This window comes from Microplitis mediator, chromosome 1, assembly GCF_029852145.1.
Source record: "Microplitis mediator isolate UGA2020A chromosome 1, iyMicMedi2.1, whole genome shotgun sequence".
In the NCBI taxonomy this organism is placed as follows: Eukaryota; Metazoa; Arthropoda; class Insecta; order Hymenoptera; family Braconidae; genus Microplitis; species Microplitis mediator.
Genome location: NC_079969.1, coordinates 25249365 through 25354600, shown reverse-complemented (window position 1 = coordinate 25354600; position 105236 = coordinate 25249365). Strand labels below are relative to the sequence as shown.

Genomic DNA, 105236 nt, shown 5'->3' with positions numbered 1-105236 from the left:
TATGTAAACTACGTTAAATCGCTGCCGGGAATAGCGAAATAGCCATCAGAAGTTCATGCTGAAGAATCAAGTGGGGGATGGTCGATATTCATGCGCACCAGACTTGTGTTTTATCACATTTATATATACACATACATATATACATCGTAAACTATGCTCTATGTTACAATCTACACAACACTTATATCATCGTATGAGTATGAGTTTAATGTATATAAGTACAAAAACATATATAAGGGTAAGTATGTATATAAGTAATAGAGGTATAGTAACACCGAGGTAACGGTATAGTAGAAAGAGTGAAAGCAGAAAGAGGGATTTCCCTGATCCCTTCCTCATGCTACCACACGCAGTCACATGCCAGCTGTGCTCGAGTTTGCTGCTGCTACTCGTTAAAAAAAATAAACCGGCATTTTTGAATTTTTTTAGTTACTTTAACAAGTAGGTTTTTCATACGCTAACAACTCATTTCAAACTTTTTTTTTCTGCTACTTTTATATCCGTACATTATCATTACCATCTATTACATTGTAATTTATCATTTAAATTTTAACTTAATGTGTTTTTTTTTCAAACTTTTTTTTATGCTTAAAAACTATTTTGTTATTCATTAATTTATAAATATTTAAATAATTGTTTTTAATTATAAACTTTAAAGTTTTATATTTTATATTTATATACTTACATATATTTTCTCATTAATGATAAATGTTAAAGAAGTATTTTCTTTCGTGTATTAGGGTAGAAAAAAGTTTTTTTTCTTTGTATCATGTTACGTGTTTGTTTGAAATAACGTAAGATATAACGATAACTCGTTTGATTTAACGTCTTAGGAATTGATAAAAATTTAATTTTTAATTTAAACTTAAATGTTAAAGAGTGTTATTGTTGTTGTTGTTGTTGTTGTTTATAAAGTTTATAAGTTAATACGTAAATGAACAACCGAAGTTTGACGTGTGTTTAAAAATGTCAAGTGAATAAACAATAAAAAAAACCGCTAAACAATAAGTTTAAAATATAAAACCGCGCCTTGAACCCAAACATTTGCCTCTATATTACTACTTATTGTATATATATATATAGGCAACAAATATTGATATCCAATTTATTAATACGCCTCTTTACTACTTATACTAGTTAGAAAAAATAGTTTTTAAGCCGCGAAAAGTTTAATACTGTGTAGATATTGTCGCTCGATAAACGTACCCAGTAATTTCTTCTTGTCGATATTCACATGCTTAGATCACATGTTAATGTTTAATATGAAAACATAACTTATATATGTTTATTTATGTTTGCTTAATTTATTTAATTGATCAAATTTATTGAGTCGATTAATTTTTTTTTAAATTTTGTTTCAAGTGTTTGAAGATTTATTTAAAACGTGACGATATAATAATAAGAATTTAAATGAGGATGAGTGATAAGGTATGTCAGAGTGTGTGGGGTATAAGACTGTGTCCTCGATGACGGGATCATCAAGAACGGGGCCTCCACAGCCCCAAGAAGAAGAACCGGTGTCTTCTTTTAATTCGCCGGAGGTTTGTTTTTTTGTTATTATAATTTTTTGAAAATTTTTCCCGCCAAATATTTATATTTTATTTTTTAAAGAAACAAGTAACAAGACATAAGATGACACCTGTTCAACAACAAACTGAACAGTTAATACAGCTAACACCACTCTGGGAACACGTGGTACGTTTTTATTCATTTTTTTATTTTAATAAAAATGGGAGGAGGGAGAGTTTGAGAAAAAACATTTTAATTTTACATGTAATTTTTTTACTCACTAAATAAATATTTCGTATCAATTTTACCCAGTAAAAAAAAAAAATGTGAGGCAAAATCGGTCAAAATTTTTTTTTATTAAAAATTCAAAATGGCCCAATTTGCATTGTGATGTTTATTATTAAAATAAAATATTAATATCCCTAATTAAGAAATCTAATTTGAAAAATTTAAATTATTTCATATTGTATTTTATCGTTACATTATAATTTCGATGTTCTAATTAGCAAATTGTCTAACTCAATATTTTTTATTAAGTGATTCTGTGCAATTTTCAAATAGTAATAGTCAGCAGAAATATTATTTGAGTAACCTAGACAAAAATAGTATATACTAGATATGGAATTGATTTTTAGATGAAAAAAAAATTTTTTAATTACTTCTTTTTCGCATAAATGGAAGATTTCTGAAATGTAGTTAGACAATTTGCTAATTAGAACGTCGATTTGAAGTAATTCAAATTTATTAAAAATTCTCAACTTTGAATTATTTTAAATCATACCAGAAATTGCGGTATTACCCGAGTCAAAATTTAAATCGTAGATTGATCGCGCTAGACGTTGAAAACGTAAATTCAACCTTTCAACACGTAAATAGCCGTAAAAACGTATTTTTGACGTAGTTGACGTACGAAAACGTGAATAAGACTTGCGTAATCGTAGACATAACCTTTCAAAACTTGCAATACAAAAATTAAACTATATTGGAAACATTTCGTTGCCAAAAAACGTATCTAGCAGTCGGAAGACGAGAAGTCAAAATTTCAGCAGTTTTTGAAAAATATTTCGAGCCTAGCAGGAGATAACTCTACACAGAGAAAAATGTTGGCTCGAAATCTACCAATTTTTATTATGCTCATACGAAAAATTTGTATGCTGTATCATAATACTTACTACGCGCGAGACACTGATCGATAAGATTTAATAACAATTACTTCCATACATTATAATAATTGTGATGCAGCATAGTAATTTTTTATAAGAGCATAATAAATTTTTGGATGCTTCACTTTCTGTTTCAAGTTTGGTCGACAGCATAATAAAATTGCTAGGTTTTGAGCTAACATTTTTCTCTGTACTGATGGCTTGTAAGCTAATTAAGAGAGTTAGAGACGCAAAGAGTTATCTATTGCAAGACCCAAAACATTTTTCTTTTAGAAAGTCAGTAAGACTCAAAAAAGAAAGGTTGAATTTACGTTTTCAATGTCTAGTACGATCAATCTACGATTTAAATTTCGACTCGGGATTCCCTCATTCAATTAAATTTAAAATGATTCAAAAGTTCAAATCATTTGAAATGATTTTGAATTGACCAACGAACCAGAAATTCCTCTATTATTTTTTCATTCAATTTAATTCAAGATAATTTAAAATGATTTGTTTCAAAATTTATTCTCGAAAGCAAAATAATTCAGACAATTTGGAATGATTCAAAATGATTAAGAGTTACGTCATCTAGAATCATTCTAAATTATATTTCTTAATCAGGGTATAGACTCGTTTTGGCAAGTGGGCTTATTCCCCCCCCCCCTCACATTACTTAAAATGTATAAATAAATATTAATAATGTAATAAATCAATAGATATGTAAATGAATGGAAATGGTGATTAGTATACCAAAATACCGAACAAGGAACAATAAACCATAGATCTTATTGTATAATATAATATATCTGTACTCAATATACAAATCAATATTAGGTACGGACGCAGCAATTTCCTCCGGACGTGGACACATGCTTAGTATTCAATGAGATATCATCAAGACTCCGTGATCCTGAATGGGAAGTACGTCAACATGCACTTAGAGTATTGGTTGATGTTATTCCGACACTCGACGAAGATCACGTCGATGAAATTATGGAACCAGTTGTGGGTGAGCTTATTAATAATCTGGGGCATCTCGCTCCTGCAGTACGTAAAGGCGCACTCGATACATTACGTGTTTATTTACTCTACAGTTCTACTCGCGACGCTATAATTAAGACCGTAAGTTTCATCATTACTCAGTATATAATTAATTTGATAAATTTACATTAGGGTGGTCGTTAAAATTAAATTTTCTCAGGCGTCCCATAAAAAGCTTCTTTCTAGTAAAAATATATGAGGAATTTGGTTTTTTATTTTTCAGTAAAAAGAACACGTGCCGCAGGACGATCAAAGTTCATTTTTCGATACAATCGCGGTTTTTTAAAATATCTCATGAAATATGCAGATTAAAGGAAAAAATCATAGGAACAATTTTGTAGGAAATTAAATTCTTAACAAAAAAGGTCATTTTCATTTTTTTTATAAAATGTGTATTTATGAAGATATTTTGAAAAAACTTTTTCGATCTGATGAATTGAGCGTTTTAAGGATTACATTTGAAAATAACATTTTTCTAAGTATATAGAAACTACAACAAGCATTAATGATTGATATGTTACGAGTTACGAGTTACGAAGTTGTCTATATTTAAGAAAAAACAATATTTTTAACATTCGTAATCCTTACAATGCTCAATTGATAAGATCGAAAAAGTTTTTTCAAAATATCTTCATAAATACACATTTTATAAAAAAAATGAAAATGACTTTTTTTGTCAAAAATTTAATTTCCTGCAAAATCGTTCCTATAATTTTTTCCTTTAATCTGCATATTTCATGAGATATTTAAAAAAAACCGCGATTGTATCGAGAAATGAACTTTGATCGTCTTGCGACACGTGTTCTTTTTACTTAAAAATAAAAAACCAAATTCCCCATGTATTTTTTCACTAAAAAGAAGCTTTTTATGGTGCGCCTGAGAAAATTAAATTTTTAACGACCACCCTAATATATATGTATATATTTGACTACTGAAATTAAATTTTTTTATTTTTCAGATAATAGACAAAGGAATAAACAGAAATAATTTCGATATTCAATCTCATATTACCCTGGGTGTTATTTTGAGTGCGCCTAGTTTGCTATTCCCATCATCAAGAAGCATTAAACCATCGCGTCAGAGTTTGAAGACAGTAATAAATGCCTTAGCAAGTCGGCTCAGTGACATAAATTACCAAGAGATAGCTTTAAAGTCTTTAGTAAAAATTCGCGACGTTATTGGTGATGAATTTGCGTCTTACCTCGAGGATTGTCCTGGAGCTAAAGAAGACTTTGATAACTTAAGTCAAGTCTACAATGTTCATTCAATGCCAAAGAGGAGTAAAAAAATGCGTAAAAAAAAGTTTAAGCATGATAAGCTTGACAAAGTTGAAGCCGAGAGGAGTAATGACGAGGAAAAAAGACAAAGAGAAAGCAAAGAGGAAACTATTCCACCGTCTCGTGTTGTTTTAGAAACAGAGATTAAATTTAATGAACAGACCGCTATCACAATGACTATTTTGGAAGAGAAAGATGATTCAGATGATAGCCTAGATAGTCCTCTTAAGTTGGACGATTCATCGAAGTTAAAAGATGAGTCGAAGGAAATGTGGATTGAGAGACGCAAAACACCTCGACGTGTTCATTTTGGCGGTGAAATTGTTAAATTACGTACACCCGACAGCGATGACTCTCAAATGATACAATCAGATGCCCCTATTACACGCATACCTTTGCCAATATCACCGGTTACTAAAATGCCGAGCTACAGGCCTCCTAGATCAGTATCTCATCCTTGTAGTCCTAGTTCACGGTGCCAAGTACCCAAAAGATCAAGAAGTGTATCAGCGAGTCCTAAACGCGAGTATTATGTCCACGACGGCAGTTTGAATCCCAAGAAAAGTATTCTTATGAAGACATCAGCTAAAATTAAAGACAATTATAATAATAATGATAATAAATTAAATAACGTCGATGGTATTTTTGGAATAAAAGAAAGCGATCGCAGCTGGTCCTTTGAAGTTTTCGAATCAATTGATGATAAAACGGTGAAAAAAGAAAGTAATTTGTTTGTTGAGAAACGTAAAAAAAAAGTTAAAACTTCGGCGAGTAAATCTGCGGTTAGAATAAAATCTTCCGAGGAAAGTGTTTGTTATTTTAATAAATTTGATGAATCGGGTGAGAGAACAAATGAAATTAATTTTGTTGAGTATCCGGAAGCTAAAGTTAACTCGGGAAACTCAAATAGATCTGGGGATTTAAACTTACACGCTAAAAGTTTTAATACCATTGATATGGTAAATTCAAAAGGCGGTAAAAATAATTTGAATTTAAATAAATTAAATATTAATAATGATAATAAATTGAATGAAGGGAGGAGTCAAAATTCAGATAATTATTGTTTTTTAAAAGATGATAAATTACTATCGCCAAAGAGAGTCGTTGGTTTTGAAAGTTTTCCACGTAAAGAACGTAACTACATACTCATGGAACTCTCGAGTCCTATTAAAACCGGCAATAGTCGTCAAGTTTCTCCGGTCTCAGTGTCTTCATCGGCAGTTGATGCTGCTAGTAGTGGTCGTGATGGCGTACAATCAAATGAAAATACCCAAGAGCCAAAAAGTTTATCTGATCGTGTATCTATTGGTGAATTAAATGCTCCAGTTGTATTATCCACTAATGATACATTTAAAGAAGAAAGTTTAAACACGGAAAATAGTGAAACTCTTGGTATTGAAGAGAATAAAAAAGTTGTTGCGGTTGAGGCTCAAGAAAAGGATACGAAGAAGGAAAAAGAAAATGAGGATAAGAAAAAAGAAATAAATGAAAACAACAACGAATCAAAAAAGTTTAGTGATAGCAAGACAATTGCCAAGAATTTTGATTCGGGTAATGAAAGCCATACTTGCAGTAGTAGTGAAGGAGAAAATAAAACCCAAGAACCCAGTTGGGAGGAACTTGGTCTCGTTGATCAGGAAGTGCTTAATGATCTTCACAATAAGGTAAAAATTGTTGTAATTATGAATATAGTCTTGATTTAGTGATTAATTGCTCTGGGAGTTATGATAGTTGTGATAAACAATTGATATTTGTAATTAATAATCATAACGTTAAAGATTGTTCGAGCATGCAACGATGACGATCGTAACAGCACGTAATAGTTGAATCAAAGTTCCGCTTAAAATCCCTTTGATATAAAGCCCCGTGGTCTAAAAGTGGGTCGATCGATTCATGCGCCAGAAAGTTTGTAGACGCTTCTGCGACGTCATTTAAAGTCCATTCATTTAAATGTCTTTTTGGGCTGATAATGTTTTTAAAATAAATACATTTTGTTTTGGTCAAAGATTTTCATATTAATTGGTATTTATTTATACATATATATTTATATATATAAAATTGTTTAGACTTGATTTAGTAGTCGTTGTATTGGAAAAAGTCTGAAGCGTATGAATAATAAATCTCAGCGGAGTAATCAAACATTTCAAAGTCAAGTTTGTACTTATTGTAAAGTTGTGATATTTGTTGTTGTGTCAACTGGCGGAAATAAATTTTCGATGGATTCGATTTATTATTCAGCGATACTTGATGCCGATGAATAGGTCGGATTTTATTGTTGAGATTTAGTTTGTTTATTATAAATGATTGATCTCGATCTAGCGATTCCACCTTTTAATAAATGTTTAATTATGTTTATTTATAGTTTTTATATTTTTATTATTCATTTAGTACTTACTTTAGCAATTACTGTGTAATTAAGAGAACAAGGAGTACAGTACAGATAATAAGGGATCCAATGATCGTCGGCGTAGTTTTCTAAATTAATATCTATAAGATACTTTACAAATTCTTTCCATGTTGGTTCAATGCCTGCTGGTTTTGGTTCATTTTCTTTACTTATAAATTCATTTTCCGTTGGCGGAGTAAAATTTTTGTCTTTTGTATAAAAAAAAAAACATTAATCTGTTAATTAATTATTTATTTTTAATCCTTAAAAAAAAATTCATGGAGAGAAGGTCTATGTACATTTATGTTAATGGTTCCTGTAAACGTATGGGATTGGTTTCTACACTGTAAAAAAAACCGGAGTAAGCACAGGCGGTGTAGGTGTTAAGTTTCAACACCGAAAGCGATGTTAAAATAGCTCCTTGAGCTCGAAAACAGCGGGAAGTTTCGGGGCTGGCTTGCAGGGTCAGGCAGTTTTCAGATTTTTTTCAGCTTTCTATTAATTATACTTTTTTTTTTTTAATTTATTGGTTTTATTTTATATTTTAGGAATACCTACACGGAAAAAAATCGGTCTATCGGTTGACCTTGCGGGCCAGCCCCAAAACTTCCCGTTGTTTTCGAGCTCCTTGAGCTCGAAAATATTATTGTGAATACATTTTCGAGCTCTTCGTGCTCGAAAATACTTTTGTATGCCGTTGTTTTCGAAAAAAACGTTTTTTACTATTTGGTTCATCAACGATATCTTTCTAACGAATTGACCGATTGAGACGGTTGAGGCGGCAATCGACGCGTTTTATCGAATTCCAGAGCTGATTAGATTTTGGAATCGATCGATCGAGCCATTTCTGAACAAGTTTTAAAAAAATGAAAAAAAAAATTTGTTTTTTTTTCTATATTTCTTCTATATCTCAGAGTCTATTTGATCGATCGATTTGAAATTTTCAGAAAAGTTGACGGCCAACAAACTCTTTCGATTGCCACCTCAACCATCTCAATCGGTCAATTCAGTAAAAAGATATGAAGAGTTTACATCCATATACACACACATACATACAGACACTCGGACATCCTTCTGAAAATAGAATAGCTTCTTAGGATCCCAAAACGTCGACATCTAATGAAAACTCGATTTTCGAAAATCGGGATGAAACTAATAACCCCGAATTTTTGAAAATTAACAATTTTCTTAGCGGGAAGTTAAAAAATAGGGGCTGCAACAGGATGCAGTCCTGTGGGAGCAACAAGATTTTGTCCTGTTGCAGCGCCTTTTTTTCCGTGCAAGTAGTATAGAGACAACTTTAAGATGCCATAAAGATGTCTATTGAAAGGACAAGACAGATTTTTTTTTTTTTGGCTCAAATTTATACATATAACAGAGATATTCGTCCTGGTTCTAGGAGTCAAAGAAAATTTTGGTTCTCTTTTTCGTCCCAAAAAAGTCATTTCAATTAAAAAACCGTTAAGATGACTCATTTTTAATTTATTTTTTGTCGTCACTTTATCAAGTCTTTTAAGTAGATATTTTTACGGTGACATAAATTTCTAATTACTTTGTCAACATATCGGTGCATTATCGATAGATCAAAAAACAGACTAAAAACTGACACCTTATAGATGTCACGCCAAGGGTCCTACTAGGGTATTTTACCAATTATTTTTACCAAATCATTCAAACCACACCGCGGACTCCAAATTTTTTACAGTGTCTGGAAACGGTTCCCATAATCTAATATTTCCATCATTAAATTAATTTTTTTTCCATTTAAAAAATGAAAAGAATTTAAAAATTACCTCGATATTTTTTGACAATAGTACGACCATATTTTCGATAAAAATGAAGAGTACCATGTTCTCTTCCAGCAATTGAGTTCTCAAGTTTATCACGATAAGCGCTCAACAATCTTTCAAAAGGATGTCTTACTATAAGAAGTTTTGTCGTGGCCAGCATTGCCTGCAGTTATAAACATATATTTTATTTATATTTATATTTATATATATATCAAAACAAACATATATGATGTAAGATAAATCGAGTAAACGAGAGAATATAAATATAAATAAAATGTGAAATGATGTATAAAGTAAAATAAATTATGATGTGAAAAGTTCAACAATAAGTTTAAAGTAGAATACGAACAAAAAAAAAATAATAACTTTTTCAGCCTCTGGGAAATCTAGCTCTGGTATTACTTTTCGGGCAATCGAAGATATTTGTTCTTTTTCATTAGTCAATGCAGATTCAGATATATTCATTAGTAGACACATATTGTGAAGCCACGTCGTACTACCAGCTTTGTATATTGGACAGTATGATATTTTATTTATTCTAGAGAACAGAAAATGCCAATATTTAATTTAACTTTTTTAAACACACACAGTATTGATTTATTCTTCTTATTGATAGTAAGGGGCTGAGGAAATCCTTCCAATAAAACGGAGGAATTATTTTTAAAAGTTTTTTTTTTCATATCAGGGAAAATTTAAGAACAATCTTTTTTTCGTCTGGTGTTAAATTATTTATGACACAACTTTTCGATGATTTCACCTCCTCAATCTATAAATTAATGCTTGAAAATTAATTGATATTTAATATTTATATCAATGACGTTAAAATATCTAAAGACTAATTATGTAGTTTTGATACTTTATTATAAAGTATTCATAAATTATTTTAATTTCATTTTTAAATGAATATTTTATTTTTTATGCAAAGTTGAATATTTTATGCTGATTTATTTTCTTTAGAATGCCGGGCATTGATTTCTTGCCGCGTAGATAAAATTGTAAGAATGATAAAAATTCTTATACTGAGTATTGGAATAGTAAACTGAGAATTATTCCCCTCATTTTCGAAATTCATTACTCGACCAAAATATTCCAGTTATTAATGAAATAGAAGGTCTGCAAAAATTTAACCCCAATCTAATAAAAATCTTATAAAGTATTCGGAAAAATTTTTTTAGCATTCGAATATACGTCTATGAAATTAAAAATAATAATTAATTACTACGATAGCGATTCTGATAGAAAGTATAAAATTATTTGAGAGAAAATAATAATCCGTTGTTTCAATTTCTCTATTGACTTTTACCAGCCCTCGGGTCATTTACATCCATATAAAATTTACACTTTAAAGTATTTCAGACTTAAATTTTTTACATCATTATTTAAACGCTGTACAATAAAAATAAAATAAAACAAAGTATACCTGTAATTTATCTAGTAAAAAAAGTTTATATACGTTGCTTTACTGCTACTCTCGTCAAAGTTTACTGGCCTATAAAGTTTACATTTTTTTAAATTCACCCGAAAATTTTAACACAACTTGAAATATTTTACTAATAAAACATAAAATTCTTTTCTTTTGGCAGGATCTCCTCAATTATTAATTTAAAATTTAATAGGAAATTTTAAGCATATACATAAATTTTAGGGGTATCCGGGGCAATATGAGACATCAATTTGGGAATTTTTTTTACAAATTTTTGTGCAAATATTTTTATTTACAAATTTTGAAGCAGGATGGAGTAATTTTACCATCCTAAAGATGTAAAATTTACTGGATTTAAAATTTCAAATAAATTTTAATTTTAAAAATATAAAATTTCTTGAGCTGAACTGGTATTTTAATTATTAAAAATTTTTTTTGTATCAAGGAATGATTTTATAACAAATTTTCAATGAAATAATTTTTTAATGCAAAAACATAAACTTTTAAAAATATTTTAGTATAATTTTATAAGTATACGATAAAAAATTTGCGGAGTGAATGTGGAGTTGATGACTTTTCATTTATTTAATTACCTCGGATTGAATTGCGCTCCGACGGGGAGTTTCGGAAAATATTAATTATAAAAAAAATTACTAATACATAGTGAGCTTAGGTCTGATATTTTGACACTTATACTGAGTACGGAAATAATTACGAGCTCCCTGTCCATATATTCACGCGGAATGATTTTTAAAAATTATAAGCAGCTGATAATAAAACTTTAACAAATATAATTCCACTGAGTCACAAACTGTCATATGATTTACATCAATCATACCACGAGATAACATTTCATATTGCACCGAAATATCAAAGATTCCCATAAAAGCTATGTCACTATAGCCATTCAATAATTTAATATTTTCACTATGTATTATATATATGAAATTATAATTTACTGAGTTACTAGAACATTTTATAAATTAAAAACATAATATTGCGTCCCTAATGCCAAAAAGGCATATGCTGTATATAGATCTACCATAAAGCTAAAAAGGCATATAAATTTTTTTTTTGCTCAATCGCTTAGAAATGATTTGAAATGAATATTTTGATAATAAAAAAATTAAAACCAAAAAGGTCTATAAATATACATAAGCCTTTTTGCTTTTAGGCACAATGATCATTAATGCCAAAAAGGCATATAAAAAAAAGTATATTACCATGAAGTTAAACCCGTGAATTCAAATTTAAATATACTAAGAAAAAAAATTAAAGTCAAAAAAAATTTCGAAATTCTTCAGTGAGTTTTGAGTAGCTGTATTTACGTGAATAATGGTCGTATCGTGAATTAAAAAAAAAAAAAAATATTTTGAAGCTCGACGATTGTAATTTTCAGATTTTTCGGTGAAAACTTTTTAGGAGCCACTTATCGCTTTAGAATCACGAAATTGATAAAAAAAAAAATTTTAAATATTAATGCCAAAATGGCCTATAACAGCAAGCATATGCCTTTTTGGCATTAATTTTATTTTTCATTTTTTAGTCAATGCTAAAAAGGCACATAAATAAAAAATCATCAAAATATTAAATTCATTCATTTTTAATTAATAAATATTTAATTGAACCAATTCGTTGATTTTATTGATTTTTTATGTATACGCCTTTTTGGCATTAGCTAAAAAATAAAATTAATGCCAAAAAGGCATATGCTTGCTGTTATAGGCCATTTTGGCATTAATATTTTAATTTTTGTTTTTTGATCAATTTCGTCACTCTGAAGCGATAGGGTAAAAAAAAAAAAATTATATGCCTTTTTGGTATTAGGGACGTACTATTTTAAGTTTAATTATTAATATCTCAATGAATTATTTATTTAAATAATTATGTTTCTAATTAACAGCTGTTTCTATTAAATATTAATTTATTTAAGTATTAAAACTCCGGACCGGAGTGAATGCGGATTGAAATGAAATCCGTACTCACTCCCAATTTTTTACAGTGTACTGTCTTACATATTTACAAATCAAAATTTTTTTTTCTACAAAAAAGGTCTCTGACTATTTATAGATTTTATGATGTCTTATTTAGCCCCAGATTATCCTATCAATTTATTTATTAAATTTTACTTACTGATCAATATAAAATACTGAATACTGAGGCGTAGGCGGATATTTAAATACTTGATTAATTTGGTAGTCATAATTTTTATAACAACCTAAATTATAAATTTTACAAACATTTTGTACTCGAAAAATTCTCTTACGATTTTCTTCTTCAAGAGTCACCTGAAAAATGAAAAAAGATGAATATATGTCAGTTAAATAAATGAAAAATAAAAATGAATTACCATAGTCTGGTGAATTTCTTCATTTAATTTTCTGACATCTGATAAAAATTCTTTGCTTCTCGTTTTATAATCCACTGATGATAAATTTTTAATCAAAGTAAATATTAAAAATAAAATTAAAAAAAATATAATTGAACAAACATAACTGAATTTTCTCAGCATAATTTAAATAACTTAAAACATGAGTAAACGTTTTAATTAACGAATTTAATTAATAAAACTATAATATTATTTTAAAGAATGAAAACTGAATCCTCGGCAGGCTAACTTGCTGGCAGCGACTGACAATGAGAAGTTCACCTTGAAAGAGCAATGATCTCTGCATACTAATCAACTACCGTTTCATCTTAATAAATTCTTCATACATAAAATAATTATTCAAATCACAATTTTCTTAAATTGAATTTTATTTAATTATTTTAATTAATAATTTCATATTTTATATATTTATTGAAATAAAGTAGAGATGCAAAAGGCAAAGTGGGCTTCTAAAAAAGAAAAACAATTATCCGATATTAATTAGTAAATTAACTGTTGAAATTTTTCCTCATTTTCTTAGATAATTGCGACGAAAATTTAATAAAATTTATTAAATATAAATAAATATGAATTTTTTTTACATAATTAAACAAATTGAAGCAAAATCTTTAGTTGCACATACTAATATGACTATTTAAAAATATATGTTCTATGTAATGAATCAAGATATTGACTTGGACTTGAATTCAAAAAATTTTCAAAATAGAGTACTAATTTTTTTTTAAAAACCTTCAGGAGTTTTTTTAAAATCGGGAATTTATCAAGAAAGGAGTCTCACTGAAAAATTTCTCGTATTTAAATGCCAATTATATATGAAAAAATTTAAGTTTCAATAAATAATTAAATTTTTTTATATAAAAATATTATTTAAAATTAAATGACTTATGGACTAAAACGGAAAAAAATCTGAAAAACGGATGACCCTGCGGGATGACCCCAAAATTTCTCGCTGTTTTTGAGCTCTGAATGCTCGGTGAAAGAACTATGGTAATGATTACCATAATATCACGATAATCGTTCCCATTATACTATAGTAAACGTTACTATAATATTATGGTAATGGTTACCATATATTATGGTAATGGTTACCATAATATTATGGTAACGATTACTATAATATTATAGTAATGATAACTATAATATATATGGGTGCTGTTCCTATAATCAACATTTCAAAAAAACCTGTTACCATGCATTATGGGAATGATTCCCATAATATATTGTAATTGTTACCATAAATTTCTCTCCGTTCACTTTGCGGTAATTTACGGTAATTCTTCTGAATACTGCACGGAAAAAAAATAGGCACTGCAACAGGATGCAGTCCTATTGCAGCAACAGGATTTTCATGTGACAGCAACAGGATTTTTCGTGTGGAATAAATAGGATAAGGAACAAGTTTCATTTTTCTCATTTTTTTGTCCGTATAATGAAATTTCTAAATTTGAAAAAAATTTCAATTTAAAAAAAAAAGTCAACTTCGAAAACAGATTTTTATTTTTTTCAAACTTTGAATTTTTTTTAAATTTGGAAATTTCATTATACGGACAAAAAAATTAGTAGGGGAGGGTGGGGCAGAGCGGCCCCCGTAAGCCAATTATTTTTTTTGTGGCTTTCAACCATAAGATCACTTTACTTTTGTCCTATTTCGAACAAATTTATGGACATTTTGCCAAAATTCTGAAAATTTTTTTTTTTTTGTGGGGCAGAGCGGCCCCCCTTCAAAAAGTGATAAAAAAATTTTTTTTTTCGATTTTTTTGTTTTAAATTGTTTTCATCATTAAGAATGTATTTCTTTCTCTTGACAACTATTTTTGGTTTTATATTACTCGAAAAAAATTTTTTAAAGCGTAAAAAATCGTTCACTCTCGATTACCTTAATTACTAATTATTATTTAATAAAAAAAAAAATCAATTCTATAATTTTACTTTATTTCAAAAATTTATCAACTAAAAAAAAAAATTTAATTTTTGTAAATTTTTAGTGACCAAATTTGCCTCTTACATAGAGAAACGGTCGAAAAATATGAAAAAATAATTTTTTCGGAAGTTTCGGCTGGTCCATTTTGCCCCAGGTGTTATGCGTAGGGCTAGAAATGTGGAATTATAATAATTTTTTTTTAATTTGACGATAAAAATATGAAAAAATTACTTTTTCAAAATTTTGGGCTTGTCCATTTTGCCCCAAATGTCATGCGTAGGGGTGAAAATTCGCAAACATATCGGATTTATAGTAATTAGTCGAAAAAAAAAAAAATTTTATTTTGGTCAAAATTTCAGGGGGGCCGCTCTGCCCCACCCTCCCCTACATGAAACTTGTTCCTTATCCTATTTATTCCACAGGAATAATCCAGTTGCTCTCACAGGATGTGTCCTGTTGCTGTAACATGAAAATCCTGTTGCTACCACAGGACTGCGCCCTGTTGCAGCACCTATTTTTTTTCCGTGTGTAATTCGGATTCGCTAGAGAAACGCACAATGATATAATTAATTTTCTAAATGTGTACAAAAATACTTATATCACATTAATACAATAGAAGTTTTTTTTATACTTTTTTAATAATTAAAATGAAATATTAAATGTTCAAAAATGGAGCAGTGGCCTCAAAAGGTCCTTCCACCCTATCACTTGGAAATGTAATATAATAATAAAGTATATAAACGTTAATTTATATTTTATATTTCTGGCTGTGAAATTGAATGAATGCTTCTTCGAAACGTAATCAAGTCTATATTAACTCATTTATCGTCAAAACAAAGTGTGTTCAAATAGTAGTTTATCTATCGAGTGCGATCGTGTTTAAGACGCGAGTGTGAAGATTGGTGCCCGAGCCGAAGGCGAGGGTACCAACACACGAGCGTCTTAGACTCGATTGTACTAGATAAATACATTAGTTTTTGTGACAGATATTTGAAATTTACTACATTTAGTGCCTATAAATGGCAGGTTATAAATCCGCGTTTATTTATTTGGTAAGATTGTTTTGAGTATTTGATGAAAATTAGAGAGAAGTCGGTAAGTGGACGAATTAAAATGATGATAAATTTTGTCACGAGATGGCTCGTTAAGTTACTTCGATATTTTTTGGTCGTTTGCTATCGCACATGTAACCAAAAAATATTCTTTGATCCGATGATGACGTCACTATTAGAACGATTAGGTATCTTTTTTACCAGCTGTATCTTATCTAATATTTTTAGCTGCCGGCTATAGGCGCTAAATGTCGTAGATTTCAAGTGTCTGTCACAAAAAAATCTAAACCAGCCCAATTTTCTCTATGACAGCAATTTCGCTCTCGTACGATATCAAAGAAAAATTTTAATGAAACTCTTATTAAAATTATATTCCTTATCATGCAACGTCAGAACTCACTTTATATAAATGAATTATCAAATAAATTTATATATAAAATATAAACATTTCCAAATGTAAATTTAACGTCGACATAGATATAGAGTACGTCCTATGTAAATTTATTTTTTCTTTCTTCACTTACAACTGACCCCGTTTCTGTCTTCTGTCGCGTGAAGATAAAATCAAGTAGGTGTAAGATCAATAATAACGATTAAAAAACTAATAATAATGATAAGAATAATTCAAAATTTTTATCACAAAATATAAAGAAAAAAAAAATTCCATTTTTTTTTAATAAATGCTAATTAAAAAAATAATTATACGTATAATAAATACCAATTTGCATTTTTTATTTCTAAAAAAAAAAAAATTATAATAGTCCTAATAATAATAATAATAATGAGGCACGTGTTGCGTGTTACTAAGAACAGTTATTCCTTATATACCAAGTGCAATATGCAAATTCATTGTAGTTACATTATCGCAATAATTCAACTCAAGAGCGAGAGAGTCAGAGGTTAGTCATAGAGAGTCTTATCAGATCTCAGATTGTATTCCATAGAGAAAATTCAAATACTATACTACACAAGTATAAATATTAGACTGGGCCAAAAAAATCGACTATTTTTTTTTCGATACTGTGAAAATATTATTCCTGATGTCAAAAAAAAATTATTGTGCAAATTTGAGCCCTTAAAATTGATATTAAGAGGTGTATCGTTATGACTTTTAGTTTTTTGACAGAAATTTCATTTTTTACCCAAAACTTGTAAATCATCTATCTGAAAAATTTGAGCAATGTACATTTTTAAAGGAAATTGAATTCCCTACAAAAAATCTCTCTTAGTAAATTGACGTAAAACGAGCCGTTTCCTTGGAACCGAGCTTCAAACACTGATTTGTTTTTTAAATTGTCTGTTTCTATTTTGGATTTTTGTAACTATTAGAAATATTAAAATTTTTTCTAGTCAAGATACATATTCTTGAAGGAAATTTAATGTTCTACAAAAAAGGTCTCTTAACATTTTTTGCAAAATTCACTCCTTCGAAAGTTATTCAAGATTGAAGTTGAGTCAAAACGACTTCAATAACCTGAATAACTTTCGAAAGAGTGAATTTAGCAAAAAATGTTAAGAGACCTTTTTTGTAGAGCATTAACTTTCCTTCAAGAATATGTATCTTGACTAGAAAAAATTTTAATATTTCTAGTAGTTACAAAAATCCAAAATAGAAACAGACAATTTAAAAAACAAATCAATGTTTAAAGCTCGGTTTCAAGGAAACGGCTCGTTTTACGTCAATTTACTAAGAGAGATTTTTTGTAGGGAATTCAATTTCCTTTAAAAATATCCATTGCTCAAATTTTTCAGATAGATGATTTACAAGTTTTGGGTAAAAAATGAAATTTCTGTCAAAAAACTAAAAGTCATAACGATACACCTCTTAATATCAATATTAAGGGCTCAAATTTGCACAATAATTTTTTTTGTCATCAGGAATAATATTTTCACAGTATCGAAAAAAAAAAAAAAAATAGTCGATTTTTTTGGCCCAGTCTAATAAATAGTATAATTTTTTTTGTGACCCGAAGTCAGCAGAGGAGTTAATTTTTAAAACTCAAGCTAATTTATATTTTTATAAATGTAAATTAAAACCCAGCAAGTACTGAGTCAAGATGCAATTCAATGTAAAAAAAAATTTTAAATTTATTCAACTGGTGCTCTAGGATGACTGGAGAGCTCGAGTTCGTGGGTTAGAGAGAGTTGCTTCAGCTTTGAGGACCTCCTCGGCATTGATTGCGATTGAACCGAGACTGGGGTCACTCTTGCACGCTGTACTGGGTTGTGAGAGAAGTTGTCGAGTCGCTGCTGCTGGAATGGCTGTTGCCAGAGTAAGTAAATACTTTTTTATTTATTTATATTTTTACTTGCTGAGTTAAGGACGAAATGAAAAGTCAAGATGAGTAAGTGTTAAGTTTACTAATCATAATGGTTTATTTGTTAAATTGCAATGCTTAAAGGTCGTGGTTGCTGGTGTAAGTGAAGAAGCTCTTAAACGACGGTTACCACAAGTAGCTTGGGGTTTGACGCGTCAAGGGGGTCCTAATGCTGCGCAACTTGCCCGTATTGCAATGCTAAGGCTTCGTCCGGCACTCTTCTTGGAGCAATTACTTCAACCCCATTGCATTGACGCGAGAAACGCTAAAGTAAGTAACATGTGTTATTTTTACTTCATTTAATTACATCTTCCTTACTTTGTACTCGTGTTAAGTATCAACAAATTATTTAACTTTAAATAATTAAACAAGAGCAATGTAATTATAAGTCTCTTTATGTTAAAGTAAAAAGATTTTTTAATTACTGCCAGGAAAAGCTTTTGAGTTTATATTTTTAAGTAGATTCGCGCGGAAATTTAATTTTTCAAAAGTGTTTCATCGCTTTAAAAATACAGGTTTATATAATTATGCCATAATATGACGTAATTAGTTAAGTAAAGTTTGAAAAAGTCAATAGATTGCAATTGAATTTTAGAAAATTTATTTTAGCAACGACTACTGTTGTATTTTTATACTTTTTTTTATAATTTAAAAAAAATTACTTTGATGACTTTTATAAAATTATTTTTCAATCACAAGTTGAATAAATTTATTATAAATGAATGCAGCTTCGTCTATTAAATATAAATTTATTTACTCTCTAAACATGAATAAGTGAAATAAGTGAATATTCACTAATTCTGAGTGCCAACCGAACCATTTTTTGAAATTAACGGTTCGGTTTGCACTTGGAATTAGTGAATATTCACTTATTTTCACTAATTCATGTTTAGAGAGTAAGTATCAAAAATCCGGATCGGAGTGAATGCGGATTGAAATAAAATCTGTATTCACTCCTGATTTTTTACGGTGTAAGCGCTGTCGTGATGACGAGGTGCGTTATATTCATAATAGGTCATACATGCTCGCTTAAAACGTCATAATTAATAAAAGACATACTTTTAAATAATAAAATAGTAGTTAAATCAAAGGATTATTTGATTAATTACAAGAAAGATTCAGTGGAATTAGATTATAATGGATACCATAAAAGATATTTTTTTTTCTATATTGCACGCCTCGGAAGCGAAGCGGAGAGGTTGTGCTTTATAACCGACCTGTCAAGGTCACACGATTTCCACTCATTAAAGTGCATATATTTTTTTTCTATTACTCTTACACATTATGAAAAACACATCAATATAAAGCTGAAACACTAATAAATAATCCTGATACTTTTTTTAATTTGTCTTATATGTATTAATATAAAAAAAAGTTCATTAAAAAAAATTTATCGTGGACGTCCATTAGCCTGTGGTTCAAAAAAACGGCGTGGTACGGATATCTCGAGAACGACTTGACGAAACTACTTAATTTTTTTTTCACAATTTTCAGAATTAAGCAAAGAAGGTTCCTTTCGAAAATCACTACTGTAGGTCTTCTCGTTTTTTTAAAAATAAATCATTACGGTTAAAACCGGCAATCTTACATGTAAACAAACACACACTGCCGCCATTTTTCATTAGGAATGTTCTCCTTATTTATTTTTTTTTTTTACTTTTATTACCGTATATTTACCATGGAAATTTCTATGGGAAAAGAGCGGGATATTCAATTTTATTCGAAATTTAACTTTTAAAAAAAAACATAACATGAGCTTTCGAGGCGTGCACTTTTGGATTTTCCAAATTTTTTTCGAATACAATTAATTGTATTCGAAAATAGAGCACAACCTCTCTTGCAATCGCATCCTAGGCGTGTAATAAATAATTTCAAAGCTTTCAAATTATTAGAAATAATAGTGAAAATGTTAAGTAAAAAATTGAAGCTTATTAAACCAGCTTAAAAATATTTTCAGTGAAAATTAATTGTAAGTTTTAGTTTTGGTTGCATTGTAAAAGATCGGGAGTTATTTAAAAAAATCACTCGGCATACGGAGTAAATAGGGAGTTTATTTTTCCAGCGGAGTGATTTCGAAGTGATCTGGATTTTATTTAAATCTACATTCACTCCGATCCGGAGTTTCAATTTAAAGTAAGCTCCCCTTCAGAGTGAATTTTACTGTAAGGGAGTTAAATAAATTCCCAGTCATCCACTCCGCATTTACTCCGGATTTAATCTGCGTTCACTCCACAAATTTTTCACAGCGTATATGAAAATAGTAAAAAGACGAATTTTGTAAAAAACGTAAAAATTTCAAACAGCCACATCCACAAATTAATTAAGGCAATTCTCTATAGAATAAGTCTAGAAAATTTCTTCAAGATCCAATAAGAATTTTAGGCGCTATGCTGATGAGAAGGCCGGTTTTATTGTAGATTTTTTTTACAACCATACTTTATTTTGCAAAATTACTTCTTAACTCTGGCTGCTGAATCATTTTTAAAATTAAAAATGAACGTCAGCTTTAAAGTTGACAGTAAACTCCGAGGATTACTTATACATTTGTTTATAATCTTAAAATATATTTTTTATGTAATTAAGCAATATTTTTCAGACGAGAGAAAATGCTCTCCAGTTGCTCATCTTCTCGTTGGTTACCTTCCCAAGTACTGAGTTCAAAGTCGAGAACGTTGCTAACAAAGTGGCTTTGATGGTTGGAGATAGAAGAAGACGAGTTCGGCAAGCGGCTTTAGATACTCTCGCAGTGCTTGCACAAATTTACGAGCCTGAGGTAACGTCAAAAGACTTTATTGTCCATGTGATATATATATATATATATATATACATATATACTGCAGATAGGTATTTCTTGGTTCTCTAACTCTTGGACTAGAACTCAACTGGACTTAAGACTTGAGTAGACTGGTAGTTCAACTCCCAAGTCGGTTGTTTTTTATTGAACTTTTTTATTGTAAAAATAAAATTTTTCTAAAGGAGGTACTTCAAGCTGGTCAGCGAGCCGCTAAACAACTGAGAGAAACCTCTGATATGGTTGCTGCTATTCGTGCCAGGCTTGCAAGAAAATCACTGCCAATGGTCTCTGCAGACGGTCTTGTTGTTTATGGCTTACAAATTTCTCCGACGGTTCAGATCGCCACAGGTTTTTATTTTATTATATTTATTTTTATCATAAATCAATAAATTCACTCATGTATTTTATTTTAAATCATCACCAGGTCCAGATGTTGATTGGATCGTTGCCGGAAGTGGTTCAGTCTCACCCGGAACTGGGAGAGCCCGCGGCCAAATCATCACGATGAATCCTCGTGCAAACTTTGATAAAATTTCACAAAAGTAATTTATTTATTTTGGGAAAAAATAATTTTGATTTCCGTAGATATCATTTTTTTTTATTACTCAGATCTATATAGATCTGTGATCAAAGCTAACAAGGGCTTAATTTTTTTTATTAATTTTAGATTTTAAGAGATTTATATAAATCGAAGTCTAAATTCTTTTTTCCCGGGAAAATTAAAATTTTTTTTTACTTTTAAAGAAATTTCAAGATTTTGTAAAAAAAAAATTTTATATCTAAAGAGATCTATCGGAATTCATAAAGATCTAAAGCTTGAAAAAATTAGATCAATGATCTAATCAGATCTCGATAGATCTAAATTATTTTTTCCCGGGAAAAAAATATTTTACTTTGAAAAAAATTTTAGGATTTTATAAAAAAAAAATTTGGAAAAATTTTATGTCTAAAGAGATCTATTGGAATTCATAAAGATCTAAAGTTTGAAAAAATTAGATCAATGATCTAATTAGATCTTGTTAGATCTAAATTATTTTTTTCCGGGAAAATTAAACATTTTTTTGCTTTGGAAGAAATTTCAGGATCTTATAAAAGAAAATTTGAAAAAATTTAATATCTAAGGAGATCTAGTAGAATTAATAAAGATCTAAAGTTTGAAAAAATTAGATCAATGATCTAATAAGATCTCGTTAGATCTGAATTATTTTTTCCCGGGAAAACTAAAAATTTGTTTACTTTGAAAGAAATTTCAGGATTTTATAAAAAAAAAATTTATATCCAAGAAGATCTAGTAGAATTAATAAAGATCTAAAGCTCGAAAAAATTAGATCAATGATCCAATCAGATCTCGTTAGATTTAAGTAATTTATTTCTTGGGATATGAAACGAAAGTTAACATTATCTGTATAAATAAAAATAATAAATAAATTTTATTTAGAAACGATACAGAAGAAAATTCTTCGAGTCATGACAGAAACTTAGTAGCTCGTGGTATTGGATTACATCCAAAAAATGAGAAACCTGTGGCATGGCAATTAGTATCGGCCGCGAGCAAAGTAAGCAATTGAAACTTTTCTCTCTACTTAATTATTAGTTTTGTGTTTTTTTTTGTTTCTACTTTTTTTTACCACTCGTTTAAGACTTCATGCGACTCACTAAATGTATACATATATTTATAAAATAACGTTTTAATTATGTCTAATTACTTTAACAAATTAGTACTAATTACTAAAAAAATTAAATTATATTTTTTGTTGTTATTATTTATTTAAAATAATGTGGAAATTATGATAAATAATTATTCCTGGTTTTATAATTTTTCTAAGGTTACATTTTTGTTTATCTAAAATTAATTAACAATGAATAATAAATAAATTATTTTTTAGGATGACAATAAAATAGTAAATGGGAGTAAGAAGGATAAAAATTCATCACTAAATAATGGTGAGTAATTAAAAAAAATTTTATAAAATATTTTTAAGTAAATAAATAATTTGTTTGCAGGAATTAACGATAGTAATAATAGCGGGATTAAAAAACGCTTAGAAGATTCAGCAAGTCCATTTATATCATCGCTGGATAGTATCGAAGATTCCTATGGCACAGACGTAAATATATCACTAATAAAAAATGACCAAGATGTGATAATGAAACAGCGTAAAACAGAGGAAAATTTCCACCGTCGAATGGATGAAATTTATGCTGAGCGCCCGCATCAAGATATAATAAGACTAGAGTCACGAATTCCCGTCGCACAATTTCGCGATCGTGATATCGTTGTGAGACATAGTACAGCTTACTCACGTAGACGTCGTGCAGTTAAAACGGATGAGTATGAAACTTCATCTTCAGCGCCACAAACTTCTTATGGTCAGCGTGACGACGAGATTAACCGTAGATATCGTAGTGATAGAATTAAACTACACATAAGACCGGGCTCTGATGACCGAAGTGAGCTTACTTCTTCCCAACGAGCTTCAAATTCACCTCAGATGTCTCCTACACGCGATACCACGTAAGTTTATTTCATCTTTACTGCAATAGTCGTGTTCGGATTTAATATTCATTTTATTTACTTTTTTTTTATTGTTTTTGTAGATCCACTCCCGCTTATCGTCGCCGTCAGAGTATAATACAGACAACTGTTTCGGAATCTGATAGACATATATTCCCGTCAATTGTAAGTATTTTTTTATAATTACTTTATTATTCAGGAACGTATGGAATCAAAGATAAAATTATTATTTACGAGCATTTAAAAAAAAATTTCTATACTATTAATTGTACATTAAAAATTAGTCGGTGCAAATTTAGCGCCAGTTTTTAACTTCTCGCTAAGAAAATTTCAAATTTGAAAAAAAAGAGAAGTTACTGGTTCCGGTCCGATTTTCGAAAATCGAGTTTTCAATAGATCTTGACGTTTTCAAATCCTAGGAAAATATTCTGACTAATTTCGAGATGATGTTCGAGTGCATACACGTACGTAAGCATGTATGTAAATATTCTATAATTTTTGAACGGGTGAAATGATTCGGTTTTTTGAGGTGGCGTTTGAAGCGATGGATTAATTCCAAAATTTTTTGAAAAGTTGAGCATGGTCGGTACGGTACGTTCAGAGATATTTCAGGAATAAAATTTTTTCAAAAATGATTTCTTGGATAACTTCTAACTACTCCGTGAATTGATTCAAAAATCTAATCAGCTCTAAAACTCGATAAGCCGCATCGAATGCCACCTCAACTATCAAAACTGAATCATTTGTTCAAGAGATTTCGTTAACGAAAAAATTTCAAAAAAGCGTTTTTTTCGAATAAAATCAAAAACGTTTCATTGATTACTTCCGAAAAATTTCAGTGCTAGAGACTAAAAAACTGCGTCGAATGCCACCTCAAACATCAAATCGGTCTATTGGTTCAAAAGATATCGGCGATGAAATATTTAAAAAATAACAATTGTCCTCATTTTCCCAGGATAGCAGACTATATAATTTATCAAATGTACCGGAAATTGAACCGAGTCTATTATATTACAGTCTTTTTTATCACTACAGATTTTATTACAATCGATTCATTAGCTTAAGTAATATTATCAAATAAATATAAGAAAAATCCTGCATTTTATACTTCCCTCGGATATTTGATATATAAACGCTCTGATCTGATTCAAAACTCATTTAACTTTCTATTTAAATCGCATTTAATAATTTTTGTCCAAATTCATTGATTTCATTAAACTGAATCGTGAACAAAAATTAAAAAACCGCTTGTTGGAGCTCGAAGAACTCATAAATACCAAAGTATTTAAAGATATTGCCGAGCTCTTCGAACTCGAATATGCATTTTGGCAAAAGTGTTTCCGAGCTTATTGAGCTCGAAAACATCAGGAAGTTTTGGGGCTGGCCTGCAGAGTCAGCCAGTTTACAGATTGCTTTTTTTTTTATAGATATATTAAATTTTTAGCTATCAATTAAAATGTTATCTATACTTAAACATCTAATCATTTATTATTGTATGTCGCATACTAATAGAGGAAAACAGAGCATTTGAACCCACGTGTTTAATTGCCTACCGAAGCCGCGGGCGTAGGTGGCAAATACGCGGGTTGAGATTCCCTACCAGCTTCCCTAGGTGTGCATACTATTTACCGCTATATCTACGAAGGAAACTTTGAATTTGTGTCATTGTTTGAAGGAATATTTGCGCATGCTCACTTTTAATTTATTTGTTTTTCTACAACTGGAGTATTACTCTTTTCTCTTCAAAGAGGGTCGAAGTTTAAACTTTTTACGTGGATGTAAAAATTTTTTTGTGTATCATCGCATAATATCCCTTAAATACACAAGGAGATAGTAATTACTTAGTTAGATAAAAATATAGTAATTACGTTAACATAATGAATGAAATAATAATATAATCTACACGGAAAAAAAAGAATATTAAAAATTAATAATTAATAGTAAACAGGGGAATCTGTTATCAATAATTAGTACTGTTATGTACTTAATGCAAAGTAGTTTACTAATTTTTGAAGATTCCTAAAAATTACTATCAATTAGTTCAAAAAGTAAGTAAATATTATAACTTTTAGGTATATAAATACACTGTAAAAAATCACCGGGGTAAGTCCAAACGTTGTAGGTGTTAAAATTATCGGTGTTAAATTTACCCCCAGAAGCGGTGTGAAAATAACGCCGCCACCGGTGTAAATATTCTAGCCCGGTGTTAAAATAACGCCGCCACCGGTGTAAATATTCTAGCCCGGTGTTAAAATAACGCCGCCACCGGTGTAAATATTCTAGACCGGTGTTAAAATAACGCCGCCGCCGGTGTAGATATCCTTTACCGGTGTTAAAACATTTTACTTTGTGAATATTTTTACTTACTCAATCACTATACTTGTTAATAAATGATATTTTTTATTAATTTTCATAAAGAACTGACATTTTTTGTGTTTTATAATCTTCAAAGTTAATACTCCAAGCGGACGCAATTTACTCCGCTTTTACACCTGTTACCCCGCTTTTACACCGGTATTACTCCGCTTTTACACCTGTTACCCCGCTTTTACACCGGTATTACTCCGTTTTTACACCGGTTACCCCGCTTTAACACCGGTATTTTTAACACCGGTGTATTACTCCTCCTACACCGGTGTAATTTCATTTTAACACCGGGCGGAGTTAAAACGAGTCCATTTTTAACACCGCTCTTTTTACAGTGTAAAAAGTAATGATTGGTCAAATTAAGAATTGCTATCTTAGATACTGATTTTTCCAGCCGGAAAATTGCAAAAGTTACTAACTTTTATTTTATAAATTCGATATCACTGATCAATTATTAGCTTGAAATATCATTTATTCATCATTATAAATTAATTTACAATATACATAAATCGAATAAGTGGTAATTAATAAAATGAAAAATTAGTATACTAGATACTGATTTTTTGCTCATAAAAATACCGAAAACTTTTAACGCTTATTTTATAAATTCTATCCCATTGACTAATAATTAATATATAATGTTATTTATTCGTTATTATAAATTAATTTATTATATACATAAATCGAATAAGTGGTAAATTTTTAAAATTTTTCTGTTTATTTGAATAGTAATAAATAACTGTAGATACCAATTTATCGATTCTTTTTCGTATTAATTTTAATATACGAAATTACAAATTTCCTTTTTTATATATCTATCAATTTTTAATATAAATAATAGCCATTTTGTAATATATAATGATCCTGGTTTGATATTAGTATACAAATATACTAATTCTAAGTCAAAAATAAACTACAAACTATTAAAATTTTGAGCATCATTTTTTTCCGTGTAGGAAACAGAATATATGTAGGACTTTTATTAGAAAATAAAGGACAATAATTACTCTCATTATATAGATTTTCATTTGTTAATTCGATATTCATTATTTATATCGGCAGATGTCATCTAATTAGAACTGATTTCTAAGACCTGAAAACGTTAATATTTTTTTGATACAGCAGTTTAAAAGTATGTGATTATATAGAATATGATTAAGAGTGAGTTTAAAATAAAATAATGAGACCTCTTAAATTAAATTCTGCCCATAATGTAATGGCGATTCTATGGATAAGCATAAAGTTGAATGAATTTTAAAAATCAGTTAATAGTTGAGTTTTATTCACTGGCACGTGTGCAAAAATAGTCGGATTCTATGTTAGAAAAATGGGTCACAAATGCTTAGTGCCTAATTAAATCAATACTGTCAGTAATTTCCGATTTCAATCTTTATACATTTTCTCCGAATATACAATGAAAAATAATAAGTGTGACCTAGTTGGAAAAAAGATTGTAATCGCCGCTTATAGTCACTACTGTTCGGGTTGTTACTCAAAAATATCGACATTTTTAGGAATTTTCACCTGAAATTATCACAAAATATGAAGAAAATGCAATGAAAAAGTTCATTCATACTAATTCAATTTAATATTCACAAATCACAAGCTTTAAATTGATCCTAATACAGAACTTAATAAACAATAACTAACAAAAATATCTAAAATCTAGATCCAATATCTGATTGTCAGCATCAAAATCAAAATCAATAAGAAATATCTCTAACTGCGAACCTTAGTTTGATCTTACAAGATTAAATCGGGATATCATTACTTTCTATAGATTCAATCCAAGTTTTTAATTAGTGATAAGTTCGATCTTTGAAATAAAGTTTGTTATACTCTATTGTTTAACTAAAACTTTTTAATATTAAGAAAAACTACTTTACTTGATGTGTAAAATTTTTTATCAATGACAAAATTTAATGCTAATGAAATATACCACAATAAATAGTTAAATTTCCTTCCATTTTCGATGCATGATTAAAATAATATAGGGGAGAGCTGGAAGAACTATGTACTCAAAATATTGCTTTTTTTTTAAACTGCTTTTTAAATTGTAATTTATTATTTTTAGATAATTTACAGTGCTTCATATAATATGGTAACAATTACCATAACATTTTAGTAACCATTACCATATAATATGGTAACCATTACCATAATATATGGTAACCATTGCCATAACATTTTGGTAAACATTACCATATAATATGGTAACCATTACCATGCTATTATAGTAATCGTTACCATAATATATGACAACCATTACCATAATATATGGTAACCATTGCCATAACATTTTGGTAAACATTACCATATAATATGGTAACCATTACCATGCTATTATAGTAATCGTTACCATAATATATGACAACCATTACCATAATATATGGTAACCATTGCCATAACATTTTGGTAAACATTACCATATAATATGGTAACCATTACAATGCTATTATAGTAATCGTTACCATAATATATGACAACCATTACCATAATATATGGTAACCATTACCATGCTATTATAGTAATCGTTACCATAATATATGACAACCATTACCATAATATATGGTAACCATTGCCATAACATTTTGGTAAACATTACCATATAATATGGTAACCATTACAATGCTATTATAGTAATCGTTACCATAATATATGACAACCATTACCATAATATATGGTAACCATTACTATAACATTATGGTAACCATTACCATAACATTTTGGTAACCATTACCATAACATTTTGGTAACCATTACTATATAAAATGGTAACCATTGCCATAATATTATAGAAACTATTACTATAACGTTATGGTAACCTTTACCATAATATATATAGCAACCGTTACCATAATATATAGTTACCATTACCATAATATTATAGCTACGTTTACCATAGTATAATGGTAACGGTTACCATAATATTATGGTAATGGGTACTATAATTCTTTCACATGCGATATGGGAATTGTTACCATACTTATGGGAATTATTCCCATACTTATGAGAACTTTTCTCAGAAAGTATGGGCGTATATCCCATAATTCCAAGTAATCATTACCATAACGTATGGGATGATATTTCATATTCGTACTAGGAACAGTTACCATAAATTTCTCTCCGTGTAGCTTCAAAATAATAAATAAATCATTTAAAAGTGAAATCGTTTAAAAAAAATCCGAAAAATGGTTAACCCTATGGGCCAACCTCAAAACTTACCATAGTTTTCGAGCTCAGGGTGCTCGAGAACATTGATACTTGTAAATTTTTTAGCTCTTCATCAATAACTTCCCTTCTTTCAATATTTTTTAAGTTACATAACGGGAAGTTACAAATGAATTAATAAATTAATCTTTTGTGGATCTGAATTACGGTAATTTACCGTAAAATACGGTATCTCTGCGGTAATTTAACCGCAATGGGCGGTATTTTTTACCGTAAGCACCGTATGTTTTTTTGTTTCTACAGATTTTTACAGTCTAATACTTTACTTTACGGTAAAATACCTCAGGCTTGCCGCAATTTTACGTTAATTACCGTCTTCTGATTTCAAATTTACGGTAAAAATACCGCGAGTTTGCTGTTAAATACCATACTTTTGTCGTAAAATATCGGATGTTTACCGTAAAATTTCCGAATACCATAATTTTGATCCGCCAGGGAATTTTTTAAATAGTCACATAAATAAAAAAAAAATTTTGTTTTTACCACCCAGATTGAATCTAGATGTAAATCCGTACCAGCGTCATATGGAAAACCGTTTACTCCAGTTCAAACAATTGATTCTTATTCGAGAAGGATTTCCAGTTCGCCAGTAGTCATCAAAATGTAAGTCACAAAAAAAAACATACTAACAATTCCAATAATAATAATGATAATAATTCTATTATTAATAATAATAATAATAAAATACCTCCAGACCATTTAGCTTTTATTACAATGATGGCAATAAAAAATAATAAAACTTAAACTAAATTAAAGCAACGATTTACTCTCTATTATAATGGTTATTGTACAATCGCGTGTTTTATCCGAATCCGATACATAAAAATATCCGACTGCTCTAGCCCCGAATTAAATACAAAAATCTAAAAACCGGGTTTTGAAATATCTGATAAGTGAGCCTTGGCCCAATTAATGACACCAATAATCCAGGGTTAAATTCCTTAGTTCATGTAATTATTAAAAGATAACCAAATCTTGTCTTTGAACTATAGCTGCTTAAATTATATATAATTTATCGCTGTCAAGGAGACGTATATTTTTTATCACAAGCTCGTTTACCCTACACTTATACTCTTATATAATTTATATATTTTTAATGCTCACAACATTGTTACGTATTTAAGTGTTGAGCGGCGTTCAGTATCTATTTATCGAATATACATTACATTTAAAGACACTTGGATGCGCTGGTATACGTGAACGGACATAGACATCGACATATAGACATGCGGGACCCATTAGGTTGAATCGGCACCTCTTATCGTACGTTCCTCTCCGTTGAATAATTTACTCTTGCGGCCTACCCGGTTACCAACCTCACATACAGGTTCAACTTTTCCTATTCTGTATGTACGTTTTTTTATACTCGATATCGCTGCTGAGAAACTAACGTATGTACGTTTTTTTTTATCCTTTCGTTTTACCTTTTATATATATTTATTTAGTCTACGGGGAATATCGATCGTAGTTAAATAATTTATTTAACCAAAAATAATTTTTAAATTAATTTTTTATTTCATTTGGACACTAGATAAAATCAAATGAGTACAATAAATTTTTGAATGAATCATTGGGGTTGGGGAGTAAATAATTTAAAATTTAAAAAGTAATTGGAGGTAATGAGTTTAATGAACAGGTTTTAATTTATCTGAGGGAATAATGACGAATTAGATTGTCGCCGGCATTCGAATGAAATAAAAGAGCCGAGGGTGAATAAGAGCAAGTCAGTGGTCGCACCGGGACTTTAAGTGGTGGCTGGTTAAACTGGACGCAAAGTATGTGGGGGTGTAGGTCTAGGCAAGCTATTACGTGTGTAATATAAGTAAAGAGTATGTGTGGAAATGGGTGGGTGTGGGTGTGGGTACACGTGTGTGGGTGTACAGGTGAAACAAAGAGAAAAGAAAAAGAGAAAGAGTCAGAGTATTCGAGCAAGTAGAAAGGTGAAGGAGACGTGGGGTGAACCCTGACTGGTGGTGGTCAGCGTCGCGACGCTTACTAGCGGCCAGTCGTGCGTGTTTTACTGTCCGGTATATGTCTAACTAGAAATATTATTTTTTTTATACATATTTTTCTTAACACTAGTCACAACGTAGCATTACAACTTGTATACTTGTATTTTATATTTGTTGCGAAAAAAATATTTTATTTTATACTATAAATTTAATTATTTTTTACACACCGAGTACTAGATTTTTCTTTATTGTTTTCTTTTCATGAAAATTGAAATATTTTTGTCGAGGGTATCGATAATTTTTTTTTTAAATGAGTCTGAATGTAGCAGAGAGAAATTTAAAATTATTAATAAATAGAGTAAATAATTTAAAAAATAAAATTTTAAAAAATGCGCATTTAAAAAATTGGAAATTAATAAGTGCATTTTTTAAAATTATTTACTCTATTTAAAATTTGTCTGATGTCTGATACATTCACACTCATTTGAAAAAATTAATTTTATTATTGAAGAAATATTATTTTCTCGTAAAGTTTAATAAATTTTTAAGAATGACAATGACCGTAATAAATTTAGTGGGGATTAAGGGTGACAAAACCCACAGATCGATAGACATTGGACAGTGAAAATGTATATAAATAAAATAAAAATAGAATAAAATAAATACAGTAATAATTGGAGAGAGAGTTAAAATTGGAATGATGATATTAAAATATTGTGTCTGGCCGAGTGAATCCAAGGACAAGGATAGCAAACACTCGTTTATAAAATCATGTAACGATGTGGAAATTATTAAAAAATCACTTTTCCACTGCTGCCCTTGCGCTTTTCGACGCAGACGGCCTATTGATATCGAAACTAATGGGGATTTATCAATTAATTCTGAGCTTCCGGGTCTTGTTACTACGCCTATTATTTCGATAACTCCTAATCAATGCAATCAACTGTATGTTTTTATTTTTTTTTTCTTTTTAAACATAAATCTTTTATCAATTAAATTTATAATGAATAAATTAATCCTACTAATTGATTACTTTTATGTGTTTCAGAAATAAAACAAACATCGATGAGGAATTGAATGAAAAGAATCGATGTAACTCAGCACAAATTTCTACCCATTGTATCAATAACTTAACTGATCTATCAACTCACTACTTGGGTAAAAAATTTTATTTTTTAAATTAAAACTATTTTTTCATTTCTATTAACGAACAAAAAAAATATTTCGCTCAAAAGATTTTAAAATTTAAAAAAATTCCGATAATTTAAAATTCGCGCGCTGCGTGGTTTAAAAATTAAAGACGTAGTTAATGAAATTATTACGTCTCTAAATGATGAAATTGTCACAAGGATCATGTAGAATAATAATGAATATTTATTGATAATTGCAGTAGATAATAATCATAATAAAATAAAAAAGTATTAATGAGCAAAATAACGATCGGTAAATAGTGTAGGAATAGAATTGGAGCGTAAGGTTCTTAACCCCAGGCTCCTGTGTTAGCTGGACAATATTGTTGTATGCACATGTAAATACCCGGAGAGACGATCGTGAGTTTACGTGTTCGTGTAAATCGATAATTCGCTGGTCAAGTCTAACGACCGTGTCGACGAACTCTGATTTAAATTTAAATTTAACTTTTAACTTTGAATATATACTTAGCGGGCAAAAAATATTTTTTTAAAATTTAGTATAAAATAAAAACAGTTTAGTTTTTTTTTAAAAAAATGTTGACATGATGTACGTGGCGTAGAGAAAGTAAGTGAAGATTTTTAAAAAGTTAAGCGTTCTGGTGGATATTGTTATCGAATTCCCTCGTCGAGACAGCCCTCGGTTGTGGAAACGCAATAAACCAAGTTACGTTAAAGTGAGGTATAGAAAGGAGTAAGAGAGGGAGAGACAGAGAGAAAGAGAAAGAGAGTAAAGGGGATGGGGATGGAATGGGGGCTGAGAAAGTAAGGGAGGAGGTTGTTCGCGACAAAGCCAAAGTAAAGGAGATTGATTCGATTTCTCTGTTCGCTTCTGTAGTAATTTCATTTCTCACGTAATTCAATTCCTTGTGACACTAAGGTCGCGATCGAGAACCGTATGGGGTCTCAAGTGACTCGTCCAATGATAGAGACAACGAGCCGCTTCAAGATCATGAGGTCAATGAGGATAATTCGCATCGGAGTGCTTCCATTATTACCAAGTCCTTTGATATTATTACACATGAATCTAATCCGTCTAGAAGGAATTCTATCGATCAGGTATTTTCATATTCAATTAATATTAATCTCTCTCCAAAGTCCATTATAATCCACGCTGGTAATTTTATGCTAATGATTGTCATCGGTAACTTATAATGGTATAGTAATTACTTTTTAATTATTTATCGCCCAAGCTACTGACAATAATTGCTGGTGATAACTATTCCCATCCCCGAATAACAATAACTATTAACAATTTAAATGATCACTCATAATGTGAACCAATAATTATAATCTTAGATAACAATACCCGGGTCAAAAATAAAACTTGATTGAGACTTGGTTTACCAAGTCGTAATTGGGAGCCGTTTTTCACAAGACAAACTCGACTTTTTTTACGGAGGTATGAAATATATTAAGTTTTCGCCTTGGTTTAGACTTAACTGGCTTACTTAGTCACGATTTAAGACGAAAAAGTTTAAATCAAGTCGAAATTGACTTGGTTTAGACTTATTTGACTTAAATCTTAAGACGAAAAAGTCAAGATCAAGTCGAAATTGACTTGATGTAGACTTATTCGACTTAAAATATAAGGCAATAAAGTCTAAATCAAGTCGAAAATGACTTGATTTAGACTTATTCGACTTAAATTATAAGACGAAAAAGTCAAAACTAAGGTGAAATAATTTTTGTATATAAAGGCGGAAGTAAGGCGAATAAATAACTTTTTTTCGACTTGGTTCAGCAAGTCAAAAGTAAGGTGAATGACTATCGTGCTCGAAGCAAAGGCGAATAAGTTCAAACTAAGATCAAAACACACAAATAAGTTGAAATAAGTTGAAACTAAGATGAAAAAAGTTCAAAAAGTTGAAAAAAATTTAATTTAAGTCGAAAAAGTCGAGATCTTATCGAAAAATCGTCGGCAAATCGATCACTTCAAAAGAAAATAAAGCGAAGCGAGCCTGAACCAAGTTTTATTTTTGACCCGGGTATTTATTATTGAGATCTTTAAGGGGGATCACTAATGTGATTGCCTGAAAAAAGATGATTTTTGGGAATTTTTTTAAAGAAAACTTCTACATGGAATATTTTAATGTCTTAAGGAAATATTTGTGGATATATAATGAATACAAAATAAAATTTTTGACCCAAAAAATTCAAAATTAAGCAAGTTATTCACAATCTCCCAAGGCTCCAAAAAAAAGTCCCCCCACTGCTGCAGTGATAGCGGCCTCCCCAGTGCATGGAATCAAAAAAACCAAAAAGTTTATTAAACTAGAAGGTACTTCCCGTACCATGACCCTCGGGTTAAGAAAAAAATTGACATTTAACAAAATAGCGGAGTTAAAAAAAAAATTCAAATTTCGCGCGAAAATTTGAAAATTTTTGGCCTGCCAAAATTACATTTTTGATTCGATCGGAAAAATGGAGGTTTATGGTACGTAGAAATATATATAAAAAAAACTGCAATTCAAATCAAATCAATCGGATGATTTGTTTTCGAGTTATAGATGCAGCGATTTTGAAAAATGTATTTTCGACAACCGATGAGCGGCTGCTTTTCAAATGGCTGTAACTCAAAAAAACTATTCGAGATATGCACTAGAAATTGTAGTATGTTATTTTTGAAGGTATAAGCTATCGAAATATGCAAAAAAAAAATATTGATGTTTTCAAAATTTCACATTAGTCCCTGGGTTCAAACAAATGTTGGGTTCAAATTGTTTCTTAATAAATTCAATATATGCCAGTTTGTTTTTTTAAAATTTAATTTTAACTATTTCGGTGTAATTAAAAGAGTGTAGAAATATTTGTGTGTGAGTGAAATAGTTGAAAAATACTTGTTCGGCCATATTTGAATATACGATATCTTTTGTTCAAATAAATCTTAGTCGGTTCAAATAAATACTTTCTCAGTGTACGGTTGTGACAGTTCCAGGTCTTTGAACATTTTCAAAAATTGAGGGGGGTGGGGTACCAACTAAGAATAGCCTTAACGTTAATTTGGCTCGATCGTTCAACGAATATTTTAATAAAATAACTAAATTAATTATAGCATGACTATATCGAATAATACAAACGTTACCCTGAGCAAAACGGTAATTAATTATTAAATGATTGTGGCGGATAGCGACTTTATAATCAAGTCTCAATTATTAATAAATTTCCAGAGCGATGTAGAATCGAAACAACAGTTTTATTTTTAAAGTAATCAATTATGAAAATTTTCATATATTGTCTATAATTGGTTCTCGGTTTTTAGAGTAAAGACGTACGCTTTCAGCCAAAAATAAATATAAATTAACTTAATTATATACTATATTATTACATTACTTTAAATTTCGAGATGATAAATGTCATAAATATTAAAACCACAAAGAATTTAATTTATTTAATTGATATAGGGGAGGGTGGGGCAGAGCGGCCCCCCTAAGCCAATTATTATTGTTTGTGGCTTTCAACCATAAGATCACTTTACTTTTGTCCTATTTCGAACAAATTTATGGAAATTTTGCCAAAATTCTGAAAAAACAATTTTTTTTTTTGTGGGGCAGAGCGGCCCACCTTCAAAAAGTGATAAAAAATTTTTTTTTTCGTTTTTTTTTTTTTTAAATTGTTTTCATCATTGAGAATGTATTTCTTTCTCTTGACAACTATTTTTGGTTTTATATTACTCGAAAAAAATTTTTTAAAGTGTAATAAATCGTTCACTCTCGATTACCTTAATTACTAATTGTTATTTAATAAAAAAAAAAAATCAATTCTATAGTTTTACTTTATTTCAAAAATTTATCAACTAAAAAAAAAAATTTAATTTTTATAAATTTTTAGTGACCAAATTTGCCTCTTACATAGAGAAACGGCCGAAAAATAAGAAAAAATAATTTTTTCGGAAGTTTCGGCTGGTCCATTTTCCCCAGGTGTTATGCGTAGGGCTAGAAATGTGGAATTATAATAATTTTTCTATAATTTGACGATAAAAATATGAAAAAATCCCTTTTTCAAAATTTTGGGCTTGTCCATTTTGCCCCAAATGTCATGCGTAGGGCTAAAAATGCGCAAACATATCGGATTTATAGTAATTAGTCGAAAAAAAAAAAATTTTTTTTTTGATTAAAATTTCAGGGGGGCCGCTCTGCCCCACCCTCCCCTAAAAGAGAGAAAATTTTTGAATTTAATACCAAATCGATTTCTCATTTTTCATTTGTTAATCATTATTTAGTATTAACTTCAAAGTAAAAGATTTAACCTAGTTTTAATTCCAAAGAAGATATTTTTAAAAAAGCAATTATATATTGTTTGAAGTAATAGCCCTAGCAGATCCGAATTATGGTAAATTACCGTATTTTACCGCAAAATACCGTAATTTACTGTAAATTTGCCGCACCTTATAGTAATTTGCAGCTAATTACGGTATACTACACGGAGAGAAGTGAATGGTATATTCTCCAATATAACATAGTAATTATTACCATGTAGCATGATAACGCAAGTTTTTTAGCCGTATTATTTATTTGACATAGTACACGGAGAGAAATTTATGGTAACGATTACAATAAATTATGGGAATGGTTCCCATAATGTATGATAACCGGTTTTATTGAAATGTCAATTATAGTAACCGTTACCATAATATTATGGTAATGGTTACCATAATATTATGGTAACGATTACTATAATATATGGGAGTCATTACCATAATATTATAGTAACGATTACTATAATATTATGGGAACGATGACCATAATATTATGGTAATCATTACCATAATTATTTCACATGCGATATGGGAATTGTTACCATAATGATGGGAATTATTCCCATACTTATGAGAACTTTTCCCAGAAAGTATGGGCGTATATCCCATAATTCCAAGTAATCATTACCATAACGGTATGGCATGATATTTCATAAACGTACTAGGAACGGTTACCATAAATTTCTCTCCGTGTATCGATTCCTATGTTTTAAAAAACAGGACTGGTTACTATACAGAATCGTAATTATTACCATTATTTTTTCTCTGTGTACGGTAATTTCCGGCAAAATACTGTAATTTACGGTATTCAGAAGAATTACCGTAAATTACCGCAAATGCGGTATTTTACCGTAAAGTAATTCATTTGGCGGTAAAATACTGTCACGTTACCACAAATTTACGGAGAGTTGTCGCAATTTCACCGTAAATTTGCTGTAAAATGCGCTATTTTTTACCGTGAATTACCGTAATTTGTAATCGCTAGGGAAATTAAAAAAGTATCAATTAACTGTTAAAAGTTAATTGAATTTAAAAAATTGTAAATATATTTTTAAGTTGATTATTGAAATATATATGAAGTAATTCAACAATGGGAGTGCTTTCATTGTTAATTGATAAGAAAAAAAATCAAATTGATGTCATACTATTTTTTTACAAAAACAATATTTTCCGAAAACAGTAAATATACAAGTCTGTCGTTTTATTTTTGACCCGAGATGTCATAGTGGTATACCGGTATCCAGACTCTCTATATATTCAATTCATATAATGACTTTAAGACAGACAATTATCAATTTTTTACTAATTAGATAGATTTATAGTAAACCCGATTATTTTTTTTTATATAGTCATTATTTCAATAAAAATTCTCCAAGTTCCTCTCTAGTATTTTACCAAAAATTAATTTACTTTTATTTAATTATTCATCAATAATTATAACCACAGAATTAAAGTTCAAATATCAAAGAATAAAAAAACATTTTTGTGGCTTATAAATTTATAAAAAATAATTTAACAAAGGTCTAGTTTTCAAGGCGACTCGGCATTGGGTATTCACCCTATCAATGTTTAAAATTCTACCATAATCTGATGATGATCATTAGCATTAAATATAAGCGTGTAATTAATAATGACTTTCTTTTATCTTTTGGATAGTAAATAAAAATTTAATTTATTAAACAAGTTGGGATATTTAAAAAAGTTTAACTAATTACATTAAAGAATACTTGTAGATTATAAAGTTCATAAGTATATAAGACCAAGGCATAATGATAATAATAACAATAAAAAATAATGATTTTTATGATCGCAAGATACCAGTAACAGTACTGTCAAGTGCGACAAATTCAACAGACTTGGATAAAGAAACGAGTTCTGATGATATAGCCTCGGGTCGTGAGCTAGACAGTGATGATCCTTTGACTCGTAATCCAGCTTCAGGCTCTTCAGTTGTCTCTAATGAGAGCAGCTCAGCTGATGAAGCGATAAGGGAAGTTATAAGTCCTAACCACAGAGACACTGGTGGTATTCAAGCTATTGCTTTTGATGAACACGATAGTCCGGATGTATCTCTGGTACTGCTGTTAACGATTTAATTTTTTCTTAATCATTTTACTCCCTTTTTTTTATTACTATTGCTGTTGTTATTTTTTTCAAGGCTTACGATCGAGATTATTCGACCGAGTTACAGATTGATATTGAATCGAGAGCATGCTCTTCCATAAATTCTCCTAATAAATTCTTCCATTCGCTTGTATGTCACGATGATGAGGAGGATGATGATGATGATGATGATGATGATGATGATGAAGAATTGGAGCAAAATAATAATGGAGATGAAGATGAAGATGGAAATGTTGATTTAGATGTAAGTGAAGACGTAGGCGATGACATAAATGCGGTAAAGGATGCGGATGAGAATGAAAATGGAGACGAAGATGATAAAGAAATATCGGAGTATAAAATTGATGAGATGTCAACATCTATCACAACTACTACGACCTCTGGCATTAGTGGAATTACGGCAACGTCTTCTTTAACCACATCAACGTCAACATCTTCATCAAACTCGGAGACTGTGAAGAATTTAGTTTCGATAGTCGTTGCATCTCGACCTCATTCTCGAGCAGCGACTGAGTATCATGAAACCACGACTGCCGTCACCTTTCAGCCTCTCGACATCCGGCAATCCCGTGAGGGAACCTCAGTTTCCGGTGGAGCCTCAGTTATCCATGACCCAAATGATACACTTACACTTGAATCGAATGACCATGATGGAGATATTTCAGTAAAGAGTAAAATTGTCTCTGTGGTAAATAAATTATTTTAAATTACCACCAAAGCTTTTAAATTACTTAAACAATTTTATTATTTCTTTTTTTTGTCATTAAAATATCACTTACAATAATTTATTCTCATTTTACTGAGATCAAAGCTTTAAGTATACGACTCTTACTTTAAACTTGAATAACTTTATAAAAATAAAAAGTACCGGTGGGTAAAAAAATTTCTAAAGAAACTGTTCCAAAGCTCAAACTCTGAGCTTTCAAATGCTATGTCGGGAATTGAGCTGTGATTTTTTTTTAGAGCAATAAAAAAAAGGTGAAGAAAAATTTTAGGATTTTTTTTTCTGCTCTTTGTCGATCTTTAAATATTTTTTTATCCTAGACAAACTTTTCAAGTCGTTTTTTAATTTTAACTCTTAGACAAGATATTTTTTTGACTTTTTCAAGTGTCGGTTTAATAGAGGCGGACTCGAAATAATTTTATTGGCTTAAAAAATTATTATTTTTTTTGGCCTTCATTTAGAGGCAATAATTGAATTTATATCATTTTAACCCAAAGCTATGATGCAACAAAAAATGTTTTAAAAAAATTTGAAACCTTTGTTTTATTTGTTTTCGACAATTTCCTTTGTTCTAATTGATTGATTAAAAAGGAAAAATGTTTTTATTCAATGGTTTAGATTAAACATCCATCAGATGAAAATCCTGACACAGAAATTCACGTCGTAACAATAGAAAAAATCCATCAAACGTTAACTAGCTCGAGGGAAAATGGAATAGTACCAGAAATCGCCCGAATCCATGTATGTTATAATTATAAAAACAATAACTTTCAATTTAATTTTTATTATAAGTTTACTATTATTGTCATTTTTATTAACAAAACAATTTTTTTAATTAACAACAATAATAATAACAATGATTTTTTTTTTTTACACTGTAAAAAATTTTCGGAGTGAATTTGGAGCGGGTGAATGTTTATTTCTTTAGTCCCGGAGTGAAATTTACTCCGAAGAGGAGTTTATTTTAATATTAAAACTCTGAATCGGAGTGAATGCGGATTTAAATAAAATCCAGATCACCCAAAATCACTCGACTGAAAAGACAAACTTCTTATTTACTCCGTATGCCGAGTGATTTTTTAAAAAAACTCCGAAACTCTACGGAGTGAATCCGGATTTTAGGTACTTGACCTTCTTGGAATGCTAAAAGATACATTTTCAAAAATTTTCTTTTCAGGCCTTGTATAAGATATTGCTATGATTTTTTTTCAAACTTTTATTTGAAGCTTATAGAGTACAAAAATACTTGCGTTTTTTTTAAATTTAATTTTTTAACAACTATCTGGGAGGCGCCAAAGTCGGCCTCATAAAAATGGTGTCTCACGGCGGACAGTTAATCTCAGGGTTGGTGAATTTGAAACAAAAAACCAAAATGGCATCTTCGAAAGAAAAGTCTTTTACATGACACTTTACCACAATTAGCTAGAAATAAAAAATGGTGGATGTTTGAAAAAAAGTCGAAAAAAAAACCCCTGTTTTTTTACTATTCTCCCCGAGTTTAAAAACAAATTCGGATTCAACCCGGGTCAAAATTAAAACTTGATTCAGGCTCGCTTCGCCTTATTTTCTTTTGAAGTTATCGATTTGCCGACGATTTTTCGATAAGATCTCGACTTTTTCGACTTAAATTAAATTTATGTCAACTTTTTGAACTTTTTTCATCTTAGTTTCAACTTATTTCAACTTATTTGTGTTTTTTGATCTTAGTTTGAACTTATTCGCCTTTGCTTCGAGCACGATAGTCATTCACCTTACTTTTGACTTGCTGAACCAAGTCGAAAAAAAGTTATTTATTCGCCTTACTTCCGCCTTTATATACAAAAATTATTTCACCTTAGTTTTCACTTTTTCGTCTTATAATTTAAGTCGAATAAGTCTAAACCAAGTCAATTTCGACTTGATTTAAACTTTTTCGTCTTAAATCGTGACTAAGTAAGCCAGTTAAGTCTAAACCAAGGCGAAAACTTAATATATTTCATACCTCCGTAAAAAAAGTCGAGTTTGTCTTGTAGAAAACGGCTCCCAATTACGACTTGGTAAACCAAGTCTAAATCAAGTTTTATTTTTGACCCGGGAAGTCTCAAAGTTCTCAATAAGGATCAATTTAGAATTTTAAGATTGACAACGGTATAAAAAGTTATCCTAGTTTAGTCCTCTGAGTAGTTATGACCACTTTTACCACTTTGAGTACTAAATTGGCATAACATAATCTGGATTAGAGCCTCAAAATACTCAAAACATACAGGAATCATTTTATCCATATTTGAACCTTAAAAGTCTCATTTGACGTATTCTCTTCCCTCCCTTTTCTATCTAAAATTTTTCAAAGTCCGGAGTACAATTTTTCATTCGTTGAGGATTTCGAGGTCTTACTTATAATTTAAAATCGATAAATTATTCGCATTTATACCTCATAGTTCTCATTGAGGATTTTTAGTACTAAAGTAGAGTTACTTTCTGGGCGGCAAATAAAACATTAAAGGAATTGAGGCTTTTGAGGTCTAAACTAGAATTTGTTTTTTGACTCGGGCCTGCTAAAAAAAAAGTTATAATTTATTTTGGGTGGCAAAATGCGGTAAATTGTCATACAAAACATCTCAACGAACAAAACAAGACCACAGACATTTAAATCGGCCGAGTAGTTTCAGAGATTAACTGTCCGCCATTTGAAAAAGTAATTTCGAGAAAAACGTATTCAAAGTTTTACTCGCACGTGTAGAGTGCGGAAGCGCGCGCGCTTTCACTAATTTCTTTATGTTAGAATTCAAATTTTAAAAAAAGTTTCTTAGAGGTGATTTTTAAAAGTATAAGAATTGAGAAAAGCAAAAAAAACTCGATTTTTTTAAATGTATAAGGTGGTCACCTTAAATAAAATCCTTAGTCACTCCAAATTCACTCCCGATTTTTTGCAGTACAAATATTTTAAAATAAAATAAAAAATGATTGAAATAAATTTTTTCAGATGGACAATAATGCAACAGAATCTCCGACAAAAAGATTGCAATCAAAAGTACCGCGTAGCAGAGTAAAAATGAAAGCAGGATTGAATAAAGTCGCCCCCGCATTACCGATTAATAATAGTGAAAAAAGTTTTAGCAAATCAAAGCCAATTATTCCACAATGCTTTTCCCAACTTGAAAGCAATGACTGGTAATTTATTTTATCACCGAGTTGCTTTTAAAACTCTTAGCTTTCATTTATTTACCCAGTTATTTTATTCAAAACGTCTGCTTGAAATTTCTCTTATAAACTTTACAAGTTTGTGACAGCCAACATAAAGTATTAACTCTTTTACTGATGTATTTACAGGGAAGTGGCGATAAAAGGTTTGAAAGGTTTGTCAATTATTGCAAGACAGCAACGTCAATTATTGGACAACTGTCCGCAAAATCTTGTGGGTCGATTGTTAGGTCGTCATATCAGAAATTTACGGTCACAAGTTGCTCGCACAGCTTGTATGGCAGCTGGTGATGTTTTTGAGTCTCAAGCGCGTTCTATTGATCACGTAATTTGTTAAATTAATTTAACTATCGCTAATTAATATCAACAGTAATTAATTATAATTATTAATTAATCATTATTTAGGATCTTGATGATATAGCTGGACCATTACTTCACAGAACAGCAGACACTAACAGATTTTTACGCTCTGATAGTAATGCAGCTCTTGATCGTATGATAGAACACCTTCCACCTCATCGTACAATATCTGTTATTATACATCGTGGCGCCGGGTAATGATAACTTATACTAATAATAATACTAATTAATTTATAAAATTAATTAATATTATAATATTATTTTAAATTTATAATCTCTTCAGTCATCAAAATGCCGTCGTAAGAGCAGCTACGGCGAGACTTTTAGCTTCTGTCGTTGAACGTATGGGACCAGACTCAGCTATGACGCTTCCACGAGATGTCAGAGAAAAGTTACTAAGTACTGGTGCTAAACTTTTAATGGATGGTAACTTAGATGCTAGGTATTAACTTTATTAATTAATTCATAATAATAATTATTATCATTGTTATAATAAAATCATATATATGATATATATGAAAAAAAATGTTTTTTTTAAGCCCTATGATCTCAAAAGTTTCTTAAGTCTCAGGTATAAAAAAAATCCTCCCAAAAGAGAGCTCGAAATGTCAATCCTGCCGAGGTCTCAATGGTTATTTATTTTTTTATTTGAATTACATGTGAAAAAAATTATTTGTTTTTTAGTGAAGAAATTTTTTCTGAAAATCGAAGTACAGTCTTGTAGGAAATTTAATTCTCTATGAAGAAGTTTTCTTCGTACAACTAACAGAAAAAAAAAAAGTTATGAAGCTTTAAATAATAGTGAATTCAAAAACTAAATGTATAGACAGTTTTAAAGCTAATTTCCGGGTTTTATTGTGTACATAGGGGAGGGTGGGGCAGAGCGGTCCTATTTCTAGCGCTACGCATAACACCTGGGGCAAAATGGACCAGCCGAAACTTCCGAAAAAATTATTTTTTCATATTTTTCGGCCGTTTCTCTATGTAAGAGGCAAATTTGGTCACTAAAAATTTATAAAAATTAAATTTTTTTTTTTAGTTGATAAATCTTTGAAATAAAGTAAAATTATAGAATTTATTTTTTTTTTATTAAATAACAATTAGTAATTAAGGTAATCGAGAGTGAACGATTTATTACACCTTAAAAAATTTTTTTCGAGTAATATAAAACCAAAAATAGTTGTCAAGAGAAAGAAATACATTCTTAATGATGAAAACAATTGAAAAAAAAAAAAAACGAAAAAAAAAATTTTTTTATTATTTTTTGGAGGGGGGCCGCTCTGCCCCACAAAAAAAATTTTTTTTTTTTTCAGAATTTTGGCATAATGCCCATAAATTTGTTCGAAATAAGACATAAGTAAAGGGAAATTATGGTTGAAAGCCACAAAAAGTATTAATTGGCTTAGGGGGGCCGCTCTGCCCCACCCTCCTCTATGTTTAAATGGTAAATCTATACACTGCAAAAAATCCGGAGTGATTACGGATTTTATTTCAATCCGCATTCATTCCGATTCGGAGTTTTAGTGTTAAAATAAACTCTCATTCGGAGTAAATTTCACTCCGAAGGGATTAAATAAATAAATAGTCATCCGCTCCGCATTCACTACGTATTTACTCCGCATTCACTCCGCAAATTTTTTACAGTGTATATATATATTGTGTTTAATCGGTCAGGTGTTTTAAAAAAATGTCTGATATTTTACTTATTTTCCGTATAAATTTCGAAAGTAAAATATTTTTGAAAGTTCTTAGTCTTGGTGAGCCTTTTCGATTGCCTCCACGTCGGTTCAAATTGGTTGTCCTATCAAAAACTCCATGTGAAATTGCATGGGAACCCATGGGAATCCATAGGAATCCATATAGAAGAGTATGGATTTATGTAAGAATTTATAGGAATGTATATAGGAGTGTATGGATTTATATAAGAATCCATGTCGGAAACCATGGGTATCTTAATTCCCTTATGGAAAATCTACATAGGAAACTGTGAGTACCTGGATTCCGATGTAAAAAACCCACATAGGACACTGGATATCTAGATTTCCATATAGGAATTTCACATAGAAAACTGGGTACTTGGATTCCCATATAGGAACTTGGATATATGGATTTTTTTGTGGGAAATTCATATAAAAATCTAGGTTTCTATACAAGTAACCTCTATAGAATCCGGGGTATCCGGGTTTCTATGCCTATCGTCTATTGATAGATAAATAAAAGAACCGATTAATATTCTAATAGAAAACCATATGGGAATCCATCCGAAAACGCCTTGTGGGAACCTATATAGGAATCTAGGCTGTATTCCCATATAAATTTCTCTGAGAAGAATACTATTTATTACAGTTTGAAGCTTCATAACTTTTTTTCTGTTAGTTGTACAAAAAAAACACATGGAACTTTTTTATAGAGAATTTGATTTCCTACAAGCCTGTGAACTTCAATTTTCGAAAAAAAATTTTCAACACTCGCAATTTAAATAAAAAAATGAATGTTCGTTGCGCTCTAAGTAGAAATGACATTTTGAGCTGCTCGTTTGGGGGGATATTTTTTTTACTCCAAACTAACTTTTGAGACTAGAGAAAAATATTTTTTTTTGAAACATTAATATATATATTAATTATTTATAAAATAAAAGGAATCATGCCAAGGTGATGTTCAAACAACTGTCAAGATGTGAAGGATTTAGAAAAGCATTGAAAGACTCTGTACCGGACACAACGCTTCGTCATATTGATAAAACACTGAAATCACTATAAATGTCAATTATTTAAAGATTTAATAAACTGTTTAAATAATTAGTATCTTTTTTTTGTATTAATTTATTTTTTTTTAATTTAAATAAAATTATGTAGTTAATTATTAAACCCAATGGTTATTTAATTTTTTAAGTTTCTATGAAGTTACTATTATGTAAATGTTTAATATGAATAGATTATATATAAATGTACTAGTATACATAAATGTATGTGAATGAAAAGACTTAGTTCTTTCATCGTCCACGTTTTATTCATGAGATAATTATTTATATACAATTTAATACGATGTACGTGAATGCGTAGAATTATTTTATCCGAATGAACATGATATTTATAGATATACTGCATTAAATATGTGAAAAGATAAATAATAAAATATTAATTTTTAAATTACCAATGTAATTATGTAACTTTTTATATTATCAAATTTGTTATTGAATATAAATATATACATGCATACAAAAATATCGAATTTGTGTTAACGATTTTTTAAAACTTTTCGTTTAATTTTTAAAATGTTTTTGTTGAGAACTTTTATTTAGAGTATTTTTCTTCTGAATATTTATTAATATAAGAGTTTATCAAAATGTAAGATATAGTAAGTGAACAGTAGATTTTTATAGCAAAGCTGGATATGAATATAAATGAGAGGATAATATTTGTTGGTTTTACTTATAAAGTTTTACAAAAAATAAAGTCAAGTAAAAAAAAAAAAAATACAGTAATTATTAATGATGAAGATCAGTTTCAAATATTTTTCGTATCACCTGCATTGAAACTGCGAGTTTCAACACGTGTTTTGCCAATCGAAACAGGATAATTTCAGACCAATGCGGCTTAGCGGATTTTTCTGTGGTGTGTAAACTATTTTATTCAACTCATGCGCGCTATTCACGTTTTATCATGCCTAAAATGCGAACCCTAAATGGCCGTTTACCGACTGGTGAAAAATTATTTGCCAAAACGCAATAAAGATGTCTACTATCCCGGCCATTGTGACGTAATGAAAATAAACGTAACTATCTTTCAAGCTCTTACTGAATATGGGGTAATTACAATTCCCTGTTGTTACCCATTGAGTAGCCAAGGTTGTGATGCCGAATGTTTTTTTTTTCACCATGTCACTAAACAGCTATTGAGACTTCGCTTTTTAGGCGATTAATAAAACGTGAATAGCGCATATGAGTTGAATAAAACTATGAGCGCAATATGTAGGGTAAGTCATAATCCGTCACCCGCGATGTGTCTCGCTCTCACTTCGCTCGTGCCTGCGCACCTGCGACTCGTGCTAAACGCATCGCGCTGACACATTATGAATCACTTACCCTACTAGTTACGCAATAACTATTTCACCATACCTACTCTGAAAGTTCAAATTCCTACCCTGTTTAGAGGGAACAAAGTCGTTTTTTTCTTTTATAAGAAAACAAATAATAAAAATTGGCGCATGCGCTATTCTTTCTATAAACAGGCGCAAGAATTTAAACTTTCAGGTGCAGATTTGGTGAGATAGTACTCTCTAAACCTGAAATAGTGAATTATCACTAATTCACAGTGTATATATACACTATATATTCACTATTTGCCACAGCTAAAAGTCGACCACTTGAAATTAGTGCATATACATTCATTTACCCAGTGATTTTATAAAGTAATGTTGTAAATCTACTGTGTAAAAAGTCAAATTTTCACTATTTATACATAAAATTCACTTTTTTCCAGTGAATAAGTTGATCACTGGGAATAACAATGAAAATTTAACTATTACAAGTTAAGAGAGTATAATATGTGACAAAGGATGAAACAAGACGATTGCAGGCCAGGGTGAAGTTGGCTGACATCACCCACAGTTTAGAGTCGTGTTTTATCCAGAGTCACACACAATATTTTGCATGATTACCTGCATCGGAATTTCAAGATTCAGTGTCAGCAGCCAGTAAGAAACGAGTTAATTTCAAGCCGATGATGCGGAGAACTGTTAGAGAACGAGAAATCTGTGATTTACAGTCACTTATTAGATAGTCAATAAGACAAAAATATTTTCACTCATTTTTATTAATTTTATTTGGTTAATTAAAACTGTCACTTAAAAAATGAAATGATTTAACTGAAGTGACAAGCCAACAAATGAGAGTAATGGCTGCAAATGAACATTAAATATAACTAACACCATGCAGAAATAATTGTGTTTCTTCCCAAGGAAAGAAAGACGCATGTTTCTGCCCGCAGTGTGCAGGTATTTTTGAATTATACGAATTTGCTAGTAATTGTTGGCAGCATCGACTAGAAATTAGCTTGTTTCGGTTGACTGTAGAGGGACTGAAACTTTGAGTTTCGATGCTGTATCATTCAAATAAGTAAAATAAGCGCACGCGTTATTTTTCTTATAAACAGACGCTAAAATTTAAACTTTCAAGTGCAGATTCGGTGAAATAGTATATTGCGTGACAAAAGAAGAAACTACAGGACATAAATTTGAATTTAAATATAAACAATCTATTTTTTGCCCGCAGAATCAGTTGGACATTTTTACACTAAAAAAAAAAAAAATTACGATTTATTTTAAGTAAATTAAATATTTATTCATAAATTATAATTATACATGAGATTAACAAAAACAGAGCAATACACATATTTATTATTAACTTTTTGATATTTTAATGCTATTATTTATTCGGCTTATTCGTATTACGTAAATTATCATTATTACTATAATTAATGCTATAATTATATAGTAATAAAAAATATATAAATAATAAAAATATACAAGAAACATCAGTGTAATCTGAATATTATAAATTAAGCCTTAAGATCATCAACTGGTGAATCTGGAATGTCATTTTTCCAATCCTCAACAGCTTCAACACTTTTGTTTGTTGATTCTTCCTTCGAGGATCCCTTGGGTTCTGTGTCTACTTCTGTTTCCAAATCAACAACTTCTGGACTGCTATTATTCTCAGCTTCCACAGAAGTTTCATTTTCAGGTCTTACATGGATTACACGGAATCTCACTATTGTGTTTGAGTTATTAGTACCATCAGTGTAAGTTGTTTCATTAATCGTTACTTTATTGCCATTAATTATCTAAAAATACAAACAAAAAAAATAAAAATTGAAACATGTAAATAAATAAATCATCGAATTATAATTAAAAATTTTAATTTTCAATACACTGTTGAAATTTTTTTCAATTTTCGAGGATAATTGCCATGGAAATTTATTAATTTTACATAAATTTCTGACTGGTTTTAACTTGATAACTTCAAGTAATTTGCTTTAAATTTAAAGGAAAATTTTTAACCCCGTACGGAAATAGTATATTGCATAGTTAGGTTACTAAGATAGTCTTTATGTGGTGAGTGCAATGTTTTCAGCACGAGTCGTAGGGTCACATGCACGGGCCGGAGGCCCGTGTTGTGGCCCGGAGACGTGTGCTGAAATCATTGCACTCGCCGGATAAAGACTATCTGAGTAACCTACTATGCACTATATTTTATTCAACAATTGCCTGATTTTCGCGATTTATGACAATTTGCGATGCGAAGTCTGAGGCTGTTTAGCGACACGGTGCATCCCCGAAATTACAATAAACCATCGACTTTAAAAAAATGTCAATTTTTCCAAAAATTAATTTATTGTTATTTTGTATTAAGCAATTTATTATTATTTATTTATTTTTTGACAATGAATTTTAATTATTTTGAAGGTTACATGACATAACAGTACATAGTATAAAAAATAATGGATTTTAGATATTTTATTTGACAAATTATAATGCTAATTTTCTTTCACGTAAGTGTTATTGATAGTAACAGTACAATTTTCAAATTTAAAAATTGGTGCATTCATTGAAGATGAAACGGCTGCTGAGGAAGAAGTTGGTCCAACATTGATGACTGTATTAACTTTTTGCTGTTGGATTACTTTACTCGTGTGTATATCATCATCTTCTGTCCGTGAAGTCGATGGTACAACTACTGGATCCATTTTTTGCCGTATAGCTACTTGACTCGCATGCATTTCATAATTTTTTTTTTGTGACGTAGAAGGTAAATTGACAGCAGATTCAATAATGTTCCCAATTCTGGCTTTATTTTTAACAGATTCTTCAACATATCCTTCTGCAATTGCTGCTGACTTCCAGTCACCAAGACGTTTCAAAGTTGTTATATTAGCTCCAGCATCAGCAACTAAAGTTGCTGAGCTTCGTCGAAATGTATGTCCGGTATATGATGATGGATTTTTTAATCCTAAATAGGTTGCTATTTGTTGTGGTATTTTCGCAAATGTATTTATGCCAATAACTTGGTTAATACATGCACCATTCCGATAAGCCATGAAAAATCGATCTTTGGTAGTTTTTTTGGGACGTAAAGCAATGTACTTTTTGACAATGCGGCTGAATTCTCCACCAATTGTAAAAAACTTTTCGCGTTTACATTTTTTATTGTAAATCCTAACAACAAGGAGATCTCCTTCTGATTTAATATCACTAAACTTCAGATCAGTTATTTCAGATTTTCGACATGCGCCACTAATTCCAATAATTAATGCAACCTGCAAATAATGATTTATAGTTTTGTTAAATACCTTGAATAATGTACATTAATGTACATTATAATTTATCATTTTTACCTTTTTATGTAGATATTCCTTATCAGGAGCATTTGATAGAAATTGATTAATTTGATCAGGTGTCAAGACATTGGCTTTCTTACAAACATGTCCTTCTGATTTTCTCTTTAACAAAGCAGTTAAAGTAGCATACCTGCCAATGTCAACTTTTTCCTTGAGGTTAATCATAGTTTTCAACATTGAGTAAATTGACCACATACTAGTTGGCGCATAATTTTCAGCCAATTTTTTAAAATACGCCAATAGTATCGATTCTGATGCCGACTTAGTTTTATGTTCGTTTCTCCAATCATTAAATTTATCATATGCTTTCTCATATAATCTCTTCGACGCTGGTAGTATGTCCTCTTGGGCTTCTTCAGCAGCTTGACGTAAATCTGGAGGAGTAATGAATGACACTAACTCATAACCTTCAGAATTCATATTTGACTGATTTTATATTCACTCAGATGTTTTTATTATTAATTCAAATATTAATTAATTAAAAAAATACAACGACAACCATGTGATACAGCACTCTACATCTGATGAGTTGAAGTAGCCATATTTAGTGTACTAGCCGTTCAACTTAAATTTTGACTAAAAACTTTAAGTTGTTCAACGAGTTCTTATGATGCTTAATAGATGGAGCTGACATAAAAATCTTGAGACGCGTGGTGAAAAGTCATTTCACCACTCACGTTTCACAACGCCGGTGGAAGTCGAGGACATCTACTTTGACTTTACTCAACTTCTTTGCACCGGTCGATAAACAGCCATTTAGGGTTCGCAACGCAGACGTCATAAAGCGCGCATATCAGGCCGGCGTTGAATAAAATTAATTTTTTTATAACAGTAAAAAAAAAACGTTTTTTCATAAAATTTTCTAATTATATTAGTAGAAAATATTAATCGATACACTAAAAATTATTGTTATGAGTTTTATATACAAAAAGTTTTTTTGTTTTCCAGTTAAAAGAAAAAAAAGTTAAATTAAATTTTATCTCAACTAAAAACTATTTTTTCAGATTCTTTTGACGTCGCAGTTATTTTTATGTTCCATATATATTTATAAATTTTTTATTTATTTTTTACTTTTTTAAAAATGTTTTCACTCTGCACGATTCCCATTTGTACTTGCTCACCTAGCGGCATGAACATGACGCAAAGAGAGTGGATTGTATCGTGAATGATTGGCGTGTTCCAAGAGAACGCTCTTTATTATTAAAGGCAACGAGTTTTTAACGCAAAACAAAGAGAGATACGATGATGGAAGATAAAAAATAGAAAATAACGAATTTAACAAAAAAAAAAGGTAAATAAATAAATAATAAATGGATAGGAGGAAATTGGAAGACAAAAAAAATACTTACTTTGGTTTCAGATTTCGAGGATGTTTTGTTGACGGCGTCCTTCGGGATCGGTACTAATGGTTTAAAATCATCGATAGTGGGAAATCCTGTGAACATTTTAGCCATTTCCTCTCTCATTTGTTTCATCATGTCTGCAACAAAGAAAAGAATATATTTTTAGAAACGACCTGGGCGTGATGGGATACCTGCAAATAATTACATTTTTTTTGCTTTTAAGGGGGATCACTAGTGCACGGAAGAAACAGAATATTAAGAATTAATAAATAATAGTAAAAAGTGGAATCTGTTATCAATAATTAGTATTATTATGTACTTAATGAAAAGTAGCCCGATGAAAAAAGATTTTATACAATTGTATAAAATTATATAAAAAAATGGCCCGATCCAATTGCATACAACTGTATAAAAATTGTATACAATTCTATACAAATTGTAGGGGAGACCGGGGCAAGACGGCCCACCTAAGCCGGTTATTATTATTTGTGGCTTTTAACCATCAAGTCCATTTACTCTTGTCCAACTTGAATTCAATTCACCAAAATTTTGGTGAAGCTCCTGAAAAAAATTTTTTTTTTTTTGGGGCAAGACGGCCCCCTCCGAAAAAAAATGAAAAAAAAATTTGTTTTTTTAATTGTAAAAAAATTTCCTGCGTAACAAATGTTTATATTTTTCTCTTTAACAACTGTATTTACTTTAATATTACTCGAAATAACCTTTTTTGATATAATACGAGTCATTTTTTCACTTCTGTAAAAAATTGATTATTGGTTTTTTTTAACTTTTTCAAATGCTCTATTTTAATCCAAATCCATATAATTAACCAAAAAATGATATTTCTATTAAATTAATCATGACTAGGTTATAATACTATGAAATACAATTTCTTTTAGAATTTTTGAGTGGTTCATTTTGCCCCAAGTTTCACGTATCGGGCTAAAAATGAGTAAATAATCTGAATTTGTGATAATCAAAAGAAAACAAGAAAAAAAAATTTTTGGTTAATTTTTGAGGTGGGCCGTCTTGCCCCGGTCTCCCCTATACAAGTCTATATAATTATATAAAATTTTATACAAATTATATACAATTCTATATAATTGCAATATATAGAATTATATATAACTATATAGAATTGTATAGTTATATATATATATATATATATATATATATATATATATATATATATATATATATATATATATATAGTCTATTTATAATTGTATAAAATCTTTTTTCATTGGGAGTTTACTAATTTTTGTAGATTCCTAAAAACAGTAACTTTAGATGAATTTCGAAGTAAATGCTATTTGTATTTAATGAATCTAGATAATCAGTGAAACCTTAGGAGATTAAACTATTGCATTTGTTAGAATGAGTGAGTAAGCGTCTGAAAATTTTGCAGCTGGGTAATTATATTGTATTCTGTTGAGTTCATTGTAATTGTTCTCACTAATCATAATAAAATCACATGTATATCGATATGTGATCACAAAGAGCAGCAGCTCCATGATCGTAAATAAATAAACTAAACTAAATCAAATCGATCGGATGGTTTGTCTTCGAATTATAAATGCAGCAATTTTGAAAATCGATAAGTGGCTGCTCTTCAAATTACTGCAACTCAAACGAGATATGCACTTCAAATTTCAGTTTGTTATTTTTGAAGGTATCGACTATCGAAGTATGCAAAAAAACATAAATTGATTTTTTTTTAATTTCACACTAGTGGTCCCTCTTAAGCACCGAAAATTTTCTTTTTATCTACTTTACATCACTCTAGTATTATTATTATAATAAGAAAAATTTTCAAAAGCATTCTGGGATGTAAAAAAAAAATTACTGAAAAATTTTGTATCGTGTATTTTGATTTTACTTCGTTCTACTCAAAGTCTTTAATAAAAAAAATTATTGATAAAAATTAGGTTATTTTTCCCACCAAATTTTTTAAGTGACTCATTATACCCCATATACTCAGTGACACTTTGGACTTTGATAGGTACGTAAATTTTGTAAAAATTTTGTAAAAAAAATATATATATATATATATATATATATATATATATTTTTTTTTTTTTTGTAGAACAAAAAAGACTAATTTGTTAAAGATATAGGATAACTTTTTTATCTTTTGTAACAATAAAATACATGACATCTTTTCTCAACTCAATTTATCGTACTATTCATTTTTTTCTATTGTCTTTTTATTTTATTTTTTTAGCAATGAAACCATGCTGTTAATGGAGAAATAAAATTGAGAAGAACCGAAGAAGGAAGAGAAGGATAAAAAAAAAAAAAAAAAAAAAAATAGGAAGGGCAATTACGCGACTCGTCGGTAGCTGAATTTTCATGGCTCGCTGAACCTTTTATATCATGGGATCGTGTGCTCGGTAATAGTGAAAAGTAAAGTCGATTATTCCTGAAATTTCATCGATTTTGAATAAAGCGTGAATATCATTAATGTATAAGAATCAAGTGTCATTTGATATTATATTAAAATTTAATATTAAAATCCTTTTCGCGGTGTAGACGGGGATGGGGACAAGTATAAATCGATATAAAAATAAAAAAAACGGATCCTCATTTTTTTTAGTCAAATATTTATAAAAAAAATTCTCGAGTTTGTATTAAATAAAATAAATTTGTAAAAAAATTCAAGCAAAGGATCTAGATGTATACATATATGTCTAGCAAGTGAAAAAGAAGAAATCATATATGCGCATCTGTAAGTTGGGATGAATAAATTTATGGTGAGAAAAGTGTAGAGTGTCTAGAGGCCATTTTTATTATTCCTTCGGATGACCTCAGCCCTGCAATCCATCCTCGATTTATTTCTTTCCATTTTAAAAAACTTTAAATATTAAGCTTTTTTTTTTCACTGAAACTAAATTCAATATTTAATTTTTATTGCCACATTAAATTATTTAATATTCCAATGGATATATTATAATATTTATAGCCCATAAATTTACTAGGAATTGATAATTCGCTATTATATTTCATCGACAAGAGAAATATTAACTGGCACCGGCCGATGCCGAAAAATAAAAATATCTTTTTCTAATTACAGTCAATCATTTTTATGTTTCCATATTATATATGGTCACCACAGATTTTTAAAACTGAAATTCCCTGACTTTTCCAGGTATTTCAGTCAAATAATTTAAAATTTCCCTGACTGTATGTCCTAATATTAAGTCATTGAAAATATTTATTTAATTTAAAATAAAATGCTACACGGAAAGAAAATTATGGGAACTTTTGCTATGCATTATGGGAATAGTTCCCATAATAGTATGGGAATAGTTTCCATATCATTATGGGAATCATTCCCATAATATCATAAAATTTTTTTTTGCAAAATAGTGTAGAAATTTCCCTTATTACATGGAGAGATTCAAATGAAGCTCGGCTGCCCAATTTCAAAACACAGTAACTGACAAAAATAAAATTTTTGAAATATGCATCGAATCATGTTCACAAGACTCCACTGGGACTAAAAATACTAAAAAATCGATTTCGAAAAATTTTTCACTTACTGTGTTTTGAAATTGGGCAGCTGCAGCTTCTTCGACGCTAAATTTGTTAAAAAAAAAATTTTTGTTAAAAATTGTAATGTTTTTGCCAAATACGAATTTTTTTTTCAATGTTTGAATTTTTGTTTTTATATTTCTGTGTATTGTAGAAGTGATTACCACACTTTTCTTTAAAGTAATTTTTTCATGATAATATGGGAAACATTCCTATAATATTATAGGAATGGTTCCGATAATAGTATGGGAACTATTCCCATAACATTATGGGAACCATTCCTATAATATTACGGGAACGGTTCCTATAATTTATGGGAATGATTCCTATAAATTATAGGAACCATTTCTATAATGTTATGGGCAGCATTCCTATAATTATGGGAAACATTTCTATAATTATGGGAAACATTCCCATAATTATAGGAACGGCTCCCAGAATTTATGGTCATAATTCCTATTTTGGTATAGCAAAAAATTTTATAGAACTATGGAAACCGTTTCCATAATTTTCTTTCCGTGTATATATAAGTCAGTTCAATAAATAATCAATCATTGTCGTTAAATGAAACTTTATTTTATTATTTGTCAATGTTCATAGATTTTTTTTATTTATTAAATGAATCATTTTTTATTTTTTATTTTAAATCTATGTTTGTATATAACTTACTCTGTAATAAAATATAAATAAATTTTTCATTTCCACTAGAATAAATTTCATAAATAAGAACGTTTTATAGAATATTAATAAAATATTAATCAAGCACGCGAATAATAAATATAGTGAAACTTATTAGTTCAATACTTATGTATACTTTTAATGTTTTTGGTTTTTCAACTTGTCAATATGCATGTTAACAGCTTGAAGATCCTGACGATTGGTTTCTACTAAGACTTTTTTTTTTTAACAGCCTTTTAAATTTTAACTGCTTCATTTTTTCGCTACTGGAATCAATTTCTACTAATTTTTTTTCAAGATGATATTGCAGTCGCATTCGCGCCGCGCCACTTTTTTGAACAGTTTCGACAGAATAAAAAAATTGATCGGATTTTTTCAGTCAAAATAAAAGAAAGCAAAAATTTTTCCAGCTTTGTGACGAAATTCCCTGACTGTTCATGATACTGAAGTTAGCCGACGTCCAATAATTTTTGGATTTTTTTTTAGACAATAAATTATAAAAAAAAAAATATTTGAAAAAATTGCACCTATAGTTCATTAAATTTTCTACATGTGCATATTTTTATATTTATTTTTTTTTTAAATTAAGGTGTTGTAACAAAAATTTGAAAATTTTTAACTGTCTGCTAACTTCAGGATCATGACTGTTTCCTGATTTTTCCAGTATATTTATGATCCCCTGACATTTTTATGTTTTCCAAAAATGTGGCCATCATGGATATATTTAAATTATTTTATTTATTTTTATAATTTAATTTTGATCAATTTTAATGCACAGTGATAATTAATCTTTATGTATCTCTGAGAATATATAATAATAATAATAACAATAATGACAATAACAATAATTCATGACTGGACTTCGAACACGTGCATGAAAACGCGCCGATAAATTTTGCATATTTTATCCAATGCTCACAGTACATTTGTCTGTATACCAAGTGTAACATTAATAAATATCCATATATATATATATATATATATATATATATATATATATAAATAAATGCGGATATAGGCGTGTGTTACCACACACTCCCTAGTGTCCCATTCCCTGTCTGTCCTTTATGTCGTTTTATTTCCTCACCCCTCAATTATTATTACGATAGGAAATCGCAACAAAAGTATATACATAAATTCGCGAAAATTATTAGTTGAAATTATTCAGGCAGTCATGTATAGTAAATCTGTTTTCATAGGTTGCTTCAAATTCCCATCGTATATCCAGCGATCCAACTGTCTTATTGGAATTGCAATAAATACTATTACGTTTAAATAAATTTTTAAATTATTTATTTACAATGCGATCAAGCGTAAAAAAAATATTTTTATAATTAATATTTTTTTTTTATTGTCAATTATGGACTTTATTGGTGTGGAAACAAATCTTTTTTATTAAAATTATTTCGCTAATAATTTAAGCTAATTAGTATACGAAATCGGTTTTATAATTTTATTGATAATAATAATAATAATAATAATAATAACAATAATAATAATAATAATAATAATAATAATAAATAAAATAAACCAAATAGAGTTATATGTATCTCGTTAAAATTTTTTGTGATTATCATCGATACTGTAGGTGTGGTTAGAACGAATGTATGATTGTATCTGGCACGTAGTAAAATTGACGAGCTGTACATCGATAAAATCCACTGAGAGTTGTATTATACTTTTCTATACATATAATAAATGTATATATACATATATATATATATATCTATGATGTATGTGTATGTATGTACGGAACAATAAACATTAGCGTTGACTCATCTCATCCAACGATGCATTTTAAAACGTGAATTTTTTTTCCGGATGCTGACGTCATTTCTATTATTTTTATTCATTACTTTTTATTATACATTTTTTTATAGTTATCATGTTTATTTATTTACTCTACGATAGTTTTTTATATTTTTAACTTTTACGTGTATTAAATCAACCGTAATATACATATATTTTGTTAATAAAAATAAAATCAAATCAAATATCACAGCCATTATTGTGTGTATTTATTTTATTTTCTTTAGTGTCATGATTTTTTTTTTTTAAATTAAAGAGTGAAATGCACGCGATATATTTTGTAATTACCGTTACTTTTTCACCTCAATTTATTTTCTTGCTTCATCAGCACTCAATATTATTATTATCACTGTAGTATTTATAAATATTATATTTGGCATTTGTTAAATAAAAACTAAATTGTACACTTCATTTAATTTTTTTTTTTATATTTCTAATGAAAGAACTTTAAGTGAAAGTTCATGTTTAATATTTTATTTTTAAACCATTGAGGTAAAGTGGCCAGTTATTGACCTCTTAGTTTTTGACTTTTTCAGCTTTTGTTGTAAGAAAATAAATTTTTTTTTTCAACACATATATATTGTATTGAAAAATTATGTGGTTTGTTTGATACTTATTTAGTGACAATTCAAAATAAATGGATTAAAAATTTAATTGAAAGAAAATACTAAAGATTAAAGAGTGAAAACTGCTTTTTTTTTCCCAAAATTGAATTATTAATTTTTTAGTGATTTTTTGAAAGCTGTAGTTTCGTGAAATCCCTTGTAGGAAAAAAAATATTGACAACGGGGCCGGTCTTGGCACAATACTGGGCTACCAGGCTCGGCCTCCAAAGGTTGATCAAAGATCCGACCAACGTTCAAGTGACGAGCCTCGGTTCGCCAGTCTTGTGCCAAGATTCAGCCACTGCTCAAGTAACAAGTCTTGGTTTGTCAGTCTTGGGCCAAGATTCAGCCATTACTCAAGTGACAAGCCTTGGCTTGCCAGTTTTGGGCCAAGATTCAGCCATTACTCAAGTGACAAGCCTTGTTTTGCCAGTCTTGAGCCAAGATTCAGCCATTACTCAAGTGACAAGCCTTGGCTTGCCAGTCTTGAGCCAAGATTCAACAGACATTTAATTGACAAGCCTTGGTTTGTCAGTCTTGGGCCAAGATTCAGCCATTACTCAAGTGAAAAGCCTTGTTTTGCCAGTCTTGGGCCAAGATTCAGCCATTACTCAAGTGACAAGCCTTGGCTTGCCAGTCTTGAGCCAAGATTCAACAGACATTTAATTGACAAGCCTTGGATTGTCAGTCTTGGGCCAAGATTCAGCCATTACTCAAGTGAAAAGCCTTGTTTTGCCAGTCTTGGGCCAAGATTCAGCCATTACTTAAGTGACAAGCCTTGGCTTGCCAGTTTTGGGCCAAGATTAAACAGACATTTAATTGACAAGCCTTGGTTTGCCAGTCTTGAGACAATGTTCAGCCATTACTCAAGTAACAAGCCCTGGTTTACCAGTCTCTAAAAACTTCTGACTTCTGTGAATAGCGTAACAGCCTAGTGGATAAGACACTTGCCTAAGAACCATGAAGGACCAGGTTCGAGACCCAGCAAATGCAAAAAAAAATTAGTTTCATCGATCTACCTGATTTCTCTGTGTACAAATTTATTTCCGCATGTTACCATCACGCACATGTCTATTAATATTTTTTTTTTTAATTTAATTTTAATAAGTATACGTGCTTATTTAGCAACAGTCTTGGCACAATATTGGCTCTCGATATTGGGCCAATACTTAGATGCAGTCTTGGCACGACACTGTCACTCAAGCTTGGCTCGGTGTTATCATTTCGATGCTTAAACAAGCGGGCCAAGCTTGGTTCTCAAGCTTCTCCCAGAGAATAAGTCTTGCGCCAAGCCTCGGCCAAGCTTGGGCCTATTGTTTTTTCCTATAAGGGTAAAATGGTCATATCGAAAAAATGAAAAAAGCAATTTGAAGTTTGAAATTTCTAGTTTAATGATCTTTTAGCAAAAAAATTTTCAGCCACCGTTTTTGCGTAATCACAAGAAAGACTTCGAGACAAAAGTTTTCTAAATTTTTTAGTTTTGTTATTTGGGTCTACGGAGCCTTATCCTTAACTGTTAAACACACTAGTTTTCTATGAGTTGAACGTAAGAGGGTTTGCATTAACTCAACTTCAAAGGAGCAAACTGATAATTAATCAATACTTCCACAACTGAACTATTAATTAAACTACTGGTATCAAATAGAACCAAATGATAACCAAATAATTAACTATACAATAAAGAAAATAACAAATAACACAAATAAAAAATATTTAAAATCCATTAATTGTTTAATAAAATAATTAATGGTATTGTGGATTATCAGATATCATTAAAAAGTCAATTAACTAAATTATTGTGTAATAACAATTGATCCCCGAATAAATTCTCGCCTAGTGGGTGAATGGAAGGTGGGTTTATCGATCATCTAGTATGATATATATATATATTTGTGTATGCATATGTATCAGCCATCCGACGAGACATGCACATATGCATAAAATATATTCCTATATATATACATATACATATATATGTATTATATCTTTACATTGTACATCACAAATGGACGTATGATGCCTGCAGATAGAAGAGTTGTGCTCACGCTCAAAACCAAACTTGTATGTATATAGTAACACTCTATATTTTTTACATACACACACACATGTATATATTTATATATATATGGTTGAAGGATGAGAAGTGGAACATATCACGGGTTTTTGCGTGCTAGAGAGTTGCTTTTGAGTTCATATAGTGGTATTGAGGGTGTACAGAGGTGAATGGGCCATCAGGATAGGGTGTGGGCACATAGAGAGGGCAGAGAACTGTAGAGGGTAGATAGAGGATGAGGAGTCATAGGTTGTAGTGTAGTGTAATACAGAAATACTTCAACGTCAAAAGAGGAAATACACACATTTAATGTTTGTGCTGCCCTCTCGAACACATGTACCAATAAATATATATATATATATATGCGTGTACAATAGACGGTGGGCCATGTACACTAGCCACTTCCTGGGCGTTTGAACACACGTTTCGGATATACCAGAGAGATTGGAACAACGCCAGTACTCACGGGACTCTTCAATTTATATTTACATTTTATTTATTTATATTTATTTTAATTTATTATAATTATATTTATTTAATAGCATTATAAATTTTAATTAATTATAGATAACGGATGATTATTTAATTTATTTAAATTTATTTTAGTATTATATATTAATTATATATTTTAATTAATGCGATAATCAATGATGAATTTGATCGGTTAGTTAATATAACGCGTGTTTGATTGATATGCTTATTTTACTTGATATAAACTAATAATAATATTGTTGTTTATATATATTATTTTATGATTATAAAATTGATAATATTATTTGTATATTAGAAATGCAAAGTGATGTTTATCGGTAGATTCAGAGAATAATATCCGGGAGAATATGTCTATATGAATATTACTTTCAAGCGTATGATTACCAGGATATACCAGGATAGTATATACATAGTACATATATATATATATACATACTATATATATATACATATATATACACACTTTGGAAGTATGTTGTCGGTTATTTCTGACAATATTATTACGCTCGGGGCCTCATACGGATTTAAAATTATTATCGTCTTTTTAAAGAAATATATAATGGGCTTATTTTTAATGATAATATTTTGATTTGTTTAAAAAAAAATAATCTGTTGACTTTATTAAAATTAAAATAAACATTATTTTCTAAACGACATTAAATCGCAAACCGTATTAAAATAATTAATAATTGATTTTTTTTTAAATTAGTGAGATATTATTTCAATTATCGTGAAATCCCGGGTCAAAAATAAAACTTGATTCAGGCTCTCTTCGCCTTATTTTCTTTTGAAGTTATCGATTTGCTGACGATTTTTTGGTAAGATCTCGACTTCTTCGACTTAAATTTAATTTTTTTCAACTTTTCGAACTTTTTTCATCTTAGTTTCAACTTATTCGTCATTACTTTGAGCACGATAGTCATTCACATTTCTTTTGACTTGCTAAACCAAGTAAAAAAAAAGTCATTTATTCGCCTTACTTTCGCCTTAATAGGGGAGAGTGGGGCAGAGCGGCCCCCCTAAGCCAATTATTACTTTTTGTGGCTTTCAACCATAAGATCACTTTACTTTTGTCCTATTTCGAACAAATTTATGGACATTTTGCCAAAATTCTGAAAAAAAAATTTTTTTTTTCGTTTTTTTTTTTTTTTTAAATTGTTTTCATCAATAAGGGTGTATTTTTTTCTCTTGACAGCTATTTTTGGTTTTATATTACTCGAAAAAAATTTTTTAAGGTGTAATAAATCGTTCACTCTCGATTACCTTAATTACTAATTGTTATTTAATAAAAAAAAAAAACAATTCTATGGTTTTACTTTATTTCAAAAATTTAGTATCTAAAAAAAAAATTTTTTTTTTTATATATTTTTAGTGACCCAATTTGCCTCTTACACAGAGAAACGGCCGAAAAATATGAAAAAATAATTTTTTCGGAAATTTCAGCTGATCCATTTTGCCCCAGTTGTTATGCGTAGGGCTAAAAATGCGCAAGCATGTCGGATTTATAGTAATTAGGCGAAAAAAAAAAAATTTTTTTTTTTGATCAAAATTTCAGGGGGGCCGCTCTGTCCCACCCTCCCTTATATAAAAATTATTTCACCTTAGTTCTGACTTTTTCGACATATAATTTAAGTCGAATAAGTCTACATCAAGTCAATTTCGACTTGATCTTGACTTTTTCGTCTCATAATTTAAGTCGAATAAGTCTAAACCAATTCAATTTCGACTTGATTAAAATTTTTTCGTCTTAAATCGTGACTAAGTAAGCCAGTTAAGTCTAAACCAAGGCGAAAACTTAATATATTTCATACCTCCGTAAAAAAAGTCGAGTTTGTCTTGTGAAAAACAGTTCCAAATTTCGACTTGGTAAACCAAGTCTAAATCAAGTTTTATTTTTTACCCAGGATAAAATGTCTTTACCGTAGTACATATTAAAATACATGTAGTTACTTTTTATGATTACACGATTTATTAATGAGGTCGTACTAAAATATCTTGATATTCAAAATTTATATTAACGATTTTGTTACTGAATTTATTTTAGGCCAAGAGTTTACTGTTAAAAATTTCATTACTGCTTTATTTCTGTTGTTACAATAATCTCTGCTTAACTAAATTTACATGCATGACATTTGCTGATTTTGTAGTTCATTTATCTGGACGAAAATATTTATTTAATCTTGTTAACTCATATTATCGTGATGGACGTTCAACACGAAATATTTAATATCATTCAAATATTGTTCTAGTACTGTAATTTAATGTCTATAAAATGATTAATCACAATTATTATTTTATCTACTACTCTTTGTTTTCATTTTGCGCTTTAGTAGGGCAAGGATGAAGGGAAAGCGATGGAGCGTAAAATGAGCCCTTAAGAACAAATTGATAGCAGTGTTTTATTATTGAGATTTGTGTTTCTTTTTAGTCATCATGTCGGTGATTGATATCAATATTATAATTAGTCGTTACAAAAAAAAACTTTTTGTATGGAGAAAAATACATACACGGAAAAGAAGTAATTTAAAAAATTATTGTTTGAAATTGAAACCCGGAACCTGGGAAATATAGGGAACTTCAACATTTCAAACAGTAAATTTTATAATACGTGTCATAAATTTTTAATGTTTAAGTTAAGATTTTTAAAGTTCAAATATTTATTTTTCCTGCACCGACAATCAATTTTTATATTTGTTCTATAATTATTCACGCTTTAATTATAAATTAAAGAATGACCATTAGGGTGAGCCAAAAAAACCAACCTATCGAATTTACATCTTAAAAAGGACCTATATATGGAGAAAAAAATTTTCCCATTGGGCAAAATTTTTAGCTCAATTTTAAAAGGTGTCGGTAGCCATTTGAAATTTCCCATTTAAATAACATGCAAAAAAATTTTTTTTGATTAAAAATATTATAACTTTTGAACCATGTGAGACAAAAATTCGGCTCTAGAATATTCTTGTAGGGTACTAAATTTCTTAAAAGAAAGTCCTGGGAGTCGAATTTATAAACTTGATATTTCGTATACTAACAGGCTATCAAAGTCTAGAGTAAACAAAATCATACTAATTTAAGGCTTTATTTGGATTTTCCAAATACTTTTCTTTTATTGTGATCGATAACAAAATATTATTTATTACAACGTGGATATTGTTGGTGATTTCATTGCACTACATGTAGAACAAATTTTCTCGTAGTATTGATATTTTTAATATCAAAGCCTTAAATTTGTATGATTCTGTTTACTCTAGACTTTGATGGCCTGTTAGTATACGAAATATCAAGTTTACAAATTCGACTCCCCGGACTTTTTTTAAAGAAATTTAATGTCATACAAGAATATTCTAGAGCCGAATTTTTATCTCACACGGTTCAAAAGTTATAATATTTTTAATCAAAAAAATTTTTTTACATGTTATTTAAATGGGAAATTTCAAATAGCTACCGATACCTTTTAAAATCGAGCTAAAAATTTTGCCCAATGGGAGAATTTTTTTCTCGATATATAGGTCCTTTTTAAGACATAAATTCGATAGGTTGTTTTTTTTGGCTCACCCTAATGACCATTTAAAATGATAGAATTTATGAGTGTGAATGTAGCAGACATCAGACAAATTTAAAACTATAAATAAATTGAGTAAATAATTTAAAAAATAATATTTATAAAAAATGCACTTCTGAATTTAAAAATTTTTTTAATTTTATTTTATTAATTATTTACTCTAGTTATTAATAATTTTTAATTTGTCTGATATCTGGTACATTCAAACTCATCAGTATTTACTGATCACTTTATCATTATATTACGTATTGTTTCTCGAATTACATAGATCATTTTTTTCCGTGTAGTATTGATACACTGTAAAATAATTTTGGAATCGGTGTAGTGTAAATGACTCGGTATAAAAATTTTTGAATGAAAATTACACAAAATATCGTGTTAAATTTTGGAGGTGCGAATCAAAAATTTTTACACCGTCAACTTTATAAAAATGAATCAATGAAATTCACTGCGAATTAGTGGATAGTCACTTTTTATCCAGCTATAAGTAGACCACTAATTTAATCAGTGGCATACTTATAGCTGGCTCCCAGTGCATATTCTCTAATTTTCAGTGAATTTCACTAATTCATTTTTAGAGAGAAGGGTGTAAACGGATTGTAATTTATGATAATTTTGCGTTAATTAAAATCATCATCAAAATATTATAATGTTCAAAATACTATTTAATAGTGTAAGGGAGGGTGGGGCAGAGCGGCCCCCTTGAAATTTTGACCAAAAAAAAAATTTTTTTTTTTTCGACTAATTACTATAAATCCGATATGTTTGCGCATTTTCACCCCTACGCATGACATTTGGGGCAAAATGGACAAGCCCAAAATTTTGAAAAAGTGATTTTTTCATATTTATATCGTCAAATTAAAAAAAAATTGTTATAATTCCACATTTCTAGCCCTACTCATAACACCTGGGGCAAAATGGACCAGCCGAAACTTCCGAAAAAATTATTTTTTCATATTTTTCGGCCGTTTCTCTATGTAAGAGGCAAATTTGGTCACTAAAAATTTATAAAAATTAAATTTTTTTTTTTAGTTGATAAATTTTTGAAATAAAGTAAAATTATAGAATTGATTTTTTTTTTATTAAATAACAATTAGTAATTAAGGTAATCGAGAGTGAACGATTTTTTACGCTTTAAAAAATTTTTTTCGAGTAATATAAAACCAAAAATAGTTGTCAAGAGAAAGAAATACATTCTTAATAATGAAAACAATTAAAAAAAAAAAAAAAACGAAAAAAAAAATTTTTTTATCACTTTTTGAAGGGGGGCCGCTCTGCCCCACAAAAAAAAAATTTTTTTTCAGAATTTTGGCAAAATATCCATAAATTTGTTCGAAATAGGACAAAAGTAAAGTGATCTTATGGTTGAAAGCCACAAAAAATAATAATTGGCTTAGGGGGGCCGCTCTGCCCCACCCTCCCCTACTAGGTGTAAAAAAAAGTAAATTACATGGATAGATAATTTATACCGAGGATTTGTTACACCGTTATTTCACATTACATGGCCTTGTAAAATTCTCGGGGCCATTTTTACACCAAATTTTTTTACTGTGTATATAAGCATTTATTAGAATAATTTGGGAGACCGGGGCAAAATATAACACCATTTTTTGAACAAAAAAAATTTTTTTTTCTTACGATCGCGATACATTTTATGATCACAGTGTCAGCATTTATATATTTATTTATAAATAAAAATATTTAGAAAAAAACAAAATTTTTTGACTCATAAATAGTGTCATTTTGACTCGTTTTTCTATTTGTGTCTGTATCAATAAAAAATACTTAATTATTTATAAATAAGATGTCTTACCTTGCACACCAGAAAAGAATGGAGTTAATGGACGGAAGAATTCATCGGATTGAATTGGACGTAAATTGAATTTTATTGGTGTGAACCTGAATCCTTCATCGTCATCATCATCATCGAAATTGGGAAGTTGACCAAAATTTTTACGGTCTTCTTCCGGAAGTATCAATTCAATTTGTGACTTTTGCTTGTCGTTTGCTTCACTCGCGCCTGGATCACGTGGCACTCCTGCAATCAACAAAATTATAAACTATTTGTTAAATAAACTTTATAAATAAAAAAAAAGTCGATAAATGTGAGTCAATACTCTCAATCAGAGTATTCTGTATAACTTTACTTCAAATTTTATTTATTTATAAGTAAATATTGTTGAAACCTTTTGACTTTTCAAGATCTGTCATTTCAAAAAGTCACAAGTGCTAATAATTTAAACAAGAAAAAAAAAGAACGGTTAAAAAATGTAAGACACTAAAACTTACGGCTACGGAGCATTTAATTTATATAATTATCATTAGTTAAAATAATAAAATTTTCATTTGCTAAAAAGTACTCAGTGAATGCGTTTAATAAAACGAAGGTAACAGTCTCACCAAATTGTTGTATGGCCACGTAACTTTCATAAAATTATCCCACCCTACCAAGACTATTAGTACATGTTACTACTTTTATATGAGTCGTTGAAAATTTTTGGAATATTTTCAAAAAAAATTACACGTATTAATTTGAGTCCTCCGACTGTTTTGATGCATTATTAAGATATGAGTTTAAGCTGCTTAATGACATTTAATAATCATATTTTTTTTATCACAGTTTCATAAAAATTTTACATTTTAATCTTCTCTTCGTCTAATCGGATTTTTTTCCTAATTGATTTTTTTAATAGTTCAGTTAAGAGGTTCGATACTAATTTTCGAAAAAATACTAAAATTCTGAATTTTTTTTTTATCGAAAGAGTTATAAAAAAAGGATCACTGTTAAAATTTCGAATCGATTCACTTCACCGTTTTCGAGAAATAAATTTAAAAAATTCGTTCTTATACACGTGTATAAATGGGAGTTTTTTTTCAAAGCGCTATAGTTTTTGCTTCAATAATACCATTGCTATAAATTATTCAGTGTCAATTAATTAAACGTTTCTGAGTACATAAATATTTTTTATAAGCTTAAGGGGATACGCTACCGGACTTCTTTCTCACACTCAGAAAAATAAACGGGACTGTCTTTGTTGCACTCGTAGAGTAAATGAGAATTTTGAAACAATTTTTCTCGGAGACGAATTAGAATTTTTGAAAATACGAAATTTCTAGCTCTGTTAAGGTTTTAAAAAACGCTAAAGGCTCTCTATTTTAGGTTTCTAGTGTTTGTCCATGAATTAAATTGAATTGAAAATCGGTTACCGTTACCACTTAATCATGGGTTTGTCATTAAATTATTAATGAAATAAGAGGCGAAATTTAGTTAATGACGTCACACGTGTCGTGAAGCTGAGGAACGACGGCAACAGAGTAAAATGACAACCGCGGGAAGTTTAAATAACTAATAATCATTGGTTATTGTTATGATAAATTTTTTGAGCCATAAAAATTTGAATTAATGTCCGTGAAAAATTTTAATAAAAAACTTTTTTTTTTATTTTTTTCAACGATTTTCATTTCTAAAAAAGTCATGCCTATTAAATTTTTATAAAAAAAAATTTTCCGTGTCAGTTCCACTTTCCCTATAAAAAAATGATAGCCTTTGAAATTTAGTTTTATATTTTTTTTCAAATAAAATTGTTAAGTGTAAGAATCAACGTTTTCAGGATAGAAAAAATTTGATTTTTTTTTCTTAACCTTCTCATATTTTCTGACTGTATTATATTGTGATTTATTATTTTTTTTTTTTATTAATATTCATTTTTATTGAATATTTTTTTTTTTTGTTGTTCCGGCAAAGAAATACTGTTGATTAAATTTATTAATTTTAATTCTATAGAGTGGAAAATAAATTAGAATAAAAAAAAAATTTTTTTTTTTTGCTGGGGTCATTCCACATGACAAAATAAGTTGAAAGGATGATAATATAGAGAAGTGGAAAATGAAGTTTAAGCAGCAGAATACTATGAATAGCGGTGGTGGGTTATGCTGCAACTGCTTTTGATCCTCTGGCCAAGCGCATCGGGAAATTAGTCAGACAAATGACTCGGAACAACGATCGCTAGATTATTCGGGGATGCGGAAGAAATTTTTTTAAATTTTATTTTTTGGTATTAATCTTTCTTTCTCTCTTACTACCACTCATTCTCTATCCTACTTAAAACCGCTTTTTACCTTTACATCCACATTATTTTCTCTCATTCCTTCGGCATATCCACAATGCCCAGTGTGTGTGTGTGTGTGTGTGTGTGTGTGTGTGTGTGTGAGTGTTAGAAGGATGATACTCCCAAGAGAATAGTGTCCCTCTGTTATTCTCTAAAAGTCCCCAAACTTGTCTCGCGGGACTGCTTGAGAATTCTCAAATCCTTGGGAAATATTCACGATCTCAAGAAAACTTAACTTTTTTACCTCTCTTCTCTTGTAAAAACTATAAAAGTGACGAAGAAGAAACAACCAACAAAATTTTACCCTTTATATATCTATATATAAATATTTTTTATAATTATTTAAAACTAATGAAATAAACTATTTAAATATTTATAATTCCCATAATAAGTAAAATTTTTATAATTAATTATCTTACACCTTCAATTTAATTAAAAGTTATAAAAATGACAAAAGACATTTATTTAATTAAATTGAATTTTTTTTCCACTAGGATAGTATTCGACACAAATTCAATTTTATTAATGGAAAATTTATGGATTGAATTGCCTGTGATAAATTCGTACTTAAAAATAATATTTAATAAATTTTTTAAAAAATGAATTATAGATATAGATATAAATATAAAAACAAGTAAGTTAGAGGTAGGTGTGGAACCCTGAGATTTCTGTAACGGCGCTCCTGGCGATTATCCAATTTGCCAGGTCCTCGTCAATTCTCATTGGTGCATGCACGTAGAAAGGCAATTGAAATCAATTTGTCCCTATCACAAACGGCTATTATGAGAGATAAAGACTGAACGACTGAGCGAGTAAATGATTGCCCAGCGATCATTAAAAAAAAAATAATAATAGAATGAACTACTTGAAAAAAATTATATATTTATATCCATGTACTTTTTTTTATTTTATAATTCACTTAAAGTTTACCTCACTCTTGTTACCGCATAATTTTTTTTGTAGTAAAAAATAAATATAGTCATGACTTTTAATATGAAGTTTAAATATATTAATAAACAAGTTCTGTACAGGTATTAAAATATGTAATAATAAACTTTAATATATAATTTTTTTCTCGGTTAATTATAGCTCTTGCTGATTGGCGGTTAGGAGTAGTGGCTAACCCTTCCTGACTGTCCTAGGTAATTTGAGTAATTAGGTCGTCGCATCAGTGTCTGTGTCACAAGTATATACATATACAATGGTGTAGTAATATATAATAGATGCCTATAAACCCAGGTGTTGAGAATGCTAACATTCTTGTGTGCATATATATATGTGTGTGTGTTTATATATCAGATAGTTAATCATAGCGAATAATAATTGGACGAACATCGATGAATAGACATTGACTATTGAAGATCACAAATATTCCCGAGTCAAAAATTAATTCTAGTTTAGTCCTCAAAAGCCTCAATCCCTTTGATGCTTTCTTTGCCGCCCAGAAACTAATTCTACTTTAGTACTCAAAATCCGCAATGAGAACTATGACCCCTATCCAAAAATTCCCATAGAATTCACTCAACTGCGACCAAAACCGCATAGAATCCTATAGACTGTATTGGGTTCTATGCGATTTTTGTCGCATTTTATTGGATTCTATGGGAATTTTTGGATAGGGTCTAAATGCGAATAATTTATCGATTTTAAATTATAAGTGAGACCTCAAAATCCTCAACGAATGAAAAGTTATATTTCGGACTTTGAAAAATTTTAAAAAGAAAAAGGGAGAAGAGAGAATACGTCGAATGAGACTACGGAGGTTCAAATGTGGATAAAATTATTCCTTTATGTTTTAAGTATTCAAAGTGATAAAATTAGTCATGACTACACGGAAAAAAAATATTAGTAAATATTACTGAGATTCTCGTCAACAGCGCGACTAGACCGAATCTCAGTAAATATTACTGAGTAGAACGTAAGAAATTAATAACAGATGCATTTTTTTGACAAGTGTCTTGTAGTTTTTTAAGGTTTAAGTAGTAATTTTAAATAGTCAAGCAGTATATTTCAACGATTAACTGCGTTAACTGCGTTAACTCTGAAACGACATTAGTTTTTGAACATAACATAAATAATTAAAAGCTGAACTACAATTATTGTCAATCATTTTTTTCCGTGTACTACTTTGAGGACTAAACTAGGATAACTTTCTGTATTGTAGTCAATCTTAAAATTTTAAATCAATCCTCAAAAACCTAATTGAGAACTTTGAGACTTAAATCTGAATTTGTTTTTTGACTCGGGTTGATATAAAGACATAATTCGAATTACTACTGCAAAAAATTTGCGGAGTGAATGACTTTTTATTTATGTCATTTTCTCGGAGTAATTTTTCACTCCGAAGGGGAGTTTCGGGAAATATTATATATAAGAAAAATGACTAATACATAGTGAGCTTAGGTCTGATATTTTGACATTTATATTGAGTACGGAAATAATTACGAGCTCCCTTTCCATATATTCACGCGAAATGATTTTTAAAAATTATAAGCAGCTGATAATAAAACTTTAACAATTATAATTCCACTGGGTCACAAACTGTCGTATATGATTTACATCAACCAGACCACGAGATAACATTTCATATTGCACCGAAATATCAAAGATTCCCATAAAAACTATGTCACTATAGCCATTCAATAATTTTATATTTTCACTATGTATTAGGGGAAGGGGGGGCAAAACGGGATACTTAACGAAAAATTTAGTTTTTAGGGACATAAATATCGTAAATTGGCTTCATTTTGATTCTATTTGAAATAAATATAACGAATTTTAGACTGCCATCAGAAAAAAAATTTTTATTTTCTGCGGGCAAAATGGGATACCCCAAAAAAAAAGTAAATTTTTTTTTTTTTTTTCAAGTGAATAAAATTGATGTAATAATGTCTTTCTAAATTGATGTAAGTAATAAAATTTACTCTCACCATATTTTTAAAGAAGTTTTTCCTTGTTATTTCTTTTCAAAATTTGAAATTGGCGCCAATATTATACTTTTCGCAAAAAATATAAAAATGTTTTTTTTTAGCTTTTAATAGTGTAAAATGATACTAGTGTTACGTTCTGGCTCTAATTAAATTTAAATAAAAATTTTTAGAAATTTTTTTTTTGAAGTCTCGAATTATTTATTCGCCACAGTGGGCGAATAAACGGTTCGACACTTCTTATAATCATAATTAATTAATAAATTAATAAATCGTTACTTTGTTGGCGATATTATTTTTATTCACCGCCAACAATGTAACGGAAATCTCTTGCGATAAGAGAGTCGCCGTGGCTCGCGGATAGTCTAAACAGATGACGATGCATGAGACCCGGGCCACGACGATTCTCTCATAGGAAACCTGAGATGCAACGTTAACAGTTTTGATAATGTATTATACCAAGGAGCGACAGAATCAAGTCAGTCGATCACAAGATCTAATAGAGCTAAGAACTCTATACAAATCCGCTGGCTTGATCCTGTCACTCGGACTTTAAGGCAAAATATATATATATCTATCCGTATTTTTTTCAAAATACATTTTCCTTTTTAACTTTGGGCGCCGCCACTGGCAGCCCAATATTCTCACCTGCTTTGGGCGCCGACACTGGCAGCCCAATATTCTCATCTGCTTTGGGCGCCGACACTGGCAGCCCAAGCACTTCCTTCCTGACTTCCAAAATTCATGCCGAGAAGCCGAAGGGCAGGTAAAAAGGCCCAATTACGTCGGGTTCTTCGTACGATCCATGAGGATCTCGGTCGTTCAGTTCACCAACGCCGCCGCCTAGAAATCGTTGCCGAGGAAGTTCTTCTCGATCCAGTGACGTTGGTTATTCCAAATTCGGGTATCGCGTTAAGTGAGGTTCGTGAGTTGTCGAGCTCTTGTGTTGTTGAGCCGTCGAGCTCTTGTGTTGTTGAGCCGTCGAGCTCTTGTGGTGTGGTCCAACAGCTGGAGTCGCCCGTCCTGACGGAGGAACGGAGCCTTCAAAGCCCTTCCTGTGCAGAGGAAGATTCACGGACGAACCCAGTCTTCTGGACTGGTATCAGTGAGGGTTGGCAGTTGGATCCAGTGGACGTTCCATCCGTCCATCCACCCAGTGGGAGCATCCCTTTTCACGACCCTCGTTACGGGTACTACTCCGAGGCCTACTTCAAGGCCACCGGCCGAGACGCGTACGCACCAGCGGAGGCGAAGAAGTTACGCAAGAAAGGGATTATTTGGGCTGACTTATGGGGCCCATAATCTCCACCATGGTAAGTCATTAAACTTTTTGCCTAAAATAGGAGAAGGTCAACAGCTGACGCACCTGGGGTCTATTGACACCCTAACGACGTCAACCTGGTCAAATTAAAAATATTCTGTATAATCAATAGATAAGCCAGAATGTAACATTGGTGCTGTGACCAGGATGCTGTTGAGTTTCTTTTATTTTACTATTTTATTATAAATTATACAAAGTGTTGCTACGGAATTTTTAATAGAAAGTGACCGCGAGTGTTTTCCCTTTGTATTAAAAAGTGTTTAATGTTTTATGACAAAATAATTATAAATACTCGCGATCACTTCGTAAAAACGGGAACGATTTTTGAATTATTTAATTATTTCCCGTGGAACTTTATTTTTTTTTTTATCATTTAAATTGATCAGTAAATGACGTATATGGTGTTTTAATGAGTAATTTTATTCTCCGTCGGATTGTGATATTAGTTATGAATAAAATTCTTACCGTCGGAAAACGCCCGTCAATATCATTATAATCGTTAGTGCTTTACAGTACGGAATTCGTTATAAAACGTTACTGAGTTATTTAAATTTTATTAGATAAATGAACTATAACACTTATTCAAGTTTGACATTATTGAATCAGTTGACAGAGTTAATATAAACATTGGAATAATAACTGTATAGGATCTCAAATGAGAATTCTATCCCGTTGATCTAACGGAAGTTCTTTCATCGATTTTTATATTAATGCTGTCCATTGCTCATTACTGTGATTACGAATAAATGTCATTTATTTAAGAATTTTCAATTGTGAGCTAAGAATTAAGATTTATCAATGCTATCGAGTCTAACGTAAAACCGTATGAAATTGATTATCTTCTATCTGAAATAAATAATTTTTTTTTCTTTTTCAAATCAATTATCAATTAGTCAATTTAAATTATTATTGAACTATTTAACCTTATAAATTAATTTTTTTTTAAAATCGTTGATTACAATTACTTCGGGAATCTTTTTTTTTGAATTTACGGAAGTAATATAACTCATAAAGTATATTCCAAAAAAAATATAGCTGATAAATAGCGCGACAATTGAGGAAGCTTAAATAAATATTCATTTTTTTTCTTCCTTAAAATGGATAGAAAAAGAGAACCTATGACAGAGGAGGAACTCCTTGAACTGTCTGACAAACTTAGCGAACAGTGTAAAATGCACGATGATCGGGAGGCAGGTCTTGAGGCCCGGGAACGGCTCCTTAATGACCGATTAAGTGACCTTTCGGAGCGGGACCAAGTTAACATTGAAAAAGAATCGAAACTACGCGACCTTGAGGCTGAACTGCGAAAAATAGAAATTTCTTTAGGAGAACGCGAGCTTGACTTAAAGTCACGTGAATTAATAAATCGGGGTGAACCCAACGAGCTCAAGGCCGAGTTTGAACGTCGGTTAAAAGAATTAAAAGAGCGCGAAGCAGAATCGAGTCAGCTTCTGGAGCAGGCTAAAATTATACAAACGGAGCGATTGAACAGACGCGAGGTTACGTTAGCCAATCGGGAGCGTGAGTTGACGGAGATTCAAGAAAAACTGGATCAACGAGAACGTGATCTGGCTGAGCGAGAAAACGCGGTAACTGCTCACGAAAAAGAGTTGCGAAACGAATCGAAATTAATACGAGGTTGGGCTTCGGAGCTCAAGGAAATGAAAACGGCCGCCGTGACTAAGGCACCAAGCGTTACCCAAGAACTAAAGGAGGAAATGTCGCAATTAAGAAACAGCGGGCCGAATGAGCTCACCTGTAACGCGAACATCACAATCAAGGACGCGTTGTCCTACGTGCCTACCTTTGACGGTACTAGCGCCGCCGTTTCGGATTTTATAAGATCATGTAGTCGAGCCTGTTCCATGTTGGCGCCGAGCGCCGAATTTATGTTTTTGACACTTGTACGGCAAAAATTTAAAGGCGACGCTCGGATCGCCGTGGAAAATATGGAATATAGTAATATGAAGGAGTTCGAAAATCTCCTTCGCACTGTCTTCGACCGTCACCGTTCTGCTAACCAATGCAAGGCCGAGCTAGAGAACATCATCATGCGACCCAAAGAAAACATGGTTTCTTATGTCAACCGCGCTCGTACGATCTACCGCGATATTCTGCACGCGGAAACAACCGAAAGAGGTACGCTGATTGAATCGGAAAAACTAAAAATTGAGAAAGACGCGATTGCGGCTTTTCTTAATGGCATTCCACCTTTACTGCAGGTTCAATGTTTACTCAAGCCACACGATACGTTGGAGCAAACATACGCGTCATCGATAGCTGCGTTTAAAAATCACGAGGACAACGCAAAGCGCTTCCAAATACCGGACGCGGTCTCTGTAGCGTATATACAGAGTAATCAACCTGATAGATCTAAGCCACCTAGGCAAGAGCGCCAGGCGGATAAAAATAAAGAGCTTCGATGTAATTTTTGTAATAAACGCGGGCATTTCGAAAGAGATTGCTTGCAGAAAAAGGCATCGGGTAACAACAATAACAATAACAAATATAATACCGACAGTAAATTTAACAATAAACACAGTAATGTTGACCGGAGAAACCAGAATAACGGATCCGGTAATAAGAACAACCCTCGCGGTAACGAAAGAAAACCCGAGAAAAATCGGGAGGAGTGCCCGTGCTGCGGCAACGTAAATCACAGTTTGGCAAACTGTTTTAAATTTGCATCGCTGGTACAAACGCGTTATGGGCCGTCGGGAAACTCCAAACTCCCGGGGAAGAACGACGACGGGTCCCACGGGAGTCCGAAACAAGTTCAAAGCCCGCCGAAAAATCCTTTCGAGGTCGCGCACCAGTCAACGTCGCGACAGTCGTAATTAATTTAAGAAAAACCGAGGTACCAGCAATTTTGGTCAAAAGCGATGATATCAAAAATTATTTAACGATCATGCTTGATTCGGGTTCGGAGGTAAATATTATAAAAATTGGTGCGTTAAACAAACCACAAGGTATCGACAAAGAACAGAAATTGGCGCTACTGGGCATAAATAAAGACCCAGTATATACGGTTGGTAAAATCCACGTAGAATTATTCGGTTACGATGTTGAATTTAATGTGGTGGAAGACGACTTCCCCATAGTTCATCCCGCTATTTTGGGTGCAAAATTCTTTAATGAATATGGCGCTAGATTCTTCTTCGATCGCAAATTATTTACGTTTTACGATATCGAAGTCCCGTTCTTCGAAACGGAAATTGACAAACTGCCTCCAAGATCTGTTACAGTGGTTAAAATTAAAACCACTCCCGATTCATCTGACTATGGCTATGTACCTCGAATATACTGTGCATCCGAGCTCGAACTCGGAGGCACTTTTGAAACTAATAATAATGGTAGTACGCTCTTACGGGCTTACAATAACTCCGATACTGAAATTTCTATTCCCAGGCCTGTGGTCGATTTACAATCGTCCTTATGGGGGGACGAAAGCGATATTTCCACTGAATTAAAATCAGTGAATTTAATTTGTGATTTTCCATGCGAGCCTCAATCAACTGCTATTAATGCAGATAATTTTGTTGAGCCTACCAGGGCTATTAATAACCCACGACTGTCTAAAGACATTGGGTCGGAAGTCGGGGAGAATTTGAAGGATTCAGGGATCGTAGAATCAAAGGTATTCACGATGTCTGAAAATAATGAAATGCCGGAGCGGGCACAAGAAGTGACCAACTCCGTGCATATTACCGAAGATTTATCGGTTCGGCAGCGCATGGAAATCAAAAATTTGATTTTTGAGAATCAAGATTTATTTTATTTATCTGGAGAAAATCTCGGATCCACAAACGAGATTTTACACCGTATAATAACTACGGATGACCATCCAGTATTTAAGAAACAATATCGCTTTCCTCCCATACATAAGGAGGAGATTTCGAGACAGGTCAGAGAATTAGAAGAGAAGGGTATTATTAGACCCTCAGAATCAGGTTATTGTTCCCCGATTTGGATCGTTCCTAAAAAGGAAGATTCTTTCGGTAATAAGAAATGGCGTATGGTAATCGACTTTCGTGATTTGAACGAAAAAACTTTTACAGTCGTTTACCCTACGCCAAATATTGTCGAAATAATCGACCAAATAGGCGATGCTGAGTACTTCTCAACTTTTGATCTAGCGAGTGGTTTCCACCAAATTAAAATTCACCCAGACGATATACACAAGACAGCCTTTTCTACGCCAAACCAGCATTATGAATTTGTTAGAATGCCGTTTGGACTGAAAAATGCCCCTCCGACATTTCAAAGATTAATGAACAAGGTATTGGTGGGACTGCTTGGCAGGGGTGTCTTTGTGTATATGGATGACATAGTCGTCTACTCTAAAACATTTGTGGACCACGTCGCGAAAATCAAAGAGTTGTTTATTTGTCTACGTAAGTCGGGTTTGCAACTGCAACCCGATAAATGTAACTTATTTTTAAAAGAAATTAATTATCTGGGACATATAATATCGGGAAACGGTGTTAAACCGGACCCTAAGAAAACTGACGCGGTCGAAAAATTCGCGATACCGAAAAATGTTAAAAAGGTTCGGGAATTTTTGGGTCTAACCGGGTATTACAGGAGATTCATTGACAACTACGCGAAGATAAGCAAACCACTAACCTCTCTGCTGCAAAAAGATGCAGTGTTCGAATGGGGTCAGAGTCAATCGGAAGCGTTTGAGACGCTTAAAAAGAAATTGATAGAGTCACCGATTTTACAATTTCCGGATTTCTCGCGAGAGTTTATCATCACAACTGATGCTTGTGATTACGGAATCGGGGCGTGTTTAAGCCAAGGGGAAATAAATAAGGATAAACCTGTGTCTTACGCGTCTCGCTTGTTAAATTCAGCCGAACGTAACTATTCGACCATTGAAAAGGAAATGCTCGCGATAGTCTACGCGGTGAATAAATTTCGGCCATACATCTATGGAAGTCAATTCACGTTAGTTACTGACCATAGACCCCTTACATGGGTTAATTCGGTATCATCACCAAACTCTCGAATAGTAAGGTGGCGGTTAAGCATGGAAGACTACATGTATAAAGTAGTTTACAAGCCGGGTCGCGTAAATTCAAACGTGGATTCTCTCTCTCGAAATCCGGTTGACGAACCAGAGGAGTGTACTCCTGAAGCACGGGTCGGCCCGATACGGAAATTTGACCCAGATAAAACGGCAACGACTCCCGATGAAACGAGCGAAGATGACTCTACCCCCGGGGTAAAACGGACGAGGAAGCAGTACAATCTCAGACGCAAAGTACGCGTTGTTACTGACCCGGAAGATAATGACACCGAGCCGGAGCAGGTAACTCCTCCAGTCCAATTCGTATTTAGACCCCGCGTGTGGCCTTCAGCTCTACCTGTACCTGATACAAATCAATCGCCCGCAGAAGGTCATCAATCTGCAAACGATTCTAGCGAAGGTGAGGAAGTAGTAGTTTCGGATAACGAAGATCGGAGTCGTCACCAGGTTATTCCTGATTCGGACGACGAACCGATGTTAGAAGACGCGGAAGCGGATGACGAAGCTAACGCTAACGAAAACGATATCGGAGAGGAGCGACTCCAAACCGATGGAGAAACGTCGGAATCGGACGACGATAACGTCCAAGGTCGCAAAGACGTGGACCAAGAAGACAGCGATGAGGGAGAGTATGCACCCGTTCGTCCACGAGCCAGGCGAAAGCATACTACACCCATGACGCGAGAAATAGCTCCGAACGTTCGCGAAACGCGTGATCGGTTGTCAATGCAATCAGATAATGTACTAATATTTACAAACGTAAAAGGGAAACCTCATGACGAAGGAAGCAAAGAACTTGCTGACGTCTTGGAAATTCCCGCACAATTAACCTTTTGTAGGTCTACTGTAATACCCTACAGGGGAAATAAACGCTGTATAATAGCAGCTCCTAAGTATAGAGATATTGACCTCGTATCAGTCGAGGATATCCGAGAAACATTGGCTTCTGCATACAATGTAGTAATGGAAATAGGTCTAGAGTCATTCAGCGTGGCAAAAACTAACAAAATAGATGATATAAATTGGTTGACAATCCAAGAAGAATTAATCGATATCTTTGCAGACACCGAGGTTAAAATAACTATTTGTCTTAACCTCGTGCGTATCCCAAATGAGGATGAAAAATTAGAAATCTTGGAGGAATACCACGGTTCGGCCGTGGGAGGTCACAAAGGAATGACCAAAACGTACAAAAGAATCAGACAAAATTTTTTCTGGCCAAAAATTAAACAAGATGTTATCGATTACATTCAAAAATGCTTGGATTGCCAACTAAAAAAGTTAATTAGAGTTAAAACAAAGCAGCCAATGGTCCTCACGGATACCCCTGATGCGGGTTTTGATAAAATAGGTTTAGACATTATGTACCCAACGCATACTTCTGCGTCTGGAAATAAGTACATATTAACTATACAGGATCTCCTGACTAAGTTTTCAATGGCAATCGCTTTAGAGCAAGCAACAGCCGTAGATGTAGCACAGGCTTTAGTAAATCGTTGGTTTTGCTACTTCGGGCCACCTAAGGCCATACTAACTGATCAAGGAACGAACTTCCTTTCGAGTCTATTAAAAAACATTGCGAAAAAGTATAAAATCAAACAATATCATACATCTGCATATAGACCTCAGAGTAATGGATCGGTGGAAAGATCTCACCATGTATTACAAGAATATCTGAAAAATTACATAGGCGAGAATGAAGATTGGGATGAATGCCTGGACATAGCCTCATTTTCATATAATGTAAGTGAACATGAGGGTACAGGATTCACTCCGTATCAGTTAATATTTGGGAAGTTACCCCGTCTTCCTTCTCGCATACAAACTATTGAAGAACCTAATGAGACATATGCAGGTTATTTAGAGCAATTATATAGACGTATAAGACAGGCTGAAGTGACTGCCAATGAAAACTTACATCAGGCTAAAATTAGGTCAAAATATTATTATGATAGGAAAATAAATCCACACCAGTTTAGACCGGGTACTAGAGTATTTGTACTACGGGAACCAAGGAAAAGTAAAGGAGACCCGCAGTATACCGGTCCTCATGACGTAATAGCAATCGGTGGGAACGAGACTGCCGAAGTAGACATAGATGGAGTGGTGAAAGTAGTTCATCTCAACAAGCTAAGAATATCTCGTATATAATTTTCAGGTGACCGGATTGGTGATACTGCTGGGACTTCTTCCCTTTTCCTTGGGGCTGGTTGGATATGACTGCAGTGGATCGTCAATGAATATGACTACGCTATCATTGTTGGATGTAGGGGAGTGCAATTTCCCCGTAAGAAAAGCGGAAACTGAAAAAGTCTCAATAAGCTTATTGCAACCGGCTGAAATAATTCACGTCCACGTGATTGAATGCAAAATTTTAATCAATAGAGTCGTACAGCGCTGCGGAATGCACTCCCATACATCCTCCGTGTTAAACGGGCGTAGAGAGTATTATTTAGAGATGGATTATACTAGATGTAAGAAAATGCATGAAACGGGTGCAATCTGGCTTTACGATCGAGTCCATATGATTGATTTGAAAATGAACACTACAAACTTTAGACAGGCTATACTAGCCGGTGATCACCATATGGACGGTACGTGTGCGGAAGGTGTGTTTAGTGATGCGTGGGGTACTTGGCAAAAAGTAGTGGCCGACGGCTTATTCGAAATATCTCTTTCCGATTATGAAACAACGCTGAACACTAAAACGAATCAGGTAATTTTAAGATCGGGAACGCGATGTGACGCGCAAAAACTTACTTGCGTTAGTAGTGAAGGTATGACCGCGTTCTGGAGTGAGACTCCAAAAGATTCGTGCCTGATGAAATACGCGTTGCTTTACCAAGGATCGGCCACGAGAATCATCGGGGAAGAGGGACATCCAGATGTCTATTCACTCACCACGGAAGATATCACCTTCGCGCTTGCCCAGCGAGGTGAGGTAGAAGTGTGCGGGCATAATGTTGTCAAAACGGAGCACCCGAAGCTTTTCATAGTCGTCCTTAAAACCTCAGATTACACCATGCAGGTAGAAGCAATTAAGACCGAAGATATGGATATATTTGCGTATGTAAACAGCAAGTTTATATACGTCGAGAAATTCATTAGGCAGCAGATTCAAAACCTCTACCATGACGTCCTCGTAAGACGTTGTGAGTTAGAGCGTTCAATATTGATGAATGCATTGGCCTTGTCATCATTAGCTCCAGACGAATTCGGTTACGCGCTTATGAAAAGCCCAGGGTACTACACCACCGTTGCCGGTGAATTAGTGCACATTACAAAGTGCCTACCTGTGCCTGTGCGCGTAAGACACGATGAACACTGTTATCAAGAACTTCCGGTAACGTACAACAACCAAAGTTATTTTCTAGCTCCAAAGTCAAGGATACTCCTAAGAAGAGGTACTATCATCGAGTGCAATGCTATTCTACCTACTGGGTACTTCATTGATGGAGCATGGTACCATTTGACGCCTCAGAGTATTCGGGCACCAACACCACAACAACTTCAACCGCTGACAGTTCCGACTTGGAACTACGAAAACCCAGAGCATCTGGCTACATCAGGAATCTACTCTCCAAAAGATCTTGAGAAATTACGTAACCGGATAATGTTTCCGGCTGAAAGACCAGCACTGCTCAATTCCATAGCCATGGGAGCAGCTGGACGAGATATACCCGCAGGAAGCATCAACGTGCTGGGATTATTCGACGAAGAAGCGCTAGAAAAATTAGCGCTCACCACAGGACAGAGAATCTGGCGAAGCTTAATCGACTTCGGATCCGTTACCGCTGGCATATTATCAGTTATGTTAGTATTACGTCTATTGAAGTTCATTTTTGACACGATATTTCATGCATACGCATTGTATGGCATATGGGGCTGCAGCTTAGTCCTAGTAACAGCAATATGGGATACATTGGCGAATCTCATACTGCATCACCATCACCGCAGAAGGTACGATTTGGATGTAGAGAGTCAAAGAAGCAAGGCTCCAATACCTCGTCCGAGGTCAAGTATATCCATTATCGATGAGGAACCTGAACTTCGTAGGTCTGCGCCACCTCAAGAAATGTCCTATGCGGAACTAAATCGTCAACTCGAAGATCAACCACTGAGGTCCAAACTCCATGAGTGTACAAACAGTGATATGCTAACTCGTTTGAGAAACCGCGCGGAAAACCGCGAGTGAACATTTTTAGTGAAATTCGCGAGTGAACGCGAAAGCCAGATTGTGCCTATTTAAGTTAAAATAAAACATTTTAGAAATTTAAGGAATTGTCTTGAAGACAATAAATTAATCTTAAAAGACTTTGATACCTGTTATTATCAGGAAATTTTATATTTAGTAATGTTTTACTTAAGAATTACGCAGTATATTAGTATTATATAACCGAAAAGGTGTTCAAAACACATATATGTATCTGTAATTGTTTTTTTTTTATACCATAAATACGTAGAATCATTGAAAGATGTTAACTGACTTAAGTCGGGAGGTTGTTACCTCGCATTATTTTTAACTTCTTCAGTCAGTTACTTCTTAAGTAACTTAGGAATAACCGCAAGGCGGTCGTACACCTGTACGAATTTATATTAAGAGTTAATCATTTCAAAATACCAAACGACCGAGTCGGGAGGTAATTCAAATACGAAGATACTAACAATTAGTTTCATATTACTAAGTTTAAGTAATATTATAAAACGTTGTGTCTCAGGTTAAGGTTAAAATACTAAAGCCAAGAACCTTTTTTTTTTTTATTACAGTATTCAAAATCAAATTTAACCTTTAGTTTATATAGAGTCAGTCATGTTATTAATTTAAATTTATATCGAGCCACTTTATTTATGATCAGAAGTCGCACCGATTTTATTAAAGCGCCGCGACTTACTTAAGTCGGGAGGTGTTACGTTCTGGCTCTAATTAAATTTAAATAAAAATTTTTAGAAATTTTTTTTTTGAAGTCTCGAATTATTTATTCGCCACAGTGGGCGAATAAACGGTTCGACACTTCTTATAATCATAATTAATTAATAAATTAATAAATCGTTACTTTGTTGGCGATATTATTTTTATTCACCGCCAACAATGTAACGGAAATCTCTTGCGATAAGAGAGTCGCCGTGGCTCGCGGATAGTCTAAACAGATGACGATGCATGAGACCCGGGCCACGACGATTCTCTCATAGGAAACCTGAGATGCAACGTTAACAGTTTTGATAATGTATTATACCAAGGAGCGACAGAATCAAGTCAGTCGATCACAAGATCTAATAGAGCTAAGAACTCTATACAAATCCGCTGGCTTGATCCTGTCACTCGGACTTTAAGGCAAAATATATATATATCTATCCGTATTTTTTTCAAAATACATTTTCCTTTTTAACTTTGGGCGCCGCCACTGGCAGCCCAATATTCTCACCTGCTTTGGGCGCCGACACTGGCAGCCCAATATTCTCATCTGCTTTGGGCGCCGACACTGGCAGCCCAAGCACTTCCTTCCTGACTTCCAAAATTCATGCCGAGAAGCCGAAGGGCAGGTAAAAAGGCCCAATTACGTCGGGTTCTTCGTACGATCCATGAGGATCTCGGTCGTTCAGTTCACCAACGCCGCCGCCTAGAAATCGTTGCCGAGGAAGTTCTTCTCGATCCAGTGACGTTGGTTATTCCAAATTCGGGTATCGCGTTAAGTGAGGTTCGTGAGTTGTCGAGCTCTTGTGTTGTTGAGCCGTCGAGCTCTTGTGTTGTTGAGCCGTCGAGCTCTTGTGGTGTGGTCCAACAGCTGGAGTCGCCCGTCCTGACGGAGGAACGGAGCCTTCAAAGCCCTTCCTGTGCAGAGGAAGATTCACGGACGAACCCAGTCTTCTGGACTGGTATCAGTGAGGGTTGGCAGTTGGATCCAGTGGACGTTCCATCCGTCCATCCACCCAGTGGGAGCATCCCTTTTCACGACCCTCGTTACGGGTACTACTCCGAGGCCTACTTCAAGGCCACCGGCCGAGACGCGTACGCACCAGCGGAGGCGAAGAAGTTACGCAAGAAAGGGATTATTTGGGCTGACTTATGGGGCCCATAATCTCCACCATGGTAAGTCATTAAACTTTTTGCCTAAAATAGGAGAAGGTCAACAGCTGACGCACCTGGGGTCTATTGACACCCTAACGACGTCAACCTGGTCAAATTAAAAATATTCTGTATAATCAATAGATAAGCCAGAATGTAACACTAGATGTCATTTTTGACCATTTTCGAAAGTTTTTCGAGAAAAAAAAATTTTGACGAAATTTTGAGGGTACCCCATTTTGCCGGCCTATCCCGTTTTGCCCCCCCCCCCCCCTTCCCCTATATATATAAAATTATAATTTACTGAGTTACTAAAACATTTTATAAATTAAAAACATAATATTTTAAGTTTAATTATTAATATCTCAATGAGTTATTTATTTAAATAATTATGTTTATAATTAACAGCTGTTTCTATTAAATATTAATTTATTTAAGTACTAAAACTCCGGGCCGGAGTGAATTCGGATTGAAATAAAATCCGCGTTACTCCGAAATTACTCCTTATGCGGAGTGATTATTTTAACTCCGGAACTCCGAGTAACGGAGTGACTTCGGATTAAAATAAAATCCGTATTCACTCCCGATTTTTTACAGTGTATCGACTTAATACTTTTAAAATTCATACCATTCTCTCACCCTTCAACCCCTATTTTTCGTTTTGCCGTAATAATTATTATTTTTAATTGTTCACACGATAAAATGAGCTTTATGAATTTTTCGGGCGATATACCGGGCGTATAGTAATATCGTCGATTCAGCGTCTGCAACATACCGCACTCCACCGGATGTTCTTGCATTATTAATTTCTCGACGATTTGCACGAGATCGCTGCTGCACATATGCACATAATATTGCTTCTGCCACGTTTGCACGATTCTTTACAACACTATTCGCGGATATTTTGTTGGCTTTACAATCGAAAAATATATATATAACTCAAAAAACAATAAAAAAATATATATAAATAAAATGAAAGTATAAAGCAATAACTCGTGAAATATGAATTATTTCGTTTGCTATTTTTTTCCTTCTTATTATTTTAAGTCTCAAAAATGTATATACTTCTAGACTACAGTGTAAAGAAAAATATCTAAATTCTATAGAATGTCTTGAGTTTGAAATTTTGGAATCACTAAATTTCATATATATAACATTAAATTACATATATATGGTTATAAATATGAATGTATACATATATGTGGATAAATGGGCAAGGTGGGTATTCAACGTCAAAGACGCGTAATAACTTGCAAGTACTTGATGCCGAGCACTCTACTGTTGTAGGCAGTACAAACCCTCTCTCGTGCTCTGCTCATATCGTTCTCACTACACAGCCAACGACTTATTGCGTTTGGCTCGGGCCTCCAGTGAATATTCACATAAATATGTTACCAAAGAGTACCTATATATGAATATACATATATAGATATATAAAGATGTAGTAATATATGAGGGTATATAAATACAGGTATACATGCTGCTAGAGTGTAGTAGCCAAATTAGTTTCTAAATATTTCTGTTCTTCCACTTGAACTATGCTCTAATTAACATGAAATTGTAATTCTACCTTGCTATTTATTTTTAAAAACTCTTTTTACTTATATTTTAGCAGTGTCATGCTTTCAGTGACTCAGGTTAATGACTCATCTGACTCATTACTTTTCAAGAGCTATCGTTAATATGACGATGCAAAGTGTCAATAATTTAATACACAAGTCTATGTTAAATTATTTATTTTTTTCTTCTCAAAGTCAAATCCATAATTGGTTTCGATAACACTAATTTGTAAATAATTAATTTTCTTTTTAGGTAGATTTTTTTAGAAATCGGACTATTGCAATGGGTCTCATGATCGAATTATCAAAGAATTTTGCCACCATATATCTTATTTTACCTAGTAGAGTCAAAAAATACCATCCACTCAAAAGTTTATATATGTATGTATGCATGTATATATATACGACATAACGCGCCTTGTCATAAAGATAACGCCCGCAATTCTTAACGGATCTTAATGAAATTTTATACACTTATTTGTTGGACGATTACCTTGATCAAGTTCGAATATGAGCCCAATCGGTCGATTAGTTTGGAAGTTGTGGGTGTTTGAAATTTTTTTTGATTTTCATAAAAATGAATTTTCTGGCTTTATCCTTAAATAACTTTTGAACCAAAAATGACAACTCAATTCTTTAAAAAATATCTCGAAATTTGGACGATTAGCTTTAATTTTCACTGTAATACTTGATTTTTTTAAACATCTTTTCTAACAATTTAATGATATCGAAAATTTCACAAAATATTAAAAAAGCTTATTTTTGCAGCTTAGTCTTCTAATAACTTCTAAATGATAAGGCATAACTTATTTCCTTGAAATTCATGTTGAAGCTTACAAAATAAGTATTAATTACACTATTGTAGCTTTATTGTATTTACATAAGAAATCTACCTTTCCATTCCGGGTAAGGCCGGATGGCTCTTTTTTTTTTTTTTATAAATATCGTCTAGTTATTTTATTTCAACTTTTATTGTTTGGAGCAGAATTTTATCAATTGAAAATTGAATTGAAAAAAAAAACTCATTTTAAATTAATGTTAAATCGTTTACACTTGACATTCAATCGTATTAACGTGTACAATAATAATAGTATATATGCATGTTATATATACATACAAAATCTCGAGTAATTTGAGATAAAATTCTATTTGCTTACGACGTAAATTCAATCGTTCAAACTGACTATATTACGATGCTTTGAATGTCGCATCATTATAATACAAATGGATATCCATTGTCACAATAGTCCTATATATATATATATATATACATGCTAAAACAAATATAGTCGTAGCATTAATATTTAATGCTGTTAAGTGACACATGAAACGCATTAATTATTGGTAATTTCTATTTTAAAATTAGCAAACGTTGATTTAATTTATTTCACAATGTGCGCTGATAATGTCATTCCACTAATATGTCAAAATACCTCTAGAAATGTAGGTAAAAAAAAGAACATTTTAAATAACTGAAACAATTTATTTTTAGTCTACTGACTGACATATGTATGTCAACATCTGCTAATTATGTTATTAAATATTTTATATATGACTTATCGAACTTTTTTTTCATATGTCATATTTGAATAAATAATTACGTATTCGTCTATACAAATGAGACGAAATATTAAATTATTAATTAATGTCATTGAAAAAATTATCTCTATATTTTATAATTCAAACGGTTATATTTAGATAATTTTTTCGAGAAAAGTTGTATTTGCAGTTTTATATTTATAATTCTATGTAAAAGTAAAAGGATTATAATCAATGAGCAAGAATAAGCAGTTTAATTTCGTTATGATCACAGAAAACAAAGTTTTGTTCGAAAGAATAAAATAAAGTTGAGGAAAATTTTAGTCTTGTATCAAATTTTCTCAACATTTTATAAAAAGAATGGCCCTGTTTATTTATAGAAATTTATCACATGATTTTTTTAAAATTTATTTTTCAACCATTTTCTCTGTAAAAAATATTTTTGACTACCCGGGTCAAAAATAAAACTTGATTTAGACTTGCTTCAGTTTATTTTCTTTTGAAGTTATCGACTTGCCGACGATTTTTCGATAAGATCTCGTCTTTTTCGACGTAAATTAAATTATTTTTAACTTTTTGAACTTTTTTCATCTTAGTTTCAACTTATTCGTATTTTTTTATCATAGTTTAAACTTATTCGTCTTTACTTCGAGCGCGATAGTCATTCACCTTAGTTTTGACTTTTTCGCCGTATAATTCAATTCGAATAAGTCTAAACCAAGTTAATTTCGACTTGATCTTGACTTTTTCGTCTTAAATCGTGACTAAGTAAGCCAGTTAAGTCTAAATCAAGTTTTATTTTTGTCCCGGGTAATCATCAGAGATCATTTGAATAAAAATTATTGAAAATTTGAACTTTTCATTACCCGGGTCAAAAATAAAACTTGATATAGACTTGGTTTACCAAATCGAAATTTCAAGCCGTTTTTCACAAGAGAATCCCGAGTCGAAATTTAAATCGTAGATTGAACGTACAAGACGTTGAAAACATAAATTCAACCTTTGAAGACGTAAATAGTCGTAAAACGTATTTTAGATTTTAGACGTAGTTGACGTACGATAACGTAAATAAGACTTGCGTAATCGTAAATCGTAGATACAACCTTTCAAAACTTGCAATAAAACAATTAAACTATATCGGAAACATTTTTGTCTACAAGCTTCTAGGTAGTCTGTAAGACCCAAAAAAGCTCGAGAAACTGGGCATCAGTAGAGTTATCTCCTGCAAGGCCCAAAATATTTTTCTACAGCTGCTAAGAATTTTTATTTCTTGTCTTCTAGCTGCTAGACATGTCTTTTGGCAATTAAATGTTTCCGACATAGTTTAATTGTTTTATTGCAAATTTTGAAAGGTTGTATCTACGATTTACGATTACGCAAATCTTATTTACGTTATCGTACGTCAACTACGTCTAAAGTACGTTTTACGACTATTTACGTCTTTAAAGGTTGAATTTATGTTTTCAACGTCTTGTACGTTCAATTAACGAATTGAATTTTGATTCGGGTAAACAAGACTTTTTTACGGAGATGAATTTCATTGAATTTTCGCCTTCGTTTAGACTTAACCGGCCTACTTAGTCACGATTTAAGACGAATAAGTCGTAATCAAATCGAAATTGACTTGGTTTAAGCATTTGACTCGAATTATAAGGCGAATAAGTCAAAACTAAGATGAAACGTGAAAAAAAAAAAAATTTTACACTAAAAAATACTGCTTGCTTGTGAGTTGGCTGATCAAGTCTAAAGTAAAACAAATAAATCACTTTTTCTCGGCTTGATTCAGCAAATCATAAGTAAGGTGAAAGACTTTCGTGCTCAAAATGAAGACGAAAAAGTTATAACTGAGATGAAAAAAGCTCTAAAAGTTGATTAAAATTTAGTTCAAGTCGAAAAAGTCGAGATCTTATCGAAAAATCGTTGGCAAATCGATTACTTCAAAAATAAAATAAGGTAGAGCGAGTTTGAATCAAGTTTTATTTTTGACCCGTGTACGAATAAGTTAATATATTAAAAATTTAAAATTATCATTGACTGTAGTTCGATACTTCCGTAATTAATTTTAAAGATATTCTGAGACAAATCTGTAAGAAAGTTTATTTTTCGCTTCCAATATTCTGGAAGAAACTAATCGACTCTAATAAATTTAACAATAGACTGATTTATTAATACTCAATTTATTAAAGTTTATCAAAAATAAAATTTACCTTCGCAAAATTATTCAAAAGAATGTATTTTTAAAAATGACCCTTTTAAATTACGGAGTGGGTTATTCCGGTAAATTAGTGAGGCTAAAAAATGAACAGTGTTGAGATAAATTATTATACAAAAGATATATAAATAACGATAAATTTAAAATTAACACAGCAGACAAACAGTCTCCTTTTCATCGCTCCCGATACTCTGCGGTAACAAGGTAAGAAAGAGGGATGAACGTGAAGTGAAGTAAAAAAGAAAAGAAACAAGGGTTGGTTTATGGCTTCTCCAACGACCGTAATTGGATTGTCTTCCAACCGACCGCGCGCTTCCGCATAATTCTTAAGCCCACAACGGCGACAAGGAGCTTTGGACGTAATTCTTAAAATACGTCTACTATTTCTATCTCACTTATCCTCACAGCCCATACACATTTATACCATACACACTATATACCATATACTATAGTACTATAATACACATTTTTATTATTATTATTGTTTTTTTTTTCACTTTGCTCGTGTCGTCTCATTCACTTCCTCCCTCATTCTCTTCTAACCCACACTAATCTAGAGCTTCCCCTTTACTTTACTTTTACCCCCCGGTACTACTCCATTTCCGCTTTTTCCTCTCGCGAGCTTTACTTCCATTCTTCGATGTCTGATGCCTTCACATAATTGCGTCTCAACCGCAATGCTTTAAATGAAAAATAAAAAAAATTATTTTCATTTCGAGATATTTTTCTCTTCACTACTTATTTATTATTATCATTATCGATACTATTATTATTATCATTACTATTATCTTCTGATTAAAGCTATTCTTTAATTCAGTACTTGCAATGCTTGTTATTTTATTATTGAAGTTCACAAAGACATCCAACAGGTGACAAAGAAGAAAGTAAAATAATTTTTTTTTCATTCCAGTGACAATTAATTATACATACTTTTTATTATCATTATTTCTTTTTTTTCTATTATCACAGTAAATTTTTTTTATTTTTTAAACCGGTTAAATCACAGTCCCCTGGGCAACTTTTTACTTTCTTATAAAGTAAAGACATTGCTTTATAACTTTTAATACTTCAAATGCCCTTTTTCATTTTTAACTGACTAAATTATATACTGTAGTTACGAACTAAAAAAAAAAATCTAACCCCATACTTTATATATTAATACACTGAAAAAAATAAATATTTGTCCGAAATGAATCAATTTATTTTTGGCTTTTTTTTTTTTAATATTTCTGAATGACAAATAAATATATTTGGTACAACAAAATATGACAGTTGATTCAAATAATTTTATAATTTGACGGAAATATATAATTTATTTGTGGTAAGTAATTGATATATTTGTGGTAAAGATATTAAATTTGTGACAAATAACCTAAAATTTGGCGATACTATACATATATTTGAAGCCCTTATTTATTTGTAGCAATTGGATCATTTCCCGAGTCGAAATATTAGACGTGAATTGAACGTTCTTAACGTTTTAAACGTAAATTGAACGTTTTTAACGTAAATTGAACGTTTTGGACATTAAAAACTCAATTTGACAACTTTCAACTTAATCAAAACGTAGGTTGGAGTATCATATATCAAAAACGTAACTAAAACCTATTAAGACTTACAATAAGAAAACATAAGAATACCAAAAAATTTTTTTCATCGATTTTGTACTTCTGGATTATAATCACGACAATTCCCTAAAATTTTGTCGTCTGCCTTTCTGGCTCTTAAATAAAAAATTCGTATTTTGAAAAAAAAATTTTTTTCAGTTTCATACTTCTATCTTTAACACTATATATTTATATCTTTTCATATATTATGATATCAAGATTTTGAAAGTTGTGATTACAAATATTGAAATAAATTAATTAATGTTATGATTAAACTAAAATCATAACTCATGAAATTATCAATTTTATACGAACCAAAAAACGTTAAAAACGTTCAATTTACATCTAATATTTCGACTCGGGATATTCTTTACCACAAATAAATCACTTATTTCACGCAATTAAACTACTCAAATATATTATATCTTTCTCACAATTAAATATTTATTTGGCCATATCCAAATATACGATATCTTTGGCTCAAATAAATCTATTTTTCAGTGTACAAAAATATCATCATCTATTTATTAATTGCATTGTAACTACTCTCTAAACATGAATAAGTGAAATAAGTGAATATTCACTCATTCAGAGTGCCAATTGAACCATTTTTTGCAATTAGCGGTTCGGTTTGCACTTGAAATTAGTGCATATTCACTCATTTTCACTAATTCACGTTTAGAGAGTAGAAATATGATAAATGACTACCCGGGTCAAAAATGAAATTTGATTTAGACTTGGTTTACATGGAGTTTTCGTCTTGGTTTAGACTTAACTGGCTTACTTAGTCACGATTTAAGACGAAAAAGTCTAAATCAAGTCGAAATTGACTTGGTTTCAACTTATCCGACTTAGATTATAAAGCGAAAAAGTCAAAGCTAAGGTGAAACGTAACAAACAAATTTTACACTAAAAAATACTGCTTGTTTCTTACTCGATTGATCAAGTCTAAAGTAAGGTGAATGACCCCGGATGAAAAGAAACGATTCAAAATAATTCAAGTTTACTACTATATAGATATATATACATCATTGAGTTAATCGTTTTGTTTAATCAGGAACTGTCGTACTCAAAGTGAAGACAAATAAGTTCAAACTAAAATAACAAATACAAATAAGTTCAATCTCAGATTAAGAAAGCTTTAAAAGTTTACAAAAATTTAATTTAAGCCGGAAAAGTCGAGATCTTATCAGTGCAGCCAGATCGTGGGATATTTTTACCCCCTCCTGCCATTAAACTCCATGCTATTTCACCACGGGAAGGGGTAAAAATATCGCACGATCTGGCTGCACTGGATTTTATCGGAAAATTGTCGGCAAATCGATAACTTCAAAACAAAATGAGGTGAAGTGAGCCTGAATCAAGTTTCATTTTTAACTTGGGTGGTTTATGTTCTTTATTCACTTATACTTAGGATAGAAAAAAAAAATAATAGTATTTTAATGTGTAGCAAAAGAGAAATTAATTGATTAAAATCTTAGGTGACAAAAAATGGCTGACATTTGAATATTTATAGTTATGATTTAATCGGCTACCGTTTATTTATTTTTTATTTTAATTTATTAACTTTTACTTGAGTCAAGTATTGAATGGTATTTAGCATAACTGCGTCATAAAAAATATATAATCAATAACGTGATTAAATACATAAGGAAAAAATATAAAACCGGTATTATTTGATAGACGATTGAATACAGCCTTAACCTCAGATTTAGTGTCTACGTTCTATATATATATATATATATATATATTTAATTGCGTTTCCCGTTTGTTCCTCGATGCCAGGAGCTTTTCCATTCGAACAACCGAGAAGAAAAGACGTGCGGATGTTACCATCTAAGCTGCTTTGTGCCGCACAAAGCCTTTTACGATCTGCACGAGAAAAGGTTCTATTGTGTTGTGTATATATATATCTTGCTTACTCTTATATTCCTTTAGTCGTCATACTAGTGTAGTATAGCCAGTAGTTGGGCACGGATATAATAACGTAAAAGTAAATACAGATTGGAATAGCAATACTCATTCAACTCTCAGGAGAAAGATCGAGAGAAAAAAATAAAAAAAAAACTATACTTTAAAAAAATAATATTTATAAAAAATGATGTATACTTCAAATATATATATATATATGTCATATAAAATGAAAGACAGTGCCGGAAATCGAATTTATTGACATTGGCGTTTCTGATCTGTGCATTGGACGTTTTGTTGACAGCACGACAGGTTAAAATGTCAAATACGATCCTATCAAAAGATTAAGACTTTTTTTTACGTCTTTTAAAATTCAATTTTTACGTATTTTGATATAAATAAAATTATAAACCTATAAGAAATTATGGATGTATTTATGTATGGAATAAATTATATTTAGCACAATCTTGTATCCGATAACCTCATTATTGACCTCTTAATAATAATTATAAAAATACCCCACTTAAATTTTTCCATAAATTTTTTTATGAAAAAAAATTATTTATTTATTTTTTTTATTTTAATATTTATCTAATCAGACGTTGGTCTATTGATTGGCCCGTTAGGCAATTATTTGAACGAAGCAAAGTCGGAAACAATTAGTCACGAGCTCGTTAGTTACATAATTGAATCTCCTCGACCTGTGTACACTTTTTCTTCTCTTTTTGACGCGTTTACTAATCCGCATTGTCCCGGTAAAACCATACTCATCTATATATATATATGTATAAACTCAATACAATATATATATCCAAATATATATGTACTCATCAAACTCAAACCCGAATACACGTATAAAACCAATTGGATTCAGATTTAATTGTTTCCGGCATTCAAATTCGCCTTTCTATATATATTTGCAAATATCACAAACCATTTCAATATTATTTACATCAACCGCAGACATTAATTATTTACAAAAAACTATATATATATATATATATATATATATATATATATATATATATATATATATATATATATATATATATATATATATATATGTATTAGATTGATTCAAAAAAATCGACAATGTTTTTTTTCAAAAATTATACGGAAAATATTGTTCGAGATAACGAAAAGAAAAATACTGTCAAATTTTAAGCTCTCGAAAAATTAAATTCATCGAAAAATGATGTATAGGAGACCTTTTTTGTAAAGCGTTCAAATTCCGACAAAAATGTGTATTGATTTTTCAATAATCTGATTCGTTAATGAGTAATAAAATTCCAAACTTTGAAAGAAATATTTCCCATGTTATTTAAATGGGAAATCGAAAATTGCGAAAAGGCGGTTTTTCAAACAATATTTTCAGTATAATTTTTCAAAAAAACAATAGTCGATTTTTTTGAATCAGTCTAATATATCTAAATATTAGGGTGCTTCATTTCGGAGCCAGATTTTTTTTTTTTTCAAGTGCATGTGGAAAAAACCATAGTTCAACACAAAAAAAAAATTTCGCGCAAGAAAAAAAATTCTATGTCGATCACAGACCTATCTCATTGAAAAATTCGATTTTCCTATTTAAATAACATGGGAAAAATTTTTTTTTAGCTTTAAGTATTTTCAACCTCGTTAAAAAATCAATAGATCAAATAGACTAATACATACTTTTGTAGGAAATTGAACGCTCTACAAAAAAGGTTTCTTATCATTTTGCGATAAATTCATCTATTCAAAAGTTATTAGAGCTCGTAGTAAAGTTGGAGACCTTTTTACTTTTCCGGTGAAACTATCAGACTTATCACAAAATGTTATAGGATCTTTTTTGTTGAAAATTTTATTCTCTATAAATTATTATCAGTAAAGTTTTTTCAAATTCCGCATTGTTATCTAGTTATTTTCATTTTAATTTCAAGCTCTGAAAAATTGGTTCTAATCGTTTTCAAGAGCTCGACATTGAAATGAAAATAACTAGAAAACAATGCGGAATTTGAAAAAACTTTATTGATAATAATTTGTAGAGGATAAAATTTTCAACAAAAAAGATCCTATAACATTTTGTGATAAGTCTGATAGTTTCACCGGAAAAGTAAAAAGGTCTCCAACTTTACTACGAGCTCTAATAACTTTGAAACAGATGGATTTATCGAAAAATGATAAGAGACTTTTTTTGTAGAACGTTCAATTTACTACACAAGTATAAATTAGTTTATTTGATCTATTGATTTGTTAACGAGGTTAAAAATACTTAAAGCTAAGAAAAAAATTTTTCCCATGTTATTTAAATAGGAAAATCGAATTTTTCAATGAGCTAGGTCTGTAATCGACATAGAATTTTTTTTCATGCGTGAAAATTTTTTTTCTGTGTTGAACTATGGTTTTTTCCACATGCACTTAAAAAAAAAAATCTGGCTCCGAAATGAATCACCCTAATAAATATATATATACGTATACTATCTGAGTTTTAAAAATATTAAAAGTAAAATAGAGACGCAAATCTCGCACTTACCTGGGTAGCAGTGCGCACTTGCTAGCAGAAGTAGGAAAATCACAAGTATACTTTTCATATTTTTTATTTTTACTCGCTGCCTTTGATGATAAAAAAAAATTTATATTTTGTGCTCAAGCTTTTTTTCGCTCAACTTGTTTTAAAAGCTTGCAAAAAGTATAACAGATCTTGTAATTATTTTTTGCTCAATTGGAGTAAATTAAAAAAAACTATCGATCAAGGTCACTCACTTAAGACTCGTGTAAGACACAGTAACGTTCTGTAGACAACATTTCACTGGAACCGGTATATGTAGCTGGAGACACGACCAATCGCATGCCAGCCACATCATACGTCATCTGTATTTACCTTCACACAACTGAGAGTTCATATAAATATATACGATGCGGCGTTTAATTCAACCATGTATTGAATTGTTGTAATAAATGTATGTATGTATGTATAGATGTATGGATGCATAAGTTAAATATATTGTATGAGTGTACTCAACCTCTTCCTACCACTCTTTACAACTTTACTCTTACATGTATTTTCACATTACAACTACTGTCTGGTGTTTAATGTTCCCCTCTACTACATCATTTGCTTCCTCTTCCACAGAACGCTTCTACGTTCTTTTCTCTTATATTCTATTCGACTCTGGAACAATTCCATGTATTTTTACGACCATAGAAGCTTCTAGCGCTTAGTCATAGTATTTAAAACGATAAAATAAAAAAAACAACAATTTTTTAAAATAAATATTTATCATATTTTTTAAATATCCTAATACTGAATCCAAATATTGATAAATTAGATATTAAAAGACGTTCGGAATTTTTGAATATTTAAATTTGATATTTTCTATTGGGAAGTCGAATTTTTCAAACAGCGACACTAATTTTTATACTCAGATAATTTGGAAACGTTTTTTTAGAATTTAAGTCCAATAGAGGGAATTGTGAAAAATTATTAACGCATTATATCTTTATTTATTAATACATTTTTTTTAATTCAATAATTTTTTATCATGATCTGAATTATTTAAATGATGTAAGTTTTGAAAGTAAATACTGGGTATTTAAATTTAGTGGCATAATTATGACAATCTACGATAAAAAAAAATACACAATTATGATAAAAATAGCTTTCAAGGATAAAATTTAATTAATGGGAAAAAGGGGGTAAAATGGTCGTTACGAATTTTTGTTAAAAATTTTACGGTGGATCAAATCGGGCGATGTTAAATTTTTATTGAAAAATTAAAATGTTAAATCGAATTAAAATTATTACGTAATTAATTTTATCAATACCATATTCAATATAATTTCTTCATTAATAAATTTAATTTTGACTTAAATGTTTAATTAGATATTATTTATAGGGGAAGGGGGTAGGGTAGGCAAAACGTGGTACCCCCAAAATTTGATAGAAAAAAATTTTTTATCTTAAATGGTTTTTAAACATTCCAAAATCACTTCTGTAAATATAATTAGGCGTTACTTTGAATTTTTTTTGTAAACTTTTTCAAAAATCAATTGTTAGTTGAAAAATATTAATGACGTTTGTTTTATGATAAAAACTATTAGAAATTTTTTTTCTTCTTTTGTACCCGGGTCAAAATTAAAACTTGATTCAGGCTCGCTTCACCTCATTTTCTTTTGAAGTTATCGATTTGCCGACGATTTTTCGATAAAATCTCGACTTTTTCGACTTAAATTAAATTTTTTTCAACTTTTTGAACTTTTTTCATATTAGTTTCAACTTATTTCACTTTATTTGTGTTTTTTGATCTTAGCTTGAACTTATTCGCCTTTGCTTCGAGCACGATAGTCATTCACCTTACTTTTGACTTGCTGAACCAAGTCGAAAAAAAGTTATTTATTCGCCTTACTTCCGCCTTTATATACAAAAATTATTTCACCTTAGTTTTGACTTTTTCGTCTTATAATTTAAGTCGAATAAGTCTACATCAAGTCAATTTCGACTTGATCTTGACTTTTTCGTCTTAAGATTTAAGTCGAATAAGTCTAAACCAAGTCAATTTCGACTTGATCTTGACTTTTTCGTCTTAAATCGTGACTAAGTAAGCCAGTTAAGTCTAAACCAAGGCGAAAACTTAATATATTTCATACCTCCGTAAAAAAAGTCGAGTTTGTCTTGTGAAAAACGGCTACCAATTACGACTTGGTGAACCAAGTCTAAATCAAGTTTTATTTTTGACCCGGGTATCCAATAAACATGTAAAATATAATTTTTCTTCATGTAAATTACTTACAAAAAAATTCAACTTAATCAAATTCGTTTAAAATCCAGAAATTTTTTTTTTTCACTTTTATTAGGGGGTACCCCATTTTGCCCGCAGAATTGAAAAATTTTTTTTTCAACGGTAACTGAAAATTTCTTCTATTTACTTTGAATATCATTAAAAAAAAAAGATTTAGCGTATTTGAGTTCTCGGAAACTCGGTATTTCTTTAAGTACCCCCTTTTGCCCCTCCCTCCCCCATTTATAAATAATTTTTATGCTTTCCGATAAGGCAAGACATTACTTAGTATGGGTGTGCGAATTAGGTTTGAATCGAATCAAATAATTCGAATTTCTGAATTATTCGAAAAGTTTCGAGCAATATGTAATTTTTCAAGTTAATCGTTAATTTTATAGAATTATTTTAAAGTTTTTGAATTACTTGTAACTTTTCCAATTACATGATTCGAATCGAGAAAATTTTGGTCATCTTTCAAATATTCAATTTTTCATTAATAGAGAGCTTAGTTTTTAAAGTAACCAAAAATTTTTTTTTTTTGTAGATTCGTGTCTAAGCTCTATTTTCAATACCTCTAATAAAAATTTGAAAAACTATCAATTTCAATTCGTTCAAGAGATGATTTTGGGATTATTCGTAAAGTTTCGCATAATTCGAAATTTCGAATTATTCGATTCGAACAGTTCGATATGAATAATTCTTAAGGTCGAACTATTCGCACACCCCTATTATTTCGTAAAAAAAAAAATTGTCTAATTAATATCCAATGTAAAAACGTTATTTGAATAAAATTTTAAAACTCTTTCAAATAAAATAATATATTTCAAAAGATTTAATTATTTAAATTAAAAAAAAAACTAGATATTTCAAGTCAAAGATAAATATTTAACTTTCCATATATACGAATTCATACGTATGAATATATAATTGTTTGTATTCGAAATACACACAATGCTTAGAATATATAATAGACGAAACTTTATGAGCTGTATTTGAGTTTAAGTATAAGTGCATAAGAGGAACTTCTCTATAATAATGACTAATTAGGTACTAATTACTGAAATCTTTAATCCTCAACAATTAATGTATAGATAATGATAACAATAATTATTACACGGAGATAATTTAAGTATACTATCTACGATACTAAATTTTGAATTTAAACTATTTGAATTGGTAGCAAAATTTTTCAGTGGTAAAATAATTAGTTTTATCATTAAGAATGACAACAGGAACAATTGATGGTGGTGACATTTACTATCGAAGATACTAACTGTTACCATTCAAGGTTGTAAAAATTCTGGAACGAAAAAAAAAATAAATATATATAAATTTAAATCCTTTATTTTTATTCATATCCATATTCTACACTGTAAAAAGAGCGGTGTTAAAAATGGACTCGTTTTAACTCCGCCCGGTGTAAAAATGAAATTACACCGGTGTAGGAGGAGTAATACAGCGGTGTTAAAAATACCGGTGTTAAAGCGGGGTAACCGGTGTAAAAGCGGAGTAATACCAGTATAAAAGCGGGGTAACAGGTGTAAAAGTGGAGCAATGCCGGTGTAAAAGCGGGGTAAATTGCGTCCGCTTGGAGTATTAACTTTAAAGATTATAAAACACAAAAAATGTCAGTCCTTTATGAAAATTAATAAAAAATATCATTTATTAACAAGTATAGTGATCGAGTAAGTAAAAATATTCACAAAGTAAAATATTTTAACACCGTTAAAGAATATCTACACCGGCGGCGGCGTTATTTTAATACCGGTCTAGAATATTTACACCGGTGGCGGCGTTATTTTCACTTCGCTTTCGGGGGTAAATTTAACACCGATAATTTTAACACCTACACCGCTTGGACTTACCCCGGTGATTTTTTACAGTGTAGTCATGTCCATTTTGTCTTTCAAATAATTAAAATAAGTAACAGTGCAATGGTTGATCTGAATATAATAAAACTTTCCAAATAATGGAGCTGCTATTGATAACTTCAAATAATTGGGTATGATCATCAAAATAGCAATCATCCAAGTATTAAATGAAATTCATCTTATACACATGTATGTACAACTGCAGTCAAAAAAAGAGAAAATTCCATGTAGACAAGTTTCAGACTGTAAGGCCGATGGTTAAATTCTTTATTAGTTAAGATAGTAATTATTATTTGGGCTGATGGTAACTATTACCATCAGGTTATTAAAAATTACGATGTTGATAACAGTTACAATTAGTTAAGATCATAACAGTTATAATTTATGATTATCATCAATAATTGTAGATTTCGCCATATAGTTCATAGATACTACACTCTAAAACCAAGTGTGTTACAAGTGTATTATTTTAACAAATATTAAATGTGTTCTATGTTTAAGGCCATAAACAAAAATATAGTTTTCTTTATACCTTAGTCGAAAGTACGCACTTCCCTCCCTAATTTTGAGGCCTAAAGTCTTATTTCCCTCTCCTGGCGGAGTTGCATGCCCCTCACTTATATCGCCGGGAGCAAAAAATTTTTTCGTGCCTACAGTAACAGCCGGTTGCTGCCATCTAGTGATCGTCTACCACTTTATAAATAAAATTTTTCACGATAACGTCGTAGATCGTTGCTTTATATATGCGTCAGTATTTTTGTGTCTCGTTGTATGTAATATTTTAATTAAACAGTGTAATTACAATAATAAGATGAATGAAAAAGTTTCATCGGATGAATCTATGGACGAGGATGAGGTGATAAAAGATTTTGATGCAGAGGCGAAGTTAATTATTGAAAGTTTATGTATTTATTTATATATTATTTATTGGCAGGAAAAAAATCTTGTTCATAGGCTAAATTTATTTCTTTCGAAAAAAAATAATTACTTTTTATTTTTTATAAGTATAATTATGTCTTTTTTTTGTTTTGTTTTTGATGCCTGCCCCCGCCGACCAGACGCACTCGCTTCGCTCGTGCTTTCAAATGTCGCGGGGCAGGCAGCAAAAACGCAACAAAAAAAAAAAAGAGAAACGGAAAAAAATTAAAGTTTTATGTATGTCCGAAAGAGGCGCGTCAATAGGGAGCAAATAAAAAAAACATGGCCGACCTGTCAGCTGAAGGCAGAACGTGGTTGTATTGTTTATAGTTTTCAAAAATGTAATTAATAAACGTACTTTCGACCAGGTATAAAGAAAAATCGTATACACCACACGGGAAGATAGTTGAAAGCCCTGCCCTGTGTGTCATGATGCCCTCGGCTTCGCCTCGGGCATCTTATCACACAGGGCAGGAATTTCAACTTTCTTCCCTTGTAGTGTAATATACTATTTTTGTAGTCACTTAAAACACGTTTCACGGTGTGTTAAAAATCTATAGATTGCTTATGGGGTTTCAATATTATTCGGCAAGAGTGTTAATTTCGACAACACGCTTGGTTTTAGAGTGTACAATTCGGATTGTTTATTTATTAATTTGAATAATATTCACTACATGGAAAAAAAATTATGGGAACTTTTGCTATGCATTATGGTAATATAGTTTCCATAATGGTATAGAAATCGTACCCATACTATTATAGGGATGGTTCCCATAATATATGGGAATAGTTCCCATAATGGTATGGGAATGGTTCCTATAATTTATGGGAATGATTCCTATAAAATAGAGGGTTCATTCCTATATATTATGGGAACGATGCCCATAATATTATAGGAATTATTCCAATAGCATTACTAAAACCATTCCTACAATATTATGGGAATAGTTGCCATAATATTATAGGAACCATTCCTATAATGTTATGGGAATGGTTCTAATAATTTATGGGAATGATTCCTATAAAATATAGGGTTCATTTCTACATATTATGGGAATGATGGCCATAATATTATAGGAACAATTCCTATAAATTATAGGAACCATTCCTATAATTATAGTAACCATTCTTATAATTATAGGAACCATTCATATAATGTTATGAATAGCATTGCCATAATTATAGGAACTGTTCCTATAATTATGGGAGCAGTTCCTATAATTTATGGTCATAATTCCTATGTTGGTATAGGAAAAAATTTTATAGAATTATGGGAACCGTTTCCATAATTTTTTTTCCGTGTACTATCGAATTCAGTTCAAATATTTGACTATAATTAGATGATAATGATAACTTTTACTATAATATTCTATCCTTGTATAAATCGCAAAGTATTATAATACCATTGCGATAAGGAAAAAATATCGTTTGATATTTCTAAAATCTGTGTCATATTGTTTCATTCTTAAGTTCCTAAAGAAAACACCAATAATCCACATTCCAAACAAAAATATCTGGATGCCCAATCTGGCCCACCTGTCCTTCTGTTAAGTAGTTAAATATTTTTGTAGAAAAATACTTTTATTTTTATCAAAAATGATGTCACCCATCTCTGCCTCATTTAGCCTTGATATCCCCAGCATTAATCATTACAATAAGCTGCTGTTCTGATCCGAGACACATCATGTCTCAATTGTAAAATCAATTGAATTACAGTAGCTATTGCTATAAACAACATCCATCTATCCTCAGTAATATAATATTGAAAGAAATCTTAAAAGCAATACTCTTCTACCCACTGTCGTGTGTTTTGGCATCGAAAATTGAAGCAAAGAACAGAATTGAATGGTATAAAATAGAATGGAATAAAGTAAAACCATCCGACTATATACACAAGAGTTGAGTGAATCACAAAAAACAAAAACATTTTCGTACAACCAGAGTTGCAATTGAATTCAATGTACACAAGCGGTAAAGTGAAACGATGTTTTTGTGGTCTACCTTTTATATATATACATATACATATATACATCCAACTCATAACACCTATATACATAATGTAGGACGTACGTGTTAATGACCTTCGTACAGGCATGTCAAGGCTCAAGATAAATAAAAAAAGTTTAAGTATTAATCGTACGGAAAAATCTAGAGCTTTAATTTTTCATTAAAATGAGTTTTTATCACATTATAATTTAACCTTCATTATTTATGCCATTTATTATATTATATCTTAGGGCTTTCAGCTTCCATTTATTAAGCATACTATACAACTATAACTATAAATATATATATTTATACTTAATACATACAAATATATGTATAACATAACTGTTGTATGGATTACTATACGTGCCGTGAGCATCTTGACCGCGCATATTACATGCATCGTTACTGTTTTGCCTTAACTTAACTTAACTTTAAACTTTACATTACATTACCAAGTGTTATTGCAGTAGAAAAGTATATAAGATCTTAATAAAATTCAAGAAAAAAAGGGAATAAAAATTTTAAAAAAACAACATAATGAGTTTACTCATGTATTGTAGCCAGCTGTTATTTATTTCTATACTCTGTTATTTCTTCGAGTCGAAATTATGATAAAAATATATATGTATAAATATATTTAATATCTTTCTAATTCATATTATATACTTTTATATTTACATGATACTTCATTATTTATGATAAATATATGGTTATATGATATTACGTACTTTACGTAAACTGCTGAAGGGTAATAAAATTAAAAATAATGTTGAGAAGAAAAAAAAAAAAGGTCAATGGTACATCGCCTCTGTGACATGACTGATAATATCATACGACAAATCTTCTTCTAATAATATATATTTATGTTATACATATATGATTATAGATATGTGTACATTTAATGTATGAATATATATGTGTATAGGCGTATATGTATATATTTAAATAAATAAAACGACAGAGATTATAAATTTATTTTTCATATATCCGTGCTCGCGCACAACAAACGTATATCAGCGATGTTTAAATTATTCACATGAACAATTTACCTTTAATATTTATGAGAAAACGTGTATTTAACAATGAAAAAAAAAAATCATTTTTTTTTACTATCGATTAAAACTATAAAAACTTCCGCAAAGATAATTGATTTATGTTTTGTTATTTATTTATATATGTATACTTACAAATTTATTTTATTTTAAATCTTTTATTATTCAGTTTTAAAAAATTTTTCATCCAGGAATATTGAAAAAAAATTTTTTTTCTTTTATTCAAATCGTGGTAAATTATTTCTGTTCTATCCAAATGTTTAGATTAGTTTTTATTTATATGAAACTTTCAATCAATAGTAACCTTAAAATAAATACGCAATATTTTATTATTAGGGAAAAGGTCAAATGAGCCACTGGGTCAAGAGCCTTGAAATTTTTTTTTTGTAAATTGTAGAAAACTTTTAGCTCAATGTTTTACTTCTTAATTGTATATATATTCATGAAAATAAGATCAAGTTTTATAATTTACGAACAGGTTTAAATACGAACTATGATCTACAATCCAAATTGCAATTAAAAGCGGCAAAAAAAAAATTTTTTTTTAAATATGAAGACCGCATGACCCTGCGGGCCAGCCCTTAAACTTCCCGGTGTTTTCGAGCTCACGGAGCTCAAAATCATTATTGTCAATACGTTTTTGAGCTTTTCAAATTCGAAAACAGTAATGTCGCACATTCCATTGCGAAAATTCAAGTAGTAAACAATAACAAACAAAAATAATGAAGTAAATCGTTTTTTTTTTAAATTTATATCAGCAATATCTTTGAAAATAATAAAACAATTTTGACGTTCACACGGAAAAAAATAATTGACAATAATTGTAGTTCAACTTGTAATTATTTATGTGATGTTCAATAACTAATGGCGCTTCAATCAGCAAAATTATGATGTTAATGTTTAAACTGCTATAATTAACAGTTAATCGTTGAAATATACTCTCTTTAAATGAACCAGTGAAATTTCACTGATTCTCCAGTGAAATTCACTGATTCAACCAGTGGACTAAGATGATCGCTTGGCTCACTGGTTGAATCAGTGATACGCTGGTGTACTACATAAATATAAACAAAATAGTTTAGATTAATTTTATTTTATTATAAACGTTTATTTAAAAACAAAGTGAATTAAAAGAGTCTTAATAACAATTATATTTAATTAAAAATTATTTATTAATAAAATAAAAAATATTTATTAGGATTTATAAAAATGTAATTTGTTTCCATGTTCAATGGGCTTTTTATATTGTTTAATTTTAAAATTGTCATTCATTTTTGAGGTTAGCTCCAAGCTATTGAAATTACTCCAAAGTTATTTATTATTTTTAAACTCTGTAAAAATTGTGTCATATAATTATTATTGTTATATGAAAGTTAGTGGAAATATTACATGAAGATAATCAATAAATATTACTTATTTATTGACACAATAAAACACTTAAATATACTTATGTACATAATCCTGCTGTACCCGCGCACTTACATATTTTTAGTTCACTGGTGGAAACCAGTGAGCGCGGCGTTCACTGATTCACTTTAAGAGAGTACTGATTGACTATTTAAAATTACTCCTTAAACCTTAAAAAACTACAAGACCTTGTCAAAAAAATCCATTTGTTATTAATTTCTTACGATCTACTCCATAATATTCATTAATATTCGGTCTAGGCGAGCTGTTGATGAGAATCTGAGTATTATTTACTAATATTCTTTTTCCGTGCAAAAATGCATTTTGAACAGTTTATTAACCACTGACATTCAAACAAAAACTTCCATCAATTACCTCAACAATTTAAAGTTTTAGAGCTGATTAGATTTTTGAATCAATCCATCGAGTACATTACAAGTTAAAATTGTTGGAATTCATGAGCCACTTCAAACACCAGCTCAAAAAGCCAAATCGGTGCATATGTTCAAAAGTTACAGAATATTTGCATACATACGTACATA

The 105236-nt window shown here is 30.8% G+C and overlaps 4 protein-coding genes across 4 annotated transcripts; 1 reads left to right on the top strand and 3 right to left on the bottom strand.

The window, feature by feature from the left end:
• Positions 1 to 312: 312 nt before the first annotated feature.
• Positions 313 to 46171, top strand: LOC130669739 (uncharacterized). The gene is made up of 25 exons (XM_057472785.1): positions 313 to 441; positions 1363 to 1541; positions 1612 to 1695; positions 3489 to 3776; positions 4654 to 6636; positions 18042 to 18206; positions 18336 to 18521; positions 20848 to 21024; positions 21228 to 21393; positions 21470 to 21587; positions 22484 to 22601; positions 22932 to 22989; positions 23050 to 23560; positions 23644 to 23725; positions 29649 to 29761; positions 32159 to 32268; positions 33181 to 33359; positions 38373 to 38633; positions 38717 to 39370; positions 40025 to 40147; positions 42369 to 42556; positions 42716 to 42911; positions 42992 to 43140; positions 43230 to 43388; positions 45585 to 46171. Exons 2-25 carry the CDS (start codon positions 1431 to 1433, stop codon positions 45703 to 45705), a joined length of 6300 nt encoding a protein of 2099 aa, XP_057328768.1. The 5' UTR covers positions 313 to 441; positions 1363 to 1430; the 3' UTR covers positions 45706 to 46171.
• On the bottom strand, positions 6951 to 13290 carry LOC130669757 (carbohydrate sulfotransferase 11-like). The gene is made up of 6 exons (XM_057472809.1): positions 12922 to 13290; positions 12705 to 12859; positions 9515 to 9686; positions 9152 to 9311; positions 7368 to 7567; positions 6951 to 7300 (listed from the first exon to the last, which is right to left on the bottom strand). Exons 1-6 carry the CDS (start codon positions 13081 to 13083, stop codon positions 7046 to 7048), a joined length of 1104 nt encoding a protein of 367 aa, XP_057328792.1. The 5' UTR covers positions 13084 to 13290; the 3' UTR covers positions 6951 to 7045.
• A 2094-nt stretch (positions 46172 to 48265) lies between the features above and the next one.
• LOC130664290 (icarapin-like) lies at positions 48266 to 95494 on the bottom strand. The gene is made up of 4 exons (XM_057464181.1): positions 95213 to 95494; positions 66233 to 66457; positions 51693 to 51823; positions 48266 to 48789 (listed from the first exon to the last, which is right to left on the bottom strand). The coding sequence occupies exons 1-4, from the start codon at positions 95268 to 95270 to the stop codon at positions 48505 to 48507; spliced, it is 699 nt and encodes a 232-aa protein (XP_057320164.1). The 5' UTR covers positions 95271 to 95494; the 3' UTR covers positions 48266 to 48504.
• On the bottom strand, positions 48797 to 51681 carry LOC130664282 (uncharacterized). Its single transcript, XM_057464173.1, has 2 exons — positions 50341 to 51681; positions 48797 to 50262 (listed from the first exon to the last, which is right to left on the bottom strand). Exons 1-2 carry the CDS (start codon positions 50761 to 50763, stop codon positions 49483 to 49485), a joined length of 1203 nt encoding a protein of 400 aa, XP_057320156.1. The 5' UTR covers positions 50764 to 51681; the 3' UTR covers positions 48797 to 49482.
• Positions 95495 to 105236: the final 9742 nt, after the last annotated feature.

Bases quoted from the DNA above. Each gene is read 5' to 3' on its own strand.
- LOC130669739 (XM_057472785.1), top strand. From the start codon at position 1,431: ATGTCAGAGTGTGTGGGGTATAAGACTGTGTCCTCGATGACGGGATCA. The intron at 22,602-22,931 runs GTAAGCAATTGA...ATTATTTTTTAG, and splicing joins TAGTATCGGCCGCGAGCAAA to GATGACAATAAAATAGTAAA. The intron at 42,557-42,715 runs GTAATTTATTTT...ATGTATTTACAG, and splicing joins CAACTTGAAAGCAATGACTG to GGAAGTGGCGATAAAAGGTT.
- LOC130669757 (XM_057472809.1), bottom strand. From the start codon at position 13,083: ATGCTGAGAAAATTCAGTTATGTTTGTTCAATTATATTTTTTTTAATT. The intron at 12,860-12,921 runs GTAATTCATTTT...TTCATTTTTCAG, and splicing joins AAGAAATTCACCAGACTATG to GTGACTCTTGAAGAAGAAAA. The intron at 9,687-12,704 runs GTAAGTAAAATT...TCTGTTCTCTAG, and splicing joins TCAGTATTTTATATTGATCA to AATAAATAAAATATCATACT.
- LOC130664282 (XM_057464173.1), bottom strand. From the start codon at position 50,763: ATGAATTCTGAAGGTTATGAGTTAGTGTCATTCATTACTCCTCCAGAT. The intron at 50,263-50,340 runs GTAAAAATGATA...CATTATTTGCAG, and splicing joins AGGAATATCTACATAAAAAG to GTTGCATTAATTATTGGAAT.
- LOC130664290 (XM_057464181.1), bottom strand. From the start codon at position 95,270: ATGAAAAGTATACTTGTGATTTTCCTACTTCTGCTAGCAAGTGCGCAC. The intron at 66,458-95,212 runs GTAAGTGCGAGA...TGTTGATTGCAG, and splicing joins AAGTGCGCACTGCTACCCAG to GAGTGCCACGTGATCCAGGC. The intron at 48,790-51,692 runs GTAAGTATTTTT...TTGTATTTTTAG, and splicing joins CCTCGAAATCTGAAACCAAA to ATAATTAATGGCAATAAAGT.